Source organism: Hevea brasiliensis, chromosome 11 (assembly GCF_030052815.1).
Source record: "Hevea brasiliensis isolate MT/VB/25A 57/8 chromosome 11, ASM3005281v1, whole genome shotgun sequence".
NCBI lineage: Eukaryota > Viridiplantae > Streptophyta > Magnoliopsida > Malpighiales > Euphorbiaceae > Hevea > Hevea brasiliensis.
Window position 1 is genome coordinate 92434175 of NC_079503.1, and position 144179 is coordinate 92578353.

At 34.7% G+C, this 144179-nt stretch overlaps 2 protein-coding genes, 3 long non-coding RNA genes and 1 pseudogene across 11 annotated transcripts; 4 read left to right on the forward strand and 2 right to left on the reverse strand.

The window, feature by feature from the left end:
- Positions 1-69636: 69636 nt before the first annotated feature.
- Positions 69637-95804, forward strand: LOC131170670 (uncharacterized). Its single transcript, XR_009141454.1, has 3 exons — positions 69637-69905; positions 95104-95557; positions 95667-95804. It is a non-coding gene; the product is annotated as an uncharacterized LOC131170670 (long non-coding RNA).
- Positions 70962-72796, forward strand: LOC110650281 (polyphenol oxidase, chloroplastic-like). Its single transcript, XM_021805178.2, has one exon. The coding sequence runs from the start codon at positions 70964-70966 to the stop codon at positions 72761-72763; it is 1800 nt and encodes a 599-aa protein (XP_021660870.2). The 5' UTR covers positions 70962-70963; the 3' UTR covers positions 72764-72796.
- Positions 85373-86090, forward strand: LOC131170671 (uncharacterized). Its single transcript, XR_009141455.1, has 2 exons — positions 85373-85670; positions 85899-86090. It is a non-coding gene; the product is annotated as an uncharacterized LOC131170671 (long non-coding RNA).
- Positions 95127-98303, reverse strand: LOC110647019 (uncharacterized protein At4g04980-like). The gene is made up of 8 exons (XM_058130312.1): positions 98181-98303; positions 98004-98099; positions 97778-97904; positions 96166-97531; positions 95895-96060; positions 95637-95801; positions 95403-95555; positions 95127-95300 (listed from the first exon to the last, which is right to left on the reverse strand). The coding sequence occupies exons 1-8, from the start codon at positions 98301-98303 to the stop codon at positions 95127-95129; spliced, it is 2370 nt and encodes a 789-aa protein (XP_057986295.1).
- On the forward strand, positions 96848-103509 carry LOC131170669 (uncharacterized). Of its 7 annotated transcripts, none has more exons than XR_009141453.1 (6): positions 96848-96985; positions 97167-97435; positions 97521-97920; positions 98060-99442; positions 99540-99590; positions 103186-103509. It is a non-coding gene; the product is annotated as an uncharacterized LOC131170669 (long non-coding RNA). The 7 variants fall into 7 exon arrangements; XR_009141452.1 differs by having other exon boundaries at positions 98060-99422; XR_009141449.1 differs by having other exon boundaries at positions 98060-99590.
- A 1154-nt stretch (positions 103510-104663) lies between these two features.
- On the reverse strand, positions 104664-120168 carry LOC131170352 (COP1-interacting protein 7-like; annotated as a pseudogene).
- Positions 120169-144179: the final 24011 nt, after the last annotated feature.

Here is a 144179-nt window from a genome sequence, read left to right on the forward strand (position 1 = left end):
AGATCTTTATGGGTTTCTCATTATAAGTTAGGTATGGATTTATTTCAATTCTAGAGGTAAAGCAAGTCTATGTGTTAATGGATCCACTCTTTCTAGAACCTCGTATGGTCCTGTGAAGCAAGGACTTAGTTTTCCTCTTTCTTCATAATCTCATGATCTTCTTTCAGGGGAAACCTTCAAATACACTTTATCATTCACATTATCTTCAATATGTCTCTTCTTTAAGTCTAGGACTTTTGACAATCTAATGCAAATTCAGTCAGTTTTGAATAATTCTAATCTTCTTTTACTGTCATTATGTCACTTATGTTCATTTATTTTTTTCCTTATAAGGTGACCTTACTGTTGTTCTGTCACTTAATGAACGTTAACCTTAAATGTCTATATAATTTGACTGAATCACCTCCAGAGTTAGATAAGATCCATAATGTGTTTCATGTATCCATGCTTTAAAGGTATAGGTCAGATCCTTTGCACATATTACCATTGGAGTTCATTGATGTTAGTCCAGATCTTACTTATGATGAGGAGCCCATGGCTATTCTAGCAAAGGAGACAAAGCAATTGAGAAATAAGCAAATTCATCTAGTGAAGGTGTTATGGAGGAACCACTCTAAAGAAGAAGCCACATGGGAACGCGAAGAGGATATGAGGAGACAATATCCACAGCTGTTCAGAGTTTGATACCAGGTAAATTTCGAGGACCAAATTTCTTTTTAGAGGGGAAGAGTTGTAACTTCTCGAGAATTTTGAGCTCTGAATAGTACTATTTCCAGTCTGTGAGTATTATTCAAAGCTAACTCACGGACTAAAAATGAGATGGAAATTAATTAAGATAAGCAAAATAAAAATCGAAATGAACATCAGGTTATGGACTTAATTGGTATTATTGAAAAAGATAGATAATAACCCGATGATAGGCATTTTGGTCAATTCACTTGAATAGTTGACTTTTGACTGAAATGTCAATTAAAGTAAGTGAGATTAATGTATTAGAATAGGATTTAATTAATTTAAAGGAGTATGAAAATTAATGGGGATATAAGAGGAATTATTGAATTGTAATAATTATAATTATAATTCTTAGGATATTTTGTGAATAAGACAAAATTTATTTATTTAAGATAAAATCTCATTAAACCCATCCTTATCACCATCATCTTTTCCTTCTTTCTTCATTGTGACGTCCTCTTTTCTCTCTTCATCCGCCATTGATGCTTCATTTCAAGCTTCAAAAACCTTAAACTCTTCCATAATTTTCATAGGAAATCAAGAGAAACCCTTGAATTAAGTCCTAATTTGAAGAAAGCAAGCAATGAATACAAGAAATTTGGGAGATTTGTGAAGAGGGAAAGTTAGTCAATTAAGGTAAGTGATGATTCAAGTTTGCTTAGTTATGAATTTATAGAATTTAAGTTCAATTTTGGAGATTACTATGAAAATTGAATGAAATCATATATGTTATGAAGAAAGCGAAATTTGGTCAAGATGAAGAAGTTAGGGGTTTTGTGTTTTGATGCAATTAACTTGAATTCTAGGCTTGAATGAATTTGTAAACATGGTTTATGAACTTGAAATTAATTGAATTTGGAAGATGGGAATTAGGGTTTTATGCAATTAGGGTTTTATGGTATGAAGCTTATTTAATGCTATCATGGTTATATTATAATTATTTGGTGTGTATTTGTTGAGAAACATTAATGATTTGGTGAGGAAATTAAAAGAATTGATGTTGTGCCTTAAGTGTTGAATCTGAACAGCTTGAGTCCAATAAGGTTAAATGCTCATAACTTGAGCTACATAACTCCAAATGATGTGAAACCAATGGGAAATGAAAGCTAAGACAATATGCTAAAACTTTCATGCAGAATACATGCTCTGAAAATGACCAGAAGATACCTATATTAGGGCTAGAATCCGGCAATGCAAAACTAGAACCTGGAAAACTGACCAAATGAACAGTACATACTGAATTGAACATAACTCACTCTACAAGACTCCAAATTGAGTAATTCTTGAACCTTTGTAATCTTGAGACACAAGGGAATAATTTATATAAAGATCATAATGCTAAATTATAATTGTAACCTATCCAAATTTGCTTGACAAAGTGAGTCTAGAATTTTGCCTGGATTCTGGAACTGACCTGAAACCTGAGAATTTGTCACCTGAACAGTTTTGGTAAAATGATCATAACTTAAGCTACACAAATGAAAATTAAATGATTCCAAAGCCAAAATAAACCTAAGACATAAGCCTAAAATTTCTAAGTTTTGACCAAGACCTAATTCTTAGGGCAAAATGGTTGAAATTTTAGAGTAAATCAGAATTTCAAAACTAAAATTCCTGCAACTCAGCAATTCTGCCTTCTGACCACTGTGTGGTAATCAAGGCATATGTTCCTTTGTCCATCTCCAATTGAGGTGCTAAAAAATGATTTGGAAACTTAAGATAAAGGCCTAAAACTTTGCTTTAGAGACCTAGTACAAATTTTGAGTATAAAGTGCTCAGATATGCAATTCTGAAGTGAAAATCTGGAAACTTGAAAATCTCAGGATAAGGCATCCCGGAATAGTACTTGGTATTTTGGCTATAACTAATGACCTAGACCTCCAAATTGAATGATTCAAAATGATAATTAAAGCTAATACATAGAAGAACAACTTTCATGAAGACTAATTTGACAAATTATTACTAGACTTAGACTAAAATTGAGTTCTAAAGACATGTTCAAATTCTGCCCTATATTTGAAATAGTTAGAATGTGTGGCATTTTAGGAATTTCACTAGGAATTTAATTGGTTAGCTATTAGTGGAAGTTAGAATAAGTATTGAAGCTTTTGAAATTATGTATTTCAGTGGAGAAGAGGACTTGAAAGTAAAGGAAGAATTAAGTCAAAGAAAAGAGACTTAAATAAGGTTTGTGCACAACTCAATTTTTCTCACATTTTAAATTTGCAAATGACAAGGAAAGATTTTCTACTAGCCAAATGAGAATTTCCTTTGTATTTGAGAATTGTTTATATTGTATTGAGAATATTTTTAATGTTGAAAAGAATTTGTAGTTGTGTTGAAAAGGCGGACATTTGGCCATTGATTTTATTGTAGCAAGGGGGTGGTCGGATGTATGTGATGTAGAAGTGTTTGTGAAATTAATGTATTGCCAACCATATATGATGATTTGTAATGATTTGAAATGTCTATTGTTTGAATGGAAATTGTTTTAACATTGTTTTGAAATCACAGTTGGCATGACAGACTTTGATTGCTTCCCTCATTTTATGAGGTTGAGATTGGATATGTTCCCCCACCACTTGTGGGCTTAAGATTGATTATGTTACCTTCCCTTTCTGGCTTACCAGTTGAGGTTGAGATCGAATGGGTGCACACATTTTTGCTAGCTAGCTTTGCTTCCCTCATTAGCAATGACTAGAGGGATTGAGATAACTTTGTCGTGGTGTACAACATGGCATTAATCAGAAATTTTATGTCATTGCTTAAACTGTGAGATATTGGCAACACTAATGATTTTAAATGTTATAATCAATGTGTTGTTGAAAATAAATGATTTGTTGATGATTGAGAATATTAATATTGTTTTCATGTTTCATGGAAATTGAACATATATATACTTTGTTATGATTTGACAATTTATGTTTTATGATGGTTTTATAAATTGATAGTTGTGCACTACTGAGTCTTTGTACTCAGTGATAGCTATTTTTATGCTGTCGCAGGTAGAGTAAAAGAAAAGACAGCTGAGTGAAAGTAATAAAAGCAGTATTCATTTTGTAAGCAAGGTAAAATTCTAAGTTTACCCCTTTGTATTTCATTTCAAATGTAAATAATGACTATATGTATGAAAGAATTATTTGAGCAGTTATACCAAAGTGATGTAATATTATTTTAGTAACATCAAATGAATGTAAATTTATAAGAATTTATTTCTTTTGGTTGTGAATGAAGAAAATAATTGTGGAAATGTTGATTTGATGAGTTTATGATATCCATTTTTTGCTATAGGTTTTATTTAATAGGTTTTAAATTTTTGGGATACATAGATTTGTAGCCGTCACCATGCCGAAATTCTTTAAGTTTTGAAAACACTTATTTCTTCTTAATTAATTTCCATGGTATTTTTCTTAAACCATTAAACCACTATTAAACCTTTTATCTTCAAATTTTTAATTTGGAAATGAATTTGAAATCGTTAAATCCCTTGTAATATGTTTAATGAGTTATCAGTAGAGCGTGTTCGTTTATTCATTAGGCATATTATGGGAGCATGTCATATCTTATGAAAGGATAAGGTGTGATAGGGAGTCCCATATTCAGTCCATATAGTTCTATCATAGGTTACTGTGAGCACATGATAAATCTTAAAATGTGATTTTAATTAAGAAAATGCACATAAGTATAATAAGAACTATGTTAAACCTTGACATTATTTATAAAATCTCTTATAATATATATATATATATATATATATACAAGTTTTGCTTTTATTCTTTTTAAATTATTAGTGTACCGCTAAGCTGTGAAGCTTAGCGCATAGGTTTTTCCACGCTCAGATACAAAAGGTAAAGAGTAGATAGCCAGAGACAGGAGATAAGGGAGTGGATCTACAGGAAAGTTCGAAGTCGCCTCATACTTAAACTTTGTGGTAGATGCACTATCAACACTAAATGCAATTTTGGTCACTCATTTTTGTATTCCAATTATCATGTATCAAAATACTTAATGTAAATTTATCTTGGATGACTGTAAATTAAGTATAAACATACTTTGTCACATTTACAAATTTATGTCTGAATATATGTTATGTAAATATTCACATATGATGAAGAAATAAATTTGATTACAAGTATGATGAGAGTTAATTAACAATATTATTGCGATTGAAAATATGATTATTGACAGGTTTTATTAACAGGTGGCTGTTATAAGTTTAGGGGAAACTTTTATAGTTTTTCCCTTTGAAATTTATGAATAAAAATTAAAAGTAAACACAAATTAAGTAAATTGTTCAAATATAAGTTTAGGTGCTCCGTGCACAGAATGTGGTATTTCTTTGCTCGACTTCACTGTAAGTTGGGTAAGGGGTGTTACATTTAGTGGTATCAAAGCTATGGTTTAAGCATTTTGATACCTAGATAGATAGAAAGACATGACATGTGTGTGACCATGCATTGCACCTATAGGGAATTGAGGTGACACTTATACAGATCTACTCTCCTGTCTATTTTAGGTTAAAGAATGGAATCAGAATCACAGAGAGCTATTAATGAGGAGGTAGAAAGTCAAGCCCCTAGTAGTATGAGTGACAGAGGCATGATAGATCCAGCTGCATAGGCATAAGGACAGGCTGCACAGTCACAGCAGTTCTTTTTCAAACAAATGGCTGATTTCTTGAGATAGATAACATGAGCCATCCCACAGGCTCAGCCTTTATAGAAGTCCGGCCTCGAGAAGCTTAGAAAATATGGGGCAGTGGATTTTAAGGGAAAGAAATAAGATGATCCAGCAGCTGCTCAGTATTGGTTGGAGAGGACAGAGAGGATTCTCTAGCAGTTGCACTGTACTGCTGAGCAGAGTTTAGAATGTGCAGTTGCCTTACTTCAGGAAGATGCATATCAATGGTGGGACACAGTATCACATGTGGTTTAGCCTACTAAATTGACCTAGGAGTTCTTTCTGGCTGAGTTCAAGAAGAAATATATCAGTCATATCTATCTTGAAGATAGGAGGAGAGAATTTATTAACTTGAGGTAGAGACACCTCACTTTGGTAGAATATGAGAAGGAGTTTATTCGGTTGAGCAAATATGCTAGGGAGATTATGCCTACAGAGGTTAACAGATGCAGGAGATTTGCGAAGGGTCTTAATGATAACATTAAGCTCCACATCATAGCACTACAGATGAAGGATTTCACTTAGCTAGTTGCTGCAGCTATGAGTGTTGAACGAGTCAGAGATAATAAGCAAAGCAGGAGGACTTAAGAGTAGCAGAAGAGAGGTCTTGGGTAGTCCAGTTCCACCTATACAACTAGTAAGAAGCCTAAGGGACCCCAAAGATAGGCACAGTCCCAAAGACAGGGACAGGGGTCTACATTCAAGAGGAGTTAGCCAGTAGCTTCAGTGGCTAATACTCCACAGTCCATAGTGAGGGGACCAGCCCTAGCCATATGTAGCCATTGTGGGAAGAGGCATACAGGCGAGTGTTGGCGACTGACTGGAGCCTGTTACAGATGTAGTGCCACTGATCACTTTCAAAGAGATTTCCCAAGGAGGAGGACTACCACTGCACCACCGACAAAGAGGTCCATTCCTACAGTACTGAGGGGTAGGAGACCTGGTAGATCTGAGGTAGCTAAGAGTACTTAATGAGCAGCTCCTGAGACAGTAGATACACCTGACACCCAGACACCAGCAAGTGCCTATGCCATCAAAGACCGTGAGTAGCAAGATGCACCAGATGTGATTATTGGTATATTTACTCTCTTTGACTCCTCAATACATGCATTGATAGATCTAGGTTCTACACATTCATATATTTGTACCACTATACCAAAAGAGAGGGATTTATCAGAAGGTACAATTAAACAAGATATTATAGTCACAAACACTTTAGGCCATAGTGTGATAGTGAACAGAGTCTATAGGAATTGTCCTTTGAGAATTCAAGAACATGAGTTTTCAGCTGATTTGATAGCATTACCTTTTCATGAGTTTGATGTGATTTTGGGGATGGACTGGTTGTCAAAACACCAAGTTATTATGGATTATTATCTAAAAAGAATCACATTGAGAACTTCTGACAATGAAGAGGTGACAGTTATGGGTGAGAGAATAGATTATCTCTCTAATGTCATATCAGCCATTACAGTAAGGAAGTTGATAAGAAAGGATTGTGAAGCTTACTTAGCTAGTGTGGTTGATACTTGAAAGGCAGAGCCTAGTATTGGTGACATACCCACAATGTGTGATTTCTTGAATGTATTTCCCAAGGAATTGCCTGGTTTGCCACCAGAGAGAGAAGTGCAATTCACCATTGAGGTGATGCCTGGTACAACACTAATATCTATTGCTCCTTATAGGATGGCGCACACTGAGTTAAAGGAGTTGAAAATACAGTTGTAGGAGTTGCTTGATAAAGGGTTTATACGCCCTAGTGTGTTGCCTTGGGGAGCACTAGTGTTATTTGTGAAGTAGATGGATGGGACCCTCAGATTATGTATTGATTACAGACAACTAAATAAGGTGACTGTGAAGAACAAATATCCCTTGCCCAGGATAGATGATTTGTTTGATCAGCTGAAGGGAGTAAGCATCTTTTCCGAGATTAATGTTAGATCCAAGTATTACCAATTGGGAGTAAAGGAGTCTGATGTGCCTAAGACAGCCTTCAAAACCCATTATAGGAATTATGAGTTCCTGGTGATGCCATTTGGGCTAACTAATGCACCAGCGCTTTTCATTGACTTTATGAACTGCATCTTCCATTCTTACCTGGATCGATTTGTAGTGGTTTTTATTGATGACATTTTGGTATATTCTAAGAACTAGGAGGAACATGATGAATATCTAAAGATTGTACTGCAAACATTGAGGGAGAAAAAGCTATATGCTAAGTTGTCCAAGTGTGAGTTCTGGTTAAATGAAATTTCTTTCCTTGGACATACAGTGCCAACTGATGGGATTAGGGTTGATCCCAAAAAGATAGAAGCCATCATGGAGTGGAAGCCACCTAAGGATATGATAGAAGTTAGAAGTTTCTTAAGGTTAGTAGGTCACCATAGAAGATTTGTGAAGGGGTTCTCACTCATTGCAACTCCATTGACGAGGTTGTTGCATAAGAATATTAAGTTTGAATGGAATGATAAATGTCAAGCTAGCTTTGAGAAGTTAAAGGCAATGCTTATAGAAGCACCCATTCTTACACAACTATTATCGGGGAAAGACTTTGTGATCTATCGTTATGCCTCGCACAATGGACTAGGGTGTGTGTTAATGCAAGAAGGGAAAGTGATTGCTTATGCTTGCAGGCAACTTAAGCCATATGAAAAGAATTACCCAACTCATGATTTAAAACTTACAGCAATCGTGTTTGCATTAAAGATAGGGAGACATTATCTATATGGGGAGAAGTGTTATATCTATGCAGATCACAAAAGTCTCAAATACTTGCCAACTCAGAAGGAGCTCAATTTGAGGCAAAGAAGATGAATCGAATTCTTGAAAGATTATGATTGCATAATTGATTATCACCCTGGGAAGGCGAATGTAATAGCTGATGCTTTAAGCAGAAAATCACTAGTAGCTTTAAGAGCCATGAATGCTCACCTGACTCTAGCACCAGATGGAGTTATTGTAGCTGAGCTGCAAGTAAAGCTAAGTTTGTTGCAGCAAATTTAAGAAGCTCAGAAGCTGGATGAGAAATTGGTAACTATTATTGGACAAATTTAAGAAGGGAAGGAGAGTGAGTATGAGATCAAAGGAGATGGTCACTTGTATTATAAAGGGAAGATATATGTTCCAAATGACGAAGAACTTAAGAGGAGCATTCTTAAAGTGGCACATAGCAACTTTTATGCCATGCTTCCAGGAAGCACCAAGATGTACAGAGACTTGAAGACTCATTATTGGTGGCCTAGTATGAAGAAAGACATTGTCAATTATGTGACAAAATGCTTAACATGTCAACAAGTCAAGGCTGAACATTAAGTTCCATCGAGTTTATTACAACCAATCACAATACTCGAAGGGAAATGGGAACGCATCACAATGGACTTTATCATTGGTCTACCTCTTACACAGAAGAAGCATGATGCAGTATGAGTGGTAGTTGATAGGTTAACCAAGTCTGCTCACTTTTTACCTGTCAGAACTGACTACTCATTGGAGAAATTAGCAGAGCTGTACATAAATGAGATAGTTCGGTTACATGGAGTGCCTGCATCCATCATATTTAATAGAGACCGGAGGTTCACATCGAGGTTTTGGAAGAAGCTACATGAAGCCTTACGTACTAAGTTGAATTTTAGCACAATTTTTCACCCGCAAACAGATGGTCAATCAGAAAGAGTGATCCAGGTACTTGAAGATATGCTTAGAGGTTGTATTATTGATTTTGGAGGGAGCTGGGATATGTACCTCCCATTGATAGAATTTACATACAATAATAGTTACCAATCAAACATAAAGATGGCACCATATGAGGCTTTATATGGAACAAAATGTAGAATGCCTTTGTGTTAGACTGAGCTTGGTGAAGATAAGTTAATAGGACCAGACTTGGTGAGACAAACTGAAAAGGAAATAAAGATCATCAAGGATAGTTTGAAAGCCGCCTTAGATAGACAGAAGTCTTATATAGACTTAAAGAGGAAAGATATTGAATACAAGGTTGGGGATAAAGTCTTCTTGAAGATGTCACCATAGAAAAAGGTGCTCAGATTTGGGAAGAAGGGTAAGTTAAGCCCTAGGTTTATCGATCTATACGAGATCATCGAATGTGTGGGCCCGCTAGCCTATAAGCTAGCATTACCACCAGAGCTGGATAAGATTTACAATGTATTTCATGTCTCAATGCTAAGGAGATACAGATCAGATCCCTCACATGTCTTATGGGCAAAGACCATTGATGTACAACCTAATTTGACATATGAAGAGGAACCAGTAAAGATCTTAGCACGTGAAATCAAGGAGCTAAGGAATAAAAGAATTCCATTAGTGAAAGTGCTTTGGAGAAATCACAAACTGGAGGAAGGGACGTAGGAGATCGAAGAGATTAGGAGACAACAACATCCACAGTTATTTGAACCTGTAAATTTCGAGGATGAAATTTATATTAAGAGGGAAAGAATTGTAACGCCCTCACTTTAGGTAGTTTCATACATTTTATTGTTCTGGTGACAAATGTCTGTTCGGACGATAAGAATGTCTGAAACCACCCTTAAATTAAAGTAAGGAGTCATAATTTAATTTAATAAAGATCAAGTAAGGTTAAAGGAAAATAAAAAAAAATGGATTAGAAATCAATTAAATGTGCATAAGTTTTGGTGATGAGTAACTCCATTAGGAAGTAGCTAAAGATCTGTAATTTGGGTCTGTTTATCACTTCAATTCATGTAGGACCTTGTAAAACTCTTAATTAACACTCAATTAAGGCATAATTATGAATTAATAAATCAAAGAAATGAAAAAAAGTAAAAGTATTCACATAAGTGGCAAACTAAGTAGGTGTGCACTTGCTTCCTTCCACATCTAGGAAGTTGGCCACTAAGAGTTAGAGGACTATAGTGAATTAATCAATAAGTTAAGGGGAAAATAAAAGGTTGAAGGACTAACTTGAATCAATTATAAAGTTGAGAGGAAAAATTAAAAATAATAGAAAATACCCTATGGACTAATGGACAAGAAAGAAGGACCAATGGATAAAAGCCAATATAAGCAAATCCTTATTTTCTCTCTTCCCAAACCAGTCGGCCAGCCTTCATCTTCTTCCTCTCACTTTTTCTTCATTTCAATAGCCATTTTCTCTCAAAAATTTGAAGAAGAAACCAGACCAAAACCCTAGATCAAACCAATTTTGGAGGCCTAAGCAAGAGGGAGTAAAGAGGGTTAGCAATTAAAGCTTGAAAAACCCTAATTCCATAAAGGGTTGGAGGAAATCTGGAAGTAGCAGCTAATCTTTCCTTAAGGTTAGTGCTAAAACCTCTATTTTTTATCAAGTTTGAGTAAGGATAACACTAGGGACAAGGAGGAAATATAAGATAGTGAGAAAGATAGTTGGTAGGGGTGATGAAACCCTAGTTCTGCCAGTAGGGTTGCAGAGCTGGTCACATTTGAAAATTCATAACTTAAGCTACAAAAGTTGGATTTCAGTGATCTTTATGTCTATGAAAACCTTGATGAATGCTCTAAAACTTTGTAGTTTTGAGCTAGACCTAATTCCCCTTCTATGATAGTATTTGAGAGCAAAACTTTTTGTTGCTCAAATATGGAAAACTGACATGAGGATTTCCAAAAGCAGGACACTTGATTTTGAAAATGCATAACTTATGCTCCAGAACTTGAAATAGTCTGATTCTTGAACAATTAGAAAGCTAATGAATACCCTAAAACTTTGTAGTTATACTGAAAATTGATTTTATTGGCTGCATGGTGAAATTTTTGCATTTCTTATTACTACTCTGACTGTGACTAGAGTCTAGAATAGTTTACACTTTTTCATTCATAACTTGAGTTATAGCCCTGATTTTGATATGAATCAAATTGGAGATTGAAATGGACATATGAAAATTCAATTCTAGAAAATATTCCATGAAACCCTTGTTATTAGAATTTTTGGTAGAATTTTAACTTTGCTACCCTGTTCACCTGAACTTGACTGGAAATTTAGGATAGTAATGATTCATAGGCTTATAATTTGCATTCTATAATTCCAAATGACATGAAATTTATGGAAAATGAAGGTAAGACATAAGGCTAAAACTTTCATGAAGGAATGCTGTCCAAAAATTGGGGGTAATTAACCTTAAAATTAACTAGAATATAGCGCATAGAATCTGAAACCTGGTAGGAGTGCATTCTGGACTGTCCAGAGTAAAAGGGTATAACTTACCCTAGGAAACTCCAAATAAGGTGATTCTTATTTTGTTGAAAAGTCAAGATCCAAGGGATAAAATTTTATGAAGAATAAATTGGCAAAATCTAATTGCAACTTATTCAAATCCAGACTCCAAAATGTGTCCAGAACCTACCCTGTAACTAGTGAAGTTAAAATTTTGCTTAAGGATAGCTGTTGATTAATTGACCATAACTTTTGATCCTTGAATCCAAATTAAGTGATTCAAAAACTATATTAAAGTTAAGACATAGATTTAAAAATCTCATGAAGAAAGTTTAATTTAAATTCTGTAATTACTAGGTCAAAATGCTTGAGCAAAGTAATGCATAAAGTCTGATTTTTTGTTAGAATTTGACAATGGGCATCATAGGTGTGAATTTTACATAAATGTAAGAAATTTATATGTATGCAATATGAAAATATGATAATGGCATAAGTTTATGTGCATACAAGTATTATTGATTACATCATGTGAAAAATAGAAATGATAATTACATTATTAAGCCCAGGTAAACCTAGACAGTGAATTATAGTTTTGGATAGATTGGCATGCCAATAGAAAACATCATTAGCAGTACTACATTAATTATGTTACTGGATTGATGAATGTTTATTAGAAGCACCGAGTGCCCATTATTGAACCAGTCAGAGACATGGAGTGTTCAGTACTGGGAGCTCCATATCCAGACATTTATATAGAGGCACCGAGTGCCCATTGTTAAACCGGTCATAGGCACCGAGTGTTCAATACCGGGAGTCCCATATCCAATCCATATTGTTCTGTAATAGGTTACTGTGGGCATATGACAAATCTTAAAATATTATTTTAATTAAGAAAATGCACATAAATATAATAAGAGCTATGTTAAACCTTGAACATTATTTATAAAATCTCTTATAATATATATACAAGTTTTGCTTTTATTCTTTTTAAATTATTAATGCACCACTAAACTGTGAAACTTAGCGTGTAGGTTTTTCTATGCCCAAGTACAGAAGGTAAAGAGTAGATAGCTACAAATAGGAGAGGAGGGAATGGATCTACAGGAAAGTCCAAAGTCACCTCATACTTGGACTTTGTGGTAGATGTACTGTAACACCCTCCCGGTAGCAACTCCGTACATTCTACTGTTCCCGTGACCGGTGTCGGTCCGGACAGTTAGAACGTTCAGAAAAATATTTAAATTAAAGTGAGGGACCATAATTAACTCAAATATTAATAAGAAAAATTTAGTAAAAATTTTAGAAATAAAATACAACCAAGTTAAATGAGCCGGTGCCCAAGCGATGGGTAACCCAGAGGGAAGTTGCGGTTCTCGCAACTAGGAGCCCTAGACCCAGGTAAAAATTCATAAAATAATTTTTGGGACTCCAGAGAAGGGTCATTGAGGTTCCTATGGCATTAGAATGCCAAGAAAATATTTAGAAAAATTTTTCAATCGGTACAGACAATTTTAACCTGTTAAGCCAAACGGAGGGCATTTTGGTCATTTCGCCTTCAGAGGTGATTTTTGGCCGACTTGTCCAGTTAAGTAAATAATTAATATGACATAAAATGTGAATAAATATTACTAAAAATTAAATTGAAATTGAGTAGTGATGAAAAGAAAAGAAAAATAAAAAAAAGGCTCATTTATGACATAATGTGATGTCATTTAAAAAGCTACCACCAATCATATTTAAACAAACATTTAACTAACTAATAAAAAGAGCTAAATATGACCAAAAAGATTAAAAAAAAGCAGCTGCCTTCTTCTTCCCCAAAACCAGCCGAAACCTAGCCCTTGCCCAAACCTCCATTAACACTTCAAAAAAGCTTCATTTCTCCCTTTGTTTCACAACAAAACCCTAAACCCCTTTCATTAAAACTTGTCCACTCATCTTGGGAAAGTGTTTGGAAGCCTAGAAAAGGAAAGAAAGTGAAGTTTGAGATTAGAAAATTCTGCCCTACAAGAGGTTAGTGCACCTATCTACTTAAAACCCTTATTTTCCATGTTAGGGACTTGAAATCAACATGAATTTGTGAATTAAATGAACCAAATTTGTGTGTATGCCTACCATGAATTTCGGCAGCCCTAAGGAAGGAACAATGATGGAGTGTTTTGATGGACTTAAAGTGGATTAAAGATCATGTTTAAAGCATGTATGCATGTGGTTAGTGAATGAGTTAGTATTTAAGGTATGTTGTGAAAATTTATAATGGAAACTAGGGTTTTGAGAGTAAAATGTGGACTTGGCTTATGAAATTGTTAAAGAACGTTCTAATGGTCAATTAGTGACCATTTGAGGAAATTTGACCATAATTTGGACTGAAATATAGCATGGCAAAGTGAATGAGTATGCTGCCCAGTGAGTGCAGCAGGGTGGCTGTGATTCCAGCCCACTTGGACTACCATATCTTTGGCTGTGTTGGTTCAATTGGTGTTTAGCAAATTGGATATGAAACTAGACTTATAATGGCACATTTTTGCTGAAGAAACCATGCCCAAAAGACCAAAGCAAGAGGACCAAAAGTTGGCCCCAATCCGGGTACCCTGCAAGCCAATTCTGCAGAATGACCAAATGAATAGTAACTGTTCATTTGGCCATAACTCACTGTAGATATGGTCAATTGGCCTGAAATTTTTACAACAAGTTAAGACATAGACAAACAACTTTCATTAAGAAACATACCCCAAATTATGGCCAAAACCCATCCAACAAGGCAGTGGCAGTCACTGTTCATGGTACTGTAGATTTGGTAAATTCTGCAGAATTGAAATCCGGCCAGCTGTGGTATTTGGACCATATCTAGAGCTACAAAACTCCAAATGGAGTGATTCAAAAAAGAAAATTCAACTAGACAAAATAAGGAACAACTTTCATGTTTACTATTTCCTCAAATTCCCACTGAAACAGTGCTTAATGGAACAGTAAAGTTAGGCTTCAAAAACTGAAAATTCTGCCCTCTTGGTTTTAAGTTTAGAAATGGTATGGGTGCTCAATTCCAACAAGTTTTAAATGTAAAATGTGGTACATTGGGAGTGTTAAAACCAATGTACCTATTTTCTATCCAAAAGTCAATATTTTTGTTGACCAATAAGGTGAATAGTGACACCAAAAACTTGAAATTCAAAAATTGAAGAATTCAAAAGTATCAAATGCCCTAGTATACCTAACAAGATTGGTTTGGATAGTTTGGCATGCCAATAGGGTTCAGTTAGCAGTACTGCACATGGCATTATGCCATTTTGTGATTTTATGGCTTTTAGCCATTTTGATATTGTGTTGAGACTTGGCCTCGTGCCTAATACTATTTACAGCTTGTTATTCGTTACATTACTGCCGGAGATGCATATGTGACCGATGGTGTGACGGCCCGAGGTACTAGATACCCAGTGCCAGTTTACCCGTTTATCCAGTCCAGTCGTCTAGTAGAGGTTACTTGGGCAACCAAATGAATGAAAATGGACAAAGTTAAAGAAATAAATGAATATAACAGATACAAAACAAATAAGACATATACATATTTATTTTCTGCTGCTACTTTTTTTTTTATTATTGCACCACTAGGCATTATTGCTTAGCGCGTTGCTTTTGCCACGCGTAGGTTCTGGAGATACAGATCATGAGCCCAGTAGACCGCAGACTGGGTGAGTCCATCCTGCAGCTCTGCACAGTGTCCGGGTCACCTCAACTTCTACAGTGCATTGGTAGGACACTAGGTGTCATTTTGGTATTTTGTAATTAAATTTTCATTTTCTCATATGTAGTTGAACTTATGAAATGTATTTTGATGATCATGTAAATAATGAGAATTGTGTTTATGAATGGAAAAGAGAATGTTTATTTGTGATTTATACTTGATTATTACATGAGATGAATGATTGAGAAATGAAATTGAAAAATGTTGAGATTTTGATATTGGAGTTTGAGAGTGATGAGATATGAATATTGGAAGTGTTTTTAACAGGTTCCGAAGGACTGTTTTCTCCATTTTTAGCCGGTACTCCGCCGGATTTTCTATAAAATTTTCAGAACCTCAAATAAATTATAATTTCAATAAATGACTCAAATATATTATATTTCACAAGTTATATTCAAAAGCATGATAAAAATTAATTAAGGTATATTAGAGTGTGCCGGTACACCGTGTGACATTGCTTACTCGGGTATACTGTACACGGGTAAGGGGCGTCACATTTAGTGGTATCAGAGCACGGTTTAGGCGTTTCTGGGCCTAGATTGAGTCCATACCATGCATTGCATTTGTAAGAGTCGAGGTGACACTAATGCAGATCTGTTTGTCTTTCTTATTTTGAATAGGATATGGACCCTACATCTCAGAGGGCAGTTGAGGAGGAAGTGGAGAGTCATGCTCCACCTGCAGCAGCTGAGACTGGGGGTATGGGAGAACCTGCTCCGCCAGCTCAAGCAGAGCCTGCTCAGCCTCCACAGGCCATGTTCCAGCAAATGGCCGAATTCTTCAGACAAATGGCTGGGGTAATGCCAGCACCACCACAACCACCACCAGCTCCACAACCAAAATCACACCTGGAAAGATTAAGAAAGTTTGGAGCAGTGGACTTCTTCGGCAAGAGAGAAGATGATTCTGTTGCAGCCGAAAATTGGTTGAACAGAACAGGCAGAGTCCTAAAACAACTCCACTGCACCCCAGAACAAAACCTAGAAGCTGTTGTATCTCTGCTGCAAGACGATGCTTACGAATGGTGGGACACGGTATCCAGTGAAGTACAGCCATAAATAGTAACTTGGGACTTCTTTCTCTCCGAATTCAAGAAGAAATATGTGGGTACTGTATACCTGGAAGAGAGAAGAAGAGAGTTTATTAATCTGAGGCAGAGACAGTTGTCAGTGGCCGAGTATGAGAAGGAATTCGTCCGATTAAGCCGCTACGGAAGGGAGATAGTCCCTAATGAAGCTGAAAGGTGTAAGAGATTTGAAGAGGGACTAAATGACAACATAAAGATCCAGCTCACTGCCCTGGGAATTACAGAATTTACCAAGTTAGTGGAAGCTGCAATAAAGGTTGAAAAAGTAAGAATCAGTGAGCAGACTAGAAGGGAAAGACAGCAGAAGAGGGGCCCAGGTCAGTCTAGTTCAGCTCCTGCATCTGGGAAGAAGTTCAAGGGTCCACCTACGAGTTGGTCGACCACACCGTCGTGGTCAATCTCGAGGCCCAGGCCACGCTTTACCCCTAGGAGAGGTCAATCCACACCATCGGTGGGCGCTCTCCGAGGATGGGGTTGAAGGACCAGCCCGACATCTTACGCATGTCCACACCGCACGAAGTGGCATAAGGGGGAGTGTTGGAGAGTGACTGTTGCCTGCTTAAGGAGTGGGTCAACAGAGCATCGATTGAAGAAGCTCCCACGCAGAACTACTCTGTTGCTCCAACACAAGCGACATGCACTGCTCTTGCACCACGAGGGGTAGAAAATCGGCAAATCGAGTGTGGGACCATCACAAAGGCTGCATCCGAGCAGCAGAGAGGCCCGACAAAGAAACCACCTGCAAGAGCTTATGCTATTAGAGCTCAGGAGGAGCAAGATGCCCCGGACGTCATCAGGGGTACGTTCTCCCTCTACAATACACCTGTGCATGCATTGGTGGATCCAGGATCCACTCATTCATACATCTGCATCAACCTACCCATAGAAAGGGGGATACTAGTAGGGGAGAGTGACCAAGACATTACAGTCACTAATCCATTGGGCCACAATGTAGTGGTGAACAAAGTATACAAGGGTTGCCCGTTAAGGATTCAGGGGTATGAATTCTTGGCAGACCTGATTGAGTTGCCCTTCCACGAGTTTGACGTGATTTTGGGAATGGACTGGTTGTCACGTCATCAGGCAATAGTTGATTGCAAATTGAAGAGAATTTCTTTGAAAACTCCTGAGGGTAATGAGATCACAGTTGTGGGGGAAAGGACAGATTTCTTGTCCAATGTCATCTCAGCCACAGTTGCAAGAAGAATGATGAGAAAAGGCTGTGAAGCCTACCTAGCACATGTGGTGGATACTAGGCAGGCTAAGCCAAACTTGAGTGATATACCCACAGTAAGAGACTTCCCAGAGGTATTTCCTGAAGAGTTGCATGGTTTGCCACCAGAAAGGGAAGTTGAATTTGCTATTGAGACACTGTCGGGTACAGCACCCATTTCCATTGCTCCTTATAGGATGGCACCCACTGAATTGAGGGAGTTGAAAATTCAGTTGCAAGAGTTGCTTGATAAGGGGTTCATACGCCCCAGTGTGTCACCATGGGGAGCTCCAGTGCTGTTTGTGAAAAAGAAGGATGGGACTTTGAGGCTATGCATTGATTACCGGCAGTTGAATAAAGTGACTGTGAAGAACAAATATCCGTTGCCTAGAATTGATGATTTGTTTGACCAGTTAAAGGGAGCAGGAGTATTTTCCAAAATTGATCTCAGATCAGGGTATCATCAGTTGAGGGTGAAGGATGCAGATGTGCCAAAGACTGCATTCAGGACCCGATATGGGCATTATGAGTTTCTAGTGATGCCCTTTGGCCTAACAAATGCACCAGCGGCATTCATGGACCTTATGAACCGTATCTTTCATCTACACTTAGATCGGTTCATAGTGGTCTTTATTGATGATATTTTGGTGTATTCCAAGACTAGGGAAGAACATGATGAACATTTGAGGGTTGTTCTGCAAACCCTGAGAGAAAAGAAGCTGTATGCTAAGTTGTCCAAGTGTGACTTTTGGCTGAATGAGATTGCATTCCTTGGACACATAGTGTCAGCTGATGGGATTAGGGTGGATCCCAAGAAAATAGAAGCAGTGATGGAATGGAAGCCTCCCAGGAATACAACCGAGTCGAAGCTTCTTGGGGCTAGCTGGGTATTACAGGAGATTTGTGAAGGGATTTTCCTTAATAGCTGCTCCAATGACCAAGTTGTTACACAAGAATGTCAGATTTGACTGGAATAACAAGTGTCAGACCAGTTTTGAGAAGTTGAAGGCTATGTTGATAGAGGCACGGTGTTAACACGGCCCGGTGTCGAGAAAGGACTTTGTGGTCTCTGTGATGCCTCAAATAATGGGTTAGGGTGTGTATTGATGCAAGAGGTAAAGGTGATTGCCTATGCTTCCAGGTGATTAAGGCCACATGAGCAGAACTATCCTACCCATGATCTAGAGCTTGCGGCAATTATCTTCACATCGAAGATATGGAGGCATTACTTGTATGGTGAAAAGTGCTACATTTACACGGACCACAAAAGCCTAAAATACTTGCCAACCTGAAGGAGCTCAACCTTAGACAGGCGATGGATTGAGTTCTGAAAGACTATGATTGTGTAATTGACTACCATCACGGGAAGGCAAATGTAGTTGTTGATGCTTTGAGCAGAAAGTCCATCACAGCTTTGAGATCATTGAATGCCCGTCTAACTTTGATTCGAGATGGAGCTATTTTGGCTGAGTTGCAAGTGAGGCCAACCCTGTTACAGCAGATTTTAGATGGGCAGAAGGTAGATGAGAAGCTAATGGCTATTATGAGCAAAATTTCAGAAGGAAAAGCAACTGACTATGAGGTGAAAGGATGGGTGTCTCAGACTACAAAGGAAGACGTGTGTACGGATAATGGGAATTGAAGGCCAAGATTCTAAAAGAAGCACACACTAGTGTATATGCTATGCACCTGGAAGTACAAAGATGTATCATGATCCAAGCTTGGTATTGGTGGCCTGGTATGAAGAAAGACATAGCTGACTATGTGACTAAATGCTTGACATGTCAGCAAGTCAAGGCAGAACATCAAGTTCCATCGGGTTTGCTATAGCCTATACGCATACCTGAATGGAAATGGGATCGGGTCACCATGGATTTTGTAAGTGGTCTACCTCTCACCCAAAAGAAACATGATGCAGCATGGGTGATAGTGGATAGATTGACGAAGTCAGCACACTTTCTGCCAGTTAGGACTGACTACTCACTGGAGAAGTTAGCAGAATTGTATATCAGTGAGATAGTTAGACTGCATGGAATTCCACTTTCCATCATATCTGATCGAGACCTAAGGTTTACATCGAGATTCTGGAAGAAGTTGCATGAATCCTTGGGTACACAACTCCACTTCAGCACAGCTTTCCATCCTCAGACGGATGGGCAATCAGAAAGAGTAATCCAGGTAAACAATTGAAACCAATGGAATTGATATAAATATTGAATTAAAATGATAACAATAACATGAAATATATGTCAGGTCCTTGAGGATATGCTGAGGAGTTGTGTCATTGAGTTTGAGGGAAGTTGGGATAGATACCTCCCACTGGCAGAATTTGCATACAACAATAGCTACCAAGCTAGCATCCAAATGGCCCCATATGAAGCACTGTATGGGAGAAAATGTAGAACTCCAGTGTGTTGGACTAAATTGGGCGAAGACAAACTGGTGGGGCTGCACTGTGAAACAGACTGAGGAGAAAGTGAAACTAATCAAAACCAATCTGAAGGTTGCCTCAGACAGACAGAAATCTTATGCCGACCTGAAGAGAAAAGAAATAGAATATGCGGTTGGCGACAAAGTGTTCCTCAAGGTGTCACCGTGGAAGAAAGTACTGAGGTTTGGAAGAAAAGGTAAGTTAAGCCCTAGGTTCATTGGCCCATATAAAGTCATTGAACGTGTGGGTCCAGTGGCCTATAGGCTAGCTTTACCACCAGAGCTGGACAAGATCCACAATGTGTTCCACGTATCCATGCTCAGAAGATACCGCTCAGATCCTTCACATGTCATCTCCAGGGAAGAAATTGAAATACATGGGATTTGACATATGAAGAAGAACCTCTACGGATCCTGGCTCGGAAAGTGAAAGAGTTGAGAAATAAGCAGATTCCACTGGTGAAAGTGCTTTGGAGGCACCACAACACCGAGGAGGCAACTTGGGAAAGTGAAGAAACGATGAGGCAACAGTTCCCTCAACTGTTTGCATCAAGTAAATTTCGAGGACGAAATTTAAATTAGAGGGGAAGAGTTGTAACACCCTCCCGGTAGCAACTCCGTACATTCTACTGTTCCCGTGACCGGTGTCGGTCCGGACAGTTAGAACGTTCGGAAAAATATTTAAATTAAAGTGAGGGACCATAATTAACTCAAATATTAATAAGAAAAATTTAGTAAAAATTTTAGAAATAAAATACAACCAAGTTAAATGAGCCGGTGCCCAAGCGATGGGTAACCCAGAGGGAAGTTGTGGTTCTCGCAACTAGGAGCCCTAGACCCGGGTAAAAATTCATAAAATAATTTTCGGGACTCCAGAGAAGGGTCATTGAGGTTCCTATGGCATTAGAATGCCAAGAAAATATTTAGAAAAATTTTTCAATCGGTACAGACAATTTTGACCCGTTAAGCCAAACGGAGGGCATTTTAGTCATTTCGCCTTCAGAGGTGATTTTTGGCCGACTTGTCCAGTTAAGTAAATAATTAATATGACATAAAATGTGAATAAATATTACTAAAAATTAAATTGAAATTGAGTAGTGATGAAAAGAAAAGAAAAATAAAAAAAAGGCTCATTTATGACATAATGTGATGTCATTTAAAAAGCTACCACCAATCATATTTAAACAAACATTTAACTAACTAATAAAAAGAGCTAAATATGACCAAAAAGATTAAAAAAAAGCAGCTGCCTTCTTCTTCCCCAAAACCAGCCGAAACCTAGCCCTTGCCCAAACCTCCATTAACACTTCAAAAAAGCTTCATTTCTCCCTTTGTTTCACAACAAAACCCTAAACCCCTTTCATTAAAACTTGTCCACTCATCTTGGGAAAGTGTTTGGCAGCCTAGAAAAGGAAAGAAAGTGAAGTTTGAGCTTAGAAAATTCTGCCCTACAAGAGGTTAGTGCACCTATCTACTTAAAACCCTTATTTTCCATGTTAGGGACTTGAAATCAACATGAATTTGTGAATTAAATGAACCAAATTTGTGTGTATGCCTACCATGAATTTAGGCAGCCCTAAGGAAGGAACAATGATGGAGTGTTTTGATGGACTTAAAGTGGATTAAAGATCATGTTTAAAGCATGTATGCATGTGGTTAGTGAATGAGTTAGTATTTAAGGTATGTTGTGAAAATTTATAATGGAAACTAGGGTTTTGAGAGTAAAATGTGGACTTGGCTTATGAAATTGTTAAAGAACATTCTAATGGTCAATTAGTGACCATTTGAGGAAATTTGACCATAATTTGGACTGAAATATAGCATGGCAAAGTGAATGAGTATGCTGCCCAGTGAGTGCAGCAGGGTGGCTATGATTCCAGCCCACTTGGACTGCCATATCTTTGGCTGTGTTGGTTCAATTGGTGTTTGGCCAATTGGATATGAAACTAGACTTATAATGGCACATTTTTGCTGAAGAAACCATGCCCAAAAGACCAAAGCAAGAGGACCAAAAGTTGGCCCCAATCCGGGTACCCTGCAAGCCAATTCTGCAGAATGACCAAATGAACAGTAAATCATTTGGCCATAACTCACTGTAAATATGATCAATTGGCCTGAAATTTTTACAGAAATAAGGTAAGACACAGACAAACAACTTTCATGAAGAAACCTACCCCAAATTATGGCCAGAACCCATCCAACAAGGCAGTGGCAGTCACTAATCATGGTACTGTAGATTTGGTAAATTCTGCAAAATTGAAATCCGGCCAGCTGTGGTATTTGGACCATATCTGGAGCTACAAAACTCCAACTAGAGTAATTCAAAAAAGGAAATTCAACTAGACAAAATAAGGAACAACTTTCATGTTTACTATTTCCTCAAATTCCCACTGCAACAGTGCTTAATGGAACAGTAAAGTTAGGCTTCAAAAACTGAAAATTCTGCCCTCTTGGTTTTAAGTTTAGAAATGGTATGGGTGCTCAATTCCAACAAGTTTTAAATGTAAAATGTGGTACATTGGGAGTGTTAAAACCAATGTACCTATTTTCTATCCAAAAGTCAACATTTTTGTTGACCAATAAGGTGAATAGTGACACCAAAAACTTGAAATTCAAAAATTGAAGAATTCAAAAGTATCAAATGCCCTAGTATACCTAACAAGATTGGTTTGGATAGTTTGGCATGCCAATAGGGTTCGATTAGTAGATCGCACATGGCATTATGCCATTCTGTGATTTTATGGCTTTTAGCCATTTTGATATTGTGTTGAGACTTGGCCTCGTGCCTAATACTATTTGACTTGTTATTGCTCATTGCACACCGAGATGCATATGTGACCGATGGTGTGACGGCCCGAGGTACTAGATACCCAGTACCAGTTTACCCATTTATCCAGTCCAGTCGTCTAGTATAGGTTACTTGGGCAACCAAATGAATGAAAATGGACAAAGTTAAAGAAATAAATAAATATAACAGATACAAAACAAATAAGACATATACATATTTATTTTACTGCTACTTTTTTTATTATTGCACCACTAAGCATTATTGCTTAGCGCGTTGCTTTTGCCACGCGAGGTTCCGAGATACAGATCGTGAGCCCAGTAGACCGCAGACCGGGTGAGTCCATCCTGTGACTCCGCATTGTCCGGTCACCTCAACTTCTACAGTGCATTGGTAGGACACTAGGTGTCATTTTGGTATTTTGTAATTAAATTTTCATTTTCTCATATGTAGTTGAACTTATGAAATGTATTTTGATGATCATGTAAATAATGAGAATTGTGTTTATGAATGGAAAAGAGAATGTTTATTTGTGATTTATACTTGATTATTACATGAGATGAATGATTGAGAAATGAAATTGAAAAATGTTGAGATTTTGATATTGGAGTTTGAGAGTGATGAGATATGAATATTGGAAGTGTTTTTAACAGGTTCCGAATGACTGTTTTCTCCATTTTTAGCCGGTACTCCGCCGGATTTTCTATAAAATTTTCGGAACCTCAAATAAATTATAATTTCAATAAATGACTCAAATATATTATATTTCACAAGTTATATTCAAAAGCATGATAAAAATTAATTAAGGTATATTAGAGTGTGCCGGTACACCGTGTGACATTGCTTACTCGGGTATACTGTACACGGGTAAGGGGCGTCACATGTACTGCTAATACTAGATGCAATTTTGGTCACTCATTTTTGTATTTCAATTATCATGTATCAAAATACTTGATGTAAATTTATTTTGGATGACTGTAAATTAAGTATAAACATACTTTGTCACATTTACAAATTTATGTCTGAATATATGTTACGTAAATATTCACATATGATAAAAAAATAAACTTGATTACAAGTATGATGAGAGTTGATTAACAATATTATTGCAATTGAAAATATGATTATTGACAGGTGTTATTAACAAGTGGATGTTATAAGTTTAGGGAAAACTTTTGCAGTTTTTTCCTTTGAAATTTATGACTAAAAATTAAAAGTAAACACAAATTAAGTAAATTGTTCAAATATAAGTTTAGGTGCTCCGTACACAGAATGTGGTATTCCTTTGCTCGGTTTCATTGTAGGTTGGGTAAGGGGTGTTACATTTAGTGGTATCAGAGCTTTGGTTTAAGCGTTCTTAGACCTACATAGATAGAAAGACATGACATATGTGTGATCATGCATTGCATCTATAGGGAATTGAGGTGACACTTATGCAGATCTACTCTCCTGTCTATTTTAGGTTAAAGAATAGAGTCAAAATCAAAGAGGGCTATTGATGAGGAGGTAGAAAGTCAAGCCTCTAATAGTAGGAGTAACAAAGGCATGAGAGATTCAGTTGCACAGGCATCTAAATAGGCTGCATGGCCATAACGGTTCTTTTTCCAACAAATGACTGATTTCTTGAGACAGATGACAGAAGCCATCACACAGCCTCAGCCTTCACAGAAGTCCTGCTTGGAGAAGCTTAGGAAATATGGGGCAGTGGATTTTAAGGGAAAGAAAGAAGATGATCCATCAGCTGCTGAGTATTGGTTGGAGAGGACAGAGAGAATTCTCCAGCAGTTACATTGTACTCCTGAGCATAGTTTAAAATGTGTAGTTGCCTTACTTTAGGAAGATGCATATCAATGGTGGGACACAGTATCACATGTGTTCTAGCCTATTGAGTTGACCTGGGAGTTCTTTCTGGCTGAGTTCATGAAGAAATATATCAGCCATATCTATCTTCAAAATAAGAGGAGAGAATTTATTAACTTAAGGCAGAGACAACTCACTGTGGCAAAATATGAAAGGAAGTTTGTTCGGCTGAGCAGATATGCTAGGGAGATTGTGCCTACAGAGGCTGACAGATGCAAGAGATTTACAGAGGGTCTTAATGATAACATTAAGCTCCACATCATAGCACTACAGATGAAGGATTTCACTCAGCTAGTTGCTGCAGCTATGACTGTTGAACGAGTAAGAGATAGTGAGTAGAGCAGGAGGACTCAAGAGCAGCAGAAGAGAGGTCTTGGGTAGTCCAATTCCACCTATACAGCTAGTAAGAAGCCTAAGGGACCCCAAAGATAGGCACAATCCCAGAGACAGGGATAGGGGTCTACATTCAAGAGGAGTCAGCCAGTAGCTTCAGTGGCTAGTACTCTAGGGTCCACAATGAGGGGACCAACCCCAGCCACATGTGGCCAATGTGGGAAGAGGCATACAGGCAAGTGCTGGCGACTGACTGGAGCTTGTTATAGATGTGGTGCCACTGATCACTTTCAGAGAGATTGCCCTACGAGGAGGACTACCACTGCACCACTGATAGAGAGGTCCATTCCTACAACACAGAGGGGTAGGAGAACTAGTAGATTTGAGGTAGCTGGGGGTACTCAAAGAGCTGCATCAGAAAGAATAGAGAGATATGACACCCGAACACCAGCACGTACCTATGCCATCAGAGCCCGTGAGTAGCAAGAAGCACCAGATGTGATTGTTGGTATATTTACTCTCTTTGACTCCTCAGTACATGCATTAATAGATCCAGGTTCTACACATTCATATATTTGTACCACTATACCAGAAGAGAGGAGTTTACAAGAATTTACAATTGAACAAGATATTCTAGTCACAAACCCTTTATGCTATAGTGTGACAGTGAACAAGGTCTATAGGGATTGTCCTTTGAGAATTCAAGAACATGAGTTTCTAGCTAATTTGATAGCATTACCTTTTTATGAGTTTGATGTGATTTTGGCGATGGATTGGTTATCAAAACACCAAGTTATTATGGATTGTTGTCTAAAAAGAATCACATTGAGAACTTCTAATAATGAAGTGACAGTTGTGAGTGAAAGAATAGATTATCTCTCTAATGTCATATCAGCCATTACAGCAAAGAAGTTGATAAGAAAGGGTTGTGAAGCTTACTTAGCTAGTGTGGTTGATACTAGAAAGGCAAGTATTGGTGACATACCCACAGTGTGTGATTTCTCATATGTATTTTCTGAGGAATTATTTGGTTTGCCCCTAGAGAGAGAGGTGAAATTTGCCATTGAGGTGATGCTTTGTACAACACCAATATCTATTACTCCTTATAGGATGGCACCCACTGAGTTGAAGGAGTTGAAAATACAGTTGTAGAAGTTGCTTGATAAAGGGTTTATACGACTTAGTGTGTCACCCTGGGGAGCACCGATGTTATTTATGAAGAAGAAGGATGGGACCCTCATATTATGTATTGATTACAGATAGCTAAATAAGATGACTGTGAAGAACAAATATTCCTTGCCCAGGATAGATAATTTGTTTAATCAGCTAAAGGGAGCAAGCATCTTTTCCAAGATTGATCTTATATCTAGATATTACCAACTGGCAGAACCAAGGTTCCATCACCCCTACCAACTATTTTTCTCACTATCTTATATTTTCCCCTTATCCCTAGTGATGTCCTTACTCAAACTTGATCAAAAACAAAGGTTATAGCACTAACCTTAAGGGAAAACCACCTGCTACTTTCCCTTTTCTTCAAATTCTCCTCTAAACCCTTTATAGAATTAGGGTTCTTCAAGCTTTAATCACTAGTTCATCTTGTTTCTTGCTTATGTCTTCCAAAAATAGTTTGTCTAGGGTTTGAATTTGAAATTTTCTCTTCAAAATTTGAGAGAAATGGTTGTTAGAAACATGAAAAGATAAGAGGAGAAGGTTGCAAATGAGTGGCCGGCTCGATTGGGGAGGAAAGGATAAGGTTACTTATATTTGTTTTTAACCATTGATCCTTCATCCCTTTATCCATTGGTCCATAGGGTATTTTTTCTTATTTTTAAAATTTTCCCAACACTTTATAATCTATTTAAGGTAGTCCTTCAACCTTTTATTTACCCCTTAACTATTTGATTAATTCACTTTAATCCTCTAACTCTTAGTGGCTAACTTCCTAGGTATGAAAGGAAGCGAGTGCACACCCACTTAGTTTGCTACTTATGTGATTAGTTTTACTTCTTTTCATTTCCTTGACTTGTTAATTCATAATTATACCTTAATTAAGCCTTAATTAAGAGTTTTACAAGGTCCTACATGAATTAAAGTAGTAAACATACCCAAAATACCGATATTTACCCACTTCCTAGGGGAGTTACTCATCGTAGTGACTTGTGCATATTTAACTGATTTCTAATTCATTTTTTTTATTTTTCTTCACCCTTACTTGATCTTTATTAAATTAAATTATAACTCCTTACTTTAATTTAAAGTGGTTCCAGACATTCTAGCATTCCGAATAGACGTTAATCGTCGGAACAATAAAATATATGAAACTACCTAGAGTGAGGGCATTACATGACATGTATTGTATTTTTATTTATCGCAAACACCAAGTCATCTTGATGAGCTGGTATGCCGGCAGAGTTCACCTAATAAATTCCCCTATCCTTTGACACCTAACGCTCATGTCCATCAGTAATTCAAAGCAGTGAATTACTTCATTCTAATTTGTGTTACACTTGATCTCATTCCATAATTTTTTTATTTGATTTTAATTAAAATTTAAGCTCTAAATCATATTTTTAAAAATGATTTTAATGTTAATAAATTAAAATTTTTTATTAATATTAAAATTTATTGATTCCCATTCCAAAATTTTAATTAATAATGTGCTATTTTTTTTTATAAAAATAATTATTTGATTTTTTTTTTTTACCTTTATTAAAGAAAGAGTATTTTATAAATATTGGAAGTTGGAGTGCAAATGCCTCAAGCTCAAAAAATGGAGATAGCCCAAGACTATGAGTAACCCAGAACTAAAGCCCATCTCTTAAACTAAAAACCAAATCCAAGTCCAACACCACGCCCGCACAAACGAACGGCAACGGTGATAAATCGTGGATAGATATCAAGATTTTTAAACCAAGTAAATTTGAGAAACCAAAAAGTTAAGAGTTTAAAGATTTAATTTAAATTGAATTGAAATTTAATTAATATAATATTTAATATATTGTAAAATTAATAATTTTTTCAATAATAATAATAATGTATTAATTATTATAATTAGTAGTTTGATATATTTTAAACAGTAATTAAAATAAATTTACTTAAATATGAATGTGTCAATAATTTTTTTAAAATAATTTAAAATTTTCAATTGAAATTTTAAATGATAATATTTTATAATAAAAAATATTTAGAATAAAATTTTTATATTAAAAAATTGTTCATATCAATAAAAAAATTAATTTTAATATATTAAAATTTATAGAAAAATAAAAAAGAAAAACTAAAATTAAAAAAATTCATGTTAACACATTAATAATACAAATTATTAGTATCATTAATTATTTAAATCAATAGTTGGTAAAATAGAGAAACCTTTATTTTTGTCAATTATCTTAAGTTAATAATTATTAATTATATTATATTAATATCTAATGCAATAAAAATATATGTGTATATATGTATAATGGGAAAGTAAAATGTCAAACTTAAGATGTGGCCGAAGTGACTTGATGAGTCCAGCCTGCAACACATGCATCGCTTGTGAGTAATCATTTTTTGATTAAGTACCAGCTTATTTTTGTGGGCTTTTCTTTTTGTAATCAGGCTAATTGATTTAATGAGTAACTCGATTGATTAATTTGCACTTAATTGAGTTTGTTGATTATCTGGCTGATTTCCAAGGTGAATTTACAAAAATTAAAATTCATGAATGAATTGAATCATATCAAAATTTGATTTCTGATTAAATCAATCTGATTGATATATCTTATCCGATTTTCAAGTCTATGATAAATTAGACATTTATTCACCTTTTCCGTGGAAAGCTTTTTTTCCTATAGCAAGTAAGATTGTATGCGTGTCTTGGTAACTCTAAGTGAATTCAAAAACTATATGTTCTGTCGAACAATTTAATGTAATGGAATTAAAATTGTAATGTAATATAGTATAATTGTAATTACAATATTTATATTTAATTATAAAATAAAAATATAAGTAGTGTAATGTAATGATAATTTTTATTTTAATTTTTAATTTATTTATAATGCTAAAAATAAGTAATAATAGTTACAATTATTGGTAGTCAAGTGATAATAATGACAAAGTAGTAGTGGCAAAACACTAGTTAGTTAGTGACAATATGAGATAGTAGTGGTGGTAGTGGCCAAGTAGTGGTAGAGATGACAGTGATTAAGTAGTGATAGCGGTGATCAAATGATGGTAGTGATAATAGGAATAGTAGTAATAAGATGATGGTGGCGATGGTGACGATAAGTAAAAAAGAAAATTAAAATAAGTAATAATAATTCAATAAAATATTACTTTAAGTATAATTGATTATATATATATAATCATCATTCTATTACATTAAATTTTTTTAATAAGAATTAAATTTAATTATGAAATATGTATTTTTTTAAGTAAATAAAATCCTTGTAGAATCACATAAATTAATGAGCAAAAAGCAATCCTATGCAAAGATTGATTCTGCATCGACTAGATTCACTACAATTTCTGGTTTCACTACTGATTCTAATCCTAAAATGATTTAATTTTCTTTTAATCCTATCAAATGTTAATTATTTGGAGTTGAAATAGTAGAAGGATTAAGTTTCAGTTTCTATGGCTCCGTTTGGAAAACATTTAATTTTAATTCATTTTTCCTAGGCCACTATTTTGAGATATACATTCTCCATCAACTCCAAGGGCAACAGAAGAGAGCAGACTTATTGATTGCAACACTGTCAAAGGTCAATCCCCAGCAACCATATCCAATAAGTTGTTTTCTGTGAAACATGATACACTTCTCTCTTTAGTTTTTCTATTCTTTTATCAATTAGAAGAGTTAAATTAATTGGATTTTGTGCTTTTTTTTTTTGAGATTTCCCTAATTTATTGTTATTTTCTTTGATTTTCTTTTAATGTGATGGGCCTTTATTGTTTTTCCACGTTTCTTTTCAACTGGAGATGAGCTGGACTGATAGCGGCCCTTGTGAGCACCATATGTTTGTTGATTTGTCTGTATTGCTTTGTTATTGTTTCAGTGCCAATAACCATTTCTCTGATCCACCATTTTTCAACCGTACGCTCGAATCTATCACTTGAAAATAAAGCCTTGGTAATAAGGACGCAATAAATTAAACATTTATTCCCATTTGTTATAATGATGGATGTTTTGATTTGCAGATTTGCACATTTTTTTTTTTTGTTGTTTATTATTATTATTATCATTATTATTACTTCTGGTGGATTTTTAGGTTGATATATTAGATAATTGATGAATGTTTACAATGTATTACTAATATAAATTTTTTTTGGCGAGTTAAATGTTAGAAAATATTTTTAATTAATTTTTAATGTCATATTAAATAATAAAAAACATTTTTTACATATAAATTATTTTTTATAAAATAAAAAAAGAACCTGAATAATTAAAAAATGAGTCATAATCAGTTGTTGGAAGAGTGAAATAATTTGAATTAACTAATTTTAATTAAAAAAAAAGTCGAAAAAAATCTTTTGGGAACAAAAACAAAATAATTAAGAATTACATTAAACATAGAATTATTATCATTGTAATTTAAGCTTAGTTTGTTTCACGAAAAATAACATGTATATGAAAAATATAAAATATTTTCAGTTATTTAGTCGAAATATTAAATTAATGGTATATATATATATATATATAAGTGATTTTTACATTTTAATAAAATTATCAAAATCTAAAAAATAGAAAATAATTTTTTTTTTAAAAAAAATCATTTTTCTTAAAAATGATTTAATTTTTCCTTTTGATCAAAAAAATATTTTTCGTTAACTAATTTTCTTGAGTATTCTAAATGCTAAAAAATACGAAAAATAATTTTTTAGAAAAATATTTTTCGCGAAACAAATGAAAACTTAATAAAATCATATTTTTAGATAAATACAAAATTGATATTTTTATTTAAAAAAGTCATGTTTTCATTTATACTGTTAATTAATTTTATTGATTTGAGATAGAAATCCTCTATCCATATAAATATATTTAATTCATAATTTATTTTATTTGTTTTCCTTTATTGTTTTAGTTGAAATTTATCTTCATTATCCTTTTTTAAAAAAAAAGAAAATTAAAATAGATGAAACAATAGTTTTAAGGACATCTTTAATTTGTTCCACTTCAGTTTTCAACACAGTGAGTTTTTTTTTAACACACACACACACACATATATATATATATGTTTGTCATTGTTTATCAAACACACACACACACACACACACACACACACACACACACACACACATATATATATATATATTTTTTCCTTTTACTTACTTTAGAACGATATAATTAATTATGAATTTTAATTTTTGATTGCTTATTTTTTAAAATTTTTTTAATAATATAATATAAGCATTGTTTATCAAAAAGTAATGGTGGGAGAAAGAATACTTAGACTTAACCAAAATCTATAATATTTAAGTAAAATTTTTTTAGCTAAATGATAAAAAAAATACTTTATATGTTTTTCGATTTTAATCAAATCTTTCAATTTTATTGATTAAATTCTAATTTTTTCATATTATTTTTAATTTTAATAATAAATTTAATTAAAATAACTCCACCTAAGTAGTTTTACTTAGCCAGTCCCAAGCCCAGATAAAGGAGGAAGGTTGTAATAGGTGACAACTAGCGTAAAAATTTCATCACAACTTATAAAATGGATTCTTATGATATAAACATTGGGACATCCTCTACTTACGACGCACTACATCGGAGTCCGAGTGTAGTAAGAAATGTACAAAGGTGTAGGGCGTTCACCGAAATCGATGCGCCATGCTGACGCCCGGGTGTGGTGTTAAATGAGTAAGGGTTCCCACATCATGGACAGGTGTGGGTAAAGAAGTTAGTTCATAGAACAAATAGTAGAACAGATAGTAGAACAAAACACAAGATAGGCATAAAGAACAATAGAAGATATCATATAAGGAGATCAATTAGGAAGGAACAAAATAGAAGGAGAATCAAGGTTAATATTTGGAATGTTGGATCACTTACAGGAAAATTAATGGAGCTTGTGGATACATTGGAAAGAAGGAGGGAGAATATTGCTTGCATTCAAGAGACTAAATAGGTAGGAGAGAAAAGCAAGGAAGTGGGTAATTCAGGATACAAACTGTAGTTTACCGAAAAGGAGAGGAACAAGAACGGAGTGGGCATGATCATAGATAAGACATTGAAAGATGCTGTAATAGCTGTGAAAAGAGTAGGAGATAAAATTATACTAGTAAAGCTAGTACTAAAAGGAGAAACAATAAATGTAGTTAGTGTTTATGCCCCACAAATAGCTCTAGATAGTGAGACTAAACAAAGATTTTGGGAAAATATAAATGATCTAATGTAAAGCATATCGAATGAAGAGAATGTTCTCATCGGTGGAGATTTGAATGGACATGTAGGAAGTAATAAGCAAGGTTATGAGAATGTTTATGGAGGTTTTGATTTTGGTAGCCAAAATGAAGAGGGGAAAAGCATCCTAGATTTTGCCTTGGCGTAAGACCTAATACTAGAAAATACCTACTTTATGAAAAGGGAGTCATATTTGGTGACTTTCAAAAGTGAACAACATAGAAGCCAAATTGACTTCCTCTTAACCAGGAAAACAAATAAAGCTCTATGCAAGGATTGCAAGGTTATTCCAGGAGAGGCTTTAACAAGTCAACATCAGTTAGTGGTCTTGGATGTCAAGTTTAAGAATAATTCAAGTAAAGCTAGAAGAAATATTGTAGCTCAAACAAAGTGGTGAGAGTTCAAAAGAGTAAAGCAAGTAAAGTTCAAAAATGAGCTTCTCGAGTCTGAAGCTTGGAAGTTGGATGTGGCAGCCAATGCTTTGTTGATACATATAACATCAAAGATTAGAGAAGTAGCTAGAAAAATACTTGAAGAGTCTAAAGGATATAGACCACCCTCAAAAGAGAGATAGCGATGGAATAAGGAAGTACAAAAGGCAGTGAAGAGAAAGAGGGAATGGTATAAGAAATTACCTAAGTGTGATAATAATGATGCTTATAAATAGTGCAAGATAGCAAAGAAAGAGACAAAAAAGGCGGTTAGTCAAGCAAAAACGCAGGCCTTTGAAAAGTTATATGAGAAACTTGGAACTAAAGAAGGAGAAAAACATATTTATAAATTAGCAAGGATGAGAGAAAAGAAATGTCAAGATCTCAATCAAGTTAGGTGCATTAAGGATAAAGAAGGAAAAGTGTTGACGAAAGATGAGGACATTAAAGAGAGATGGAGAAATTATTTTGATGACCTCTTTAATAATAGTTAAAGTGATAATAGCGTGAATATAGACTACAGAACAATAGAAAAGAATGTGAATTACATTAGAAGGATTAGATCTTCAGAAGTAAATGAAGCACTTAAGAGAATGAAAGTGGGTAAAGCCTGTGGACCCGATGGAATACCAATTAAAGTGTGAAAGTGTTTGGAAGATGTGGGAGTAGCTTGGTTAACTAAATTATTTAATAATATTCTAAACTCAAAGAAAATGCTTGATAAATAGAGGAGGAGTATTTTAGTTCCTATTTTTAAAAATAAGAGAGATATACAGAGTTGCTCAAATTATAGGAGAATTAAACTTATGAGCCATACTATGAAGTTGTGGGAGAGAGTTGTGGAACATTGACTACGTCATGACACTTCTATCTCTACCAATTAATTTGGCTTCATGCCTGGTCGTTCAACTATGGAAACGATCTTTCTCATTAGAAGCTTGATAGAGAAATATAGAGATGTGAAGAAAGATCTACATATGATTTTTATCGATTTAGAGAAGGCTCATGATAGTGTTCCAAGAGATGTCTTATGCAAAGTGTTAGAACAAAAGAGGGTATCTATTAGGTACATACAAGTATTGAAAGATATGTATGACGGAGCAACTACTATTATGCGCATAGTGGGAGGGGACACAAGAGATTTTCCTATCTCAGTTGGATTATACCAAGGTTCAGCTATGAGCCCTTACCTTTTTACATTAGTTCTAAATGAATTGACGAAACATATATAAGAGAGTATCCCTTGGTGCATGATGTTTGCGGATAATATAATTCTGATAGATGAGATGCGAGAAGGAGTCAATAGAAAACTAGAGCTTTAGAGAAGTACTCTAGAGTCAAAGGGCTTTAAGTTAAGTAGAATAAAGACAGAATACATGCATTGCAAGTTCAGTGAAGGCCGAACTAGTAATAGAGAAGGAGCTAGTTTGGATGGAGTGGTATTGCCCCTAAGTAATCACTTTAAATATCTAGGCTCAATCTTTTAAGTAGATGGGTGATGTGAGGAGGATGTTAATCATAGGATTAAAGCTGGATAGTTGAAGTGGAGACGTGCCACTGGTGTTTTATGTGATCGCAAGATTCCCAATAAGTTAAAAGAAAAATTTTATTGTATAGTCATAAGACCGGCCATGTTATATGGTAGTGAGTATTGAGCAATGAAAGAGTCGTATGTGTCTATGATGAGAGTTGCAGAGATGACAATGTTAAGGTAGATGAGTGACCATACTAGACTAGATAAAGTCCGTAATGAGAGTATTAGAGAAAATGTAGGAGTGATACCAATTGAGGATAAGTTGAAAGAAGGAAGATTGAGGTAGTTTGGCCATGTAAAACATAGACATACAGAGGCTCCAGTTAGATAAGTAGAGCACATTGTGTTAGTGAATAGAAAGAAAAGAAAGAGTAGACCTAAACTGACTTGGAGGAGAGTAATACAACATGACCTGTAAACATTACACATTTCCGAGAATTTAACAAAAAATCTTTTAGAGTGGAGAAAGAGAATCAATATAGTCGACCCCAATATTTTTGAGATAAAGGCTTAATTGAGTTTAGTTGAGTTGAATAAATTTAATTAAAATAATTAAATTTATTTTAATTAAATTTATTCAACTGATAAAAATAATTCAAATCTTTTCACTCATTACAATTTTAATAATCCTTTTAATTTTATTAATTTCTTCAATAATTTTTTAAATAATTTCATTAATTTTTAGCAAATTTTGTATTTCATTAAAAGAGAAATATGGAACTTATTAATTAGCAAGAATGTTAGTGATTTCATATTTTCACTCATTGATTAATTTAATTAATAAAATTGAAATAAATATAAAAAAATTAAGGATCATATTATTGTCGCAAGGTATTTTGCGGTTGCCTGGACGATAACTCTTCACTGAAGTGGGAAAGAGTGAGTAGTCACCACTTTAATTTTGAGGGAAATTAAAGAAAACCATTTATGAAAAATAAATTTAAATGAAACCACTTCGAAAACAGAGATTCTAGGTTCGGGGTCCATATACGAGCGGGGAAGGTGTTAGACACCCCGCCTCGTCCCTCTATGAGGGTAAACAGATTTAACATTATACTCTTCACAAATTAAAATTGATAGTTAAGGGGGGTTAGAATGATGATGTTAATTCCTTAGATAAAAGGGAATATTTGATTTTTCACTGTTTCGGGTTATCCAGATACATAAGTACGTGAGACGACCCTTAGTGAGTCGGTGTTGTGTAGCGGTTTTTGTTTAGAGGGTTACTTTGCGTATTGTGATATTTTAGTTTGGATTTGAGAGAATCCGGGTAAAAACCTCTCCCGATCTCTAGGGGTAATCTGTTTAAAGTTTGAGTGAGGAATCTTGGATAAGAACTCTCCTCCGACCTCCGCATATTTATTAAAATTTTGATCGAGAATCGGATAAGAACTCTCCTCCGATCTCTTTAAGTATTTATTAATATTTTGCTTGAGAATCGGATGAGAACTCTCCTCCGATCTCTGCATATTTATTAAAATTTTGATTGAGAATCAGATAAGAACTCTCCTCCGATCTCCTTAGGTATTAAAATTTTGGCTGAGAATCGGATAAAAACTCTCTTCCGATCTCTGCATATTCATTAAAATTTTGATTGAGAATCGGATAAGAACTCTCCTCCGATCTCTTTAAGTATTAAAATTTTGGCTGAGAATCGGATAAGAACTCTCCTCCGATCTCTTTAAGCATTTATTAAAATTTTGATTGAGAATCGGATAAGAACTCTCCTCCGATCTCTTTAAGCATTTATTAAAATTTTGGTTGAGAATCAGATAAGAACTCTCCCCCGATCTCTTTAAGTATTTATTAAAATTTTGATTGAGAAGCGGATAAGAACTCTCCTCCGATCTCCCTTTTTGTTGGAATGAGGATCGGATAAGAACTCTCCCCCAACCTCTTAAAAGTTAATTACGATCGTATATCATAAGAACCTTGGACTAAGAGTTCTGGCGTTCGAAAACGGTGGGAGATACCTTATAACTAGGTAGGGAATACCAGACTGAATTTTTACCGATCTCCTTTGTGATCGCCTAACCAGTACCTTTTGATAGGCAATGTTCGATCTCTTTCGTTTATTAGTCTGGGATCCGATCCTACCTCGATTCCCCACTATACCAAGTTACCTCCTAAACTTGTTTAGAGGTTCGATTTCATAACTTTTCCTCCGATTTACTATCCAAACTTTTATTATTTTAAAGAAACTCTCGTATTAAGATACAGCTACCAACATTTTATTAAACTACCTATACGTTACTCGTAACCAGAACTCCTACACTTGAATGTAATAAAGGCTAAGAACAAATAAATAGCATGAACTGATGAACAAAAAAGGTAAACTCAAGAGAATAACCACCTACATGGGGCTCTTTAACATAACATAAACTTGACGAAAATTACGAGCATGAAAACAAAGAAAATAAAAATGAGCACTTGATAAAGCAATGGTCTAGACGCTCACCTGTAGGGGGTTGAATCTATTTGAACTAACTATGGAGTCACAAATATTGTAGAGCTGCGTGCTACTAATCTGGGGACTAATGCTTGCCTTGAAATAAAGAATACCAAGTGGGAATGCAGTCGAGCCGAAGTAACAGTAACCAGATTGGAATGAGATTGAGCTTGGAAAATAAAAGGTAGATATAAAGATGATGAAGACAAAACTAAAACTGAGAGATGGTATCGCAGAGTAATGAACAAACTGAAAATGAAGAGTTTCAGTGTCCAACACTCCTTCAATGGAAATACTTTAGAAAACTGGTTTCTGAAGTTTTTCTATTTTGGAAAGCTTAAAAATAACAGAGTAGCAAGACTGAATCAAGTTTCAGAGCCTTTCCACAATAATCACCACCCCCTTTTTTCATCCCCCCTTCAACAATATTGCATGCAGGTATTTATAGGGAACAGGTGCCCCTAATACAGGGTCAGGATCTTTTCTGGGGAGATGGAAGGTTTGGATTTAAAAGGACACGATTTGATGCCTGAGAATTGAAGAGAATCATTATGGATGGCTGAGATCCTATTCAGAATATTTGTCCTTTCTCTTTTCTGATCCAACGGCTCAAAATCTTCTTGTCATGGGAGATCTGAGGGCAGGGAATAAAAGGCGCCGATCCTGTCGTCTTCTCTTTGATCCAAGGGTTTTGGGCTTGTCCTTACAAGTAAGATCAATGGTGGAGATCGAGATGTACAGGACTGCCATGACATGTCCTGGCGCCTGTCAGCAATGTGGGCGATTCTGCAAATGAGGCGTGCGGTGGAGATTTGATCTCGCCTGTAACGCTTTAACTACCTCGGCTCTGATTATGAAAAAGGGTTATCGGAAATTGTCTTATCCTTTCCTTGCTTTCCGATCTCCCATTCCTTCCGATCTCTCTATTATGACCCTTTTCCGATCTCTAATACCGAGCTCCTCTCCCGATCTCTCCCATTCTAGAACCTTCCTCTCTATCCGAGCTGCTTCAGTCAAAGCATATAATCCTTCGATTTCCAATGCATCCGCTTCGATTTCCACTAGTAATAAATGCTCAGATCCCCCCTATATATATGCCTCAACGGGGCATCTTTCCACATTTCATTTCTCTTCTTTCCACTTCTCATTTCTCCTGTTCTAGCTTTTTCGGCAATAATCCCGACCATTGTGACTATTCTTAATCTTTTTTCGATTGTTTACTTTATTCCTCGACTGAAAATTTACGATCCTGGTGATTGGAGGATCATGATAACCACCTCTGATGACAGTGAGAGAACCGGACTAATTTACCGATCCAAATCAAGAACATCGATCATGTCGATCTCGAGCCGTTCGGCCGATATAATCGGCGAACTGATATCAGGCGAGAAGACTGCTAATTTCCCTCTTAACATCGGTGATTGCCCTTTGAAGTTCATTTGGCTCCTCACCACATAGGGCGTCCCGATTGCAGCTCGGTTCTAGTCGATGACATTGACGATGACTCCTCATCCTCATGAGAGTCATAGTCACTCCATCTGAGCTGTACATCTATCCGCTGTCTATAGCTGGATTTCTGATCAGACACATCTCTTGATTCAGCCACGAGACTAGGCTTTGACATAGGCCCCTGCTAGGTAGGATGTACTGCCGATCACTAGAGATCGCCCAAATGATGTAATCTGACCTTTAAAAGTTCTTAATGATGTAATCTGATCTCTTGAGATCGCCCAAATGATGTAATCTGACCTTTTGGAAATGAAATGAAATTTTATTTTAACAATTATCATTTTATCATTGCATTGGTTATTTTCGATCTCTAATGTGCATATCCGATCTGGTTCCTAACTGAATATCTTTTAGCCAATCTGTAATTCTGAACATCTACCTTAATCCGCCGATCATTAAACAACCGATCTCCCCTTATTTTATTATAGAGTTTCTAGAATGTTCTTGTGACGTGTCAGAAAAGCTGGCAAATTCCGCTAACCGATGTGCCGCTTGGGACACTGTGAGCATTGAATGCTCAGACGGGTATAAATAAGGGAAGGGTCAGTCAGTTGCTCCTTTATGTTATTTTCAGAACTCTGTGAGCAATTTCAAAATTCTCTCATTTCTTCAAGTTCTTTCGACACCGATCACACTCCGGTAAGGGTTTTGATCTTTCTCTTAGTTAAATTTCTTCCATTTCTTTGAAAATGAGCGGCCCCGAGGGTCAGAGAGCGGCGAGCCCCCCTTCTGTCCATGTCTCGTGGTCATCAGATGAAGTTGAAGTGGTTGGACCAGTTGGGCGATCTGAGCCTCCTACGACTTCCACATTAGTTCGTGGTCAAGCAACTCAATCAAGACAGACATCTTCCTCGGGTAGAGAGAATCTCCCGGTGGACAAGTTGCCATCGGTCCTCAAAGAAACCGATCTACAATCCATTAGTCAAGAATACAACCTTCGAACCGATTCCTTCGAGCTTATCAGATGCCATGGCGATCTCAGAGCCGATCACTCTGTCGAGGAAAATGACATGATCATGGTGTACGAAGAGCAATTAAAAGTCGGGCTTCAGTTTCCCCTTGACGACTTATTCAGAGACGTCCTGAAATTTCACCATGTCTCGGTGGCCCCAGTACATCCGAACTCCTAGCGGATCCTGGTAGCCTTCAGAGGCCTCTGTCGAGCTAAGGGACTTGATCCTACAGCGAAGGTGTTCACTGAGCTACATAGGCTCACTCGTCGAAAGGACGATGAATACTAGTTCTTTCAAGCGAAACCACACTGTGGGCTCTTTACCGATCTGCCCTCCTCACTGAAGAACTAGAAAAATCGCTTCTTCATGTTGAGGAGCAAAATTCCGAATGGTTTCGAAGGTTTCCCCCGAAGCTGGCAATATCTGGTCCCGCCACTTCTGAAGCATGTCGCCCTAAGTAGGGATGAGGGCGACATGGTAATGGAGCTAAAGGATCAGGCAACCACTCAAAAGTTCTCCTGCTTAGACTCAGTGATGGCCGAACTGCACCATTGGATGATGCGGTTGGTTACCGATGAAGAACGCGGGCTCCAGCTCTCTGACCTCGGCCCTGGTACTTTCTACATCTCTGATCTCTGGGCCTTAGCGAACTCACTGACTTTTCTTTGTGCAGGTATGGCGGGCAGCGAGGATTCCAAAGAGAGCCGAAAGCATAAGAGGGAGGTCTCCAAGAAAGTGCGGGAAATGAAGCGTGCCGAGGCCTCTCAGACGCCAAGGCATGATAGAGGAGAGGTGCCGGGAGGCTCGTCCCGACCCTCGGGACCACTGATCCCTGAAATAGAAGTGGTTCGGTCTCCTCCTTGACAAGAAGAGCCGCCACCTCCACCAGTTGCTTCGAGTGCGGAAGGGGGTCCTTCCCAACCCACAACGAGGACCCTTTCCCGCGACGCCCAGGTCCTGATTCACTCCCTGGAGAAGAACTGATCTGTTCGGGAGAATCCGACTTTGGCAAAAGTTCTGGGAGCTTCCATATGCCTCCAGGAGGATCAGAACAGGCTGACCCAGGGCAGCATTGACGATCTCCTGGCTCAGACGATGAGCTTGAGTGTGGAGAGCTTGGTGAACCAGCATATCATCAGGGAAAAGGCTCATCATTTGAGGCAAGAGATCCTGAAGACGGTCCAAGAAGCAACTTTCGCCCGAGCCCAACTTTCATCCGCCCAGGACTATGTAGCTGAAATTGAGGGGCGAATGAAATCCTATGAGGATAAATTGGCCGAGCAGGCTCATGAACTTAAAGAAGCTCGGGCGCTCCGAGCTGCCGATGTCGCTCGCCTCACTGAAGAACTTAGAACGAAAGAAGAAGAGGCAGTGACGAGGGAGGCCGGTGCTTATGTGAATGCCCACGGTGACCTTTTGGCCGAGGTCAGGAGGCATTATCCTGAGGAGGACTTTTCTTGGATGGTGGACCTGGCTCCCCAAGACGAAGAGGAGAGTGAGGAGGAAGTTGAGGGAGATAGAGAGGGTGAGCGAAATGTAGAACAGGCTGGGGGTGATCCTCCAGCCGAATGACTTGTATTTTTTTACTTTGAAATGAAATGAAATTCCCTCTTTTGTTCAATGACTTGATAAGATCGGGAAGTATCTAAGTTGTACAAGCGCCTGATTGTTTGAACATGTTAGAACATTAAACTTGAAAACGATTATTAACCTATGTATGAGAGGTCGGAAAAACATTGTAAGCATGGGATCGGCCAAAGCCGAGAACAAACACCGAACGGAACTTAAGATTATTAAAATTGGAAACCTGATTTGAACACTTAAGATCGGAGGCACCATTAAGCAGGACTGAAACCTTAACTTTATTAAACGATTATTCACAATATTTATAAAAGGGAGATCGAAAATAAGACTGGATGGCATGAAGACCTAATGCTGGTTTGATTTCCTTTGTTGAGAGATCGAAAATGTGATTGACTGGCAAGGAGACTTGATAATTGATTTGAGAGATTAGTAATGAATTGAACGATATGGAGACTTGGCATTGGTTTGATCTCTTTGAATGAAGTGAGCGACATGGAGACTTGGTGTTGGGGATCGATTTCAAAGTCTACTGATTTCGGGGCTCGACCAAAATATGGTGTCAACAGCTGCCCCTCTTTACATAATTTCTATTGAAGGGAATAAAATTTTCCCGTGTAGGAATTATGTAAAGATTCAGACCCATATTTTGGGTGATTGGGTATTAAAACGATGAAACTCGAAATTAAAGTTAGGAAACTAAAACCAACTTAGGTCGACGACCCAGAGGTTGGTAACAGGAATTAAATGCTGAAAATTAAAATCAACTTAGATCAAGGAACCAGAGGTTGATAACAGGAATTTTAAATGCTGGAAATTAAAATCAACTTAGATCAAGGAACCAGAGGTTGATGACAGGAATTTAAATGCGAAAAATTAAAATCAACTTGGATCAAGGAACCAAAGCTTGATGACAGGAATTTAAAATTAAAATCAACTTAGATCAAGGAACCAGAGGTTGATGGCAGAAATTTAAATGCTGGAAATTAAAATCAACTTAGATCAAGGAACCAGAGGTTGATAACAGGAATTTAAAATTAAAATTAACTTAGATCAAGGAACCAGAGATTGATGGCAGAAATTTAAATGCTGAAAATTAAAATCAACTTAGATCAAGGAACCAGAGGTTGATGACAGGAATTTAAATGCAAAAAATTAAAATCAACTTGGATCAAGGAACCAGAGGTTGATGACAGGAATTTAAATGCGAAAAATTAAAATCAACTTAGATCAAGGAACCAGAGGTTGATGGCAGAAATTTAAATTCTGGAAATTAAAATCAACTTAGATCAAGGAACCAGAGGTTGATGGCAGAGATTTAAATGCTGAAAATTAAAATCAACTTACAAAGCAAGCCTAACCTGACACGAGAAGTTCTTCCGCGACGAAGTGTACTTAACAGGATCCCGAAGATAAACGATGAATGGAGGACCAGTTGCAAGACTTAACCCATCACTTCCCATTTCTTGCTCACTTCCCAGGATTCTCTTTCTGTTTCTTGACTTATTTTGCGAAAAGCGCCCTTGCGGGTATTCGCTTTCCCCTCTGCCCAGTCGACTAGAAGCGCCCTTCTGGGTTTTCACCCCTAGTGTTTTTTTTTTTTTTATCAGTCCCTGCAAATTTCTTAACAAAGTACATGAGGTTATCAATATCCAAATCCTAATCTTATGACAAAATTTCAACGGATTAATAGCGCACAAAATAAAGATATGGAAAAAGACAGCCTTAGAGTGTGAGTATATGAGAAAGATAAAGCAAAAAGATAAATTAGAATGCAAATGTGTGAAGAAGATAGATTAAAGTGAAAGGGATGACTTTATTACGGCTTGAGAGATAAAGGTACAGTTTCAAAGAAAAAGGGTACAAGGATAGATCTCACAAATTCCTTGTTGTTGACTTTGAAGTCTCTTAAATGCCATTATTTTCAAGTACTCTATTGACGAAGGTTCATGCCGTGGTGGTTTATTTCCGTTCCTGGTCCCGTGTCCCCTTCCTTATTTCTCCATTTTCTGGTTCTAAGGGTGCCCTTTCAGGTTTTCGCCCTCAGATTTTATTTTCTTTTTTTCTTTTTCTTTCTTTTCTTTTTCAGGGTGCCTTTTCAGGTTTTCACCCTTCACTCTTTTTACAGAAAGCACCCTTCTGGGTTTTCGCCTCCTTTCGCACATTTTGTTAGGAGTGCCCTTTCGGATTTTCACCCCTACCCTTTTGTTTTTTTTTTAGGCATAATACCTTTTGACAGTGTCAGTGTAACACCCTAGGCAAATCCCACATCGACAAAACACGGGAGAGATGCTGGGTTTATAAGTTGATGGTTCGTAACCCCTATTGACGCGTTTTAAAACCGTGAGGGCTTTGGCCCAGAGCGGACAATATCACTAGTGGGCCGGGCCATTACATTTGTGGTATCAGAGCCGCTCCGCGTGCAACCTTGAGCGATGGTGGGGCAAACCTCAGCGAGGACGCTGAGTCCCATAAGGGGGGTGGATTGTAACACCCTAGGCAAATCCCACATCGACAAAACACGAGAGAGATGCTGGGTTTATAAGTTGATGGTTCGTAACCCCTATTGACGCATTTTAAAACCGTGAGGGCTTCGGCCCAGAGCGGACAATATCACTAGTGGGCCGGGCCATTACAGTCAGCATTCACGGGTCTTGGAAATTCTTCACCATCCATATGGGTCAAGATCAGGGCCCCACCAGAAAATGCCTTTTTAACCACATAGGGTCCCTCATAGGTTGGCGACCATTTACCCCGGGCATCATTTTGATTCGGGAGCACCTTTTTCAAGACGAGATCTCCTGGTTGAAATTCGCGTGGGCGAACGCCTTTGTTAAATGCCCTAGCCATTCTTCTCTGGTATAACTGCCCATGACATGCTGCCGCTAGCCTTTTCTCGTCTAGCAAATTCAATTGGTCCAACCTTGACTGGATCCATTCCGACTCATCAATTCCTGATTCCTTCAGAATTCTTAGGGAAGGAATTTCTACTTCAATAGGCAAAAGAGCTTTCATCCCATAAACCATTGAGTATGGAGTTGCCCTAGTTGACGTTCTTATAGAGGTCCGGTATGCATGAAGAGCGTAAGGAAGCATATCATGCCAGTCTCTATAGGTGACTGTCATTTTTCGGATGATCCTCTTCAGATTTTTGTTTGCGGCTTCCACAACTCCATTCATCTGGGGACGGTAGGGTGAAGAATTGAGATGTCGGATTTTGTATTGGTCACATAATCTCTGGATCTTCGGACCATTCAAATTCTTGGCGTTTTCCGTTATGATCTCGCTGGGGAGTCAGTGGCGGCAGATGACATTATTCCGGAGAAACTTGAGGAATGTGTTCTGCGTGATGTGGGCGTATGATGTCACTTCGACCCATTTAGAAAAATAGTCAATAGCTACCAGGATAAACCTATGCCCATTAGATGCCTTGGGGTTAATGGGACCAATTACATCGATGCCCCACATTGCAAAAGGCCAAGGGGAGACGAGATTGAACAGTTGATAAGGCGGGACATTTATCGGATCTGTATAGATTTGACATTTATGACACTTCCGAAAGTACTCGATGCAATCCTTCTCCATAGTAGTCCAGAAGTATTCCCGTCTCAAGATTTGCTTAGCCATCATATGTCCATTAGCATGGGTTGCACAGTTCCCTTCATGAGTCTCGAAAAGGATCTTCCTTGCTTCTTTTGCATCTACACATCTTAGCAATTCACCATTGAAGCTTCTTTTGTACAGAACTTCACCACTGGGGAAATATCCCAAAGCTAATCTTCTGATCATTCTCCTTTCATTCCTGTTTGCCCTGGGAGGGTATTCTCTGGTTTTGATGTAGACTTGGATGTCATGATACCAAGGTTTACCATCTGCTTCTTCCTCGATCATGAAGTAGTACGCTGGCTCACTCCTTGCTTTGATTTGTAATACCTGGGTCGTCTGCCCCTCCTCCATTTGAGTCATGACAGCCAGAGTGGCTAAGGCATCTGCGAATTGATTCTTGTCCCGACTGAGGTGAGTGAAAGAAATCTCTTCAAATTTCTTGATTAATTCCAGTAGGTACTTTTGATATGGAATTAGCTTCGGGTCCTTGGTTTGCCATTCTCCCTTGACTTAATAAATGATCAAGGCTGAATCCCCATACACCTCTAACTTCCTGATTTTCATTTCGATGGCAGCCTGCAAACCCATCACACAAGCTTTGTATTCTGCGACGTTGTTGGTGCAGTGAAATCTTAATTTGATGGCAATTGGGAAGTGCCTTCCGTCAGGGGATATCAACACAGCCCCGATTCCGTTACCAGACAAATTGACAGCCCCGTCAAAATACATTTCCCATACCTCAGTTGGTTCTTTTTCTTCGCCGTCGACCTCGTTAACATGCTCATCAGGGAACTCAAAATCCAGAGCTTCATAATCTTGGATAGGGTTTTCTGCTAGGAGATCAGCAATTATGCTACCCTTTACTGCTTTTTGGGTCATGTAGACAATGTCATATTGAGAGAGTATGACCTGCCATTTGGCTATCCTTTCTAGTATAAATGGGCTTTCGAATACATACTTGATGGGATCCATCCGGGAGATGAGCCATGTCTTATGATTCAACATGTAATGTTTGAGCCGATTAGCTGTCCAAGCCAACGCGCAACAAGTCTTTTCTAGGAAAGAGTACCTTGACTCGCAATCATTGAATTTCTTACTCAGGTAGTAAATGGCCCTCTCTTTTTGCCCTATGTCGTCATGCTGCCCCAATACACATCCCATTGAGCTCTATTGGACTGCCATATACAGAATCAGTGGCCTCCCTATCACTGGAGGAACCAATATCGGTGGGTTCGACAGGTACTGCTTAATTTTCTCGAAAGCCTCTTGACAAACCGAATCCCATTGAGTGGTGTTGTTCTTTCGGAGTAGTCTAAAGATAGGCTCTGCTTTAGCAGTGAGATTGAAAATAAATCTTGAGATGTAGTTCAGCTTCCCCAGGAAACTGCGCACCTCCCTTTCTGTTTTTGGGGATGGCATTTCTTGAATGGCTCGAACCTTGTCTGGATCTACTTCTATTCCCTTCTCACTCACTATAAATCCCAACAACTTCCCAGATCTAGCTCCGAACCTGCATTTGGCAGGATTTAATTTCAGCTTATACTTTCTGAGCCTTTCGAACACTTTCCTCAGCATTGTACATGACTTTCTCCCTCCCTGGATTTGATGATCATATCATCCACGTACACCTCCACTTCTTTGTGCATCATATCATGAAATAACGTAACCATAGCGCGTTGGTAGGTGGCGCCAGCATTCTTTAAACCAAATGGCATGACCCGATAACAGAATACCCCCCACTGAGTAATAAAAGCAGTTTTCTCCTTATCTTGTTCATCCATGGGGATTTGATTGTACCCGGATGCCCCATCGATACATGAACATCTGCCCAATCCTGCAGCATTGTCTACTAGCACGTCTATGTGTGGGAGAGGGAAATCGTCCTTTAAGCTTGCTTTATTAAGATCCCTGTAATCAACACACACCCTATCTCTCCCGTCCTTCTTCATTACCGGGACAACATTAGCTAACCACTGGGGGTATTTGACTACTTTCAAAAACCCAGCATCATACTGCTTTTTGACTTCATCTCTAACTTTGAGTAGCGTGTCAAGGTTCATTCTTCTTAGCTTCTACTTTACTGGGATTGTCCCGGGAATGAGGGAAATTTTGTGCGTCACTATGTGAGGGTCTAAGCCGGTCATATCATCATAGCTCCATGAAAATATGTCCAAGAATTCTTTGAGCAAACTGACCATATCTTCTAATTCTCCACTCCCCACAACCTTAAGTTCCCTTCTTACTTCTTCTGTGCCTAGATTTATGGTGTGCGTTTTATCCCCATAGGGCATTAGGGAAGGTTCATCTCTTTCATCCCTTTCTCCTGCGAGTTCCTCCTCAGAATCACTTGAAGTAATGGCAGTTATGGGGATTTCAAAATTAACAGGAGGAATTTTTGAGTCTATTGAATTATTAGATGTTAATTGATGAATGGTCATGAAGAAACGAAAGTGGAATATATTATAAGAATGGATTTCAAAAAAAAGGAAAAGAGAATTGGATGCAAAATGCGCTATCAATTCATTAATATTCGTATCATAAGAAAAAGGTCCATTTACAGTATTACACTTGTCACCATAGACAAAATGATCAAGTGTTGATAACCAAAGGAACTTTACTCGAAATTGAGTACAGGAATGTCCTCTGCTGTCCAGTTGTCTAGCTCTTGCCCTTCAGCCATTGGCGAGATCAGGGCTTCATACAAGGAATCAAGATGGATGACATCAACGGATGGTTCGTCAGGTGATTCTTTAGCTTCCACTGGATTTTCAATGACCGGCTTGGTGAAGACATCCGTGATCTTTGGGATAACCTTCATTTTTCTGACTTTCAAGTCAAATCTCTGATGCCGAAGCATATTTCTCATCCAAAATCGCCCATCCATGAGGGCGTCTTCCTCATAACCCAAGCCGAAATGGCCAACCTTCTGGATAGCTGGTATCGGTTCGATAATCCCCTGTAATGTGGCGCCTAGCCCCTTGCCCCTCTCATATCCGTTCTTGAGCATCACCTTGGCGACCATAGCCGTGGCCCCTTCATCCCTCAGGATAGTTTCTTGCAATTCTAGGGCCTGGAAAGAACTTTCCAAGGACTTTTCAGCTGCTTCCACATAAGGAAGTGATTACGGCTTGGTGACCAGCATGGCTTCCTCCCCCTTCATAGTAATGATTCTGCCGTCCATGATGTATTTAATTTTCTGATGCAAGGTCGAAGGTACGGCATTTGCTGAATGGATCCAAGGCCTTCCTAGCAGCATGGTGTATGCAGGTTCAATGTCCATCACTTGGAATGTGACGTTGAAAGTGCATGCCCCGATTTGAAGTGGCAAGTCAATGTCTCCCAGTACTTCCCTCCTTGTGCTGTCAAAGGCTCTTACCACCATGGTACTTTGACGTATGTTTGACCGGTCGATCGGTAGCCTTACCAAGGTGGCATTGGGCAAGACGTTAAGCGCAGATCCGTTGTCAATGAGGACCTTAGCAACTATATAGCCTTTGCATTTTACTGTCACGTGTAAAGCCTTGGTGTGCTTCAAGCCAGCCGGGTCTATCTCTTCTTCTGAGAAAGTGACAAAACTAGATGCCTGAATCTGTCCCACTATCTTCTCGAATTGCCCCGGTGTGATATCGGGGTTTACAAAGGCCTGATCCAGGATTTTCTGTAGGGCTTGGCGATGGACTTCCGAGCTCAAGATCAATGACAACAATGAAATCCGGGCAGGCGTCTTCCTTAATTGCTCAACAAAGTCATATTCACTTTGCTTCATTATTTGAAGCAACAGTTCTTCTTCCCCATTTGCTCCTGCCAGTTCTCCCCTCTTAACTTTCTCAACCTCCTCTTTCGTGTTATCTTGTAGCTCTCCCATTTTACTTTCCCTTTCTTCTTTTCTCTTTTTTCATTCCCGTAACATCTCCCGCTTCGGGTTATAAATTCCACCTCTTGCTCAGGTGGGGAGGTGTTACTGGTTGTGACAGGTTTGAGACCTGGTTGGGGAGTAGCATTACTGGAAGGTCCGGTGTAAGTCATTCTGAAATGCTCGTGAGGAGCAAAACAGGGTTTAGGGGGTGTTGAGGGTGAGGTAAGGTCAAGGCTAGGAGCCGGTGTACTGCTCAATGCTCCTTGGGTGAAGACTTGGAAGTTGCAGTTCCAGGGCACAGCACGAGTATTTGTGACTGGGAGCTGGGGTGGGGTTCGAATGATTGTTACTGGTGGTGATGATGCTGGGGCAGAGAAGGTCATTCTGGGATTAAAGGTGGAGGCATTCTGACCGAATCTGGCTGCATTTATCTCGCCCTCCACTTTCGACCTCGTTTGGCATCTTAAAATTTTAAGGGACAGCAAGTTCTAGACCTCTCGTTTGAACTCCCCTCAATTTCGCAGCTCGTGGTTAGCCGCTCCTCCGTGATAGGGGCATCCTGCATTATCTTCAGACCCCAGTGTTTGAGGGTAGAGGTAACCTTCCCCCACTGCCATTGTAAAAATTTCCTCAAAGTGAGGAATCAGTTGATCTACCTCTAAGGTCAACTTTTCTTCATCTGAGTCTATCATATTTACGCCATTGCCAGTACCATGATTGGGCAATGGGTTTGAGGTGACATTAGGAAGGGAGCCATTCCCTTCGATTTTTAACCACCCGTTTCTGATTAGGGCGTGCACTCTCCCCCTGAGTGCCCCGCAGTTATCGGTCGAGTGCCCATGTGCCCCTCCATGATACTCGCACCGAGCGCTGGCATCATACCACCTAGGGTATGGTGGCTGTATTGGGTCAAGGGGGATTGGCACTATTTGATTTATACCGATGAGGTATCGGTATATTTCGCTGAGTGGGAGGGGAAGGGGTGGATCAGGATTTCTTTGTGGTCTTGGATTATTTTAGGGAGGTCTTGGTTGAATAGTTTGAGGAGGTGGTCTTGGTTAGTGAGTTGTTGGTGGTGGATACTATGGGCGCGGATGAGGATAATTTGGGAAAGGGGGTGGAATGTTGGCAATTGTTGGGCCATGAGAGGGAGGATATGGCCGGTAGTTGTACTAAAAAAATGGGGAGTGGTTGTTCTGTCGGGCGATGGAATGCACGTCACCCTCTTTCTTTTTGCCAAAACTGGTGGTTTTCTTCGCAGGATTCTCAGTCAACTCCTGCAGCCATCCCATCCTCAGGTTAGCTTCTATCCTCTCGCCAGCTTGAATGATGTCTAAGAAGCTGTTGGAGGTGTTTCCAATCATTAGATTGAAATACGGCACCTTCAAGGTCTCAATGAACAAAGAGCATAGTTCATTGTCAGTAACTAGAGGATACACTTCTGCCGCTTTCTCTCTCCACCTCTGGGCATACTCCTTGAAGCTTTCTCTTTCCCTCTGTACCAGGTTTTGGAGGTCTCTCCTTGTGGGGGTTACGTCGCAGTTGAACTTGTATTGTTTTAGGAAAGCGTCGGTCAAATCTTTCCAGAAGCGCAATTTGCTCCTGTCCAACTGAATACACCATCTCAGGGCTGCCCTGGAGAGACTCTCGTGGAAGAAGTGGACTAGGAGTCTATCGTCTTCTGTCAGGGCGGACATTTTGGCAATGTAAGTAGCTAGATGAATGCGAGGATCTGAATTCCCAGTGTATTTGTCGAAGTCCGAGACTTTGAACTTGGGTGGCACCACCACATCTGGTACCAATCTCAGTGATGCCACATCAACTGAACCATACATGTTTAGGCCCTCTATTGCTTTTAACCTTTCTTCTAGAGTAGACAGCTTTTCATTTTCTCTGGCTCTGCTCTCTTCTCCTGGATGAGCTATTCCCACAGCTGGGAAATAAGGGGCAGGGGGAACCGGAGGGATTGAAGTGTGTGTTTCGGCATTTGGGACAGCCGAGTAGTAGGGGAAGGGTAGGTCATTATTTAGGGGAGCCGGGTTGACGGTGATTGTCGGATCCGGGATAGGCGGCTGGAAAGTGAAAGAGGTTGAAGCATGATGAGAATCAACCGCTGTAGGAGGTGGGGGAGGTAGTGGTAAGTTGGGTTCCGATGCAGGCTTATTTTGGGACATCTCCCTCATTAGTCTCATGAGTTCTGAGACTTGGTCTTTCAATTCAGAAACTTATCGCTGCAGGTGCTGGACTTGTTTCTGGTCTTCCATTATCTTGTTAAGTACACTCGTCTTAGTTGAACTGCTTGTTTGGTCAGGCTTGCTTTGCTCGAAGCAATGTTGATTTCCTGTAGGGAAAAGAAAAGAAGGTTGTAAAATGAATTTCAAATTTTGTAAAAATTTAAAGGTCCTGTTTTGGACAAAGGATACGGTGGCATTTGAAAGCCAGGAATGGGCTCTGCAGAAGAATAATTGCATCCGTTTTATCATGGCATCACTCAATAGTCTGACGGTGAATGACTGGATCGAATGCGTGTCTATGATACTTGTCCATATGGCGCATTCAACTTTTCGCATAACCCTAGCGAGGATAGTTCCTACGGGAGTCATACTATTCATTCACAATTTCGCTAAACAATGGCCCAAAGTTATTTTATTAATTGAATAGTTCATACATAGCACTCTTTACATTGGCCTGGGCTCAGGGAGACTCTTTATAACGTAATGACATTTTTTGAGATATTCATAAAGCCTTTCTTTTTGTCTGGCAGGGTTGAATATCTTCAGGGCATACTCGGATTCTAGCAAGAGCTCTTGTTTCCCCTGTGCTATCATTCTCTCCAGCTGGTCAATATTTTCGCTTAGCTCTCGATGGAGAGTAGCTTGTCTTTCTTTTTCCTTTCTTTCCTTAGCACATTCTTTTAAAATATCATTGATAAGTTGTGCTTGCTCTTTTAGTTCAAGCTTCGTCTTTTTCCCCTCTTGTTTGTACTCTTCCATGAGTATCCCTTGGTATTCCATTTTCTCTTGGAGCTTGCTATTCCGGACTTCTGCCTCTCTCATTATAGCTTGGAGAGAGATCTTTTCCCTTTGCCATCGTGTTTCTTGCTCCTCAAACTCTGTCTTTTCGGTCATTGCCTCTTCCTTGAGCCTTCTTACTTTTCTTTTGAGGATCCGCTGTTGGTCCTCCAACTGTTTTACTCGCTCTTGTAATTGTCGATTTTCTGTATCCGCCTTTTGTAGAGAGTCGGCCAAACGAATGCTAGTTTCTTCTGAAAAGATGTTCCGACGGGGGCTGCTACCTTCGAGTTTGGTGGGATTGGCAGTTAGGTGTCCTTGATCCCTGCCGGCCCTCCATTTAAGATAATCTTCCGTGGCACTCGGACCTTTAGGCGACCTTTCTATCATAGTGATGTTTTCCCAGGATTTGCGAGCTATTTCAATTCTTCTTCATTATCGAGCTCATGATAGAAATGACCTTGGTGGTACTCTTCAATACTGATTGTGGACTGGGTTGAACTGAACTGCCTCATTACTAATGCTGGGACGTAACTTGTGTATCCGGTTACTCCGATTAGAGAAACGGAATAATTACCCCCTGTACTGAACAAAATGGGTTGACCCGACGTCCACAATTTCTTCCAACAGTAGTTGTGGCTGTTGAAGCTCAGAATCCGTTCTTGCCACTACAGCTCGTCCTTTAGGCTGATTACTAATCTGGTCATCTTCTCAATAAGAGGCTGGTCAAGATACCAAGTTAACCCCTTTGTCTCTACAGGACACATGTGACTGATGATCCAGAGGTGCAACAATTGAGAACAACACTTGATAGACCCCTTGCCTTGTTGTCGACAGTAAGTGAGAGTCAATAGAGTCTCTGCAAGGATTGCCGGTATTGGGTTGATCTTCTATTTTTCTACTGCCCAGAATATCTCTGTGACACTGCAGGTTATAATTCCCAAAGGCTCAGGGAATAAGATCAGGCCATAGATCCCTAAAGCTAGTGCTAATGAAGCTCGCTCCCATTGTTCATCTCGGATATACAGATCTAACTGCTTTTGAAGATAGGTCCAATACCAACCGGGTGTGTTCCCTTTGGTAGTTTCTCTTGCCTTCGCTTCTTCTGGGGGAATTCCCAATATATGTGCGAACCGTTTCCAGGCCTGCCTCTGCTCGAGGTGTAGGTAGATCCGATTCTGTGCCACGTAAGGAATTTCCAACAACGCTTGATATTCTTCCATAGTGGGGGTAGTATCGATGTCATTGAAGGAGAACACCCCATACTTGGGATTCCAAATTGACAGCATGGCCTTTAATGCCAAAACTTGGACTTTGACTCGTATCATGGTCGCAATCCTTCCATATTTTTCCTCAAATTGTGCCTTGACGTGATCGGGAAGCAACCTCCAACTACTGGATAAACTCTCGAGACCGGTGATTTTGACCTCGACTTTGCTTAGGTCTAATGGAGGTAACAGGCTAGTATCTGCCCTGGTGACATCACTTTGCGGGGGCACTGAACTATGAGGCAGTCTGGACCACGATTTAGCATTTTGTCCTTGTTTAGCAACCTTTTCCGCCGACTGACTCGAGGATGCCATGTTAAAAATGATGCTTATTCCTTTACAGACCTTAATTCTGTGATGCCTGTATATAAAACTTGTTAGCAGGATAAATTCAGGTAATTTTGAATTATATTGTTGGCAGGGTGACACCCACACACTTGTCAAAGTAGGAAAATGTGTAGATCCTCCTAACAGTATGATCCAAGATTACCCTAAAAAATAAAAACATAAGAAAACACAAACAGAATAGGGTGAGAGCAAGTATGTCCCTTTTGTCCTATAATAGGGAAAATCCTAGTACCAGGTAGGTGCTACCTTAATTGGATAGTTCTATCTTATGAGGTAGTTTGCTATGGCTTCTAGCTATAGTGATGGTTTAGCTCAAGGTCTAATTTTCTAAAAGCCACAGGTTCCCAAATTGCCCCTACTGTAAACAGCAGAGCCCCATTCTATCACCATGATACTAACGGGAGAGTTTCACGGGTATCACAGTAAATAGAACGAGTTTCAATCTAAGCAGAAGCCTTCACGGATACTAACGGGGTAAAACCCATGGGTACCGCTACATGACTCCCTCCTACTTTCCTAAAAGGGTAAGAAAGCCCGGGTATAGGGCTGAAGTGTGTGAGGATATTGTGTAAGTACTCAGTGTGTAAAGGGACACATTTACCTCTTCCCTTTGTGGGGGAGTTTTTTTTGCATTTTTTTTTATTTTGACAAGAGTTGCTGTGGGAAATAAGACAAGCAAAAATGGTTAGAATAATAACAAATTAATATATCAAGATTTTTGAATTTTGCGAATAAACCCCCCCCCCCCCCCCTTAATTATGATTTCAATTTATACGAGCATAAAACTAGATCTATTCTTGGACCTCTAAACGATGAGTTAAAAAAAGTCCCCAGTGGAGTTACTAAGCTGTCGCAAGGTATTTTGCAGTCGCCTGGACAATAACTCTTCACTGAAGTGGGAAAGAGTGAGGAGTCGCCACTTTAATTTTGAGGAAAATTAAAGAAAACCATTTATGAAAAATAAATTTAAATGAAACCACTTCAAAAACAGAGATTGTAGGTTCGGGGTCCATATACGGGCGGGGAAGGTGTTAGGCACCCTGCCTCGTCCCTCTATAAGGGTAAACAGATTTAACATTATGCTCTTTACAAATTAAAATTGATAGTTGGGGGGGGGGGGGGTGTTAGAATGATGATGTTAATCCCTTAGATAAAAGGGAATATTTGATTTTTCACTGTTTCGGGTTACCCAAATACATAAGTACATGAGAAGACCCTTAGTGAGTCAGTGTTGTGTAGCGGTTTTTGTTTAGAGGGTTACTTTGCGTATTGTGATATTTTAGTTTGGATTTGAGAGAATCTGGGTAAAAACCTCTCCCGAACTCTAGGGGTAATCTGTTTAAAGTTTGAGTGAGGAATCTCGGATAAGAACTCTCCTCCGACCTCCGCATATTTATTAAAATTGTGATTGAGAATCGGATAAGAACTCTCCTCCGATCTCTTTAAGTATTTATTAACATTTTGGTTGAGAATCGGATAAGAACTCTCCTCCGATCTCTGCATATTTATTAAAATTTTGATTGAGAATCGGATAAGAACTCTCCTCCGATCTCTTTAAGTATTTATTAAAATTTTGATTGAGAATCGGATAAGAACTCTCCTCCGATCTCTTTAAGTATTTATTAAAATTTTGATTGAGAATCAGATAAGAACTCTCCTCCGATATCCTTAGGTATTAAAATTTTGGCTGAGAATCGGATAAGAACTCTCTTCCGATCTCTGCATATTCATTAAAATTTTGATTGAGAATCGGATAAGAACTCTCCTCCGATCTCTTTAAGTATTAAAATTTCGGCTGAGAATCAGATAAGAACTCTCCTCCGATCTCTTTAAGCATTTATTAAAATTTTGGTTGAGAATCGGATAAGAACTCTCCCCCGATCTCTTTAAGTATTTATTAAAATTTTGATTGAGAAGCGGATAAGAACTCTCCTCCGATCTCCCTTTTTGTTGGAATGAGGATCGGGTAAGAACTCTCCCCCAACCTCTTAAAATTTAATTATGATCGTATATCGTAAGAACCTTGGACTAAGGGTTCTGGCGCCCGAAAACGCTGGGAACCCGAACGAGGCTTCTCTTAACCCATTGATACCTTATAACTAGGTAGGGAATACCGGACTGAATTTTTACTGGTCTCCTTTGTGATCGCCTAACCAGTACCTTTTGACAGGCAATGTTCGATCTCTTTCATTTATTAGTCTGGGATCCGATCCTACCTCGATTCCCTACTATACCAAGTTACCTCCTGAACTTGTTTAGAGGTTTGACTTCATAACTTTTCCTCCGATTTACTATCCAAACTTTTATTATTTTAAAGAAACTCTTGTATTAAGATATAGCTACCAACATTTTATTAAACTACCTATACGTTACCCGTAACCAGAACTCCTACACTTGAATGTAATAAAGGCTAAGAACAAATAAATAACATGAACTGATGAACAAAAAAGGTAAACTCAAGAGAATAACCACCTACGTGGGGCTCTTTAAAATAACATAAACTTGACGAAAATTACAAGCATGAAAACAAAGAAAATAAAAATGAGCACTTGATAAAGCAACGGTCTAGACCCTCACTTGTAGGGGGTTGAATCTATTTGAACTAACTATGGAGTCACAAATATTGTAGAGCTACGTGCTAATAATCTAGGGACTAATGCTTGCCTTGAAATAAAGAATATCAAGTGGGAATGCAGTTGAGCCGAAGTAACAGTAACCGGATTGGAATGAGATTGAGCTTGGAAAATAAAAGGTAGATATAAAGATGATGAAGACAAAACTGAAACTGAGAGATGGTATCGCAGAGTAATGAACAAACTGAAAATGAAGAGTTTCGGTGTCCAACACTCTTTCAATAGAAATACTTTAGAAAACTGGTTTCTGAAGTTTTTCTATTTTGGAAAGCTTAAAAATAACAGAGTAGCAAGACTGAATCAAGTTTCAGAGCCTTTCCACTATAGTCACCACCCCCTTTTTTCGTCCCCCCTTCAACAGTATTGCATGCAGGTATTTATAGGGAACGGGTGCCCCTAATGCAGGGTTAGGATCTCTTCTGGGGAGATGGAAGGTTTGGATTTAAAAGGACACGATCTAATGCCTGAGAATTGAAGAGAATCAGAATGGACGGCTAAGATCCTATTCAGAATATTTGTCCTTTCTCTTTTCTAATCCAATGGCTCAAAATCTTCTTGTCATGGGAGATCTGAGGGCCGGGAATAAAAGGCGCTGGTCCTATCATCTTCTCTTTGATCCAAGGGTTCTGGGCTTGTCCTTACAAGTAAGATCAATGGTGGAGATCGAGATGTACAAGACTGCCATGACATGTTATGGCGCCTGTCAGCAATGTGGGTGATTCTGCAAATGAGGCGTGTGGTGGAGATTTGATCTCGCCTGCAATGCTTTAACTACCTCGGCTCTGATTATGAAAAAGGGTTATCGGAAATTGTCTTATCCTTTCCTTGCTTTCCGATCTCCCATTCCTTTCGATCTCTCTATTATGACCCTTTTCCGATCTCTAATACCGGGCTCCTCTCCCGATCTCTCCCATTCCAGAACCTTCCTCTCTATTCGAGCTGCTTCAGTCAAAGCATTTAATCCTTCAATTTCCGATGCATCCGCTTCGATTTCCGCTAGTAATAAATGCTCAGATCCCCCCTATATATATGCCTCAACGGGGCATCTTTCCGCATTTCATTTCTCTTCTTTCCACTTCTCATTTCTCCTGTTCTAGCTTTTCTGACAACAATCCCGGCCATGGAGACTATTCTTAATCTTTTTTCGATTGTTTATTTTATTCCTCGACTGAAAATTTATGATCCTGGTGATCGGAGGATCATGATAACCACCTCTGATGACAGTGAGAGAACCGGACTAATTTACCGATCCAGATCAAGAACATCGATCGTGTCGATCTCGAGTCGTTCGGCCGATATAATCGGCGAACTAATTTCAGGCGAGAAGATTGCTAATTTCCCTCTTAACATCAGTGATTGCCCTTTGAAGTTCATTTGGCTCCTCACCACATCGGGCATCCCAACTGCAACTCGGTTCTGGTCGATGACATTGATGATAACTCCTCATCCTCATAAGAGTCATAGTCACTCCTTCTGAGTTGTACATCTATCCGCTGTCTATGGCTGGCTTTCCGATCAGACACATTTCTTGATTCAGCCACGAGACTAGGCTTTGACATAGGTCCCTGCTAGGTAGGATGTACTGCCGATCTCTAGAGATCGCCCAAATGATGTAATCTGACCTTTAAAAGTTCTTAATGATGTAATCCGATCTCTTGAGATCGCCCAAATGATGTAATCTGACCTTTTGGAAATGAAATGAAATTTTATTTTAACAATTATCATTTTATCATTGCATTGGTTATTTTCGATCTCTAATGTGCATATCCGATCTGGTTCCTAACTGAATATCTTTTAGCCAATCTGTAATTCTGAACATCTACCTTAATCCACCGATCTTTAACCAGTCGATCTCCCCTTATTTATTTATAGAGTTTCTGGAATGTTCTTGCGACGTGTCAGAAAAGCTGGCAAATTTCGCTAACCGATGCATCGCTTGGGACACTGTGAGCATTGAATGCTCAGACGGGTATAAATAGGGGAAGGATCAGTCAGTTGCTCCTTTACGTTATTTTTAGAACTCCGCGAGCGATTTCAAAATTCTCTCGTTTCTTCAAGTTCTTCCGACACCGATCACACTCTGGTAAGGGTTTTGATCTTTCTCTTAGTTAAATTTCTTCCATTTCTTTGAAAATGAGCGGCACCGAGGGTCAGAGAGCGGCGCCGAGGGTCAGAGAGCGGTGAGCCCCCCTTCCGTCCATGTCTCATGGTCATCAGATGAAGTTGAAGTGGTCAGACCAGTTGGGCGATCTGAGCCTCCTACGACTTCCACGTTAGTTCGTGGTCGAGCAACTCAATCAAGACAGACATCTTCCTCGGGTAGAGAGAATCTCCTGATGGACGAGTTGCCATCGGTCCTCAAAGAAACCGATCTACAATCCATTAGTCAAGAATACAACCTTCGAACCGATTCCTTCGAGCTTATCAGATGCCATGGCGATCTCAGAGTCGATCACTCTTTCAAGGAAAATGACGTGATCATGGTGTACGAAGAGCAATTAAAAGCTGGGCTTCGATTTCCCCTTGACGACTTCTTCAGAGACGTCCTGAAATTTCACCATGTCTCGGTGGCCCAAGTACATCCGAACTCCTGGCGAATCCTGGTAGCCTTCAGAGGCATCTGCTGAGCTAAGGGACTCGATCCTACAGCGAAGGTGTTCACTGATCTACATAGGCTCGCTCGTCAAAAGGACGATGAGTACTGGTTCTTTCAAGCCAAACCGCACTGTGGGCTCTTTATCGATCTGCCCTCACTAAAGAACTAGAAAAATTGCTGCTTTATGTTGAGGAGCAAAATTCCGAACGGTTTCGAAGGTTTCCCCCGAAGCTGGCAATATCTGGTCCCGCCACTTCTGAAGCATGTCGCCCTAAGTAGGGATAAGGGTGTCATGGTAATGGAGCTAAAGGATCAGTCAGAAGTTCTCCTGCTTAGACGCAATGATGGCCGAACTGCACCATTGGATGATGCGGCTGGTTACCGGCGAAGAACGCAGGCTCCAGCTCTCTAACCTCGGCCCTAGTACTTTTTACATCTCTGATCTCTGGGCCTTAGCAAACTCACTGACTTTTCTTTGTCCAGGTATGGCGGGCAGTGAGGCTTCCAAAGAGAGCCGAAAGCGTAAGAGGGAGGTCTCCAAGAAAGTGCGGAAAATGAAGCGTGCCGAGGCCTCACAGATGTCAAGGCATGATCGAGGAGAGGTGCCGGGAGGCTCGTCCCGACCCTCGAGACCGCTGATCCTTGAAATAGAAGTGGTTCGGTCTCCTCCTCGACAAGAAGAGCAGCCACCTCCACCAGTTGCTTTGAGTGCGGAAGGGGGTCCTTCCCAACCCACTACGAGGACCCTTTCCCGTGGCGCCCAGGTCCTGATTCACTCCCTGGAGAAGAACCGATCTGTTCGGCAGAATCCGGCTTTGGCAAAAGTTCTGAGAGCTTCCATATGCCTCCAGGAGGATCGGAACAGGCTGACCCAGGGCAGCATCGACAATCTCCTAGCTCAGACGATGAGCTTGAGTGTGGAGAGCTTGGTGAACCAGCATATCATCAGGGAAAAGGCTCATCATTTGAGGCAGGAGATCCTGAAGACGGTCCAAGAAGTAGCTTCCGCCCGAGCCCAACTTTCATCCGCCCAGGACTATGTAGCTGAAATTGAGGGGTAGATGAAATCCTATGAGGATAAATTGGCCAAGCAGGCTCATGAACTTGAAGAAGCTCGGGCGCTCCGAGCTGCCGATGTCGCTCGCCTCACTGAAGAACTTAAAGCGAAAGAAGAAGAGGCAATGACGAGGGAGGCCGGTGCTTATGTGAACGCCCATAGCGACCTTTTGGCCAAGCTCAGGAGGCGTTATCCTGAGGAGGACTTTTCTTGGATGGTAGACCTGTCTCCCCAAGACGAAGAGGAGAGTGAGGAGGAAGCTGAGGGAGATAGAGAGGGTGAGCGAAATATAGAACAGGCTGGGGGTGATCCTCCAGCCGAATGACTTGTATTTTTTTACTTTGAAATGAAATGAAATTCCCTCTTTTGTTCAATGACTTGATAAGATCGGAAAGTATCTAAGTTGTACAAGCGCCTGATTGTTTGAACATGTTAGAACATCAAACTTGAAAGCGATTATTAACCTATGTATGAGAGGTCAGAAAAACATTGTAAGCATGGGATCGGCCAAAGCGGAGAACAAACACCGAACAGAACTTAAGATTATTAAAATTGGAAACCTAATTTGAACACTTAAGATCGGAGGCACCATTAAGCCGGACTGAAACCTTAACTTTATTAAACGATTATTCACAATATTTATAAAAGGGAGATCGGAAATAAGACTGGATGGCACGAAGACCTAATGCTGGTTTGATTTACTTTGATGAGAGATCAGAAATGTGATTGACTGGCAAGGAGACTTGATAATTGATTTGAGAGATCGGTAATGAATTGAACGATATGGAGACTTGGCATTGGTTTGATCTCTTTGAAGAGAGATCGGTAATGAAGTGAGCGACATGGAGACTTGGTGTTGGGGATCGATTTCAAAGTCTACTGATTTCGAGGATCGGCCAAATATGGTGTCAACAATTAATATTAAAATTGTACACAAATATTTAAATTTTTTTATTATTAAATCCTTGTCATCTATAATATGAAGTGTGTCAATAACATTTTTTTTAAAATTAATAACCAAATATATAGGATCTATAAATCAATAATATATTAATATTTTATATTTTAAGCATTTAAAATATTAAAAAACTCTCTTTAAATTTAAAATGCTAAAGTCAATATATAAGAATGCGACAAAATATGTATGAACAACTATATTCTCTTAATTAATAAAAAAGTCGAAAAAAAAATCTTTTGGGAGCTCAATTGAACAAAAACAAAATAATTAAGAATCACATTAAACATAGAATTATTACCATTGTAATTTAGGCTCGGTTTGTCTTATATACAGAAAATATTTTTTAAAGAAATATTTTTTATTATTTAGTCGGAATGTTAAATTAATGGTATATGTCTATTTCATATATATATATATATATATATATATATATATATATATATATATATATATATATATATATATAAAAGTGATTTTAACATTTTAATAAAATTATCAAAATCTAAAAAATAGAAAATAACTTTCTCTTTTTTTGTCATTTTTCTTAAAAATTATTTAGTTTTCTCTTTGATTAAGAAAATATTTTTCATTAACTAATTTTCTTGAGTGTTCTAAATGCTAAAAAATATGAAAAATAATTTTTAGGAAAATATTTTTCATGAAATAAATGAAAACTTAATAAAATCATATTTTTATATAAATACAAAATTGATATTTTTATTTAAAAAAGTCTCATTTGCATTTATAATATTAATTAATTTTATTGATTTGAGATAAAAATCCTCTATCCATATAAATATATTTAATTCATAATTTATTTTCTTTTCTTTATTGTTTTAGTTGAAATTTATCTTCATTATCTTTTTTCTTAAATATTAAAATAGATGAAGCAATGGTTTTAAGGACATCTTTAATTTGTTCCATTTCAATTTTTAAGACAATGAGTTATTTTTTTAACACACACACACAGATATATATATATATATATCCTTTTACTTACTTTAAAACGATATAATTAATTATGTGTGAAAATTTTCAATTTTTTGTTGCTTATTATAACATCCTCAATTTACCCTAAAGGGTATTTATATAAATTACAAAATTAATTATGAGTGAAATTGCCTCCATTCTTACATAGAAATTCGGCCACCAAGGGTTAGATGACCAAATTGAATTAATTGACAAGTTAAGGGGCAAGCAAGAGATTAGAGGACTAACTTGAATTAACTATCAAGTTGAGAGAAAAATTAGAAATAATATATATATATATATATATATATATATATATATATATATATATAAAAGATCAATAGGAAATAGAAAACGCATCATGGACCAATGGGTAAAGGTGAAGGGACCAATGGGTAAAAACTACACAAAAATCCCTTTATCTTCTTTCTCCATGAGCTGGCCATTCATTCCTTCTTTTTTCCTTCTTTCTTTTTCCTTTCAATAGCCAATCTCTCTCAAATTTGAAGAAGAGAACCCAAGCAAAAACCCTAGATCATATGATTTTAGAGGCTTAAACAAAGAAAGCAAAAAGATTTGCTGACTCAAGCTTGAAGAAACCTAATTCCTTGAAGGGTTTGGTGGAGACTTGAAGGAAAGGGAGCAGCAGCTAGTACTCAAGTAAGGTTAGCGCTATAACCTATATTTTTTATCATGTTTGAGTGGGGACTCCACTAGAGATAAGAAGGAAATACAAAGTAATGAAAATGATAGCTTGTGTGTGTGTTGGAAGTTTGGAACTACCAATAGGCTACAGGATTAATCACTTTTAAAAAATTCATAAATTGAACTAGGAATGTTAGATTTTTATGATCTTTATGTCTATGGAACTTTAATGAATACCCTAAAACTTTGTAGTTTCATGCCAGGCCTAATTCCCTTACTAAGATGGTGTTTGAAGGTAAAACTTTTTACTACTTAAATCAGGAAAACTGACCTAATCGTTTCCAGAAGCAGGACAACTAACTTTAAAAAGTTATATCTTGTGCTAAAAAACATGAAATAAGGTGATTATTGAACCGTTGGAAAGCTTAATAAATGCCCTGAAACTTTGTAGTTATGGCTAAGAATTGATTTTGTTGGCTGCATAGTGATATGTTTACATTTCTTGTTACTGCTTTAAATGTGATTGAAGTCTGGAGTAGGTTGCACATTACTATTCATAACTTGAAATGTAGTCCTTATTTTGATATGATTCAAATTAGTAACTGAAATTCTAGAAAATATGGCAATAAAACCATATTTCTATGATTTTTGGTAGAATTTTTAATTTGTTACACCTGTTTACCCGAATTGACTGGAAAATGAAATTGTGTGATTTTAATAATATTAATTATGAATGAGTTGTGAATAAAGGAGAATTGGTACGCATGTCTTGACTGAATAAATTACATATAATATTGATAGAGTGTATACTTATTACAAGTCTAGAAATAGGTAGCATAAGAAAATTGACTAGTCAACAACTGAAATTGTGCACAATAACTTGGCTTTATGCCATGATGAGGATACTTGGCTTATGCCATGATGAAGATACTTGGCTTATGCCATGATGAGGATACTTGCCACTTGAGTTGTCTAGACATTGTAATTAGACTGAAGAAATAAATGAAAAGGGGTATGTGAAAAAGGTTATTTATGAAATGCTATGCACCTTGATTGTAATTGTTATTAAATTGAACATTGTAAATATTTATGTAATTAAAAGCTATATCATGTCATATTAAAATTGTGTGAGGTTGCACATTGTACTAATGAAATAAAATTGTTAGAAACATATCTCATGAGAGTATGCATGATTAGCTCACATACATATTGCATGATATAATATCATTAAGTTATAGCACCACTAAGCAAATTTGTTTAACGAAGAGTTATTGAACTTTTTGTAGGTAATAAAAGTAAGGATAAAGAGTTGGCATGGGAATGACGGTGAATGGATGACGTTTTGCTCAATAATTGAGAAGAGACCACATTATTTTGTACACATTAGGAGATTACATTGTATTAGGCATTTTGTGTTATGTAACGTAATCCTTTAATGTGTAACTATTTAAATTCTACAACTACATGGATGTTGAAATAAGTCTTGTATTTTGTGAATGCTTTCATATGCATGTATTGTAAATTTCCAAGTATGTAAAATTATCTTAATTAATGAGATAGTTATATAATTTATGGTTATTGTGAGATGGGTTGTGAATGAAACCACGTAGGTTTCATATGTGTCTTGGATTAATGTGGTAAATGTTGACAGGTTATGTATAATTACTTATAATTTTAAGGAAAACTCTATTAGATTTTTGGCTTTAATTTAAAACTAAATTTCATTATTTGAAAAATTCTAAATAGATGGGAAACTTATAATTTAGTTTCTTATGACTTAAATAAATTTGAAATTTTTAAATCTTCCCCTATTTTTCGTAATATGAAGCATAAGTAGAAATAAGAAAATCAAGATTGTAAGAGGAATTGTTAACCCTTGAGAGATACTTTTGGGTGTGTCTCGGAGGCATGTACACATTACTTTAGCTACAGATAGGGTTTGGGTATTACATGCTAAAGTAGTATCAAAGCTTAGGTTAAAGAGTCCTAGGGCAAGACATGTGAAGATGTCTTGAGAATAGATTTAGTTGTAATTACTAACATCGAATTGTATACTTATAAAATTATTTGAATATTTGGTATTGAAATTGAAAGACTTGTTTGCATCCATGTTTACTCATCCATGGTTAAATGAACCTAATGAGTGTGATCTTCTCTTAATAAAGGTACTTGAGAAAACGTGATGGCCGCTAATAATTAGAATGAGATAGACAATGAGGTGGGGAGTGTGGCACCTCAATATCCTAAGGTTGGCAACCAGGGCCAACAAGAAGTTTCGATTGATCCAGTTGCAGAGCTTCTGAAGAGGGTTGCTATTCAGATTCAGAATCGCGATAGGATAGATTATAAGGTGTTTAGGCAGCATAAGGTGCCAAAATTTTAGGGCATAACAGATCCTCAGGAGGCCGAGCGGTGGCTCGAGAGATTAGAGATGGTGTCTGACATCATGCACTATGATGATAGGTAAAAGTTCGATTTTGCTGTATATCTACTTTAAGGGGATGCATACGACTGGTGGAAGATGGTCCCCAACAACAGTGCAAGACCGCCAATCCTCACATGGAATGATTTCCTCAATGCATTCAATGAAAGGCATGTGTCTTTAGTGTAGATGGATGCTAAGCTGAAGGAGTTCATTGACCTAAAGCAGAAGGGATGCACAGTGATTGAGTATAAGCAGGACTTCCTTAGATTGAGCAGGTATAGAGGGAGTTTAATTAACATAAAAGAGAAGTGCATGAAGAGGTTCAGAGATGGGCTAGATAAGGAGTTACAGAAATGGGTAACTACAGGAAGGAATGCTACCTTTGTTGAGATGGTGAACCATGCAAAGGAATTGGAGGAGATTGATCACAGGATGGATGATCAGAAGAAAGCAAGGCAAGGGGCACAAAAGCATACCACTTTTGAGCATGGTGGTTCATCTAGTAAGAAAGGAAGTTCCACGCTACCTCCTATCAGCAAAGGTTAAGGAGTTTTAGACCTCCACCACCACCATAGAGACAGTTTAACTGGCCTACCCACTCTCATGCTAGTTCTCATGCTGCTAACCAGAGTAGACCCTTCCATATCGCCACATGCAATATCTGTAGAAGACTTCATAGAGGGGTCTGCAGAAGTATTACTGGGGGATGTTACTCATGTGGACAAATGGGCCATTTTGCTAAAGAGTGCCTAAATTTCAAACCTACTATGGCCTTAGTTCAGATAGAAGGGTGCAAGGAGACCACAGACTCCTACCACTCATGAACAGAGGAGAGGCAGAGGAGGCAGTTCACAGGTAACCCTGTCAGTCACCACTGATCAGCCAAGAGGTTCTAATACACCAGTGAGGGTTTATGCTATTTGTCAAAGGGATGAAGCTAATGCGTCGAATGTGGTTATCAGTATATTTTCTTTGCTTAACTCAGATGCATTTGTGTTGTTTAATCCTGGATCCACACACTCATATGTTAGTGTTGCATTATCTTGTCATGCTAATGTGGAGCTAGTTTGCATGAGTTATGATGTGTTTGTTTCTAACCTTATGGGGCAAAAGGTTATGGTTAATAAACTATTTCGAGACTGTCCTCTAGCTATCCAAGGGGTAGAGTTTCCCACTGATTTGATTGAAATGCCATTCTAAGATTTTGATGTGATTATTGGAATGGACTAGCTACATAGGCATCATGCAGTAGTAGATTGTCAATTGAAGCAGGTGAACTTTAAAACCCTATAATGAGTTTATGTTATAGTTCAAGGTCAGAGGCAAAGTATGCCATCTAATGCAATCTCCGTAGCTAAAGCTAGACGGATAATGAGGAGTAGATGTATAGCTTACTTGGCTCATATAGTTGATACACGAGTGGAGAGTCCTAGCATCAAGGATATTCTCACTGTGTGTAATTTTGATGATGTCTTCCTAGAAGACTTGCTAGGGCTACCGCCGGAGCAGAAAGTAGAATTTGAGATAGAAATTCTACCAAGTAGAATTTGAGATTGAAGTTCTACCTAGGACAAATCCCATTTCTATGACACCATATAGAATGGAACCAGCAGGACTGAAGGAGTTAAAGGTGCAATTATGAGAGCTACTTAATGAAGGCTTTATTAGGCTTAGCTCTTCAGCTTGGGGAGCACCCGTTCTTTTTGTTAAAAAGAAAGATGGTAGTATCAGATTATGCATCAATTATCGGTAGCTGAATAAAGTCACAGTTAAGAATAGGTATCCATTGCCTAGAATTGATGATCTATTTGATCAACTTAGGGGTGCTAGTGTTTTCTCTAAAATTAATCTAAGGTCGGGGTATCATCAGTTGAGAGTGAAAGATCAAGATGTAGCAAAGACTGTTTTCAGGACCCGATATGGTCACTACGAATTCCTTGTCATGCCGTTCAGGTTGACTAATGCACCTGTTGCATTTATAGACTTGATGAATAGGGTTTTCTAACACTACTTGGATTCATTTGTGGTGGTGTTTATTCATGACATCCTTATATATTCTAAGTCTGAGGAGGAGCATGATCAACATTTAAGAATTATTTTGCAAACTTTGAGAGAGAAGAAGCTTTATGCCAAATTCTTTAAATGTGAATTTTAACTTAAGCAAGTGGCATTCCTTGGGCATATTGTATCAGCTGAGGGAATAAGGGTGGATCCTAACAAAATAAAGGCAATATTAGAGTGGAAGCCACTTAAGAATGTAACAGAGGTCAGAAGCTTCCTGGGATTAGCAGGATATTATAGGCGATTTGTGATGGGGTTTTCAATCATTGCTTCACCCCTCACTAAATTACTTAGGAAGAATGCAAAATTTATATGGAATGATAAATGTCAGGAGAGTTTTGAAAGGTTAAAGGCTTTCTTAAGTGAAGTTCCTATTCTTGCATTGCCCATGGAAGGAGCAGATTATATAGTATATAGTGATACTTCACACAATGGGCTTGGGTGTTGCACATTACTATTCACAACTTGAAATGTAGTCCTTATTTTGATATGATTCAAATTGCTGATTGAAATAGACATATGAAAGTTGAATTCTGAAAAATATGGCAATAAAATCTTATTTCCATGATTTTTGGTAGAATTTTGAATTTGCTGCACCTGCTTACCCGAATTGACTGGAAAATGAAATTTTGTGATTTTAATGATATTGATTATGAATGAGTTGTGAATAAAGGAGAATTGGTAAGCATGTCTTGATTGAATAAATTACATGTAATATTAATAGTGTGTATACTCATTATAAGTCTAAAAATAGGTGACATGAGGAAATTGACTAGTCAATAATTGAAATTGTGCACAATAACTTGGCTTTATACCATGATAAGGATACTTGGCTTTATGCCATGATGAGGATACTTCGCTTATGCCATGATGAGGATACTTGTCACTTAAGTTGTCTACACATTGTAATTGGGCTAAGGAAATAAATGAAAAAGGGTATGTGAAAAAGGTTATTCATGAAATGCTATGCACCTTAATTGTAATTGTTATTAAATTGAACATTGCAAATATTTATGTAATTAAAAGCTATGCCATGTCATGTTAAAATTATGTGGGATTGCACATTGTACTTATGAAATAAAATTGTTAGAAACATATCTCACGAGAGTATGCATGATTTGTTCACATACATGTTGTATGCCATAATATCAATAAGTTATAGCACCACTAAGCAAATTTGCTTAGCGGAGAGTTATTGAACTTTTCGTAGGTAGTAAAAGTAAGTATAAAGACCTGGCATGGGAATGACGGTGAATGGATGATGTTTTGCTCAAGACTTAAGAAGACACCACATTATTTTGTACACATTAGGAGATTACATGGTATTAGGCATTTTAGGTTATGTAATGTAATCTTTTAATGTGTAACTATTTAAATTCTACAACAACATGGATGTTGAAATAAGTCTTGCATTTTGTAAACGCTTTCATATGTATGTATTGTAAATTTTCAAGTATGTAAAATTATCTTAATTGATGAGATGGTTGTATAATTTATGGTTATTGTGAGATGGGTTGTGAATGAAACCACATAGGTTTCATATGTGTCTTGGATTAATGTGGTAAATGTTGACAGGTTACTTATAATTACTTATAATTTTAAGGAAAACTCTGTTAGATTTCTACCTTGAATTTAAAACTAAATTTCATTATTTGAGAAATTCCAAATAGATAGGAAACTTATAATTAGGTTTCTTATGTCTTAAATAAATTTGAAATTTTTAAATCTTCCACTATTTTCTCTAATATGAAGTATAATTAGAAATAAGGAAATCAAAATTGTAAGAGAAATTGTTTACCCTTGAGATATACTCTTGGTTGTGTCTCAGGGGCATGTACACACTACTCTAGCTGCATTATAAGTTTCCTATCAAAAAGTAATACTTATTTTCTTATTTTCTTATTTTCTTTAAATTTTTCTTATACTTATTTTCTTATACTTATTTTCTTTAAATTTTTTAATAATATAATTTAAGCATTGCATATCAAAAAGTAATGGTGGAAGAAAGAATACTTAGATTTAACCAAAATCTATAACATTTTAGTAAAATTTTTTAGCTAAATGATAAAAAAAATGCTTTACATGTTTTTCAATTTTAATCAAATCTTTTAATTTTATGGATTAAATTCTAAATTTTTCATATTAATTTTAATTTTAATAATAAAATAAATTAAAACAATTAAATTCATCTACTGAAAAAAATAATTCAAATCTTTTCACTCATTACTTTTTAATTTTATTAGTTTCTTTCAAAATTTTTTAAATAATTTCATTAATTTTAGAAAATTTTGTATTTCATTAAAAGAGAAATATGGAGCTTATTAATTAGCAAGAATGTTAGTGATTTCACATTTTCACTCATTGATTAACTTAATTGATAAAATTGAAATAAATATAAAAAAATTAAGGATCATATTAATATTAAAAATATATGCGAATATTTAAAATTTTCATTATTAAATCCTTTTTATCTATAATATAAAAAGTATCAATAACATTTATTTTTTTTAATTAATAACCAAATATATAGGATCTATAAATCAATAAAATATTAATATTTTATATTTTAAGCATTTAAAATATTAAAAAATTATTTTCAAATTTAAAATGCTAAATTCAATATATAAGGATGCGACAACACATGTATGAACAACAATACTCTCTTACTTAATAAAGAAGTAGACAAAAAATTTGAGATTAAAAAAAATTGTTTAAACATTGACACTTTACTAAACTTTTAATGTACTTTTTGTTTAGTTTTAAAATTAATTGTTGAAAATTGAAATTTAAAATATTTAATTGTTTGATGGATTAAATCTTAATTTTTTAACTTTTTGTTCAATTTAGTCAAAAGCATCAATTTAAATTCAATTTAGTCTAAAAATCAAGAAAATAAAAAAATTTGAGCTTCTTAATTTTTAATATTTAACCCCAATAGGTATAAATAATAATGAAGTAAAAAATTAATTTAGTCTCCTTAAATATTCAAATAATATTAATAAAAGATGAAAGTTATAAGAATAATAATTACCCTTGTTAACCCATACCAAACACGCCCTTAGCCTAAATAAATTAAAATTAAATAAATTAAATTTATAATAAAATATAAGTAATATTACTTTTTTATAATTACTTCATACAATTAAATAAATTAAAGGCAACAATATTCATAATAAAAATAAAATATTTACAATTAGAAATTTTTAAAAAATAATTAAAAATGATATAGACACACGTGTCCTAAAGAATTAGTATATTAATAAATATACATTAATAAAAATAAAATTAAATGTTTATTTTAATAATAAAACCAAACCAAAAAATTATAATGGAAATATCAAATAATCAAACCAAATTGAACTAGACTTGCACACCCCTAATAGTAAAAGTATAGATATGTAAGAAATGGCCGATAGCCGGCTATCGTGAAATTTTAGCTAAGAGAAGGAGAAAGAAAGGGTGGCTCAGTGGCAAGCTGGCGACGCATTATTATTATTATTATTATTATTATTATTATTATTTTTTGTAGGAGGTGACGCATTATTATTCAGAGAATAAAGTTCTGGCCTTGCAATCTTTACTGGGTTTTGGAAATGCTTGGTAAGATTTGCATACCACATGTTTGTTGTTATGTTTGTGAGTAATATATTCACTTTTTTTAAAGAAATTGTTAAAAATATGTCATTTGATACGTCAAATGGGCATTAACTAACAACCTATAATTATCGATTCTTTGATAGAAATTGTACCTTTGACATACTTTCGCTTTTTCTTTTGAAGGTTTGATTATATTTGTATGATAGAGTAGTTGTGCAAGAAATGTGAACTGTGAAATACATAGAATTTTAGAAAGGAGAATTAAGAAGGAACAAGGATTAATGGTTGAAACGGCTCTGCACAAGTGACTGTTGCAAGAAAAATGAAAAGAAAAAAGAGCAAAAGTTATAAACAAATAGCCACTAAACATGTAGAACTGCAAAATTATACATGGTACACGTGGGAGTATTATAGCAAGAATTAATTTTAAATATTATTTAAATTTCTATGATTAAAACATGTAAAATATGATTTTAAATTTATTTTTAATATATTTAAAATTCCTAGAAAGTAACATTTTTACAAAATTAATTTTCAAAACTAAAACATTTTCTTCTATAGAAAATTAATTTTGAGATTAAAATATTGAATAAGCAGAAATTATTGAACTTCAATTGCAGATATATGTTTCAATACAATATCTTCAAAAAGTTGGAATTTTCTTGCTCTTATTACCTCCGATAAGCAATACTTGTAAATAGAATATTTAGCATTATTCAAAAATTTAATAATTAAAGTAAGAGGTTAGAGACTCAAATTCAAACTATTTTAATAATTTTTTATTACTTTTTAAAATATATCTAAAAAAATTAAATTTAATAATCAATAATAAATTTTTCTTATTTATATTAGGTCCATCATGAATCTAAGACACAAAATGTATATTGAGATTTACCTATTAAATATATAAGTCCCACATGTTTGGATTCACCTATTAAATATATAAGTCCCACGTGTTTGTATCTTGATTTACAATTAACCGATTAGAGGCAATAATTTCCCACTAAGAACAGTCTATAAGCGCAGCCATTTCGTTATAAAACCATAGGGAAGTTGCACCAATGCTATCATCAACACTCAAACCAAGCATGGGTTCTTTCTCTCCATCCACCAATGCTGCAACCTTTACTATTTCTAACTCCTCCTTGTTCTGCCCCTCCTTCCCAAACACATCTCAACTTTCCATTACCAAAAAACGAAACCATCCTTATGTTCCCAGGGTAATTTCTTTTTTTCTTTCTTTTTTTTTCTTTAACCCTACCACTAGGAGAGATTTTCTTATTGGTCTAGGAGGATTCTATTGTGCAACCATTCTTGGTGAACCATTTGCCTTTGCCAAGCCAATCTCAACCCCAGACCTAACCAAATGTGGCGAAGTAGACATGCCGATCGGTGCCAAGCCCCCCATCAACTGCTGCCCTCCAACATCCACAAAGATATTAGACTTTAAGCTTCCTTCTTCAAAGTTCCCATTACGCATTAGACCTGCAGCTCATTTGGTTGATGATGCTTACATAGCCAAGTACTCCAAAGCTGTTGAGCTCATGAAAGCCCTCCCTGAAGATGATCCTCGTAGCTTTATGCAACAAGCCAAAGTTCACTGTGCTTATTGTGATGGCGCTTATGATCAAGAGGGGTTTCCAGACTTACAAATTCATATTCACAACTCGTGGCTTTTCTTTCCCTTTCATAGATACTTTGTTTATTTCCATGAAAAAATCTTGGGAAAACTGATTAATGATCCAACTTTCGCTTTACCTTTTTGGAACTGGGATTCCCCTGAAGGAATGCGATTGCCAGCCCTATATGCTAACCCTAAATCACCACTTTATAACCAGTACCGCAACAAGAATCACCAGCCGCCAACATTAGTTGATCTTCACTACAATGGCAACGAAAACTGCACATCAGATCAAGATCAACAGTCTAGCAATCTTAGCATAATGTACCGGCAAATGGTTTCTAATGGCAAGACTGCTAAGCTCTTTCTTGGAAGTTCCTACCGTGCCGGCGACGAACCAGACCCTGGAATCGGTTCTATTGAGAACATCCCACACAATACAGTACACGTCTGGACTGGGGATAACACCCAGCCAAATTTTGAAGACATGGGAGATTTCTACTCAGCTGCAAGAGATCCAATATTTTTTTCTCATCACTCCAACATTGATCGAATGTGGACGATATGGAAGACGTTAGGAGGCAAGCGAACTGAGTTCACTGATCCTGATTGGCTTGATGCAACGTTTCTTTTCTACGATGAGAATGCCAATCTTGTTCGTGTAAAGGTTAGGGACTGTATTGACCATAAAAAAATGAGATATGCTTATCAAGAAGTTGATATACCTTGGCTGAAATCCAAGCCAACACCAAGAACGTTAATCAAGAAAGTGGCTAAGGGTTTTCATCACCATGGCCAGGAAGCTCAAGCACCTAAAACACAAAATTTGACACCAATAAGTTCATTCCCTTTAGTGTTGGATAAAGTGAAAAGCACTATGGTTAAGAGGCCAAAGAAATCAAGAAGCAAGAAAGAGAAAGAAGAGGAAGAGGAAATTTTAGTGATAAATGGGATAGAGTTTGAAAGAGATGCAGTGATGAAGTTTGATCTGTATGTAAATGATGAGCATGATTCGCCAAGTGGACCAGACAAGTCTGAGTTTGCAGGAAGCTTTGTGAATGTGCCTCATGCACATAAACATGGGAAGAAAATGAAGACATATTTGAGATTAGGGATTACAGATTTATTGGAGGATTTGGGTGCCGAAGATGATGATAGTGTGATGGTGACCTTGGTGCCTAGAATTGGTAAGGGTCATGCTAAAATTGGTGGTATCAAAATTGAAATTGTTCAAGATTGATGATCATGAGCAAATAATACAATCATATATCTTTTCCTCATTGGTCCATGCATGTCATCACCTTATCCATGACAAGAATACAATATATGCCCAAAATACCTTTGAATGTCCAAAACATGCAAAGTAAGCCCAAACTTAGCCAAAATTAAATCTTTTTCAACCCAAAAGTTTCCTTAACCTTAGAGAAACATAGAAGAACATCAATCAAGGTCAAAAACATTAAATACAATTCTAGATCAAATTACCCTTAAGTGCAAAAATAGCATAAATTGTTACAATTGAGCACATATTCATCATAAGTATCCTAAGTGACCTATAATCATAAAAACTAACCTAATAGATTATATAAATCATGAAAACATAACAAAAGACTAAGGATTATAGCATAAAAGTGTGCATAAAATGCACTTTACAAATTCCCCCACACTTAGCCTTTGTCCTCAAACAAATCCAAATCTAAACTCAATGAAAACATCTTACTATGAATATCAAAAATCATGCATGCCATACACAAGTTTGATTAAACCATCAAAGAGATTATTCATATTAAGGCCTCCTCTCCTCACAAAATCTAACCTCAACCCAACATAATAGTCTCCTTAAAAAGTTGAGCATACCCACCAAGAGAATCCTCGCTATGGTAAAATGAGCACTCTTTCTCATGTGTTTAGATTAGGTGTTTAAGCTCTCAAATTTAATACATAACCTTATCCTACCATAGGCTTACTTGTCCATCTTATCCCCACTGCTAGTGTATTGCATGCATGCATTAATCAAAAGGTCTTTTCATTTGGTTGTAATAGAGGTAGGGTGAAAGGTATGGAACAAAGGTAAGAAGGCTAAAACCGAAGAAACTAGTAGAGCATCTAAACATATAACTTATAAAAGATGTAGAAATACATACCAAGCTTCTCAATAATTATGATCAAGCTCACTAGCATCTTGTTTATATACTTTGCTCCTTTTAACTTTGCTTACTTTACACCTTGAACATGAATGATGTCAAAATGATTTAGCTTGTGTTCCTTTCTTTCATTGGAGTCATATCACTTTTGTTTCTTTTCTTGCTTGCTCTCTCTCCTTTTTTTATGACTCTCTCTTTTGATTCTTCTTTTGCATATAGGAAACACAAAGCTTTTCATATAACACCATTCATACCACTTCTTTTCTTTTCACATGCATAGCACTACCACAACCCTTTCTCATGCATAAATTTAATATTTAAATGCTCTACTAATCCTAAGGTTGGGTCACAAACATGGTTTTTTGGTTCATGGCTACAATTAATGAGTTAATAACAAAGAGTAGGAATAATGTAGGCTCAAAATTAGCTCACTAAAGGGATAACTCTTAGTTGTCAAAAAGGTAGGCTATTTAAGCTGTGTGGTTACCCCTAATTTGCCTTTATTATTTTAATGCATGCATACAGTTATATATGTATAGTCTTCGAAAAGTATTTAAAGCAAGTTCTAGAGAACAAAATCATGATTGAATTATATCACACAGTAAGAAAGAGATTAACATTGATGTTTCAATCCTTAGGCTCCAAAGCTCACATAAAGGTTTTGATTCTCCAAATAAACATACTTAACTTCTCAATTTGATCATCATATTAAGAGAGAGTAAACTTTGCAATTCAATTCATCATCTCTATTCATAATCACCTTAATAGTTCAATCAAGGTTCACTTATAGCATGCATAATCTACTCAATTCATGGCAAGAACCTAAAATAGACCTAAACAAACCTATACTCACATGTAATATGTACATCAATGAATTGAAACATGTTATATTTCATGCGCATTTTATCTTGAAGTTTGAAAAATTTTACCTATTTTTCTCTATATGATGCGCAACATCTAATGGAAGCAAAATTGATGCACAAAATCACATATAAACACAAAACACAACACAATTTCTCCCCCCACTATTGAAACTTGCATTGTCCTCAATGTAGGGGAAATGAAAACTAAACTAAACATAAAAATAAAAGAGAAAGGGAATAAGAAAGCAAATCTGAAATAACATGGCTTGCCTCCCATGTAGCGCATTTGTTTATTGTCTTTATGCCTAGACATGGTGATGTGTGATCACTCTTCCATATTCGGCTCCTCATAAGAAGGAACCTCCAATATGACTTCATCACCTTTTTGCTTTTGGAATTTTTCATAGTAGGGTTTCAAATGATGGCCATTAACTTTGAACATTTTTTTCGTAGCTTCGCTCTTGATCTCCATTGCACCATAATCATAAACATTAGTAGCAATATAAGAACCAAACTAGCGAGAACGAAGCTTACCAGGAAATAGATGAAGTCTAAAGTGGTAGAGAAGCACTCTTTGTCCCACCTTGAACTTCTTAGGCCGAAGCCTCCTGTCATGGAATGACTTAGTCTTTGCTTTATAAATCATCATATTTTCATAGGCATCATTCCTTATGGCTTCTAATTCTTGTAATTGCAACTTCCTATGTGTATCACATTCATCTATGTTCATGTTTTAACATTTTATAGCCTAATAAGCCTTATGTTCTAGTCCCACAAGTAAGTGACAAGCTTTATCATAAACCAGTCTATATGGTGACATACCTATTGGCGTTTGGTAAGTTGTCCTATATGCTCATAATGCATCATTTAACCTTAAACTCTAGTCTTTCCTAAAAGGATTGGCTATCTTTTCTAAGATGGATTTGATCTCTTTATTTGAAATTTCAGCTTGTCCACTAGTTTGAGGATGATATGTAGACAAAAATAAGTACCTCTATCACTAATGAGAGCTATTGGAATTCCATGCCTATTAAAGATAAAAGCTTTAAAAAATTCCACAACAATCTTACCATCATCTTTTCTTATGGGAATAGCTTCTACCCACTTGGACACAGAATCAACTGCTAAAAGTATGTATTCATAACCAAAAGATTTGGGAAAGGGTCCCATGAAATCAATGCCCCAAACATCAAAAATTTCACAAAAAGAGATATTAGTAAGAGGCATTTGATCTCTAGAAGAGATGTTACCTATTCTTTGGCATTTATCACATGACTTACAATGGAGGTATGCATCTCTAAACAACGTAGGCCAATAAAACCACTCTCCATCACTTTAAGTGCAGTCTTTTGTGGTCCAAAGTGTCCACCAACTTCGAATTCATGATAGAAGGAAAGAATGGAATGAAATTCAGATTCAATAACAAACCTTCTTATTATTCCATCACCATTTTGCTTCCATAAATAAGGATCATCCTAGAAGTAGTACTTTGAATCACTCCTTATCTTATCCTTTTGAGCCCTAGTCAAATGAGAGGGTAAAGAATTAGTAACAATGTAATTAACAGTATCAGCATACCATGGTACTTTACTCTCTAAAGCATAAAGATGCTCATTAGGGAAAAACTCATGTAGGGGTAAAGACTTTTGTTCTCTTGGTAGTCTACTTAGATGGTCGACCACATTATTCTCAGCCCCTTTTTTGTCTCTAATCTTTAGGTCGAATTCTTAAAGTAACAATATCCACCTAATCAGCCTTGGTTTAGCCTCCTTTTTATGCAACAAGTATTTCAAAGCTGCATGATCAGAATATATTATCACTTTAGTACTAAGCAAATAGGATCTAAACTTTTCTAAAGCAAATATAATAGCAAAAAGCTCCTTTTTAGTGGTGGAATAGTTTTTTTGCGCCTCATCCAATGTCCTGGAAGCATAGTAAATTACATGTGAAGCTTTATCAATTCTTTGTCCTAAAATGACACCAACAACATAATCACTAACATCACTCATAATCTCAAAAGGTAAATTTCAATCAGGGGGTTGGATAATAAGGGCAGAAGTTAAGCACTCTTTTAACGTATCAAAAGCATGCTTACATTTATCATTAAAATTAAACACTATGTCTTTTGCAAGCAATGTGCATAAAGGTGAAGAAATCTTTGAAAAATCTTTGATAAATCTACGATAAAAGCATGACCTAAAAAAGATCTAACATCTCTAACACATATAGGATATGGCAAAGATGTAATGCTATCTATCTTAGATTTATCAACAATAAGTCCCTTGGCTGAAACTACATGGCCTAACACAATACCTTGATCAACCATAAAATGACACTTTTTATAGTTCAAGACAATGTTTGTGTCCACACATCTCTTAAGTACTAATGCAAAGTTAGTCAAACAATCATCAAAAGAGTTTCCATATACGGTAAAATCATCCATAAAATCCTCTATGATGCGTTCTACATAATCTGAAAATATGCTAACCATACATTTTTGAAAAGTTACTGGTGCATTGCATAACACAAAAGGCAAATGCCTATAAGCAAAGTTGCTAAAGGGGTATGTGAAAGTAATCTTCTCTTAATCTTCTTGTGCAATAAAAATCTGATTATAACTAGAATATCTATTAAGAAAATAACAAAAAGACTTACCAGCCAACCTTTCAAGCATTTGATCCATAAATGGTAATGGAAAGTGATCCATGTGTGTGGCATTATTTAACTTCCTACAATCAATGCACACTTTCCATACATTTTGGATTCTTGTGGGTACCATCTCATTATCCTTATTCTTTACAATAGTAATACTTGTTTTCTTTGGAACCATATGAATAGGACTTACCCACTTTGAGTCAGAAATAGGATAGATTATTCCAGCATCTAGGAGCTTCAATATCTCCTTCACTACCTCCATCATAGGCAGATTTAGCCTCCTTTGTGCCTCACGAACAAGTTTGGCATACTTCTCTAAAAGAATCCTATGCATAAAATTGGAAGGTTTTATTTCCTTTATGTCAGCAATGGTCCATCTAATAGCACTCTTATGCTCCTTCAAAACCTGAACCATCTTTTTCTCTTGCTCCAATGTGAGCTTATTAGAGATTATGATAGGAAGTGTATCATTATCTCCTAGGTACACGTACTTGAGGTGATCTGAAAGAGGTTTTAATTCCAATTAAGGTGCCTACATAATAGAAAGTAAAAGCTTTATATGAGAAATAGGTAACTCTTTGAATCTATGTCCATACTTTACCTGTGGTGCAGGGACTAAGCCCTTAAGTTTTTCCTTCAATTCGGCATTCATCACAAAAATATTATTCAGGATTTTTGCATTTTTAGGATAAATGCCATGCGTAAGTGCTAAATTCAAATGATCATTAGTAGCAAAATCAATAACATCATGAACACAAGAATCAACAACATCTAGATGGCATACTGAATCATCATCACTTAGATATTTCATGGCATCATAAATATTGAATTTGCAAATTTTGCCATCAAATTCCAAAGAAACACTACCATCAAAAGTGTTAATCTTAGCCCTTACTGTTTTCAGAAATGGTCTTCCTAACAAAATAAGAGGTGTTTCACTCTTTTCCATATCAAGCACATAAAAGTCAGTAGGAAAAACCAAGTTATCCACACCCACTAACACATCCTCAATTACACCATCAGGGTAAGCATTGGATCTATCAACTAATTGAATGACAATACTAGTTTCATTAAGAGGTCCTAGATTCAATAATGCATAAATAGATTTTGGCATGACATTAATGGATGCACCTAAATATAGCATAGCTCTTTCAATGCTAGTATTACCAATTTGAATAGGAATGGTAAACATACCTGGATCCTTTAGCATTAGTGGGAGCTTCTTTTTAATTGCCAAAGAAACATGTTCTCCCTCACTAGCTTGTTCTTTATCCGTTAACTTCTTTTATTAGTGCACACGTTCTTCAAGAATTTTGTATACTTAGGAATTGATTTGATAGCATTTAGAAGTGGGATATTCACCTCCACTTTTCTAAATGTATCAAGTATTGCTTTTTCTTCTTCTCTTTCTTAGACTTAGCAAATCTTGAAGGAAAGGGAGGGGGTTCTCTATATTCATGCATAGGGGAAAAATTACTTACCTTTGGAGTGCTTTCAGCCATGATTGGGTTGGCCACCTCTATTTCAGCCTCATCATCATTCTGACCCTTAGTGTGCTTTTCAGCTCCTTTTTGGCTCATAGGAGCATCTTCAAATTCCATTCCACTCCTTAATGTGATAGCACTCACATTATTTTTTGGATTCATGACAAGTTGTGATGGGAGTTTTCTTAACTTTGCATTTTAAGCATGCTAATGTCATTAGCCAATTGGCTAATTTGGTTCTCCATATTGCTCATGCTTGCACTTGTCTCTTTTTGAAATTGTAATTGGCTAGTTGCTAATGTTTTGACAATATCCTCAAGAGATGCACCAGAAGATTGTGCAGGAGTGCTTTGAAGTGCTTGAGGTTGTGCTTGGAATGGTCTTTGGTAATTAGGAGCCTATGCAAAACTGGGAGGGTGTCCTTGGTATGTTTAGTCTTAGTGCTCTCCTCCTCCATAGCTCAAATTTGGATGGTTCCTCTAATTTGGATTGTAGGTATTCCCTAAAGTGCCATACCTCCTTTATTGTTAATTTGAAAAACCACCAATAGTTCCTACATGCATCTATGGGATGTCCTTGCATGGAGCAAATCCCACACTTTTTAACAGCAACTTGATTACCTGCCATCAACTGAGAAACAAAAAAAGTCAAATTATCAATCTTTTGCTCAACAAAATAACTTACCTCATTGACTACTCTTTTTGATGGCACATATTTGCACATGGCATACTGTTGTGAATTAGTAGCCATATTAGCAATCAAGTTTCTAACTTCCTCAGGTGTTTTGTCTATTAATCCTCTTCCAAAAACAGCATCTACCATCCCTCTATCAATTGGAAGTAATCCCTTATAAAACTATTGAATTAACAATTAATCTCCAAATTCATGTGGACTTGATGCACACAACTTCATGAATCTCTCCCAATATTCACGGAGAGTTTCTTGATCAAATTGTTGAATTCCTCTGATTGCCCTCCTTATTTGCATAGCCTTAGAAGTGGAAAATTATTTCTCAAAGAACAATCTCTTCATTTCATCCCAAGAATTAATGGTGCCTGAAGGTAAGTAATATAGCCATTCCTTAGCTGAATCAGCCAAAGAAAAAGGAAAGGCCTTAAGCTTCATTTGTTCATTTGTAGCACTTTATGGTTTCATGCTAGAGAAAACCACATGCAACTCGTTCAAATGTTTATGTGGGTCCTCACTAGGAAGTCCATGGAATGTAGGCAATAGGTGAATTAAGCCTGATTTTAGCATAATAGGTGGTGCACCAGTAGGGATGTTTATGCACAAAAATTTTTTATTCAGCTCGACTCTTGTAAGCTCCTTTAAGGTGTGCCTAGGATTATCCACTGCCATGGTTTCAGCTTCAATTTCTGATGCACTAGATAATGAGGTTTCGGTTTTGGTGTCCTCTACCCTAACTTCCTCTTCAAGCCTTGTATCAAATCTTTCAGTAATGGGGGTGTTTAATGAAATAGCAGGAGTATGTTGAATTTAAGATCCAGGTGTGTTAACTGAGATGATGAACTCATGAATTTGCCTTAACCTGGGATCAATGTCTTCGTCAGACATACACTAATACCTGAAAAACAAAAGAAAACAAAAAGTGAATGAAATCCTAACAATAGCATAATACAAACAAAGCAAAATAAAGTAAATAAATAGCAAATAAACACTTCTAAAATCTAATTACTTAATTAACCAAATTCCTTAGCAACGGCACCAAAATTTGATGAGTGCCAAAGTCACCAATTAAATTACTATTTATCCTAATCCAATTAACTTATAGTTAGGGTAAATAGGATATCGTTCCCACAAAGAATGTGTAATTAAGCTAATTCAATCTCAGAAGTAACTAAACTAATAAACTAAAAGCAAAGAAAATAGAGATAACAATCTAAAAACTAATCTACCAAATACCTAATGTATGCAAGACACTAAGATGAATGAGTTTGATGCTAAACAATAATATGACAAACCTCAGCATAGATAACCAATTCTACTACTTTGTTAACATTAATCATGGACCAAAATTAAGTTAATTTAGTTCATATAATTTGATTGTGGAGTATTACTTGCGTGATCACACCCTTTCTCTTCTTAAGCTTAGATTAATTAGCCAATGAGCATAACTAACCCCTAATCATATGATCCATCCCATCATGCGTGTGAATTAAATTCAATGATTGCATTAGTGTATCAAAGAGACATCATCAAAAGAAGGTAGTGTAGATGACATGAGCATAAATACTTATCCTAGCTCATATACTTTCAATTAATAATGATAAATGCTCAACATATTAATTGATGCCACTTTGAATAATCAACTTAACAATTATGAATTAAGTTAATTAAACTAGCTTTAGAATCACATGAAGATTATAGTGCACCCTAATAACATGCATTCATTGATTCAATCACAAAAATATATGAATGTATGAACAAAATTAAGCTTTCTCATTAAAATAGAATCAAGGTTTCATAATGTTAACTTGGTAGCTTCATGGCATCTATGCTAAGAATCTAATCTACTCACACATAACTAAAAATAAAACACAAAATAAAAGAGATAGAGTTATGGAAAACATATTTCCTAATTGAATATACATGAAATCCTTTGAAGATACACCAAGATGAATATGCAGCCACACTAAGGTTGTGCCAAACAAATCTCTAACTCGATTAACTCCTTACTGCCATGGGGTATGATGCTCCAAACAACTCAATTCTTCAACTTAAAAATAACCACAAGTATACTATGATGTATGCACAATGATAGCCTCCTTATACTTGTAAAAACCTAAGGAATATTTAATACAAAAATCTCTAGATTTTCTTGGGTAATATTCGGCCACTATGAGAGAGAGGGGAGAAGAATGAAATTTTTGATGCAAGTGAATGCCCTCTCATCATTCCTAAGACCCCTTTATATAGTGTTGCTTGGTGAAATTCCGCAAGGAATAGGACTTCATGCCTTGGCTGAATTCTTTATGAGAGGATTTGGCTTGATTTTCTTGCTTAAATCTAGTTGGTTAATGTGTATTTATCTTGCATATGATTGGCTGAAGAGAATTCATAAAGATGTGGAAGTAAGAATCCAACTCTAAGCATGATTCTGAAGTTAGCCGAAATTTCTATGGTGGTGTGAACATGGTTTGAGCTCTTTTTGGCATGGCTAATTATGGTTGGTTGGAGTGCTATATATCCTTTTCTCATTGTCATCACCTTATCCATGACAAGAATACAATATATGCCCAAAATCCCTTGAAGGTCCAAAACGTGCAAAGTAAGCCCAAACTTAACCAAGATTGAATCTTGTTCAATCCAAAATTTTCCTTAACCTTAGAAAAACATAGAAGAACATCAATCAAGGTCAACAACATAAAATACAATTCTGGACCAAATTAACCTTAAGTGCAAAAATAGCATAAATTGTTACAATTGAGCACATATTCATCATAAGTATCCCAAGTGACCTATAATCATAAAAACTAACCTAATAGATTATATAAATCATGAAAACATAACAAAAGATTAAGGATTATAGCATAAAAGTGTGCATAAAATGCACTTAACACTCCCACAGTCTTTTTTTTTTTTTTTTTGCTTATAACACAACTTATAAGCTTTAAAAATATCTTCAATAAACAGGTTAGATTAAAACTATGACTAGTTTGATTGGCTTATAAGTTGGATCAAACACCCTCTTAGAAATATATTAAAAGTTAAAAATATATTAGAAATTATGAATTTATAATAATATAGAAATAAAATAAAAATATAATAAAATAAATATGTCTAACCCATGTTACTTTTCTTTTATATGTTGAGCAGTTTTTAATTATTTTTTTTATCTTTATTAAGTTTTATTCATTCTTTACAAATTAAATTTATAATTCTTATTGACTCATTTTTTAATTCACTGAAAAATTAATTTTTAAAATCTTTTCTTACAAATTTTTAAATTAATTTTTTTATAATTATTTTTCTAAAAACAAATGTAGAACTTCAATAAAGGAAGTTATTGAATTTAAATAAATAAAAAAAAATTTTAAATGATGTAATGTTTACAATCATATAAAAATTGAATTCTTTTTAAATCAAAATATTAATTTGTGTTTATATGAAAATATAAATTTATTAAATTGAGATAACAATGCTATGTTCAAAGTATGATTCTTAATTCTTTTTATATGTATTCATTATTTATCAAGCTAAAATAAAATTATAGTATTAAAAAATTAAAAAATATTTTTTTATATATACACGCATTAACATTTAATACTTTTAGCTAATAAAAAAAACACATTTTATACTTTTATTTTAAAGTAAAAAATTAATATTATAAATTTTAATCATCTTATTAATTATATTGATGTTATAAATAAAGTCAAGCCTAACATAGAAATTTCTTTTATAATATTTTTATTATATTTATAATTAAAATAAAATATAAATTTATTTTATGTGAAATTTTTATTTAATGAACTATAAGAAATTAAATTAAAAGAAAACTTCAAAAACATTAATAAAAGTATTTTTATGTATGGCAAATAAAAAAAAAATTTTTACGTAAATTGAAATATAATTATTAAAATATTTTTACATAAATAGTTATAAGATAGAGAAAAAAATCTATTAGAATTCATTAAAAAATTAATTCATATACAATAAAAAAGCCTTCCCATTGTTGTAAATAATATAAAATACTCTCTTTTATCAGCTCAACTCTCTCTCTCTCAAAGTTTTTTTATTTAGTATATGACATGTATTATATTTTTATATGTTGCGAACACTAAGTCATCTTGTTGAGTTGGTATGCCGGCCAGGATCACCTAATAAATTCCCCTGCTCTTCGACACCCAACACTCTTGGCCATCCGTAATTCAAAGCAGTGAATTGCTTCCTTCATTCTAATTTGCGTTACACTTGTTCTCAATCCATAACTTTTTTTACTCAATTTTAATTGGAATTTAAACTCTAAATCATTCTTTTAATAATGTTAATAAGTTAAATTTATTGATTAATATTAAAATTTATTGATTCTCATTCCAAAATTTTAATTAATAATGTGCTATTTTTTTTAAAAATAATTTTTTTTTTTTTTTACCTTTACTAAAGAAAGAGTATTTTATATATATTGGAAGTTGGACTACAAATGCGTCAAGCTCAAAAAATGGAGACAGCCCAAGACTATGAGTAACCTAGAACAAGAGCCCAACTAAAAACCAAATCCAAGTACAACACCACGCTTGCACCAACAAACGGCAGGTTGTTTACGTGGATGCAAACGGTGATAGATCGTGCATGGATAGATATCAAGATTTTAAGTAAACTTGCGAAAACAAAATGTTAAGAGTTTACCTTTTAATTTAAATTGAATTGAAATTTAATTAATATAATATTAAATGTATCGTAAAATTAATAATTTCTTTGATAATAATAATAATAATAATAATAATAATAATAATAATAATAATAATAATAATGTATTAATTATTATAATTAGTAGTTTGATATATTTTAAACAGTAATTAAAATAAATTTACCTAAGTATTAATGTGTAAATAATTTTTTTAAAATAATTTAAAATTTTCAATTGAAATTTTAAATGATAATATTTTGCAATAAAAAATATCTAGAATATAATTTTTATAGTAAGCAATTGTTCATATCAATAAAAAATTAATTTTATTATATTAAAATTTATAGAAAATTAAAAAAGAAAAACTAAAATAAAAAAAAATTCATGTTAACACATTAATAATGTAAATTATTAGTATCATTAATTATTTAATCAAAAGTTGGTAAAATAGAGAAACTTTTATTTTTGTCAATTATCTTAAGTTAATAAACCATTAATTATATTACATTAACATCTAATGCAATAAAATATATGTGTATATAAGTATAATGGGAAAGTACAATTTCAAACTTAAGATGTGGCTAAAGTGATTTGATGAATCTAGCCTGCAACATTTGCATTGTTTGAGTGATCAAGTTTTGATTAAGTCCCAGTTTATCCCTGTGGGTGTTCTTCTCCTTTTTTTTTTTTTTTATGAGTAATCAGATTGATTGATTTGATGAGTAACTCAGACTGATTAATTTATACTTGATTGAGTTTACCGATTATTTAGCCCATTCATTCCAATTCAAGGTGAATTTAAAAATAAATATTTGTGAGTGAATTGAATCAAACCAAATTTTGATTCCTGATTAAATGAATTCGATCGATATATCTAATATGATTTTCAAAACCACGATAAATTAGATTTTTATCCACCTTTTCCTTGAGAAGCTTTTTCCTATAGCAAGTAGAATCGTATGCAGGTCTTAGTAACTCTAAATAAAATTTAAGAATTATATGTTTTGTAAAGCAAAATGTAATGCAATCAAAATCATAATGTAATATAATATAATTGTAATTACATTTTTTTATATTTAATTATAAAATAAAAACATAAACAATGTAATAAAATGATAATTTTTATTTTAATTTTTAATTTATTTATCATATTAATAATAAAATAATAGTGGTGACAATAAGTAAAAATAAAATAAAATAAGTAATAATTATATCTATTTTTGTATTACATATAAAAATTAAATTTAATTATGAAATATATTTCTTTTAAGTAAATAAAATCCTTGTAGCATCAAATAAATTAATGGGCAACAAAATGAGGAAAAAGCAGTCCCGTGTAAAGATTGTTTCTGCATCGACTACATTCACTACAATTTCTGGTTTCGCTACTGTTTCTAATCCTAAAATGATTTAACTTTCTTTTAATCCTATCGATGTTAATTATTTGGAGTTAAAATCGTAGAAGGATTAAGTTTTAGTTTCTATGGCTCCGTTTGGGAAACATTTAATTTTAAGTCATTTTTCCTAGCTACTGTTTTGAGAGATCCATTCTCCATCAACTCGAAGGGCAACAGAAGAGAGTAGACTCGTTGATTGCAACACTGCAAAGGTCAATCTCCAGCAACCATATCCAGTAAGTTGTTTTCTGTGAAACATGATACACTTCCCTCTTTAGTTTTTTTGTTCTTTTATCAATTAGAAGAGTTAAATCAATTGTATTTTGTGCTTTTCTTTGAGATTTCCCTAATTTATTGTTATTTTCTTTGATTTAATTTTGTATATGCCCATGTGGCTTTGTGTTTTGCTTTTAATGTGATGGGCTTTTATTGTTTTTCTACGTTTCTTTTCAACTGGAGATGAGCTGGACTGATGGCGGCCCTTGTGAACACCATATGTTTGTTGATTTGTCTGCATTGCCTTGTTAATGTTTCAGTGCCAATAACGGTATCTCTGGTCCACCATTTTTTAACCGTACGCAGGAATCTATCACTTGAAAATAAAGCCTTAATAATAAGGACGCAATAAATTAAACATTTATTCCCATTTGTTACCATTGTGGATGTTTTGATTTGCAGATTGCACTTTTTTTTGTTTATTATTATTATTATTATTATTATTATTATTATTATTATTACTTCTGGTGTAACAAATAATTGATGAATGTGTACAATGTATTACTAATATAAATTATTTTTTGGTGAGTTAAATGTTAGAAAATATTTTTAATTAATTTTTAATGTCATATTAAATAATAAAAAATATTTTTTACATACAAATTATTTTTTATAAAATAAAAAAAGAACCTGAATAATTAAAAAAATAAGAGACATAATCAGTTGTTGGAAGAGTGAAATAATTTGAATTTAACTAATTTTAATTAAAAAAAAGTCCAAAAAAAAAATCTTTTGGGAGCTCAATTGAACAAAAACAAAATAATTAAGAATCACATTAAACATAAAATTATTATCAATGTAATTTAAGCTCAGTTTGTTTCACAAAAAATAACTCGTATATGGAAAATATAAAATATATTTAGTTAGAATATTAAATTAATAGAATATGTCTATTTCATTCATATATATATATATATATATATATATATATATATATATATATATATATATATATATATATTTTTTTTTTTTTTTTCCTTTAACATGATATAATTAATTATGTATGAAAATTTTTATTTTTCTGTTGCTTATTTTTTAAAAATTTTTTAATAATATAATTTAAGCATTGTTTATCAAAAAGTAATGGTGGGATAAAGAATACCTAGACTTAACCGATATCTAAAATATTTTAGTAAAATTTTTTTAGCTAAATGATAAAAAAAATACTTTATATGTTTTTCGATTTTAATTAAATCTTTTCATTTTATTGATTAAATTTTAATTTTTTTTCATATTATTTTTAATTTAATAATAAATTAAATTAAAACAATTAAATTTATTGACTAATAAAAATAATTCAAATCTTTTCGCTCATTACAATTTTAATAATTCTTTTAATTTTATTAATTTCTTTAATAATTTTTTAAATAATTTCATTAATTTTAGCAAATTTTGTATCTCATTAAAAGAGAAATAAGGAACTTATTAATTAGAAAGAATGTTAGTGATGTCATATTTCACTTATTGATTAATTTAATTGATAAAATTGAAATAAATATAAAAAAAATTAAGGATCATATTAATATTAAAAATGTATGAAAATATTTAAAATTTTTCATTATTAGATTTATCTATAATATGAAATGTGTCAATAACTTTTTTTTTTAATTAATAACTAAATATATAGAATCTATAAATCAATAAAATATTTATATTTTATATTTTAAGCATTTAAAATATTAAAAAATTCTCTTCAAATTTAAAATGCTAAAGTCAATGTATAAGGATACGATAACACGTGTATGAACAAAAATATTCTCTTACTTAATAAAAAAAGTCAAAAAAAAGATTTTTTTGGAGCTCAATTGAACAAAAAAAAATAATTAAGAATCAGAATTATTATCATTGTAATTTAGGCTCGGTTTGTCTTGTATACGGAAAATAGTTTTAAAATAAATATTTTCTATAAAAATATTTTCTGTAATTTAATCAGAATATTAAATTAATAATATATATCTATTTTATATATATGTGTGTAATTTTTACATTTTAATAAAATTATGAAAATCTAAAAAATAAAAAATAATTTTTTCTTTTAAAAAAAAGTCATTTACCTTAAAAATTATTTAGTTTTCTCTTTTGATCAAGAAAATATTTTTCGTTAACAAATTTTCTAGTGTGTTCTAAAAGCTAGAAAATACAAAAAATGATTTTTAGGAAAATATTTTTCGTGAAACAAATAAAAACATAATTAAATCATATTTTTATATAAATACAAAATTGATATTTTTATTTTAAAAAGCCCTATTTTCATTTATAATATTAATTAATTTTTTAAAAAATAGAAAATAATTTCCTCTTCTAAAAAGAAGTCATTTTCCTTAAAAATGATCTAGCTTTCTCTTTTGATCAAAAAAATATTTTTCCTTAACTAATTTTTTTAAGTGTTCTAAACACTAGAAAACACGAAAAATGATTTTTAGGAAAATATTTTTCGTCAAACAAAAGAAACTTAATAAAATCATATTTTTTTATAAATACAAAATTGATATTTTTATTTAAAAAAGTCATGTTTTAAATTATAATGTAAATTAATTTTATTGATTTGAGATAAAAATCCTCTATCCATATAAATATATTTAATTTGTATTTTTTTTTTGTTTTTCTTTATTGTTTTAGTTGAAATTTATCTTCATTATCTTTTTTTTTTAAATATTAAAATAGATGAAGCAATGGTTTTAAGGACATCTTTAATTTGTTTCATTTCAATTTTTAACAACTCAACTTAACTTAACTCAACTAAACCTTTATCCCAAAAATTTAGGGTCGGCTATATGAATTCTCTTTCTCTACTCTAAACGATTTTGGGTTAAATCCTTAGAAATGTGTAAATATTTTTAAATCATATTGTACTACTCTCCTCCAAGTCAGTTTAAGTCTACCCTTTCTTTTCTTTCTATCCTCTACCCTAATGTACTCTACTTGTCTAACTGAAGTCTTCGTATGTCTATACTTCACATGACCAAACCACATCAATCTCTCTTCTCTCAACTTATCCTCCATTGGTACCACTCCTACCTTTTCTCTAATACTCTCATTACGGACTTTATCTAGTCTAATATGGCCACTCATCCACCTTAACATTCTCATCTCCACAACTCTTATCTTAGACACATACAACTCCTTCAGTGCCCAACACTCACAACCATATAACATGGCCAGTCGTATGGCTGTATGATAAAATTTTTCTTTTAACTTATTCAGAATCTTGCGATCACATAAAACTACCGTGGTACGTCTCCACTTCAATCATTTTAATTTTTAACACAGACACATATATATATCATTTTACTTACTTTAGAATGATATAATTAATTATGTGTGAAAATATTCAATTTTCTGTTGCTTATTTTCTTTAAATTTTTTAATAATATAATTTAAGCATTGCATATCAAAAAGTAATGGTGGGAGAAAGAATACTCAGATTTAACCAAAATCTATAATATTTTAGTAAATTTTTTAGCTAAATGATAAAAAAAAATACTTTATATAATTTTCAGTTTTAATCAAATCTTTTAATTTTATCAATTAAATTCTAAATTTTTAATATTATTTTTAATTTTAATAATAAATTAAATTAAAACAATTAAATTCGTCTGTTGACAAAAATAATTTAAATCATTTTACTCATTACCTTTTAATTTTATTAATTTTTTTAATAATTTTTTAAATAATTTCATTAATTTTAGCAAATTTTGTATTTTTTGTTAATTTTTGGAGCTCAATTGAACAAAAACAAAATAATTAAGAATCACATTAAACATAGAATTATTATCATTATAATTTAGGATCGGTTTGTCTTGTATACGGAAAATAGTTTTTGAAGAAATATTTTTTATGAAAATATTTTCTGTTATTTAGTTAGAATGTTAAATTAATAGTATATATCTATTTCATATATATATATATATATATATGTGTATGTAATTTTTACATTTTAATAAATTTATCAAAATCTAAAAAATATAAAATAATTTTCTCTTTTAAAAAAATAAGTCATTTTCCTTAAAAATGATTTAGTTTTCTCTTTTAATTAAGAAAATATTTTTCGTTAACTAATTTTCTGAAGTATTCTAAATGCTAGAAAATACAAACAATAATTTTGAGAAAAATATTTTTAGTGAAACAAATGAAAACTTAATAAAATCATATTTTTATATAAATAAAAAATTGATATTTTTATTTAAAAAAGCCCTGTTTTCATTTATGATATTAATTAATTTTCTAAAAAATAAAAAATAATTTTCTCTTCTAAAAAAAAATCATTTTCTTTAAAAATGATCTAATTTTTTCTTTTGATCAAGAAAATATTTTTCGTTAACTAATTTTTTGGAGTGCTCTAAAAGCTAAAAAATACAAAAAATGATTTTTAAGAAAATATTTTCTGTGAAATAAATAAAAACTTAATAAAATCATATTTTTATATAAATACAAAATTGATATTTTTATTTAAAAAAGCCATGTTTTCATTTATAATATTAATTAATTTTTTAAAAAATAGAAAATAATTTTCTCTTCTAAAAAGAAGTCATTTTCCTTAAAAATGATCTAATTTTCTCTTTTGATCAAGAAAATATTTTTTATTAACTAATTTTTTTGAGTGTTCTAAATACAAGAAAACATGAAAAATGATTTTTAGGAAAATATTTTTCGTCAAACAAAAGAAACATAATAAAATCATATTTTTTTATAAATACAAAATTGATATTTTTATTTAAAAAAGTCATGTTTTCAATTATAATATTAATTAATTTTATTGATTTGAGATAAAAATCCTCTATCCATATAAATATATTTAATTTGTATTTTTTTTTTGTCTTTCTTTATTGTTTTAGTTGAAATTTATCTTTATTATTTTTTTTTTTAATATTAAAATAGATGAAGCAATGGTTTTAAGAAAATCTTTAATTTGTTCCATTTCAATTTTAACAACTCAATTCAACTCAGCTCAACTAAGCATTTATTACAAAAATTTAAGGTCGGCTATATGGATTCTCTTTCTCCACTCTAAACGATTTTGGGTTAAATCCTCGGAAATGTGTAATGTTTCTAGGTCATGATGTACTATTCTCCTCCAAGTCAGTTTAGGTCTACCCCTTCTTTTCTTTCTATCATTTACCCTAATGTGCTCTACTTGTCTAACTGAAGCCTCCGTATGTCTACGCTTCACATGACCAAACCACCTCAATATCTCTTCTCTCAACTTATTCTCAATTGGTACCACTCTTACCTTTTCTCTAATACTCTCATTACGGACTTTATCTAATCTAGTATGGCCACTCATCCACCTTAACATTCTCATCTCCGCAACTCTTATCTTAGACACATACGACTCCTTCAGTGTCCAACACTCACAACCATATAACATGACCGGTCCTATGGCTATACGATAAAATTTTTCTTTTAACTTATTCAGAATCTTGCGATCACATAAAACTCCCGTGGTACGTCTCCACTTCAATCATTTCAACTTTTAACACAATGAGTTTTTTTTTTTAACACACACACACACACACACACACACACACACACACACACACACACACACACACACATATATATATATATATATATATATATATATATATATATATATATATATATCATTTTACGTGCTTTAGAATGATATAATTAATTATGTGTGAAAATATTCAAGTTTTCTGTTGCTTATTTTCTTTAAATTTTTTAATAATATAATTTAAGCATTGCATATCAAAAAGTAATGGTGGGAGAAAGAATACTCATATTTAACCAAAATCTATAATATTTTATTAAATTTTTTAGCTAAATCATAAAAAAAATACTTTATATATTTTTCAGTTTTAATCAAATCTTTTAATTTTATCAATTAAATTCTAAATTTTTAATATTATTTTTAATTTTAACAATAAATTAAATTAAAACAATTAAATTCATCTATTGACAAAAATAATTTAAATCATTTTACTCATTACCTTTTAATTTTATTAATTTCTTTAATAATTTTTTAAATAATTTCATTAATTTTAGCAAATTTTGTATTTTTCGTTAATTTTTGGAGCTCAATTGAACAAAAAAAATAATAATTAAGAATCACATTAAATATAGAATTATTATCATTATAATTTAGGCTCGGTTTGTCTTGCATACGGAAAATAGTTTTTGAAGAAATATTTTCTATGAAAATATTTTCGGTTATTTAGCTGGAATGTTAAATTAATAGTATATATCTATTTCATATATATATATATATATACACACACATATGTGTGTGTGTAATTTTTATATTTTAATAAAATTATCAAAATCTAAAAAATATAAAATAATTTTCTCTTTTAAAAAAAGAAGTCATTTTCTTTAAAAATAATTTAGTTTTCTCTTTAGATCAAGAAAATATTTTTCGTTAACTAATTTTTTGGAGTATTCTAAACGCTAGAAAATATAAAAAATGATTTTTAGGAAAATATATTTCATGAAACAAATGAAAACTTAATAAAATCATATTTTTATATAAATATAAAATTGATATTTTTATTTAAAAAAGCTCTGTTTTCATTTATAATATTAATTAATTTTCTAAAAAATAGAAAATAAATTTGTCTTCTAAAAAGAAGTCATTTTCCTTAAAAATGATCTTGTTTTCTCTGTTGATCAAGAAAATATTTTTCGTTAATTAATTTTTTTGAGTATTCTAAATGCTAGAAAACACGAAAAATGATTTTTAAGAAAATATTTTTCATGAAACAAAAGAAACTTAACAAAATAATATTTTTTTATAAATACAAAATTGATATTTTTATTTAAAAAAGTAATGTTTTCAATTATAATATTAATTAATTTTATTGATTTGAGATAAAAATCTTATATCCATATAAATATATTTAATTTGTAATTTTTTTTCTTTATTGTTTTAATTGAAATTTATCTTCATTATCTTTTTTTTTAAAATATTAAAATAGATGAAGCAATGGTTTTAAGGACATCTTTAATTTGTTCCGTTTTAATTTTTAACACAGTGAGTTATTTTTTTTAACACACGCGCGCGCGCATACACACACATTACTTTAGAATGATATAATTAATTATGTGTGAAAATATTCAATTTTCCGTTGCTTATTTTCTTTAAATTTTTTAATAATATAATTTAAGCATTGCATATCAAAAAGTAATGGTGGGAGAAAGAATACTCAGATTTAACCAAAATCTATAATATTTAGTAAATTTTTTAGCTAAATGATAAAAAAATACTTTATATATTTTTTAGTTTTAATCAAATCTTTTAATTTTATCAATTAAATTCTAAATTTTTAATATTATTTTTAATTTTAACAATAAATTGAATTAAAACAATTAAATTCATCTATTGACAAAAATAATTCAAATCATTTCACTCATTACCTTTTAATTTTATTAATTTCTTTAATAAATTTTTAAATATTTTCATTAATTTTAGCAAATTTTGTATTTCATTAAAAGAGAAATATGGAGCTTATTAATTAGCAAGAATGTTAGTGATTTCATATTTTCACTTATTGATTAACTTAATTGATAAAATTGAAATAAATATAAAAAAAATTAAGGATCATATTAATATTAAAAATATATGCAAATATTTAAATTTTTTCATTATTAAATCCTTTTTATCTATAATATGAAATGTATCAATAACATTTATTTATTTTTTTAATTAATAACCAAATATATAGGATCTATAAATAACTAAAATATTAATAGTTTATATTTTAAGCATTTAAAATATTAAAAAATTATTTTCAAATTTAAAATGCTAAATTCAATATATAAGGATGCGACAACACATGTATGAACAACAATACTCCCTTACTTAATAAAGAAGTAGCTAAAAATTTTGAGATTAAAAAAAATTGTTTAAACATTGACACTTTACTAAACTTTTAATGTACTTTTTGTTTAGTTTTAAAATTAATTGTTGAAAATTGAAATTTAAAATATTTAATTGTTTAATGGCTTAAATCTTAATTTTTTAACTTTTTGTTCAATTTAGTCAAAAGTATCAATTTAAATTCAATTTAGTCTAAAAATCAAGAAAACAAAAAAATTTGAGCTTCTTAAGTTTTAATATTTAATGAAGTAAAAAATTAATTTAGTCTCTTAATTTAGTCTCCTTAAATATTCAAATAATATTAATAAAAGATGAAAGTTATAAGAATAATAATTACCCTTGTTAACCCATATCAAACTCGCCCTTAGCCTAAATAAATTAAAATTAAATAAATTAAATTTATAATAAAATATAAGTAATATTACTTTTTTATAATTACTTCATACAATTAAATAAATTAAAGGCAACAATATTCATAATAAAAATAAAATATTTACAATTAGAAATTTTTAAAAAATAATTAAAAATGATATAGACACACGTGTCCTCAAGAATTAGTATATTAATAAATATACATTAATAAAAATTAAATTAAATTTTTATTTTAATAATAAAACCAAACCAAAAAATTATAATGGAAATATCAAATAATCAAACCAAATTGAACTAGACTTGCACACCCCTGATAGTAAAAAGTATAGATATGTAAGAAATGGCCGATAGCCGGCTATAGTGAAATTTTAGCTAAGAGAGGGAGAACGAAAGGGTGGCTTAGTGGCAAGCTGGTGACGCATTATTATTATTATTATTATTATTATTATTATTATTATTTGTAGGTGGCGACGCATTATTATTCAGAGAATAAAGTTTTGGCCTTACAATCTATACCAGGTTTTGGAAATGCTTGGTAAGATTTGCATGCCACATGTTTGTTGTTATGTTTGTGAGTAATATATTCACTTTTTTTAAAGAAACGGTTAAAAATAAGTCGTTTGATACGTCAAATGGGGATTAACTAATGACCTATAATTATCGATTTTTCGATACAAATTGTAACTTTGATATACTTTGGCTTTTTCTTTTGAAGGTTTGATTATATTTGTATGATAGAGTAGTTGTGCAAGAAATGTGAACTTAGAAATATTAGAATTTTAGAAAGGAGAATTAAGAAGGAACAAGATTTTAATGTTTGAAATGGCTCCTGTGCAAGTGACTGTTGCAAGAAAAATGAAAAGAAAAAAGGGCAAAAGTTATAAACAACTAGTCACTAACATGTAAAACTCCAAAATTATATATGGTACACATGGGAGTATTATAGCTAGAATTTTAGTTCATTGTTTCTCCAGAGAATCTCTTCAATAGGATCTTAAGGCTGTGTTAAGTCCTCCTTCCTCAAAATAAAAACAAATGTTGTTCCTGGCGATGCTTCGTTGCGATCACTTACTCTGATTTTTCTTATACTATATAGCAAATGAGACATACTACAATGGGATTTTTCTGATTTTTTTTTTCAATTTTTTATATAAATATATATTTTTTTGTTTTCTTTGAAGGGTTATGCATGTTTTTCAAGTAATTACTGGTGCTGGGGATCAGTCTCTATTTCATGAGCCAATTCCCTTGTCAACTTGTCAGCACGATCATCGTGTCCACCAGCAAAGGAATAAACTCGGAATGCAAACTGAAATGCTCTCCATAGCATTTTAGCATTAGCTTTATTAGGTTTTGCTGTTCTTGCTTGTCTCCTCTCCTGAATAAATCCAAAAAGAAAGAAAAGAAGGCAACTCTAATGTCAACCAATTTTCCAAATGATCATGACATCTACCTCACAACAAAATGTTAATTCAACAACCTTGAGTGCTAGTTCCATGCAGTTGGAGGAAACATCCACCAGTGATTCCTTGATTTGCACAATGATATGGAAGTCAAAGTGAATATTATGACTTTGAAATTTCTTGGATTCTTCATCTTTGGTTCTTTCCAAGGCATCCATTTCTCCTTTGATCTGTACGTTTTCTTTCATTTAGTTATAAAGTTTTGAAATAGTGAATATTACATACCAATAACTCTTACAATTCAAACTTGCCTTATTGAAGTAACGTTCTGTCTTGTCAAGGAGTTGCCCCAAGGGAGTTATGATCTTCCAATTTTGAAGTTCATATGCTATTCCATTCAGCTTTGAGTATAGTGCAGCTGCTGTCCTCAATGCTTCCAACTTTTTTTGAGGGAAACCTTGAAACCTTGCAAGCACCTGTGACATAGAGAATCGCTGGTCTGATTATGGAATAGAACCTTTAAGCAGTAGTGGAACCAAACTGAACAATCTTCTGTTATTAGTTATTACCTGTGTTTCATCCGTTAACTGCTCAAGGACGGACTCAACTTGTTTGTGGAACTTTATCAGCTCAGTCATGTCCTTATTTTTGAAAGTAATGATGACAGTCTTCAGCTCTGTGATCGCCTTTGCATACTTTTGAACATCTTCTCTAATTTTTTGGAAATATGCTGATCTGAAACACAAAGAAGGGAATTTAGTGGAATTTATAGCGTTCCTGAGATAAAAGTTAATTTAAATGGATCATAATCTATTTTTGAGAGTTCTTTAATGAGTAAACCTCTTTGTCATCTCTGCTAGTGCATCAGCCATTCCTTGCTTTCCGCCATTGCTGGATGGAGCTGAACCCTTTCTTCCAATGGCTGATCTAATGTTTTGATTTCCTCCTTCCACCTTCCCCTTGAGAAACCGATACAGATTACACATTTGGTTTGATCTCCTCAATTTTGTCTGTGCCTTCTTTGGGCGTAAGCATCTTGTTGTACCAGGTGGAGGAGGAGGAGGAGGTGGAGCAGCCCCATTTGCTTGTGCCATGGGTGGTGGTGGTGGTGGTGGTGGTGGCGGCGGCAATGGCATTGATCCTTTTGAAGAAATCATGGGTGGTGGAGGTGGTGGCAATGCTCCTGTTACTGTTCCTGATTTCATAAGTGGGTGTGGTGGTGATGGCAGGACATTTGGAGGACCGGCTTCTCCTGCTATGTTAGGCAATGACATGGGGGGTGGTGGTGGCAGCAGCGGCGACAGTATTTGCAAAGGCAATAGTGGCAGTGGGGCAGCTGCTGTTGCTATATTAGGCTGCAACATGTGCTGAGGCAATGGTGGTGGGAATGGTGGTAGTTGGACTTTCACATTTGACTGCAGCACGAATGGTGGTGGTGGTGGTGGTGGAGAAGGTGGGGCTACGATATTTGGTTGCAGCATAGGTGGTGGCAGTGGATCACATGGTGGCGATGGTACTCCTACATCAGCCCATGGCTTGTGTGGTATCAGCATGCGAATAGGTGGTGGAGCTGGTGCTACATTTTGTGATAATATAGCTGATTTCATTAAAAACTCTCTGGCTTCAGTGGTCAGAGTTGTCTCAGCCATTTCACTCTCTGGTGAGCCATTTTCCATACAGCAATCTCTAGCATCGTTGAATTTTGCAGCTTTTGTTCCTTCAGAATTGCTGCTTGCTTCCATTTCAAATATCATTTCTCCATCCACATTGTTTCTTTGGTTCAAGGATTTACCCTCTGCTTCTACCTCATTCATTATTTCATCATCCTCATTGTTCTTTAGGTTCCAAGTGTTGTAGCCTTGGGCTTCCATATTTGTAGGCATGTGGAACGAGAGGCGTTTTATATCAATTGGGTTCAATTTCCCCACTGCTTGAACTCTCAAAGACCTGAGAAGAGGTGATGCACACGAAATATTTGTAAATTCATCTGAAGTAAGAGAACCCATAAACTGTGGTGGGAGAACAGATGTTGGGGTGATTGGAGAAGTGCAACAGGAGGTGTTGCTCTCTGAATAGGATGCCATCAAGACTTTTCCAAATGCACTAGCTGGTAGATTATCTTTACTCTGCTCATCTTCATCCATCATATCCAAATTTTCTTTTGCAATGTTAATTAAGCAATTGAGTATTGACAGTGCCATTTCAAATGCCAAGAGAAGCAACAATTACAAATAAATGCTGTCAGAATCGATCAAGAAACTTAAAAGTTGTACGGATTTCATTTGGTTATTGAGAACTTCAAGGGGAAAGAAAAGGAAATTACTCAAAGTTCTCAAAAGTGTTCTTTCTTACAGTTTCCTAATCATATTATTTCCTTTGTTCAAGATCCAAAAAGTCGCAAAAAAACAGAACGATATTGCCAACAACATCCTGGATCAATTGTATAACATACCAAGGTTTTCTGAAGTGAGTTTCTGAATATTGCTGAAGTTATCAAATGTCACTTTGTCCATCCATTCTTGATTCATCATCAATGAATCTCCAATGGATATCAAAGCATCACAATAGCAAACCAGAACCTGTTTGATCATCCAGGTAGACGATTAACTTAGATCTTGTCTGAAAATAGCATTCAACAATTACATTAGGTCAATTCAAGATGCATTAAAATGGCAAACCTTGTCAATAGATGCTCCCTTAATTTCTGACAGTTGGCTTCTGGATATGCTATCAGGGTGAAACTTGTGCAGATCTTCAATTGTTCTCGAAACTAACTGCAAGAATGCAAATGGTTTGAGATTCAACACAAGGTTTCTAATATTTTTGGTTGCAAAGAGGAAGGTAAGTTATTCTACTTCATTTATGCTTTCAGTGGCATCACAAGGTGGCAGGTCAATGATGTCCCTGAAGGTAAAGATTTTCTTCCTAAGTTCCATTATCAATATGAAGTTGCCTGTACATTGATGCGATACTTCCATCTTTGGTCCTTCCACTTCCTTTTTCTGATTCTTTAGTAGGTAAGCACTTCTCATTATCTGCAGCAATATTCATGTTTCTGTCAGTATTGCTAGGCCAACACCATGTAAGTTATCCAGCTGTTTAATCTTTCAATATCAAAGCATATTCATAAAGCATTTCTTTTTGAAGATTCATCCATTTGCAAGATTGCATGACCTTGAAAATTTTTGAGGGTGAATTCCTGAGAGTATTCTAGCTTTGCATTTCAAAATGGTAAAGAAATCAATTTAACGTGTCATGTTCTTAAAAGCAAGAAGCTATACTTGAAATTATATTTCTCTTAGGTTGAGTAGTTGTAGCAGAATATATAAATGGCTATCATAGCCTTCCTAAAAGCTATATAGAAAGTATTATGTTTGCATAGTTTGATTCATTGCAAAATGCTGTTTCACTTGCATGGTCCAAGAAACATTTTTGGATAGTCTGGATGATCATGAAGAAAATGGAACAGATTTTTTTTTTTTCCTCAAAACCGAAAACATTGTTGGAGAGTTGAAGAAGAGTTCTGTGAAAAGGCTGAGTTAGGAGAACAGAATTTTCGCTTAGCATTTTCACAGCAATTCCAAGATGTTAGGACGAGAAGAACATGAATAGAGGCACAAGATTCCCTAGTGCCATAACAAATCATGTTCGTAATGCCCTTGCAGATTGAAGCAAATTGCTTGTACAGTATAAAGCATGTCAAATACATATACACAGGACTTACCTCAATTCTTGAAGGGTTGCCACTGAACAACAATGGCTTCTCACCACAAAAACCACTAGTCGTAAGCTAGCATTAGAAGTCGTATAAAGAAATGGAAAAAAAAATAACAGAGGTGGAGATGAAGGACAGATTTTTTTTTTCTTTCCTTTAAATACATCTTTTTATTTTATTTTTTATTTTTGTTTTTTTTTTGCAGGAAAACAGAAGAAGCATTCAAAAAGCAAAGGGGGTCTGTACAAAAATCATTAAAGTGCCAAGCATTAAAATTCCTAAAGGAAAGAGTTCGCTTCTGGAACTCCTCAGAGAGAGAGAGAGTCAAGGAGACAAGGAAATAGCTTGCCTTTTTATTGGTGGCCTTCCTCCGGCAGAAGCTGTACCTATCTTGCTGCTCTAGTTCGTTTCTGTTATTTCCCTTTAGTGTCTAAATTTTTAGGATTGGTGGGCTCTCTTCCTAACGTCAATTTAAACAAATTTCACTCTTTTATTGCAGGATTAATTTGTGGGTTATGGACAGCTAATTACATTAAACATCCATGTTGAGGTAGTTTTAATTAATTATATTTTCTAAATATGTAGATGTCTTCAACATTTTCTCATCAAAACAGCCAAAACTAAAACATAACTATCACAGGAATCAACATAAGTTATCTTAGTTTCTTTTGGAAAATTCTTCTTCCTTTTTTAGTATTAAGACATCTGCAGCTGCCCAACCGTTAAGCCTAACCACCTTTTTTTATTTCGTGTAGTAGCTGCTCGTGCCCAAGTTGGGTTGTGATAGTTTTTTGCACTGTAAGGTTGTTTGATGGAAACCTATTTTGCAGTTAAGAAAAAAAAATCAAATCATTTCATTTAAAACTTTATCTGTCATATAAAATAGAGAATTTCTTTGTTCATACTCAGAATATACATTTATTACAGTCAAATAAGGCTGGCTGGAATATGAAATAGAAATGGTGTATATCTAATTGCATTACTATACAATAAAGCGCAATTTCAAAAGGAACAGGAGAATTCATATTGATTTGGTAACATTAATTTACAAATTTGTCCATAGTGTTTCACCAGTTTTCTCTATTTATTTGAGGGCCATAGGGTCTTTGCAATTTAACTTTCTAGGCTTATGATGTATTATAGAATATATATATACATATATATATAGAGAGAGAGAGAGAGAGAATACAATTAAGAAGTAATTATGGTCATTATCATAAATCAATAAAGAAAATTGAGTCAAAATGAAAATGTTTAGAATTAAGGACAAAATATATTGAGGGATAAGAAATTTTTGTTTAAATTAATTTATTATAAATTTAAGACATAAAAATTTATATATTTAATAGATAAATTTTGTTATATATTTTATATTTTAAATTTATAACAAACCAAATTTAATCAAGAAAAACTTTTGAAGAACATCGGGAGCCAACAAAACTGCCACAGCTTAAAATATACTTAATGCAAACTATTCTTTATTGTAACAAACAAATGAAAAAAAGAAAGAATTCATTGCCCATATATCAATGGGCTATATCATGCTTAGCAACTTTCTTAAATTTTAGTCTCACCTTCGGTAATACATAGTTAATGCCCTCTGAATTAAACATACAGAGTAAAAATGGATAGAGAGAGATTTTGATCTCAAATGCCCAAAATTAATTATCACCCCATAAAAAAAGCCAAAATTTATTTATTGCCCCAACATTGAACATGGAGAAGAATGTTATCCACCTACCGAATAATGCCTAGAAAAATATCCAAAGCAAATAATTAAAATTAAAGATATGAAAGTACACACATAATCGCATAATTACATGTTATAAGAAAAGAAATAAAAAATAGCATAGAATTTATGTAGTTCGACCGTAAAGTATACGTTTTCGGACAAAATAAGAAAAAAAAGTTTCACTATGATGAATAACAAAATACAATTATTTAGAACTCTTAAATCCTAACTCAATATGTTTATCGAATATCTCATAACTCTACTGTAATTAGACTGTGCCATCTGCTATCATTATAGACTTCACTTTTATCCCAATTGAGTTGTAGAGTGAAATTTTAAGATTAACATATCCAAAATTTAAGCCATAAAAAAATAATAAAAAGAAAATTTTCAAAAAAAAATACAAAAAGAGTACAATAATTTGTAAAAAATGGAGAAATCAATAAAAATTAATGTTGAAATAAAATACCTTATAATTTCACTCGGATAATAAGAACATTTTAAAATTAAATAGTTTTATTCCGTTAATGAAAACATGCTTCTGTTAAAATTTTAGTTTTTCTATCATTAATAGAAAAATTACTAAACTACCTATTGCAAGAGTTTGAATTTGATGTGTAATACCTAAGATTTTTTTAGAAATTAAAAAATATATATATAATTTTCATTGACAAATAAAAAAATAAATCAAAAGCTACTGGAAGGGTGTTTTAATTAACATAATTAAAATAAAAGGGTGTTTCAGTTTGATTTTAAAAATTTATCTCGAATTCGATGGTAGATCCCTTCTCTTAAAATTAAAAGACGTCAACTGTTGAGTACATATTTAGACCTGTATTTATTTATTTTTGAAAGCAAAAATAGCCAAGTACATTTGCGAACTACAAAGTAATTGTTAGATTAAACAGCAGCGTATGGTAAGGGCACAACTTGCTCACACAATACAGCTCATTCTATACAATAACACATCAGCTCTCATTTCTCATCTGCTCTCATTTTCATTTCATCCCCTCCTGATTTCAAGGAAACCTCACATACGTGTATGGATGAAAGCACAAACTGTCGTAAATTAGTTAGTGGCAATATGTAAATACAATAAAAAATTAGGAGATTCTTTTAAACAAATTGTTTCTAGAATACTCTAAACACTTGTATATAAACATATGTTTCCTCAATGCAAATTCATTCAGCTTATTTCTACAAAAATAATAGCTATTTGTTCAGTAATTTATACAAATAACAAGTTAAAATACATTTGCAAACTACAAAGTAATCAACTAAATAACAAATATAATTTTGTTTCGTAAAAGCTAAAGTGGCTAATATATATATATATATATATATATATATTATCATTGACTTTAATTAAAACTTAAATTGACATCTATAGATTAAAAAAAAAAGTAATTATTTGATCCTAAATTTTAATTGATATTATGATTTAGTTTTTGTATTTTAGAAATTAAATGATTTAGTCCCTCCCTTATGCGTCTGTCAGATTCAGAGGTCATTTCGTCTAATATTACCGTTAGTTTAAGTAAAAAAATTAATATACCCTTTATTCAATTAAGAAAATTTACTATTTGATCCCTAATTTTGACCAATATTACAATTTAATTCATGTATTTTGGAAATTAAATATTTTAGTCCTTGTGTTTGATAATTGCTGAAATTATTAAAATTTTTTTTTATAATTTTGTTCTTATTGAAATTTTTTCTTGAATTCTTTTTATAGAATAAAAAAAATTAATTTATTTGATAACAATTAATTTTAATTGAAGGGAAACATAAGTGAGGGACTAAATTATTCAATTTTCAAAATATAGGGACCAAATCATAATATCGATCAAATCCTGTGGGCCAAATAGTAAATTTTCTTTAATTAAATAAATGTTATATTTGTTTTTTCACTTAAACTAATATAATATTAGACAACATGACCTCTGATTTTGACTAAAGTATAAGTGAGAAACTAAATAATTTAATTTTCATAATACGGACTTCAAGTTATAATATATGTCAAAATTAGGGACCAAATAATAAATTTTTCTTTAAAAAAAATAATAACTGGCTTAAGTAAAACTCATCGCAGGTTTTGAACTAAAACTCATTGGTAAGTAGCAAAAATATATACATTGACAAACTGCAAAGTAATCAAACAAATTACAAGCCAAAGTATATCTGCAAATTACAGAGTAATTAAATAAATATATGCCTCTCTAACAAAAGAAGGTTATGGTTATGTGACCATTACATGACTTGATATATAATGATTTTGGGTAAAGCTTTATTCTTTTAAATGAAGTCTATCATTGGCTAGTAGTGCAATGATTCTTTATATAACCTGGTTTTGATATTGAAAATCTACTCAAATCTCTATTGCCTTATATATGTGTCTTGTCTTCTCATTTAGAGATGGTTTTGATGGCAACGTTAACGGGCAAGGGGGTAGCAGTAGAGGTGCAAGTGGAGGTGCTAGTGGTAGCAGTGGTGTCGGTGAAAAATGGAGATACTAGCGGCGGTGAGGGAATGGAGGTGGGGTTGGTCTTTGATTGACATTTTTGTTGCAATTGCTAACTCTCTTCGCTTGATCTGGGGTTATGGTAGTAGTCACAGGCGTGGTGCAACCACTTCTGCTGTCGATATTTGAACATATGGTGATAAAGTGCACAGTGCTTGCATTGGTTCCTGCAATTGTAATGATAACGATTCCCGTGATTACATATAGTTGAACCGTGAAGAAACTATTCAATCTAAAAGTTTAAGCTTATAGATAAAGCTCAAAGTATAGTTTTATATCTCTATTATAGTTCCACACATGAAAGTCCACTAAGTTTGATGTATGAATAAGCACAGACTCATTTTGTCTTATACTGAAATATTCAATTAATAAATGAGGTGGTCAGGATTTGAACTCTAAACTTATGGCCTAAGAGGGGCTCTGATACATGTAGAGAAAATAGACCAAACCTAACTCTACCTCAAAAGCTAAACTCAAGAGGAGGAGGTTTACCCCTTGCGGGTGGCCCAACATTGAAACATGATAAGCTTTGATACGCTCTGATACCATGTTAGAATTTTATATGGGCTAGAGTACGGAATTGAATTTTCTTAATAAGCTTGGATAATAGGGCTCCAACTTCTTGTTAAAATAGCCTAAATTATTTTGACTTATTGGGCCTTTATTTTATAAACTCTTCATTTCTTTTTTTTTGTAATTTTGTTTCCAACACTCCTCAAATATAAGTTCATTAGTCTTCTTGGATTAGGCTTATCACTTATAACACACCATGTACTCTTCTTGGATTAGGCTTATCACTTGTTACACACCATGGACTTTTCAATTTAGCTTGTACCTTCCTCTCAACTTTAGCCTTTTTCTTCTATTTTTTTTAATTGGGCTTTCAAGCGTATTTTCTCTATTTTTTGTGTTTTTGTTTTTTTTTAAGTTAAGACTTTTCAGTCCCAACAGCTTCTTTCCTACGAGCTCTTCAGTGTCTTTTTTGGGCTGTTGGGCCATGCGAGGTCTATTAAACCTATGGTATTGATTTTCAATATACTAATGTTCATGGTCTACTTTCTTGCTTTCTTTTCTCTTCTTGAGGGTTTTATTTTATTTTTTATTTTTTATTATTATTATTTTTTTAAGTTATTGCAACCTTGGACAAATGAAACTCAACACCAATTTGACATTACGTGGAAGTAGAACTGATTACAAGCAATCATGAAAAGTATACAACAGTAATGAATTTTTTACTACAAGTTTTAAAGTACATACCAGCCAGATCCAGGAAACAAGAGACTAAACTGACGGGATATTATTTTCCTGATGCCTTCAGAATTCACTCTATTGGGCTAGCCATAGTATAAAAGAATGTGAGGAGGTGAAAACTATGCACTATGAGCTACTAATTTATATATTGACATTCTATGAAGATGTTGAACATCCTGTTGCAAAATATTTATGGGATCATCTTAGTTGAATAGTCCATGTATGATCTTTTCCATACCGCACAAATTGCAAAAGGAAGCGGTAATAATTAAGAACTGAAGATCTACACATTCACAACTTCATTTACCTCCTGAAATTTTTTAAGCTGCCCTGATTTGGATAGAACTTACTTTGTTTTTCCTTCGAGTCATGGAATGAGTTTTATTCTGGTTTAACTTAATGGAGCCTTTCATTTGTTTACTTTCTGATGGGATTTTCTTGGTTGCTGCTGGAGCCAAATCACCAGCTGCAGTTCTTTGACTTCTTTCTGCAATTCTTTTCTGGCGTTGAATCAATAATTTCTTCCATCTTCTTCCAAATCTCCTCTTCCTGTTCACAAGCATGTCTCATAAGAAATTGGAAAAAGTTGGTGAAATGTTTTACGTAATTTAGTATTCTTCATTACTTTCTCCAGCTTGCTTTTCTGAACTATAGGCCTACGTGGAAGTGACGGTTTCCTGCTCTTAGATACTATGCCAGCTTTGTCGTTTCCAGGGGATCCAGATAAAACTCTTGGCCTAACGTCTTTACCTGAAACTTTTCTTCCATTACTTTCCTTTTTCTTGATGGTAGTGCTGTCACAATTTGAAGCAAGCTTCTTTGCTGCATCATTATTAGTTTCAATACTTGAGCTCCTTCTTTCCATTTCCATAAATGATATGTCAATCCCATGGTCTGAAGTCCAGGATTCCCTTCCTGATTCTAATCCAGAATCCCATTCAAGCACTACACAAAGATCATTTGGTTCGTAACCACCCAATATTTCATGGTTTTCTTTAACAGTGCCATTTCCTGGCTGGGAAGACAAAGTAAGATCTGCAACCATGTTGATGTCGGTTTTCCACCAAGAATCACACAGATCTTCAACTGCTGGTCGATCATGTATCATAAAAGAATCATAAAGGACTACATGTTTTCTGCTCTTCTTGACATTCAAACGATCCCTGATGAAAACAAGCAATCACTGTTAACGATTGTGTCATTGGCTGTGTTCTGGTTTTCTGGTTTTCATGAGTGACTGATAACAAACCAATCTTCTCTGTTTCCAGGCTTAGTTGTGGATGACTCAATTGCAGATAGGATAACCCTAAGCCCATTTCCAGATTCTTCCATTCTCTGCAGATTTACGAGATCTGCATCTATGGAATCCCTTCTCCTCATGACTGATCTAAGATTATCTGCATTTCCAATATCTTTCATCCTATCTTGTTCTTCAGATCCCCCCTCCCTCTGAGCCACAACAAATGAATCACTTGCAGCCATCGGTTGCTTTGGTACTTTCTCCAATTCCAAGTCCATAGCACAGTTGTTCGCCAATGCAGTTCCAACTCCTAAGCTTTTGACTGTAAAATGCTCATCTGGAACATCCATTGGATGCAACCTTTCTACTCCATTAACAGTTGCTTCCTTATCTCTCATCAGGAGGTTCTCGAAGGCATCCCATTGGTCATTTGTCTTTTCCCCCTCTATTGGATTTGAAACAATGTCATCACCTAAATCTTGGGCAGCAGCATCATTGGACCCGTTGGAAATGTGTTTGCTCGTGTGAACCTTTTTTCCTATGATTGCTCGACCTTGATTTGTGCAATTTCTCCAATGATCCAATTGCATCATTAACCTTTTGCTGGAGGGAATCTTTATCAGTGAAATCATCCTCATCAGAATAAGATTCATCAGAGAAACTGGCTTTTTCTCCATTTCCTCTCTTTCGCGTAATGTAGTTAACATTACGGATAACAACTGTCTTAGAGGACTTCTTCCTATGCTTTTGCCTTTGTGAAGCATCCATTAAAGAGTGTCCTTTGTCGCATATATGAATCTAAATCACTTCCTACCTCAGAGTTGCTGGACTCAGTTTCTCTGTCTTCTCCTGAATGTTAAAGTCCTTTTTGGTTCAGAAATTTCTCCTTTTTTACTGGGGCAGATTTTTTCAGACTGGAAGCCGCTGCATGCTCATCATTACATAGTGAGGAGGGATAGGCTGCATAGGGAATGGATATCCTTGATCTGGAGGAAGTTGTTGAGGGTTCTGGAAATTGTACATATACTGAGGTATCTGATTTGACCATGGCACTGGCACTTGAACTTTGGTGGTAGTTGATGACATCTGATCTGATGTTGACAAGTTATCGTCTGCAGAGCAAAGCACGTTGACATCAGGAAATGGCCGATTGTTTATCAGAAATGAAATATCAATAAATATTTTGATACACATAGCACTTAAAGCACATGGAAAGAATATACAATACCCTTTTTGCTGTCAAAACTTGCATGACTGGCAGTTGAATCAGACCTTGAAGCATCTGTGGATCCATTTAGTATGATATTTGGGTTAAGGCCGCTAGCATCATTATTAAGTATTATTCCCGAAGTTCCCAAAAATGACAATTCTGATGGTGGACATGCTTCCCCTGCTGCTAATTCCTCCATCCAAAGACCATCCCCACGCTTTTTCTTACATAATTCCTTGAAATTAATACATGCTTCCCTGCATATAAATACTACTTGATTTCAGGACTACAGGATCAATACTAGAAGAAACCTTAGTCTACACAAGCTGGCATGCACAAAGGTACATTATTGAGTTCCAATCATTCTTCACTCTATTTGGAAATATTATGGTGCCTTTTCCAAATGAACTGTAAGTAACAATGAACAAAACAAACACACCATTGTTTCAGATTAAGAAGATTGTGTTTGTTCGATTATAATTCATTAGATGATATTGCATGCCAACAGCCCAGAAAACAATTATTAATATCATCAAGATATTTAGCTAATGCCTAGGTAGAACTTTTAACCATTTAGAAGACATCCAAAATTGCAAATTACTTTTGATAATACTTTTTTCTGCTTAATTCAACCAGCATGAGAGCTCTCACTTCGATTATTGAAAAGTTTATCCCCTTTGTCCCCTAAACCTTTGTTTAATAAAATTGTAGTTAATTTTCCATTCAGAAAATCATACCTTAATCGTGAGGCTCCAAATGCTTCTGCAAAGAAAATGAGATCATCTATATTATGCACTTCAAATCCAGCAACAAGGCCACGTGCATAAGCCATAGCTTGCTCTTTGCGAAGCAATGTTTTCCGAGTTTCAAGAAGCCATTGGAGTTGAATCCTAGCATGTCAAAACAAATGATTGATTAATGTCATATAGATGGAAAGACAACAAACATACCAAGTTTAGCCTTTTAAATAAAAAACAAGATTGTTTACTTGGAGTTTTCTTCTGCTGCAGTGTCATAGTGTCTCCCAAGTTCCCCTTTCAGCTGGAAGCAAATAACAAAGAATAATTCAATCATTAATATGATTTTCTATCTAAGCACAACTACTAATCTATAAATTTTGTGGAAATGCAATACACCTTAGAGGAGTCACTTGACTTCCTTGTGTTAGAATTGGCAGCTAACTCACTTCCTGCAAAAACAAAGCTAATGTCTAATAAGTACACAAAATTACATCTTGTGTGGAGCATGTTCTAGAACTAATGAAAGTCCATAAATTCCAACTGATGTGCTTCCACAAGTGCACGGGTCACAGTAGTATAGTTTTAAAAAATAATATCGTTCCTACAGAGAATTGTGCTTAAATTGGAAATAAAAGGATAAGCTAATTAGAATGGTAAAATTTAAAGATATAAAATGGAATTTAAAATTTAAGATTGGTATTTGAGAAATTTAAGCTAAATCAAACAATTAACTAAATTAATTAAACTAGATTACCAAAATTGAAATTGAAATTGCTATTTATGAAATTTGGAGGAATTAAATCTAAATTCAATAAAAATTAAAGTGATTCTAGAGATAGGATTTTCAATATTGTTTGCATGTGGTTTATCCCTAATTTAGCCAAACACATGAGAATTGCAATTTTGAGGGAAATCAATTCTTAGTTCTTTGAAGCATTTCAAAGTTGGTATTCATTAAATCAAACCATGTTTTCACGGTATTTCAAACCTAACAAAAACCCAATTAAAGCTCTAATTGATTTTTGGAAAGTCCCCTTAATCCTCTTAGCTTATCTCTAACACCAAGAAAACTAAGTTTATTGCAAGATTATCTATCCCAAACTGTAACACCCCTGATTTTTAAATATATTATTTTTGGGCAAATATTGATGTTTTAATTTTATTTAAATTTTAAGAAATTATTTGAGATTTTTTCGGATTTTAAAAATCGAGTTCGATTTTCCGAAAATATAAACTTTGATGATTTTTAAAAATTTATTTAAAGACCACGTGGCAAAACTAAAATTATATTTGGAGTCTACAAATTTTTCTGAGTTTTCTGAAATTTTTTAAAAAATTTTGGACCTCGTTTTCGGTGCTGAGGCAGAGTAAAAACTCAAAATTTTGTATCTTGAATCGAACCGGCTGAATCGAATCGGATCGGATCCGACCGGTCGAATCGGACCGGTCTTCTTCTTTTTCTCCCCCTCCCCGCGCGCGTCCGATCCCTCTCCCTTTCTCTCTCTTTTTCTCTCTCCTCCCTCCTCCCCTTGCCACGCCGCCGCCTACCCTGCCACCCCACCTCGCCGGCGCGCCGCCTTAGCCCTCCCCACGGCGGCCGCGCTGGAGCAGCCGAAGCGGCTCCGAGCGCAAGCGCGCGCGACTTTTCGTCTTCCCGGCCAAAATCCGGCCGATCCGGCCACCAATCTGACCGGGTCTTGTGTCTAAACTCATCTACTCATCGAGAGGTTTCCATAGACACCAAGAACACCGAAATCCATCAAGCGGTTTGTCCAATTTTTGCCCGGGAAGTTTTAGCCCATTTTGACTTTCGGGCTAGATTTCTCGCAAACCGTGAATCCCACGAGAAAACCGAGAGTACCAGAGCGCTCCACTCGTCGAGAGCTTCGCGGGGATATAAATTTCAAAATTTTCCGACACCGTTTTTCGGTGGGTCCCACGGAACTTCGCAGTGTTTTTCCGAGCATTAAATGAGCTTAGAAAATTCTGAAAAATTTATGTACTAACCCCCGTGTTGTGGGCTTCGTGTAGGTATCCTCAATTCGCGGAAATTCGACAGTTGACCAGGTTTGTGAATTTCCGGCCAGACAGACCCGTTACCGGAAAAGTCTCCGAATTGGACCGAGGTTTTGGCTACCCCCCATTGTCAGACATCCCGAGCGCGTCCCAGGAGTCGGAATCGGCAAAGGTAAACGCGAACCTTGCTTTTTTTCGTAATTTTCTAGTGCTTAAATAGGATTAAAAATCCATAAAATATTCGTGGCAGCTCAGAAAATTATGATTCTTTTTGCAATAGCCTAGTAATATCGCTAAGGACCGCGGGTCAAAGTTTTAGAATTTTTAGAGCTTATTTGGGTAGTTTTTGAAAAAATGATAAATTATAAGGACTAAATTGAAATTTTACATATTGTGATGGATGACTAATTTGATGGGCCCAGGAGGGGCTGTGTGATGTGATTGAGTTGCGGATATATGGGTTGTGAATATAGAAGTGTGTTTTGAGCCATTTTGCAGGTTGAGTAGGTCCTAGGTATAGGGGAGACTCTGCCGGATTTTCGGCACGACTTAGGACGTACTTGGTCTTTTCTTGATTTGTATTGAGTCATTTGTATTAAATAATTGTAATGTAATTGTCAAGTGAGTCGGGACAGCCTTCTTCCTCCGCCCGCCACACGATGACCGTTGTCAAGTCTGTGAGTAAAATATTAATTTTAATTGTAATTTCACTATTATTATATGTTCAAGCATGCCCATGCATCACTTATATGCATATATCTATGTAGATAAACCTTAGGCACGATTTATGTTGCATTCATAACTGTGAGAGTGCCATGTATGTTGTTGTGGTAATTTGGAGCAGTGTGCGTGCGTTGGCGTGCGTGTGATGTGGTGTGGACTATGGATAGGACGGGTAGACACGGCTTGAGATCTTCGCTGGGACCCAGTCCTTCGGGGTAGACACGGCTTGAGTTCTTCGCTGGGACCCCGATTTGGTTATTAAGTGGAAGTCTGTGTTGAGTTCTTCACTGGCACAGTTGGAATTAAGAGAGCTATATAGGGGATCAGCTCCCATATATATATGATTGATATTGCTGGGTGCGTGAATGCTCCAAATTACCTTTTTGCTGTTATGATGTGGATTTATTGCTGATGTTGCATTTCACTCTACAGGGTGCATTAGTTTTAGATAGTTATAGAGATTATGGTTAAAATTGATAATTTACTCTCTGAGTCGAACGCTCACTCCTGTTCAATATTTTTCCAGGCCATAGGAGGATATTTTTGAGGTTAACCTGCTTTCTCCCTCGCAGGTTATTTATTCATGCTTATGTAATTCTATAAATTTCTAGAATTTCCGCATGTGTTAGAAATGTTTATTTAATATGGGTCTGTAAACTAAATTATTATTTTGGACCTGTAAACTTAATATTCTATGCATGTTTGATGGATTGGATGAGGGAGCTGAGCTCCATTTATTTTTATGCTGATGAGTGTGTGGAGGGTGAGCTGAGCTCCCCAATTGAGTATTTACTGTGTTTACAGGTCGGGTGAGTCAAAAACTCCCCGTTGGTAGGTCCATTTTATGGCCGGACTCTGTCCGGTTGATTTCTTGAAATTGGGCCCAAATGGGCCTTAGAGTTGGGTTAAGTGAATAGTTAGGCTTACTACGGGCCTCGGGGGCTTTAGGCTGGCCCAGGTCCTAGTGCCGGTCCGGCCCATAGGTTGGGTCGTGACACAAACATTCACTTTTCAGTCCATCTGTCAAGGATTAAAACTTAACTTAATGAGGGCCCATTCATCTAGCAAAGCAACAAGCTCACAAGCAATAAATCAAAATGTAGCAAATCCCATTTAAATGACTAAATCAGTTCAAAAACTACAATAGAAAGCAATATTTATAAACCCATCTCTAGAATCTCAAATATCTACTCACAAATCATAGTTTCAAGACAAACCCAAGTGTAGAAATGAAGAAATATTGAAAAAACTAAGCCAAGGAATAGAAAAACCCAGTAGAATGATGAAGTATCAGCTGCTGGAGAGTTGCAGAAATGTCCTCTGCTGCTGCTGCCAAACCAGACGTGCCCTTCTTCCTCTCCTTCTTTCTTGCCAAAAATCTCTCTCTCTTTCTCCTTATGAAAAGAAATAGATAAAGGAGCTTTTATATGGTTCAGAGATCTACTCTAGAATGGGTAAAAAGGTGGAAGATTCCAGAGAAAGTGAGGTATTAAATCAGAGGAACGAAAATGCCACGTCAGCCATTTTAAGTAAAAACGACACAAGCTGAATCGGTTGTGTCGCAGGTTGTGTCGTAGGTTGTGAAACCTGCTGCCCGAGAAAAACTGCATATCTGATAATCGACACAACCTGCGACATAAGCTGAATCAGCTGTGCTGCACGTTGTGTCACTCTCGGCCTCTTTAACTCAATTTCAAAATTTTTTTTTTTGCAATTCAACTCTAATTTCTTCCAAATGGCTGCTCTGATCAAAATACATCAAATTTCTCCAAATTTAACCTGCAAAACAAATAAATTCCATAAATTAAACTAAGAAGTATAAAAAGGCAAAATTGACTAAATATATGCTAATATCTATAGTAATAACTATGAACAAGGGTAAATTATGTACAAAAATTATACCTAAATGATGATATAAAATGCATGCATCACCAACGTGAATGGAAACTTTTGCTTGTAAGGATCTATACCTTCCTCCAATATTCCAGCAACACCAGTGTTTGACAAATCATTGGCTTGAGCTGCGCTCTCAATCTGCAAGATTTCTTTTTCTAGACTGACAAATCTCTTAAGTACTACCGGCGTGCTAACAAAGCGCACAAATCTGATCAAACACAAGAGGAATTATCTTTTCAAACGCCAGTTTTTTAAAAGAAAAAATTGTGAATTTTTAAGAATAAAGCTAGATATGAGAGCTAAAATAAGAAAGGAAAATTAAGAATAATAGGCGTCACATCCCATTGTAAATTGCAGTAAATTTAAGGACTTTGAAGATAAATTATGAACAATTCTGCACTATAAAATACAGAACGATAGGGTATAATTTGTTAAGGTGGATTAGTGGCCATACTACACAAGATAAAGTCCGTAATGAGAGTATTAGAGAAAAGATAGGAGTGGTGCCAATTGAGGATAAGTTGAGAGAAGTGAGATTGAGATTGTTTGATCATGTGAAGCGTAGACATATGGATGCTCTAGTTAGACAAGTAGAGCGCATTAATTAAGTTAGAGGATAGAAAGAAAAAAAGGGTAGACCTAAATTGAATTGGAGGAGGAGAGTAGTACAACATGACCTATGACCTAGAACTAGAAGTATGACACATCTTTGAGTATTTAACCCAAAATCGTTTACCCAAAATCGTTTAGAGTAGAGAAAGCGAATCCATATTGTGACACTCCTTACCCGTCTACAGTGTAGCCGAGTAAGTTATGCCACTCAGTGTATCGGAACACCAATTCATGTTTCAATTTCAATTAATCCCTTTTAATTCATTTATTTATAATTTCTGATAAAACTAAATTTTTTCGCAAATTTTATAGAAAATCCGGCAGAGTGCCGGCTATAAATTGGAAAAACAGTTCTTCTGAACCTGTTAAAAACACTCCCAATAATATCATCACATTATTCTCAATCAACCTCCAATATATACTCAACAATTTCTCAATTCACTTCAGTATCTCAAAATTCAATTCAATTCAAAACACAGTCAACTCAATGAAAAATGCTCAATTTATTACTGAACATATTTCATAGATACTTACATCAAAAGCTTGATTACATGAATTTATAATATACATTACAGAAGGTTACAAAATACAAAATATCAAAATATCAAAATATCAAAAGTGGCCTAATGTCCTACCAAATGCACTGCAATGTAAGGTGACTCTGAACTCTGAGTGCAGATATGAAGGCTCACCCTGTATGAGGCTCTTTGGACTCCCGGCTATGTCTCAAAGATCAGGCGTGGCAAAAGTGACGCGCTAAGCAATTCTGCTTAGTGGTGACAATATAAAATAAAATAAAATAAAATAAAATAAAAACATGTGTATAGAATATATATTTATATTTTTGGGTGAACTAAGTCTCAAATGTTTATTGCAATATTATTCAATTGAAGTTTGGTAAGATTTATTAATACTGCCCGAGTAACCTATACTAGTTGACTGGACTGGATAAATGGGTAAACTAGTACTGGGTACTAAGTACCTCGGACCATCACACCATCGGTCACATTGTGTCTCCCGGTGTGCAGCGAGCTAATAAGTCGTGATAATTATCTGGGATTAAACTCGATTATAACAACTCAATATCATAGACAAAGGCTATTATGTCCTGAGAATGGCATAGGAAGCCATGAAATACAGAATGGCATGAAGCCATATGCGATCGCTATGAGAAACCTATTGGCATGCCAACCTATCCAAACCAATCACATTAGGCCTACTAGGGCATTTAACACTTTTTATTTATGTAATTCTTTGAAATTGAATTTTTATGATTACTATTCATTTCATTGGTCAACCAAAATATTGACTTTTGCATTGGCAATAGATAAATTAGTTTAAATATTATCAACATACCACATTTTGCATTTTAAACTTGTTGGTATTAGTTGCCAATACCATCTCTAAGCTTAATGTGAATTGGACAGAATTTTCAGTTTTCAAGCTTTGGCTTTACTATTCCATTAGTTACTGTTGTAGTGGGAATTTGGAAAACTGATCAACATGAAAGTTGTTCCTTATTTTGTCTAGTTGAATTTCCTTTTTCGAATCACTCTATTTTGAGTTTTGTAGCTCAAGTTATGGTCTAAAAACCATAACTGGCCGGATTAAAAAATTTCAGGGCTGACCATATCTACAGTGCAGTGAATAGTGATTGCAACTCAATTGTTGGATAGGTTATGGTCATAATTTGGGGTAGGTTTCTTCATGAAAGTTGTTGGTCTATATCTCAGCTTGTTGCTAGTAAAATTTCAGGTCAATTGGACCTTTCTACATTGAGTTATGGCCAAATGAACAATTCACATTGTTCATTTGGTCATTCTGCAGAAACAGCCTACAGGTCACCCAGATTTGAGCAAGTTTTTGGTCCACTTGGTTTGGTTTTATGGGCATGGTTTATTCACGAAAGTTGTGCCATTTTGTGTCTAGTTTCATGTCCAATTGGCCAAACACAAATTGAACCTCTACAATTTAAGTTATGGCAGTCCAAACAGGCTGGACTCACATCCAAACCTGCAGGTCACATAAGGCAGCCACTCCAACCTCAAATCCCACAACCCAATTCACTTCATTTTTTATTCAAACCAAACCAAATGGTCACTAATTGACCATTAAAACCTACTCCCATCATCACAAGATCAAAGTCTCATTCTTCAACCCAAACCCTAACTCAACATTTCAAAACCATGCATTATCATTGCATTTATCAATTCACTTATAAGATACACATTAAGGGCAGCCATACTAGCATGTTAGCTCTCCAAAAATCATCATCATATTACCCTAACCATGGCTGCCAAAATCTAGGGTTAGCATACCAATGGTGTTTCATCAAATTTCTTTGTCATTTACACACATTTATAGTTCTTAAACATGAAATTTAAGTGAAATTCAAAGTTTAGGTCACTAACCTCTTTTAGCTCAAATCCAAGCCAACCAAAACTTTAATTTTTCTTCAAAATTTTGCTGCCCAAAGCTTCCTCAAGGTGTGGGGTGAATTTTTTGTGAAGACAACTAGGGCTTTTGGTGGAAGAAAGCTAGGGAAATGGAGGTTTAGAAGTTTGTTAATGGTGGTTATGGTGGAATGGTTCACGGCAAGAGGAAGAAGAAAGAAAGAAAAGTCTGATTTTCTTCATTTTCCAGCTCATTTGACCTCTTTTAAGTTAGTTTATGCCATGTGTCAACACTTGAGTGGGTGAAGGCACACTAATGACATCATGTGATGTCATAAATTCCCATTTAATTCATTTTTTTTCTTTTCTTTTCTACTCATTTTTAATTCAATTTTTAGTAATATTTATTCACATTTTATGTCATAATAATTATTTACTTAACTGGACAAGTCGGCCAAAAATCACCTCTAAAGGCGAAATGACCAAAATGCCCTCCGTTTGGTTTAACGGGCTAAAATTGTCTGTACCAATTGAAAAATTTTTGTAAGTATTTTCTTGGCATTCTAATGCCATAAGAACCTCAATAACCCTTCTCTGGAGTCTCAAAAATTATTTTATAATTTTTCCCCCGGGTCTAGGGCTCGTAGTTGCGAGAACCACAACTTCTCACTAGGTTACCCATCGCTAGGGCACCGACTCATTTAACTTGGTTGTATTTTATTTCTAAAATTTTTCCTAAATTTTTCTTATTAATATTTGAGTTAATTATAGTTCCTCACTTTAGTTTAAATATTTTTTCGGACGTTCTAGCTGTCCGGTCCGACACTGGTCACCAGAACAGTAGAATATACGGAGTTGCTACAGGGAGGGTGTTACAACTCTTCCCCTCAACTGTTTGTATCAGGTAAATTTCGATCTAAAATTTAATATGTTTTATCCTAATTTAGTCTTCTTTGAAAGTGTTTATTTCGCCAATGTACAGTAATAATGTACAAAGAAAAATGATATAAAAATAATAAATTTATGCTTATATTATTATATAAGTCACATTTGCAATATTTATTTATGTTATAATTTTCTTTGCTAATCTTTTAGCATTTTCTCTATACTTGCTAGGTTGTCTCAGATTGTTTCATAATAAGTAAATTTTGATATCGGTCCAGTTCATTTCGATTCTTTCTAATAAATAACTATTCTTATTTATTTTAGGTCATCTTACTCATTTATTTAATTTCTAATATTTTTTTTATTACTAATATTCTTAACTTATTTCAATAAATTTCACTGCCCAAGTAACCTATGACAGGCTGACTAAACTGGATAACGGGTCGTTGACCTTTGGAGATCATGATGCCTCGGGCCGTCATACCATGGGGCCGCGGAACGTCAACCACATATCGGTATGGCTAAAAAGCCATGATAACACATAATCGGGCATAAAAGCCATGAATACGAGCATAAAGCCATGAATGCGGCATAAAGCCATGAATACGGGCATAAAGCCATGAATACGAGCATAAATCCTTTTCGCAGATCGCTAAAACAATACACTATTTTCATCCCAAACTATCAAAGCTCACACACATGTCTAGGCAATACAAGGGCACATAATATCATTAAATATTAATATATTGTGTTTTATGACTTCATTATTTCATGATAAATTTCAATTATAATTCATACATTCATTTGATCATTTATATGATCACAATTCACATCAATTATCCTTTTATACCATTGTACTCAAAATACTTCTCCTCTCTACAATAATGAGAACTAATGTCTCATTCATACATTAATATGGTTCATTTATTCATTCATTATGTTATTCATATTGATCACAATTCTAAACAATGGTTCACATGTACCATTGTATTCAAAACATTTTTCCTTTCTCATTTATACATTCAAGAATCTACTTATGTAATTACAAATTTTATATTTCAAGTTGAGTTACTAATATTTTATGAATTTCATTTGTGATAGGCATATAAGCCCTAACTATCTATTCACATCAATTAGGTGACTTATTTTTCATGTTTCAAGTAATCCATGAATATTTCATGGATTTCAAATTTATGGCCTTAATTTCTTTTTAACAATTTTGACTAGGATGCATAGTCCACATTTGTCATACAATTCTAAGCATTTAAGCTTAGAATTGGTTCTAGGTCTTCATCTTAATTTACTAATCATTTTGATTACTATTCACCTTACTAGTCAACCAAAATGTTGACTTTTTTATACTTAATGGATATATTAATTCTAATTACACCAAGATCCCACATTTTGAGTTTTACATTTGCTAGTATTAATTGCCAATTGCAATTTAAAGTCCCCTAGATGCATTTCTAAATTTTCAGTTTTTACTACCTAAGTTTACTGTTCCATTGGACAATTTTAGAGTGGAAACTGGGCTAACCTTTCTTCATCAAAGTTTTTCCTTATTGTGTCTTCTTTAATTCTCTTTTTGAATCACTCCATTTGGAGTTTTGTAGCTCAAGTTATGGTCATTTTACCATAACTGGTCGGAGTGACCTGTACCCAGATTTTCTGGGCAATTTGGTTCTGCCAGATTTGGTGACCTAAGTTTGGTTGGCAATTTGACTAGGTTATGGTCATAATTTGGGTCAGGTTTCTTCATGAAAGTTGTTGGTCTATATCTCAGCTTGTTTCTGGTAAAATTTCAGGTCAATTGGACCTTTCTACATTGAGTTATGGTAAAATGACCAAACACTATTCATTTGGTTATTTTGCCTAGGCAGATTGCAGGTCACCCGGATTAGGGCAAACTTTTAGTCAACTTGATTTGGTTTTCTGGGCATAGTTTCTTCACCAAAGTTGTGCCATTATGTGTCTAGTTTTATGTCCAATTGTCCAAACACCAATTGAACCTCTACAATTCAAGTTATGGCTGCCCAAACCTGCTGGACTCATGTCCAATTCTACAGGTCACCTAGGGCAGCCACACTAAACCTAAATCCCATCACTAAACACACTTCATTTCTTGTTTACCAATAAACAAATGGTCACTAATTGACCATTAAAACTCACTTTCATCATTACATGATCAAAGTCTCAATTTCATGCTCAAACCCTAACTCCAATTTCCAATTCATGGTATACACACACCAAACTCATACCAAATCACTTTATCCATCATCTATACTCATCAATAACATAATTAAGCCACTTAATTTCATCAAAAACCAATAATCCTTAAACTTTCTCATGGCTACCAAATTTAGAGATTTCATTTACTCAAGTTTTTCTTTTAATTTCACACAATTTTCTACTTGATTTAGCATGCTTACAAGATTAAAGAAAGAAAGAAATTGTTTAGGGCACTAACCTTGAATGGAGCAGAATTTTTTCTTGACCCAACTTAGATTTTTCCTTCACTTTCTTTAATTTTCTTGGCTTCCAAACACTTGCTCAAGATGTAGAGACAAATTTTGTTGAAGTGGACTTAGGGTTTCAAGTGAGATTTGGGTGGGTTATAAAGCTTGGATAAGCTTTAATGGTGGTAAGGGTTAGGAGAGCTATGGATGGATGAAGAAAGTAAAAGGAAAACTGATTTCTTTCTTTCATTTCTGCCCATTTAACTCATTTTAAGTGAGTTATAGCCATGTGTCACCATGTGATTGGGTGGAGGCACACTAATGATATCATGTGATGTCATAATTCCCAATTTCTTTCATTTTTCTTTTCTTTTCTTTTCTACTCATTTTCAATTCAATTTTTAACAATATTTATTCATATTTTATGTCATAATAATTATTTACTTAACTGGACAAGTCGGCCAAAAATCACCTCTGAAGGCGAAATGACCAAAATGCCCTCCGTTTGGCTTAACGGGCCAAAATTGTCTGTACCGATTGAAAAAATTTTCTAAGTATTTTCTTGGCATTCTAATGCCATAAGAACCTCAATAACCCTTCTCTAGAGTGCCAAAAATTATTTTATAATTTTTCCCCTGGGTCTAGGGCTCCTAGTTGCGAGAACCGCAACTTCTCACTAGGTTACCCATCGCTAGGGCACCGGCTCATTTAACTTGGTTGTATTTTATTTCTAAAATTTTTTCTAAATTTTTCTTATTAATATTTGAGTTAATTGTAGTTCCTCACTTTAGTTTAAATATTTTTTCGGACGTTCTAGCTGTCCGGACCGACACTGGTCACCGGAATAGTAGAATGTACGGAGTTGCTACAGGGAGGGTGTTACACATATAGCCTACTCCAAGTTTTTTTTGAGAGAAAGACTTAGTTTTAGTTAAGTTGAGTTGAGTTGAGTTTAGATAGTGTATAATTTGTGTCCAAGAAGAACTCCGAGGTCCATTCATTGAAATGGAGAATTGTGAAAGTATTTAATAATTAATCACATTGTGAAAGTATTAAAGCTAAATCCATGATACTCGATAATGACACAAAATTTAGCAGATGAAAAGCGAAGAACATAGTAATGTTGGATCAATTACCTCTCAAAAGTGGCTTTGTTGAGCCAAAGAGGACTGCCTGTAGGAGGGCAGAGTTTGATGGAGTACCCACCTCTGGAAATCTGATCTTTAGCAAATTTGAGGTCGGAAGTGAAGGGTTCAAATAACCCAAAAGCCAGTTTCTCTGTCTTGCCACCATAGAAGAGAAGCAGATCAAATTTTGACAATGAAAACGCAAAATATCAGCCTTGAACTTATGAAAAGAACAAAAACAAGAAATTAGAGAGAAATGAGTACCTGGTTTGAGTAGGAGTGAGCTGAAACAGAGCATAGTCAAGAAGATTACTTGATGAGGCCATTGAGAGAGAGAAGTTAAAAGGGCATATTGTTTATTGGATAAGAGAGTAAAGGATTCTTTCTTGAAGTGTAATCTTGGTATTATATGAAGTTGTTGAACGTTGGTATCACATTTTTGAAAGTGACTTAGCAGAAGTTGAACTGGAAATGGCTGCGAGAGAAAGCCAGCAGGAGATTATCAAGCTTTGCACGCGGACATGGTTAACCAATTTTGCTGGCCCACAAAAATATGGTACACCGAAAACGACATCGTCCTATTGCTTATCATTCTTTTTTATTTTCTTTTGGAGCAAGGCACGTTTCTTGTCCAAATGTTACGACAAATATTTTAAAGATTTTTAATAATAAATAATATTTTTTAAAATCCATTAATTAATAAAAATTAAAATTTAATATTTTTTATAAAATTTTAAATAATTAAATATTTTTTTAAAAAATTAAATAAAATAGAAAAAGCTAAATGTGTTCACTAATTAGCAATTATTATATAAACGATTTTGTTATTTTTATGCGGCTTGAATTTTGGATATATTTTCATGGACCCAAATTATGATCTGACTCGAAAGTTTCATGCTGTGACCCAATTGAGATAAAAAGTGAAATCTATGGTGGTAACGGAGGGCACGGCCGATTACCCCTATGGTATGGATCAATATAAATATTATAATATTTTGTCCTTTGTGGTAGAGTTGTGAGATATTCGAGAAACACACCAAGATTAGGGTTTGAGAGTTCTGAGTGATTGTATCATGTTCTTTTTCATCATAGTAGAATTTTTTCTCTTGTCTTACTCGTAGATGTAAACCTTACAGTTGAACTACGTTAAATCTTGTATTATTTTTCTCTCTTTTATATATTGTGTAATTATGCGATTTGCGTATGTGTCTTAGATTTGTGTGCCTATTATAACAAATAGGTATCAGAGCTTTATGCACAAAATCTAGGGTTTACGGATGGCATATTCTTCGATGACGTATGAGATAGAGAAGTTTAATGGCGGATCGAGTTTCAGTATGTGGAAGATTAAAATCAAATCTTTCTTGATCTTGCAAGGTCTATGAAAGGCAATCGAGGATAACTTTCCAGAAGATATGAAAGAGGTGGAGAAGGCTGATCTGAAGGAGAGAGCCTTGAGTGCAATTTTCATGAGCGTAACTGATATTGTCCTATGTGAGATTGCTGGTAAAAGTCAGCGTCTGTGGCATGGAAGAAATTACAGGAGTTGTATTCTGCCAAATCGCTGACCAACTGCCTATATCTGAAAAAAAGGCTTTATAATCTGAGAATGAGCGAAGGTACACCCATTAAAAAATATCTTGATGAATTTAATTCAATCATTATGGACCTGAAGAATATTGATATTGATATTGATATTGATATTGATATTGATAATGAGGATCAGGCTCTTATTATGTTATGTTCTTTGCCACCCTCCTATGAGACTTTTATTGATACTCTGTTGTATGGGAAAGATAGTATTTCACCAGACGATATTAGTAATTCTCTAAAATTGAAGAAGTTGAAAAAGAATTTTTAAGATAATAGAGAAAGATTTGAGGGGGAAGGTTTGGTGAGCAGGGGAAGAACACATTCAAGGGAGGGTTCTTCCAGTAGGAAGAAGTCTAAGGCTAGATCTAAGTAAAAATTGAAAAAGGCTAACTATTTTGAGTTCCGGGAGCAAAGTCACTATAGGAAAGACTCTCCCAAGTTGAAAAATAAAAGGGGAAAGCAATTAGAAAGTTCTGTGAATGTGGTTAACAGGTTTATCAATTCTGACGGTAATGACAGTGCTAGAAAAATTTTATCTGTAAGTTCAAATCATAGACAGAATTCCTGGATTCTTGATACTGGTGCTACTTATAGCATGTGTCTACATAAAAACTGGTTTTTCACTTACAAACAAATGAGTGGTAAGGTGTTTCTGGGCAATAATCTTGCATTATCTATGGAAGGAATTGGTAAAATCAGATTGAGGATGTTTGATGGCGTTGTCAGAACTATAGAGTGTTGGCATGTTCCAGAATTGAAAAGAAACCTGATGTCTCTTGGGACACTTGACTCTTATAGATTCAGATATAATGTAGAGAATGGAGTTCTTAAAGTGTACAAGGCCTCTATGGTACTCATGAAGAGCAGTTTGGTTTCAAGATTGTGTTTTCTTCAAGGTAGTCAATTTCAAGGGAAGCTGCAATAGCATCTAAAAGTAATGATCAGAATCAGACTCAATTATGGCATATACATCTTGGTTATATGAGTGAAAGAGGATTATCTGTGTTGAGCAAGCAAGATTTATTGGATGGGTAGAAAACAAAATTTGTGGACTTTTGTGAACACTGTGTGTTTGGCAAACAGACCAGGGTGAAGTTTGATAAAAAAGCAGTACACAGGACTAGAGGAACGATGGATTATATCCACTCAGATCTATGGGGTCCTAACAGAATCTCTTCTAAGAGCGATGCTAGTTACTTCATAACTTTGATTGATGATTACTCTCGGATGGTGTGGGTGTATTTTCTGAAAACAAAAGATGAGGCATTTTCAACCTTTGTAAAGTGGAAGACGATGATTGAGAAGCAAACAGAAAAAAAGGTCAAATGTCTTAGAACTGATAATGGGTTGGAATTTTGCAATCGTGAGTTTGATGCATTCTACAGTAATGAAGGTATAGTGAGACACCACGCTTGTGCAAGGACTCCACAATAGAATGGTATTGCAGAATGCATGAATGGAATGCTTTATGATAAAGCACAAAGTATGCCCTCGCATTCAGGATTGGGAAAGGACTTATGGGCTGAAGCAATTAATACAACTTATTTCTTAGTTAATAGATCTCCATTTACATCTATTGAGAGCAAAACTCCTTTTGGGATATGATCCAGTTCACTAGCTGATTAGTCTCAGCTGAGAGTGTTTGGTTGCCCTGCTTATGCTCATATGAGGGATGGTAAGCTTGAGCCAAGGGCAAGAAAATGCATATTTTTAAGGTATGCATCTGGAGTGAAAAGGTTACAGGTTGTGGTGCAATGATCCAAAGTCTTCAGGATTAATTATCAGTAGAGATGTGACATTTAATGAGTCTACTTCATTAGATAGTCAGAGGGAGAAGTCAATCGCAGAATCAGATCACGGTGTCAAAGAACAGGTGGAGCTTGAGATTGATATTTCAATAGTTTAGTCCAGTGATTTAGATGATGAGATGCAAGATCCTGATCAACAAGAGGATTCACCAGAGCAACAATAACAAAAAACCATATAGCATTGCAATTGGTAGAGAGAGAAGACAGATTAGACCCCCGCAGAGATATGCATATGCAGATCTAGTTGCGTTTATCCTGTCAGTTGCTAAGACAGATGATGTGCATGAACTCAGCAATTACAGAGAAGCTATTTCTTGTTTAGATGTAGATCAGTGGGTTAGTGCTATGGGTGAAGAAATTGAATCTCTTCATAAGAATCAGATTTGGGAGCTTGTAACATTGCCTAAGGGACAGAAAGTGGTAGGCTACAAATGGGTGTTCAAGTAAAAGAAGGCACTCCTAGGGTTGAAGCACCTTGATATAAGGCACAGTTGGTAGCAAAAGGCTTTACTCAGAGGGAGGGAATTGACTTTAATGAAGTATTTTCTCCAGTTATAAAGCACAGTTCTACTAGGGTCTTACTTACTATAGTTACTCTTTATGATCTAGAGCTTAAGCAACTAGATGTGAAGATAACATTTTTGCATGGTGAGTTAGAGGAGAAAATTTATATGAGTCAACCTGAGGGATTTGTCATTCCAAGTATGGAAAGCCAAGTTTGCTTGCTTAAGAAGTCTTTGTATGGTCTGAAACAGTCCTCCAGGCAATGGTACAAAAGATTTGATACATTCATGGTTCGTAATGGCTTTATTCATAGTTCATATGATAGTTGTGTGTATCATAGGAAGCTTTCAGATGATTCCTTTGTCTATTTATTGTTGTATGTGGATGGCATGCTTATTACTGCTAAAAGCATGTCACAAATTAATATTCTGAAAAGCAATTGAGTGATGAGTTTGAAATGAAGGATTTGGGCACTACAAAAAAGATTTTGGAAATGAAAATTACTAGGGATAGAAGTATTGGAAAGCTTTTCTTATCTCAGTAGGCCTATGTTAAGAAAGTGCTTAAGCGTTTCAATATGAATAATGCTAAGCCTGTGACTATTCCATTTGTTGCCTATTTCAAGTTATTTGCAGACATTTCACCAAAAACAGATGAGGAGATAGAGCACATGTCCAATATTTCCTATTTGAGTGTTGTTGGTAGCATCATATATGCTATAATTTGCACCTGACCTGACATTTCACATGCAGTTAGTATTGTGAGTAGATACATGGTGTCTCCTAGGAAAGAGTATTAGCAGGTAGTGAAATGGATTTTGAGATATTTGAAAGGTACTACAGATGTTGGTTTGACATTCTGTAGGCCCAAGATGAATCATTCAATTATTGGCTATGTGGATTCAAATTTTGCAGGGGACTTAAATAAAAGGATATCTCTGACAAGTTATTTGTTCACTCTTTTTGGAAGTACTATCAGTTGGAAGGCAACATTGCAAGTTACAATTGCTTTGTCTACCACAGAGGATGAATATATGGCTTTAGCAGAGGTAGTAAAGGAAGCTTTATGGTTATAAGATGTGGTGGGTGATCTTGGATTGATACAAAATAAGCCAATGATGTTTTGTAACAGCCAGAGTGCAATACGTCTCATAAAGTATCAAATGTACTATGAGCAAACTAAGCACATTGATGTTAGATATTACTCCATTAGGGACATTATATCTCAGGCGACTGTAGCTATGTAGAAAGTCTCTACACATGATAATCGAGCAGATATGATGACCAATGGAGTCTCAATCAGCAAGTTTAGGCATTGTCTAGACTTGGTTGGTGTTTGTAGTACTTAAAAGTGCCCTTGCAAGGGCATATAGCAAGACAGAATATTTGTGGTTATTTTGTTAATGATGAAGGGAATTCAAGCCAAGGGAAAGAATTGTTATTTTTATGAATTGTTATTTTTATGTGGCTTGAATTTTGGATGTCTTCATGGACTCAAATTGTGACCTGACCTGAAAGCTTTGTGTTGCGACCCGATTGGAATAAAAAGTGAGATCCATAGTGGGCTTCAGGCCCGGGCCTATTGCCCCCACTATATGGATCAATATAAATATTGTAATATTCTGTCCTTTGCGGTGGAGTTGTGAGATATTCGCGAAATACACTAGGGTTAGGGTTTGAGAATTCTGAGTGATTGTATCTTGTTCTTTTTCATCATAGTGAAATTTTTTCTTTTGTCTTACCAGTAGATATAGACCTTATGATCAAACCACATTAAATCTTGTGTTATTCTTTTCTTTTTTCTATACTGTGTAATTGTGCAATTTATGTGTGTATCTTAGATTTGCGTGCCTATTATAACAGTTCTAATATCTTAACATTTATAATTGGTAGCAATGGTATATAAAACCCATAATCTTAGAATTTTTTTTAGGAAAAATTTGACAATTCATTAATAAAAATAATAAGATAAGTATAGTATAATGTTCTCATAAAAGAAAAAAAAATACAAATATAGATAATTAAAATATTTTGTTCAGAGATGATTTGGATAGAGTAGAATAATCTTTCGAATAGTAACTGGTCCTTTTTTATTTTAGACGAACAATGAAATCCTCTACAATAATGCCCTTTCGAGATCTTGTTACCTCTGTGACCCACAGAAGATATTAAACCAATAAAAGTTAATAGAGGAATAGGCCGCACTACCAGGTTTCATTGATAGAAGATCATTAATTATACTTGAGTTTCCAATCAAAAGAAATTAACGATCCATACTATATCTGGAATTATCAAATAACCCATTCAAATATTGAAAAAAAGTCAAGGGGAGAAAAACAAAAGCCCAATAATGGGGAGAAATAAAATTCCAATACTAGGGAGAAACAGGACCCCAATACTGGGAAGAGAATCTCAGAACTATTTCTAAAGGATACAAATCTAAGAAGAAAAATACAAATATGCTCCAAATGGGCACAGATCTGAAAGTTTATTAGAAAAACTAACAAAAAAAAATAAAAGAAAAAGGAGAATGATCTAGGAGCAGCCACCGATAAGAAATTCACTGGTAGTTGCTCAAAAAAAAAAAAGAGATCTGAAAGAGATAAGAAGAAGGAGAAAAGAGAGATATTTTACATTTCCCCATAATCTTAAAATTCATTTTTATTAATTATGGTAAAATATATTGATTATAAATTATTTTTTACTTCTTTTTGTTATCAATTATTGCTCTAAGTCGACAAAATTCAAAATCTCTCGAATTGATATTGAGGTTTTGATTGTAATTACTCCTAATTTTAAAAGTATATAATCCAAAAATAAAATATTTAAATATAATTACCTATTTCAAAAAGATTTAATATTTTTTATCCAATAGATGATATATATATATATAATTGAAGTGTAAATAAAGAGTATGAATCTAACTGTAAATATTTAATTTAATAATCATTTAATTTAATAATCATTAAGCTTATTCTTATATAAACTCAAACTTACTGTAGTTGCATTTTTTTATAAGAATAATTGATAAAGAATTTAAATGATGAAGTAACATAATTAATACCATATTAATTTAGTATTCAATATGTGGCCAGTATTTAAGAAAAATTAATTAAAGCAACGGTAATGCTGTCTACCCAAAGAATTTACACATGCATTATCAGATTGTAGTTGGTATTGAAGCAAGCCATGACACAACCTTAGCTGGAAAAGGAGACATGTTTGGTTGGCCATTTTTATATAATATTCTTGCACAAATTAACTAGCGAATATATAAAATCCTGATTGAGAGATCAAGTAGATCAGCATTTAATGTGAATCAAAAAGTTTCTAGCAATATAAAATATTTTATTTATTTTTTATACTTTTGGAAGCCAAACTTCTCTCTATCCTCTACTCTTCCCTCCTTCAATAATTTCTCTCTAAATACGTTCCTTTTTTTAGCAAACAATAATAAAATTTGTTTTCATTTTCAAGGAAAAAAAACTTTTTCTCTATATTTATTTTCTTTATACACAAAGTAGAAAAAATATATATATATAATTATTTAAATTTTAATAACACGTATATAATATTAAATTTTAATTTTAAAAATTTATTTTAATTTTACTTTATTTAAAGTTTTAAAGAGTATCCGCATGTTATTTTCTTGATCCAATATTTGTGATCAAATAATTTTTTCTTAGCCAATATTTATTAATTGGAGGCTTTTTTGTTTTATTTTTTTTTTCCTACTTAACACCCGTTGAACCATGTCTATTATATAAACATATAAGGTACAAACATGGCAAATTTTCCATCCTTTAATTTGACCAGTTCAATTAAAAAAAATTTGGCCAGTTAATTTAGTATTAATTGTAATTAAATCAAATGATTTATCTCACTTTTAATATTAATTCTAGGCTTTTAATTAAATTTTTATTTAATTTTAAAACAAAAATGATTTTAATTTAAAAAAATTAATTATTTATTATTTAATTTGAAATTAATTTAAATTTTATCTATGACATGAAATCAAATTAGATGGTGACAAGTGAATTTATATGCTTGTTTGATTTTAGTGAATAGGGTGAATCTATACAGAATCAATTAAATAAATATTTTATTCAATTAAATCAATTATATAACACGTCACATTGTTTATATGTATTTGAGTCAATTGCAAAAATTATCATTTAATTAATTCAATTGAATATATCTTTGAGTCAATTGAATCAATTTGAGTATTTGATATGCCATATTGATCATATATTTTAGTCCATTAAGTCTTTAATTGAGTCAATTGAATCAATTAATTATGTGCAATCTCACATTAATCATATATATTTAAGTCAAATGCAAAAATTATCATTCAGTTGATTCAATTGGATATATATATTTGAATTAATTAAATCAATTTGAGTATGTGACATGGCACATTTATCATATATTTTTATCAATTAAGTTAATTTAATCAAATTGATTATGTGCAATGTCACATTTATCATATATATTTGAGTTAATTGTGAAAATTATAATTTAATTAATTCAATTGAATATATATTTATTTCTACGTGAAATTAAATTTATTTAATTTACACGTGTCAAAAGTGGATATGACCTTTTCGCACGTGAGAGTTGGATTGCATGCGTGCCAGGGACACGTATGATCCCATTTGTAAATGTATTTGCGCTGGTCTGACTCCTAATCGGAATGATGGCGGACAACAAAAGACCGAACTTTTCCTTGGATTCCTTGACTCTACTAAGATGCGCTTTGTCAAGATCTCTACTTGATCAACTTGAAAAATTGAAAATTGGAATTCGCTATTGAAAAAATAAAGAATTGCTTGTGCATGAAAGGGTAAATATTGTACTTAAAAAGTAAAGGCTATTCATAGTTGATTGCTTCAAGAAGTAAATCTGTACAGAAAATGTAAAATTTGAGCTTAATTGAAAAGTTAATTGTTTGCCGAGAAAATATGAGTGCATGCAAAAAATGTAAATAAGAGTTTTGAGAAATGGAAAGATTGATTTGCTTAAAAATGTAAATATTTGTTGAAAATTATAAACTGACTTGCTGAAAAATTAAAGAGCTGGTTTACATAAACTGGAATATGAACAGAAAATTGTAAATTGCATTGAAAACTAAAAAGATTGATTATAAGAATAGAAATATTTGCAGAAGAAAAGTAAATTGCTTGCTTGAATTGAAAAGTAAGGACTATAATTAAATCTGATGCTAGATTGAAAAGTAAAATATTGCTTGAAAGTGTAAAGAAATTGCTGAACTAGAGAAAATTTAGGTTAAGACATTGTGTCTTTTAGGTATTCATTGATTGATTGTTGTTGTTTTCCTTGTGTTAAGCCTAGCACGTCTATTTATAAGAGAAAGTCTACTTGGTGGCCAAGTTTGGTGGTTACCACCTTTTTCACACTTGCACATTTTTTTCTCCACTAGCCCACTTCTTGTAAGTTCCCATAACCATCAACAACCATAAAAAACCACCCATTAACTTCATAACCGCCCACTCACACCACTTTACCCACTTTTCTACTACTCCATTTTCATGCCCATTATCTTCAATAGATATTTTTAGATGTTGAACATGTGTAACTACCAAAGAAATAACACTCACTTGTACAGGTAATTATTTAATTAGTCTAACTCCACATAATTAATACCAACTAATTGTTGATCTTCTGCTAACTTAAGCTATGGGCTTGGTTACATTAAATTGACAATTTAATTTAATATTTCAAACCCATTAGTTAACTGAGGTCCAAAAATATTAAAATTAAATTATGGTGTAAACAATATTTGAGTTAGTTAAATCCATTTGAGTATGTGACATATCACATTGATCGTATATTTTAGTCAGTTGAGCCTTTAATTAAGTCGATTGAATCAATTAATTATATGTAATATCACATTAATCATATATATTTGAGTCAATTGCGAAAATTATTATTTAGTCAATTCAATTGAATATATATTTAAATCAATTAAGTCAATTTGAATATGTAATACGTCACATTGATAATATGTTTTAGTCAACTGAGTCTTTAATTGAGTTAATTGAATTAAATAATTATGTATAATGTCACATTAATCATAATATTTGAGTCAATTGTGATAATTATCATTTAATTGATTAAAATGAATATATATTTGAGTCTATTGAATCATTTTGACTATGCAGCATGTCAAATTGATAATATATTTTAGTTAATTAAGTCTTTAATTGAGTAAATTGAATCAATTGATTATGTACGATGTCACATTTATTAAATTAAATCAATTGACTATGTATAATATCACATTGATCATATATATTTTGTGTAAATTATGATAATTATCATTTAAATGATCCAATTGAATATATATTTTAGTTAATTAAATAAATTGAGTATGTGACATGTCACATTGATAATATATTTTAGTCAATTGAATATTTAATTGAGTTAATTGAATCAATTCATTATGTGTAATATCACATTGATCATATATATTTGGGTCAATTATGATAACAATCTTTTAAATATTTCAATTGAATATATATTTTAGTCAATTGAATCAATTAAGTATGTGAAATGTCACATTGATCATATATTTTAATAAATTGAGTTTTGATTGAATCAATTGAATTTATTTGAAATTATAATATTAACTAATTATTTATTATCATATACACATTAATCGAATCATTTTAATCAATTTAAATTCAAATTGATCAATTGTTCAAATATAATAAAATAACATATTGTATTGTTTTTTAAATATTAATTGACACATTTGAATAAAAATATATTATTTATTTTTATTTTTAATTTTTTTTCTAAATGTATAATCTTAATTAAAAAAAAGAAATTTGTTGCGTTATTAAAGAAGAGAGGAAAGAAAGAGAGTAAATGAGACTTGTAACTTGTATTGAAACTTGTAGCTATAATTAGGGGTGACGACGATTCAAGAACTGTCAGTTTAGGTTTGAAGAAATATTGAACCTAATCCGAACCACTAAGGGATGGTTTGTTAACCGCCAATTCCAGTTCAAGCCCTGGTTTGAAATGGTTTAATAGACGGCACAGATGAGCGGTTCAAGGAGCGTTTTAGGGCAGTTCGGGGGGTAGTTTAAGGTGTTTTCTTCAAAAAAATAGGAGGAAAAATTAACGAAAGAAATCTTTCAAATAAAAATTAATAAGAATGTGTAGACTTAATTAAAAAAATTTATAGAAATAAAAAGAGATAAAATTAATTTAAGTTAAAAAAAAAAGAAGGGCTTTGAACTTAAATTTGTAAAAATTAAGTTGCCTACGTTTCCTCTTAGGGTTTAGAGGAATCAAATGCTACGTAGTTCTCTTACCTTTTATTTAGAGTTAGATAACCCCCTTACCTTAATTGCCTCTACAATCGCTTGATCCCGTTATTATTCCATCGGTTCCAATGTCATATAAATCTTCATTTCCTTCACGTGTGATCTCCTGTTGCGTTAAGACTGCCCTAGTCCAATCATCTAAACATGTTTGAGTTTTTAATGATTCATGGAGCATATTCTATCGTGTCTCATCTAATATACTATCCTCTGTACTGAAAGCTTGTTTAACTACAACTGTGGAGACTAGTGCTGCTAAAATTTGCTTAGCAATTAGTGCAAGGGTAAGAAAAGTATTTGTGTGTCGACGCCACCAATCAAGTACTGAAAATTCTTTACCTGCACTATTATCACCAAAGTCAAAAATAGTGGTTAAATAAATTTCAAATTCAAAATTATTGCCAATAGATCCTCTAGGCCATTTTTACCTTTGTAATAAGATATGATCACCCATGCTTATTCTGGAGGATGGCTCATTCTGAACTTGACTAGAACACTGAGATTGGGAAACTAATTGTTGGCAAGAAGAAGAACAAAATTTACTATATAAATCTAAATTAATTTTCTAATTTCAATAATTATTGCATGAACATCAAATCAATCTCATCATCAAGATTTAAACATGAATAATAAAGAGACAAATAATTATTTAAACCATCTAATTTACATCTAAGATAAAAAACACAAGCAACAAGATAAAGTGAAGGAATATTTTTGAAATAATTCAACCATTTTTTTTATATTAGAAATGCAATCATTTAAATCAACATCATTTTCATAGTCTTGCAATGCACCAATAATATTAAGACATTCAATTATAAATAAATGAGATGTAGGATAATAAACACCACTCAATATATATGTAGCATCATTAAAAACTTTTAAAATATCTAAAAGTTTTGTATAAATGTCCCAATTTTTTTGATATAGTTGAACTTGTGGTACATTATTGTTAATAAATATGCACAATAAATCTTTATATCCAAATAACTCGTTTAATGATTCATATGTTGAATTCCAACGAGTGAAAACATCTATTAGAAATCTTTTTGGCTTTCTATTATTTATTTTATAAAATTTAGCCCATTCTTTCATAATTTGGGGATGTCCTCATAAAAATGAAATTGATTTTTTTATGGGAGAAATAAATTCATCAAGGGTTCTTAAAACTATCTTGCACAAACAAATTTAAAACATGATATGAAAAAATTTTCCCCCGAGATTGGGTTGGCAAATTTTTTTAAGATCACTAATTGATGTAGAATTTGCAGCAGCATTATCAAAACTAATTAAAAAATTTTTATAGACCAACATATATTCCTCTAAAATATTTTTAATTATCCTGTAAATATTATCAATAGTATGTCACTCACCAAAAAACACGAAATCCAATTTTTTTTTTTTTTTGCATGATCTAATCATCACTAATCTAATGACATGTTTATGGCCATGTCAGAATGCATTTACTAATGATCACTCCAAATATCACTACAAATAGAAACTCGTACACTCATATTTAAAAAAATTTCTTATAATTCTTTTTTTGCTTTTTTTAAAAAAAAAACTATGCATTTTAAAGTATTTCTAGGAATACATTTTGCACTAGCATTTAAAGCATTTTGACAATTCTTGCAAGGACTTTGACGTCAGATGATTCTCACCAAAGTGAAAAAAGTAAGGAGTCGCCACTTTAATTTAAGTGAAATTAAAGGAAACCATTACTGAAAATAAGAACCACTTCCAAAACAGAGATTCTGGGTTTGGAGTCCGTTCACGGGTGAGGAAGGTGTTAGGCACCCCACCTCGTCTCGTAATGAGGGTCAGCAAATTTAACAGTGTGCTCTTTGATTACTTGCGATTAATAATTTGGGGGTTTTGGAGTCATGCTGTTGGTCCTTTTATTGACAGAAGGAGCATTCAATATCTCACCATTTTGGGTTACCCAAGAACACGGGTACATGGGATGTCCCTACGGTGAATTGGTTTTTTGTTTCTTTGATTTGTTACATATCTTATTTAATTATTCATTTTGGGATTCTAAGATTTCGGGAGAGGACTCGGGTAAGAGGATTAGAATTGTATATTAGAATTTTGCTAAGAGAATTCGGGTAAGGACTCTCTCCCGACCTCTCAAAATATGTATATTAGAATTTTTGTTAAGAGGATTCGGGTAATGACTCTCTCCCGATCTCTTAAAATGTGTACATTAGAATTCTGTTGAGCGAACTTGGGTAAGGACTCTCTCCCGATCTCTTGAAATGTGTATATTAGGATTTTGCTAAGAGGATTCGGGTAAGGACTCTCTCTCGATCTCTTAAAATGTGTATATTAAAATTTTTTTGAGCGAACTCGGGTAAGGACTCTCTCCCGATCTCTCAAAATGTATATGTTAGAATTTTTGTTAAGAGGATTCGGGTAAGGACTCTCTCCCGATCTCTTAGAATGTGTATATTAGAATTTTATTAAGCGAACTCGGGTAAGGACTCTCTTCCGATCTCTCAAAATGTATATGTTAGAATTTTTGTTAAGAGGATTCGGGTAAGGACTCTCTCCCGATCTCTTAAAATGTGTATATTAGAATTTTGTTAAAGGGATTCGGGTAAGGATTCTCCCGATCTCTTCTAATTTGTCAAAATGGATTTTAAAAGGTCACGATCACGAGACTGATCTCGTTTGACCCTATTAGATATGAGAACGTTGCTCATATCACCTCCTGCTTTTCATATTATCCAAGACTTTTGTTTTCGATCTTATGATTTATTTACCGAACTTCTCTCGACTTATTACAATTCCTTATTTTGAACCTTCTAGACATCTTATTTTGGAAGTTCCCGTCCGAACTGGATGCCAAATCCCGATCTCATTTCTTTTTGGAGCTAGACTGAATAACTAAACTCTCAATTCATCCGTACTATTCCTAATCATTTTTACCCTGATCGGGAATCTCCACATTGTTTTCTCCCATCCGTACTCCTTATGGTACTTATAGAATGTAAGTATCTTGAATTATTCTCTTTTTTACACAAAATAATGTAAAGAAATCAAAGACAACGTAAAAATATAAGGTAAAACTTGTGGATGTCACAAAAAGTGAAGTAAGTCCAATTTCAACGTAAACTTATTCTGAAGATTTATTATGACAAACTATGCCATGAACACTTGAGAATGATAAATCAAACACTTACTGTAAAAAAGGCTGAAGCAACGAGTAAGCTGGTACCGATGTCTTCGTGTATCCGGCGCTACTAACACTGAGACAGTGAGGTGATTTTGAGGAGTTGTAAACAATTGAAGTGAGATTTTCTTGAGAAACGGTGATTGAATTCCCAAGACTATGCGAGGATATCCAAAGTATGGATTGCAAGCTCTATAGTTTCCGTTGTAAGATCCTTCAGAAAACTTATTTCTAAAGTCTCTAAGAACCTTGAGAGTTTTAGATCAAAAATCAAGCTACAACAAAAATTTAGGGGTTTCTCCTCAATAATCACCGCTACCTCTATAGCGTTGCATGTAGGTATTTATAGGAGATGGGCACTCGAAACAGAGGGCTAAGATTTCAGCAGGAGGAGACGGAAGGCTTCGATTTAAAGGACATGATCTGACATCTTAGAATTAAAGAAAATCAAAATTGATGGTTGGGATTCCATTCGAAAATTCTGTCCTTTCGCCCCTTAATCCATCGGTCAAGGGTCTTGCCTTACAAAATGGATCCAAGGGCTGAGAACAAAAAACCCAAATCTATCATTGATTTTTGATCCGAAGGCCTCAAATCCATCCTTACAATTATAATCAATGGTGTAAATTGAGATGTACGGGGCTACTTTAACCATTTGGAATCCAACGGCTAGGAGTGTGTCCTTATGAATGAGATGTGTGGTGAAGATTGGATCATACCTGCAATGCTTTAACTGACTCTGATCTGATGGTGGAGGGAGCTAGTGTTTTTGAATTAAAGGTCATGATTAGAAGCTGTTCAACTCCCTAAGTTCCTCGATCTCCATAGGTCGTCTTCCCTTTTCTGATCTTCTCACTGTGACTGATCGATCTTAGAATTGTTATTCCGATCTCTATTTTCTTTTGCATCTGGTCCTTTCTACTTTCCCGATCTCTTTTTGTTTTTCGACCTCTTTCTCATCCCTTCTCTGTGTTGGTCAAAGCAATAGATTTTTCGATTGCCGATGAGCCGCTTCGAGTTCTACATGCAATAAATGCCACGACCTTATATATATGCTAATGAATTTTCTTTGCATACTCACAACTTTCTTCCTTCGGTGAATCTTTAATGTTTTATTTCCCAGTTCTTGGCTTTTCTGGCAAGAATTCTTCTCACGATAACCACTTTAATCTTTTTTTGAATGTTTTCTTTGTTCATCTTCTGAAAATGAGCAATTCTGGTGATCTTAAGTTTATGAGAGAGTCATCTGATGTCGGTGAGGAAACTAGACTAATTGACTGATCAAGGTCGAAACTGACTACCGTGTCGATCTCAGATCGGCTCATCGGTATGGCTTGCAGACCGATCTCTGACAAGAGAACCGCTAATTTCAATCTTAATATCGGTGACCACCTCTTGAAGTTCATTTGGCTCCTCACCATCTCAGGGGTCCCGATCGCAGCTCGTTTCTGGTCGATGACATCGACAATGACACCGCTCAATATCATGAGAGTCATAATCACCCCATCTGAACTGTACATCTATCTAGTATTTATTGCTGGCTTTCTGATCAAACACATCTTTTGATTCAGTCACAAGACTAGGCTTTGACACAGGCCTATTGTGCGATGCTTTGGGTTTGAGAGTAGTCCAGGTTAGGTAGAATGTAGTGTCAGGACATTTGTAATTGTTGATCTTGAGAGATCGCCCAAATGCTGTAATCTAACCTTTTGAAAATGAAATAAAATCTATTATTGAAATTTGGATCTGCTTATTCTGTTTTTTGCATTGGTTATTATTTCGATCTCTGATAAATGTGCCCAATCTGATCCCTAGATGAATCGCCATTTTGCCGATCTGTTGGTTCAGAACCTTATTCTATCTGATGATCTTTGTTAACCGATCTTATTTGTCTGACCTTTTACTATGTTTATGGAACCTTCTTTTGATGTGTCATTGAAATGGCCCCTGTCCCAGTAACCGATGCATCCCATGGGGCTCCGTGAGTATTTAATGCTCAAGTGGGTCTAAATAGGGAAGGGGTTAGCCATTTGCTCCTATATGTCATTTTCAGACTTTCTTTTAGGGACTTCGACACTCTCCCTTGTTTTTTAGAGTTTTCTGGCACTGATTTATACTCCGATAAAGGCTTTAATCTTTTTCTGATCAATTTACCTTTCACATTTGAAAATGAGCGATACCGACGATCAGAGAGCTGCTAGTCCTCCTTCTGTTCACATCTCATGGACATCGGACAAAGGTGAGGTGGCCAAACCGAGTGAGTGACTCGAACCTTCTACAACCACTGTCCCAGCCCATGGTCAGGTGACTAAATCAAAACAAGCATCGTCTTCAGGGAAAGAGAACTTACCCGTGGACGAGTTGCCATTAGTTCTCAAGGAGGCCGATCTCTAGTCCATTAGCCAAGAGTATAACCTTCCAACTGACTCCTTCGAACTTATCAAATGTCTTAGCGATCTCCGGGCCTATCATTTCTTTGAAGAAACTAACTTGATCATGGTATATGAAGAACAATTGAAGGCCGGGCTTCAGTTTCCCCTGAACGAATTCTTTAGAGCTGTTCTAAAGTTCCATCATGTCTGCGTAGCCCAAGTGCATCCGAACTCCTAGTGGACTCTGGTGGCTTTCAGAGGCTTATGCTGAGCTAAAAAGCTCGAGCCTATAGCGAAGGTTTTTGCCGAGTTGCATAGGCTCGCTCAGCGAAGGACAATGAATATTAGTTTTTTCAAGCCAAGCCGAACTGCAGGCTCTTCACCGATCTCCCTTCTTCATTGAAAAACTGCATAAATCAGTTTTTCATATTGAGGAGCAAGGACCCGAATGGCTTTGAGGGCATCCCACGTAGTTGGCAGTATTTGGTTCCTTCAGTTCCAAAGAAGATCACCCTAAATAAAGATGAGGACACCATGGTGAAGGAGTTGAAGGATCAAGCGGCCACTCACAAGTACTCTTCTCTGGACGTGATTATGGCAGAACTGAAATGGTGGTTGATGCAAGTGATCGCCCATGAGGACTATGAGCTGCAACTCTGTAACCTCTGCCCTGGGATCACTATAATCTAAATCTTCAGTCTCCTAACTTTGGTGATCTCACTAACTTATCCTCTGTGCAGGTATGGCAAGAGGCGAGAGTGCAAAAGAGAGCTGCAAGTGAAAGAGGGAGCTCACCCAAAAAGTGTGGGAGATGAAGATTGCTGCTGTTGCTACTTAGACACTGAGGTAGGACTCGGTAGAAGTACCGAGCTCTCCATTCCGACCTCTAGAGCAGCTGGTCTCAGAGGTAGAAGTGGTTCTTTTTCCACCTCAATAGGCCGCCGATCTCTTCAAGTGCAGAAGGGGGGCCTTCCTGACCTGTAGTAAGGACTCTTTCTCGAGGTGCTCAGGTCCTTATCCATTCGCTGGAAAGAAACCATTCTGTTTGAAGTAATCTCAACCTTGCCAAGGTCCTGGGCGCCACTATCTGTTTTCAAGAAGATCAGAATAGATTGGCCCAGGATAGCATCGACGAACTCCTGGCTCAAACGATGAGCCTAGGTTTGGAGGCCATTTCAAACCAACATTTGATCAGAGAAAAGGCTCATCTCTTGAGACAGGAGATTCTGAAGGTGGTCCAGGATGCATCTTCTGCCAAGGCCCAACTCTCCACTGCCCAGGACTACATCGCCGAGATAGAAGGTCGAATGAAATCTTATGAGGAAAGGATAGCTGAACTAGAGTGGGAACTTGAAGATACTCAGGCCTGCCGATCTACCAATGTCGCTTAACTTACTGAAGAGATCAAGGCCAAGAAAGAAGAGGCTCTGGCGAGAGAGGTTGGTGCTTATGTGAATGCGCATGGCAATCTTCTGGCCGAACTCGCAAAGCGCCATCCTGAGGAAGACTTCTCCTGGATGGTGGATCTCATCCCAAGAGCTGAAGAAGACAGTGAGAAGGAGCTTGAGAGAGAGAGAGAGAGAGAATGATGGGACTGAAAATGTATCTGAAGGGTAGGTTCGGGAAGACCTTCTTGCCGAATGACTTGTATATATTTTTATATTTTGAAATGAATCTAAGTCTTTTCATGCCCAATTTTCTTGATGAGATCGAAAAACATCCAAACCAAATTGCCTGAGTACTTAATCAATTAAATATAGTTGAACATTAAACCTGAGATTGGTTATTAATCATAAAACATCAAACCACTTCCAGAGATTGGAAAACCATTACACGTGATCATGAGATCGAATGATGCTGTGACCGAATTTCGACTGAACCTTTGAAACATTTGAAGAGTGATTTGATAGAATTGTAAAGATTTGAAAATGACTTGGACTTATTAGGGTCAGGCTCATCACTTAGAGATCGAATAAAACCTTAGCTTTGTTTGTGGAATGTTTGGACAAATCGAGCTAGATACCTGATCACCACATTACATGCGAACTTGGAATTTTGAGGTATTTAAACATAGAGAGATCAGAAAATAATAGCATATAAGATTGAATGGTCCGGAGATCCAATATCGATCCGAACACATCGGATAAAAGCGAAGAGATCAGAAAGCAATCTATCTTGAACGTGAGATCGAATTACTTCGAAGACAAGCCATTGGTGAGTTCAGAAAAGCAACCTGTGATCGGGTCATCAGTTGAGAATAGATAACATAATGAAATTTCAATTTTAAAAGATCCTTGCATTTGAGGGTCAACCAAAATATGGTGTCTACAACTGCCCCTCTTTACATAATTTCTATTAAAGAGAATGAAATTCTCTTGTATAGGAATCATGTAAAGATTTAGAACCATATTTTGGGTGGAAGAAATTTTGAAATAAAATACTACAAATTATAGCATTGGGAATTCAAATCAAATTGAGTCTTGGATTAAGATGTTGATAACAAGACATTAAAATCAACTAGGATCTCGAACCCAGAGGTTGATAATAAAAAATAAATGCTAAAAATTAAAATCAACTTGGATCTTGAATCCAGAGGTTGATAATAAGAAATTAATATTGAAAATTAAAATTAACTTTGATCTTGAACCCAGAGGTTGATAACAAGAAATTAAAGTGCTGAAAATTAAAGTCAACTTGGATCTTGAACCCAGAGGTTGATAACAAGAAATTAAAGTCAACTTGGATCTTGAACCCAGAGGTTGATAAGAAGAAATTAAAGTGCTGAAAATTAAAGTCAACTTGGATCTTGAACTCAGAGGTTGATAATAAGAAATTAAAATCAACTTGGATCTCGAACCCAGAGGTTGATAACATGAAATTAAAGCTGAAAATTAAAATCAACTTGGATCTTGAACCTAGAGATTGATAACAAGAAATTAAAGTGCTGAAAATTAAAGTCAACTTGGATCTTGAATCCAGAGGTTGATAACAAGAAATTAAAGTCAACTTAGAGCTAACTTAGCTAACTATCGTAGATAAGTTTTGTGTATATACCTCAAATGTCCGCAAAGCAAATCTGATGTAGGTTGTTATTCCAAACAAAGTTTACTTAACAAGATCTCAAAGATAAATAATCGATGGAAAAAGGCCAAAACGAGTTACGAGGCTTAGTCCATGATTTTCTCCAGCACCATTTTGGCTTTTACCATTTCTGACTAGAAGTGCCCTTTTGGGTTTTCACTCCTAGTTTTTTTTTGTCAGCTTTGCAGATAGCACCCTTGCAAGTTTTTGCCTCTTAGATGTACCAGTTGCTTGATGATTCTTTACTCTCCTACAAATCTAAAAGTAAAGTATATGAAGTTACATGTGTTTAGATTCTCATCTTATAAGAAAGCTTTCAACAAATTAATAGTGCATAAACCAAAGTAGACGAGATATGCACAAATTTATTCATGGCTTAAAAAGATAATTATCAAAAGAATAAAGGTACAATTTTGTGGCTAGGAGTACAGAAATAAATCTCACAAATGTCCTCAGTTAATTTTGAAGTCCCTCAATTGCCATCGTTTCAAGTGACTTTCTGAAAAGCTTACTGTGTATTTTACTGTCCCTTGATCTTGGAATTCTCCTTGTTTCTTCATCGTCTTCTACTAAAAGTGCCCTTTCTGGTTTTCACTCCCAGCTCTTTTTTTTTTCCAGGGCGTCCTTTTGGATTTTCACCCTTCGTTCATTTTGTAGAAAGTGGCCTTTCGGGTTTTCGCCTTCTTTCTCTCATTTTGCTAGGAGCGCTCCTTTGGGTTTTCACTTTTACTCTTTTTTTTTATGCATAGTATCTTTTCACAGCATCTGCATTCACTGGCCTCGGCAATTCTTCCCCATCCATGTGAGTTAAGATGAGTGCACCACCAGAAAATGCCTTTTTAATCACATAAGGCCCTTCATAAGTTGGTGACCATTTGCCCTGGAAATTACTTTGATTTGGGAGGATCTTTTTTAGAATTAGATCTCTAGATTGGAATTCGCGTGGGCGTACGTTCTTATCGAATGCTCTGGCCATCCTTCTTTGGTACAACTGACCGTAGCATACTGTCGTTAGTCTTTTCTCATCTATCAAATTCAGCTGATCTAACTTTGATTGAACTCATTCTGTCTCATCTAGTTCTACCTCTTTTAGAATCCTTAAAGAAGGAATTTCTACTTCAATTGGCAGAACAGCTTCCATCCCGTAGACCAGCGAATATGGAGTTACCCCGGTTAACGTTCGTACTATAATTTGATAGGCATGAAGCGCAAAGAGAAGCATATCATGCCAATCTTTATTGGTAACTATCATTTTTCCAATTATCCACTTGAGATTTTTATTGGCAGCTTCTACAGCTCCATTCATCTGGGGCTGATATGATGATGAATTGAGATGTCGAATCTTATATTGATCGCACAACTTCTGAATCTTCAGGCCATTCAGATTTTTGGCATTATCAGTGACAAACTCCCCAGGAAGACCATACTGGTAGATAATATTATTCTTGAAAATTTTCACAAAGGTGTTCTGAGTGATGTGAGCATATGAAGTTGCCTCAACCCATTTAGTGAAGTAGTCGATGGCTATTAAAATGAATCTATACCCATTGGATGCTTTTGGGTTAATTGGACCGATTACATCAATATCCCACATTGCAAAAGGCCATGGTGAGATGAGATTGTAGAGCTGATAAGGCGAAACATTTATTTGATTAGCATAAATTTGGCATTTGTAACACTTCCGGAAGTACTCAATGCAATCCTTTTCCAAGGTGGTCTAGAAGTAACCCCGCCTTAAGATCTGCTTTGCCATCATATACCTATTTCTATGAGTAGAGCAATTCCCCTCATGGGTTTCAAATAGAATTCTTCTTGCTTCTTTGGCATTTATGCATCTCAACAACTCACCATTGGAGCTCCTCTTGTATAAGATTTCTTCACTGGGGAAGTATCCCATTGCTAATTTTCTGATCATTCTCCTTTCATTTCTACTTGCCTCGGGAGGATATTCCTTATTTTTTATATAAACTTGGACATCATGATACCAGGGTTTGCCATCTGTTTCTTCTTCGATCATAAAGCTGTATACCGGCTCACTTCTTGCTTTAATTTGTAATAACTGCATTATTTGCCCTTCCTCCATCTGAGTCATCACCGCCAGAGTAGCTAAGGCATCAGCAAATTGGTTCTTGTCCTGACTCAGGTGAGTGAAAGAGATCTCTTCGAATTCCTTGATTAGTTCAAGGAGATATTTTTTACACGAGATCAGTTTTGAGTCTTTAGTTTGCCATTCCCCTTTGACTTGGTAAATGATCAAAGTTGAATCCCCATACACCTCTAATTTCTTTATCTTCATTTCAATGGCTGCCTATAAGCCACTCACACAGGCTTCATACTCTGCTATGTTGTTTGTGCAGCCGAACCTCATCTTAACAGCTATTGGGAAATGTCTCCCATCTTGGGTAATAAGCATTGCTCCAATCCCAATACCGGCTAAATTGATTGCTCCATCAAAATACATTTCCCAAACATCATTTGGACTCTCAGCATCATTGCTCACTGCGTTAATATATTCGTCTGGGAATTCAAAATCCAGGGCTTCGTAATCATTGATTGGGTTCTCAGCTAGGAGGTCAGCTATCACACTCCCTTTTACTGCTTTTCTAATCATATAGATAATGTCATACTAAGAAAGTATGACTTGCCATTTTGCTAATCTCCCAGGTATGAAAGGGTTTTCAAATACATACTTGATTGGATCCATCCTGGAAATGAGCCATGTTTTATGATTCAACATGTAATGTTTGAGTCGATTCGCTGTCCAAGCCAACGCACAACAGGTTTTTTCCAGGGAAGAGTATCTTGACTTGCAGTCATTGAATTTCCTACTCAAATAGTAAATGGCCCTTTCTTTCCTCCCAGTGTCATCATGCTGTCCCAGAACGCAACCCATCGAGCTCTGCTGAACTGCCATATATAGAATTAATGGCCTACCCATCATCGAAGGAACCAATACTGGCCGATTTAACAAGTACTGCTTAATTCTTTCGAAAGCCTCTTGATAAGCTTGGTCCCACTTAGCGGTATTATTGTTCTTAAGTAGCTTGAAAATGGGTTCAGCCTTTTGTAGTGAGATTAGAGATGAATCTTGAAATATAGTTCAATTTTCCTAGGAAACTATGCACCTCCCTTTCCATTTTAGGGGAAGGCATCTCTTGGATGGCTAGAATTTTGTCTGGATCCACCTCTATTCCCTTCTCGCTTACTATAAATCCCAACAGCTTTCCTAATCTTGCCCTAAACATGCATTTAGCCGAGTTCAGCTTCAGCTAATACTTCCTGAGCCTTTCGAACACTTTTCTTAATACCAGTACATGGCTTTTAGTTCCCCTGGATTTAATGATCATATCATCTACATAAACTTCTACTTCTTTATGCATCATGTCATGAAATAATGTGACCATGGCACGTTGATAAGTAGCCCCAGCATTCCTTAGCCCAAAGGTCATCGCTCGATAGCAAAAGACTCCCCACTGGGTGATATCTTGAGGCTCCATCAATGCATGAGCACCTCTCAAATCCTGCAGCATTGTCTACCAGTACATCTATATGCAGGAGAGGGAAATTATCTTTCAGACTTGCCTTATTGAGATCCCTATAGTCAATGCATACCCTCACTCTGCCTTCTTTCTTCATTACAAGGACAACGTTAGTTACGCATTCTGGGTATTTTACCACTTCTAGGAATCCAGCATTGTATTGCTTTTTAACTGCATCCCTGACTTTGAGCAGTGTTTCAGGGTTCATCCTTCTCAATTTTTGTTTAACTAGGACTGTTCCAGGGATCAAAGGAATCTTATGCGTAACTATTTAAGGATCTAGTCCCGGCATGTCATCATAGCCCCAAGAGAATACGTCGATGAATTCCTTTAGCAGTTGGATTATGTCTTCTAATTCTTTATTATTCACGATTCTAAGTTCCCTTTTATTTTCCTCTGTCCCCAAATTCAAGGTACTCATTTCATCACAACAGGGCACTAAAGTGGGTTCATCTGCTTCTCCCGACTCTTTGATAGGCTCTTCTTCAGGATCACTTGTATCAATGGCAATTATGGGACTCTCAAAGTTAACATAAGGGATTTCAGAGTTGATTGGATTATTATGGCTGGGTTGGTCAATGATCCTGAAGAAATGAGAATGGATTATATTAAGGGTTGGATTTTAACAATGAATTTTTTGAAAAAAATATTGGACACAGAGTTTGGAAAAATGTGTTATTAATTTGTTAATTGCTTAATCATAAAAAGAGGTCCATTTATAGAATTACACTTGACACCATGGATAAAGTAATTAAATGCTGGTAACAAAATATACTTTACTCGAAATAAATCAAAGGGATATCCTCAGCTTCCTAATTGTCGAGCTCTTGTTCCTCAGTGGTTGGTGAGATCAGTATTTCGGACATGGAATCCAGGTGCAGGACATTGATAGATGATTCTGAGGGAGATTCTCC

Coding starts and splice junctions, on each gene's coding strand:
- LOC110650281 (XM_021805178.2), top strand. CDS start 70,964: ATGCTATCATCAACACTCAAACCAAGCATGGGTTCTTTCTCTCCATCC.
- LOC110647019 (XM_058130312.1), bottom strand. CDS start 98,303: ATGGAAGTATCGCATCAATGTACAGGCAACTTCATATTGATAATGGAA. Junction 95,556..95,636: donor CAGAACGTTACTTCAATAAG/GCAAGTTTGAAT, acceptor GAAAACGTACAG/ATCAAAGGAGAAATGGATGC. Junction 95,301..95,402: donor GCATGGAACTAGCACTCAAG/GTTGTTGAATTA, acceptor GGATTTATTCAG/GAGAGGAGACAAGCAAGAAC.